Raw genomic sequence first — 132,869 nt, 5'->3', positions numbered from 1 at the left:
AGCTTCTGACGCTGTCTGTTGTTCAAGAGTGGCTGGACACAAGGAATGCGACAGCTGAAACCCCTGTCTTGCATACGTCTGCGTAGTGGTTCTTGAAGCACTGACTCCAGCTGCAGCCCACTCTTTGTGAATCTCCCCCACATTTTGGATGGGTTTTTTTCACAATCTTCTCCATTGTGCGGTTATTCCTATTGCTTGTACACTTTTTTTTTCTACCACATCTTTTCCTTCCCGTTGCCTCTATTAATGTGCTTGGACACAGAGCTCTGCGAACAGCCAGCCTCTTTTGCAATGACCTTTTGTGCTTTGCTCTCCTTGTGCAAGGTGTCAATGGTCGTCTTTTGGACAGCTGTCAAGTCAGCAGTCTTCCCCATGATTGTGTAGCCTACAGACCTACACTGAGAGACCATTTAAAGGTCTTTGCAGATGATTTGAGTTCAATATTTAACCTTTTCACAATATTCTAATTTTCTGAGATATTGAATTTGGGATTTTCCTTAGTTGTCAGTTATAATCATCAAAATTAAAAGAAATAAACACTTGAAATATATCAGTCTGTGTGTAATGAATGAATATAATATACAAGTTTCACTTTTTGAATGGAATTAGTGAAATAAATCAACTTTTTGATGATTTTCTAATTGTATGACCAGCACATGTAGTTTAGAAAGTCTGCATGTCATGTGTGCAGTTCACCAGTGGATGTCACTATTAGACAACTCTAGGATAAAGCAGAAATATAAAACAATGCATCTTCAGTCTTTTCAGACCATAGCCGTTTTTATCTCTTTAGGCCTATTTTGTCTATCTTTGATAATAATGTCAAACGCATTATCATCTTCTTACTTCTTAAGTTACAACTGTCATAAGCAAATACACCTTGTGGAATATTTGTTTCAGAAATTGAGACATTTAAACTGACAGGTCCTGCATGTGACGTTTCTGATACTGTTAAACTTTGCAACATGCACTTGTGCTGCACTCAGAGCGCTTTGGGTAGTAATGTTTTGGGTTTCAGAGACGCTCACAGAGCTCAAAAGTGAATTCTGCTTTATATGTGATATCACAATATTTAGACGCATGTCAGTGTGACAAAATTGTGGAATTGCCTATAAATATGGAGCGATGAGCTGTGCAGCTGTTGCAAAATAGAGGCTACCATGTCAGTTAAATTATGTAATAAAAAAATTAAATTATAATGTATATATATATATATATATATATATATATATATATATATACATATATATATACATATATATATATATATATATATATATATATATATATATATATATATATATATATATATATATAAAACCAAGATGGTGCATGGATTAAATGTTGTTGTTTTTTTGTTTTTTTTAGCAATGCCAACATTTTTATTACTGTTTTTTTTTTTCAAAATTCTAAATCTTCACATTTATATATATTGAATTTGTCATACATAAAAGTGCCAAGAAGTACCATGGTATTACTTTGGTACATGTAGCCCATTCCATGATCATGCTATATATACCATAGTACAACCATCTAATCAATGCCATCATGGTAATTCTGGTCACAGTAGCTTATATTTATACATATCTTTGTTTTGCGCATTATGCGGTGCGTTTTAACTGCCTGCTGCGCCTTTTGAAGGAGCGCTTTGAGCGCATGAAGTTGAAAAAGTAAAATCCTGAGCGGAAAAGCAATCAATGCCATCACTGTTTTTTTCTATTGTCCAATCAAACGAATGGAGAGGCGGGCCTTCCGTTGTGGTCACCTTTACCTTGATTAGACTGACAGAACAGCTGCTTTGGAGGTTTCCTAGCAACATAAAAAAAACTGCAGCACACTATTTTCTAAATGAAAAATTATCAACTAAAAAATGCAGTGCAGTGCACCTTGCATTTTTGTTTTTTGTGATCGGGGCACAAGTGGGTCATTCCTATGAATATTGGTGTGCGTGCACACCAAAAGTGAAGCGAACATTCGCATCGCGTTACTCGCTAGTTTACTCACGAGATAACATACTTGGTTACTTACGTAACCTCGGTTCCCTAAGATAAGGGAAGGAGAACTTCGTCTTAAGATAATGTATTTCTCGAATTACTGAAGCGTTTTTGTAAAATCACACAGTGCTACTGCCCAGTCAAAACAGTGTCGAGACATCTCGCATGCTATTGACTGTTCAGTGGGAACTGCATGAACCAAGGTTACGTAAGTAACCGAGTATGTTCCCTTTCGAACGGTTAGTCGTACTGCGTCTTAAGACACAATATGGGAACCTTGTCAATCCCGCCGTGCTATTATAGGCGTAATGACATGTACCTCCTTCAGTTGGACACTAATAAGGGCCCAAGACTAGAGTTTTTGACACGTTATAATATATCCATACATATAAATATAATATCTATGCTCAAGAAGGCCAGTAACTATAAGACATTTATTTATTTATTAACATTGAAGCATATGAAGGCCCCAGATGTCAACTTATTAATAGGACGGGCTTGCAGGGGCCGTCTTAGTATTTTTATACAGCAAGAACATGTGCCTGCAGTGCAGGGCCTTCCAGGCTGTAGAATATGGTAAAGTAGACGGTGAGGACCAGCCTGCCGATCTACAGATGTCACCAATAGAAACTCCACTAGACCACGCCCAGGAAAAGGCCATGCCTCTGGTGGAGTGAGCTTTGACACCGATTAGGCACTGAAGGCCCATGGTGTCATAGGCTAACGCTATTGCGTCCACTAGCCATCTGGCCAGGCTTTGTTTGGTGACCAGAAGTTCTTTAGTGTGGCCACCAGAACTTACAAAGAGCTGCTCCGACTGTCTAAAGTGGGAGGACTGCTCAGAATATGCTCTAAGAGCCCTAACTGGGCAGAGCAGGTGTAACTGTCTCTCATTCTCAGAGGGTGTGAGAGCAGAGAGAGAGTGGTTACCTGTGCTATGAACGTGTTGATAGCACTTTGGGTAAATAACCATGTCTCGGTTTGAAGATATTAGAATCGCCAGGGCCAAATTCTAAACACGACATGTTCAGAGAGAGCGCTTGAATGTCACCAACATGCTTAACTGATGCCAGTGCTAAAAGCAGGGCAGTTTTCAGCGAAAACGGTTTTAATTCGGCATTTAATTTAACATTCGTAAGAAGGTAATTTTAGTGCTTGTAGGACCAGTGAAAGGTCCCGGGCTGGCACTGTAGGAGGCCGAGGAGGTTGAACCTCCTTGGCTCCCTTTAAGAATTTTATGACCATGTCATGTCTGCCTGATTGGCAAGCTATCTGCATGAGAAATGGCGATAGCTGCAGTGTAGACTTTGAGTGTGGATGGAGTGTGTCCTGCATCCAACATCTCTTGTAGAAAACGAGTATTTATGATATCTTGCATGACACTTGGTCATGGTTCCTGGCTGAACACCAGTCAGCAAACACTAACCATTTAAGGGCATAGAGACACCTAGTTGATGGAGCTCTAGCTTCACTGATAGTGCTCAGGACACTCACTGGAAGGTACTCAAGCTCCCTTGAGAGGCCAGACATGTAGCTACCACAGTTTTGGTGCTAGACTATGCTGTTTGCCTGAGAAAGGAGATATTTCTCAGTGAAACTGGCCATGGGGCTGCTGACAGTAGCTGAATTAACTCAGGAAACCAGTGGTAGGTTCGCCAGAGTGAAGCCACAAGCAGGACTGGAGGAAAAGCATATAGCAGACTGCTGGGCCATTCGTGGGCCAGTGCATCCTTATTCTTGAAAGTTGTCTCAAGAGGTTGACCTCTGCCTTCCCAAAAAACATTCCATATCATTTGAACTGTCTGGTGATGGAAGGTCTATTCCCCTGGGGATGCAAGGCCCCTGGAGAGCATGTCTGCTCCCTGGTTTAGTCTGCCTGGCACATGCACTGCTTTTAGTGAATGTAATTTGCCTTACGCTCATAAGAGATGTCTGACCTGCTGGTTGACCCATCACGACCTGAGCCCGCCTTGGTGGTTTATATAGGAGATCACTGTTGTGGTGTCCATGCTAGAACACAGTGACCTGAGACATGGTTGAAAAGTCTTGAGGGCTAGCACTACTGCCAGCATTTCTAGGCAGTTTATGTGCAACCGTGACTCCGTGCCCAACCATGAGCCAAAGGCCGGTTCGCCCTCGCACAGAGCGCCCCAACCCATGTTGGAGGCATCTGTGGTGACCACCTACTATCTGGAAACTGTCCCTAGGCTCACCCCTGCCTCATAGAGGTAGGGATTCAACCACGGGGCCAGGGCTTTGATGCAGCCATGGCCCACTTTGATCCAAAGCTGGCCTGAATGCCACGCCTGGGGAGGAACTCATGATTTCAACCAGTACTGCAGGGGGTGCATGCGCATCATGCCCAGTGGAAGTACTGGAGAAGCTGATGCCATTAGGCCTAGCCTTCTCTGAAAATGTTTTAGGGGTCTGTTGGTTCCCATTTTGAACAAACATGCAAGCTGCTGTGTAGTCAAAGCGTGTTTGTTTGATTGCCAGGCCCTCATTTGGGCTGAGTCTAAGATCATTCCCAGGAAGGAGATTTTCTGCCTGGGAAGCAATGAACTCTTGGCTGTATTTATTCTGAGACCCAGGCATTCTAGATGGCTGAGTAGCACAGATTTGTGAGATTTTATTTCTTCCTCTGACTGGGCCAGTATGAGCCAGTCGTCGCGGTAGTTCAGGATGCGCATTCCCACTTGTCTTAAGGGGGAGAGAGCTGCATCCATGCACTTCGTGAAAATACGGGGGGCCAGAAACAGGCCAAATGGCAGGACTGTGTACTGATAGGCCTTCCCGTCAAACACAAATCTCAGAAACGATCTGTGACGTGGGATAATTTGGATATGAAAGTAAGCATCTTTCAGATCCACTGAGAAAAACCAGTCCATCGGGCGGATTTGCACGAGGATCTGTTTTAATGTCAGCATTCTGAAAGGCCGTTTGATAAGAGCCTTGTTCAGTTGTCTGAGGTCTAAGATGGGTCTGAGGCCACCATCTTTTTGGGGATAAGGAAATATTCGCTCTGTGCTGGAGGCACCACCTCTATAGCTTTATCATCAATTGGCTCTCCACTATGGTTTTGAGGATGTGAGTCACGTTGCTCTCCACCGAATTGTTGAAACGGGGTGATTTGCGAGCAAATTGGAGCAAGTAACCTTGTTGAATTGTCTTCTAACCCACTGTGACACACCAGGGATGGCTTTTCAAGCCTCTGTCTTGTTGTACAGGGGTTTTAAAGTGTCGGAATAAGGGTTATAAAGATCATGAAAAGAGGAAAGAAAAATATATTAGGAGTATAGTATTTTACTTGTCTGACACATTCTGTAAGCTGACGCTTGAAACTGACAGTGAGGGGATTTAGATGCTCCATACAGTGGAAATGAATGGGTCTTCATCATCGCTGAAGTGACTGACAATACGATCGCAAATGGACAAACAAGCGAACATGACGCACAAGCATATTCAAACAAAAGCCAGGATATCCAGGTCCTTCTCAAAAAATTAGCATGTGATAAAAGTTCATTTTTTTCCATAATGTAATGGTAAAAATTAAACTTTCATATATTTTAGATTCATTGCACACCAACTGAAATATCTCAGGTCTTTTATTGTTTTAATACTGATGATTTTGGCTTACAGCTCATGAAAACCCAAAATTCAAATCTCAAAAAATTAACATATTTCATCCGACCAATAAAAGAAAAGTGTTTTTAATACAAAAAAAAGTCAACCTTCAAATAATTATGTTCAGTTATGCACTCAATACTTGGTCGGGAATCCTTTTGCAGAAATAACTGCTTCAATGCGGCGTGGCATGGAGGCGATCAGCCTGTGGCACTGCTGAGGTGTTATGGAGGCTCAGGATGCTTCGATAGCGGCCTTAAGCTCATCCAGAGTGTTGGGTCTTGCGTCTCTCAACTTTCTCTTCACAATATCCCACAGATTCTCGATGGGGTTCAGGTCAGGAGAGTTGGCAGGCCAATTGAGCACAGTAATACCATGGCCAGTAAACCATTTACCAGTGGTTTTGGCCCTGTGAGCAGGTGCCAGGTCGTGCTGAAAAACCAAATCTTCATCTCCATAAAGCTTTTCAGCAGATAGAAGCATGAAGTGCTCCAAAATCTCCTGATAGCTAGCTGCATTGACCCTGCCCTTGATAAAAACACAGTGGACCAACACCAGCAGATGACATGGCACCCCTGACCATCACTGACTGTGGGTACTTGACACTGGACTTCAGGCATTTTGGCATTTCCTTCTCCCCAGTCTTCCTCCAGACTCTGGCACCTTGATTTCCGAATGACATGCAAAATTTGAGCAACAGTCCAGTGCTGCTTCTCTGTAGCCCAGGTAAGGCCCTTTTGCCGCTGTTTCTGGTTCAAAAGTGGCTTGCCCTGGGGAATGCGGCATCTGTAGCCCATTTCCTGCACATGCCTGTGCACGGTGGCTCTGGATGTTTCTACTCCAGACTCAGTCCACTGCTTCCGCAGGTCCCCCAAGGTCTGGAATCGGTCCTTCTCCACAATCTTCCTTAGGGTCCGGTCACCTCTTCTCGTTTTGAAGCGTTTTTTTGCCACACTTTTTCCTTCCCACAGACTTCTCACTGAGGTGCCTTGATACAGCACTCTGGGAACAGCCTATTCGTTCAGAAATTTCTTTCTGTGTCTTGCGCTCTCGCTTGAGGGTGTCAATGACGGCCTTCTGGACAGGGTCGGGTCGGCAGTCTTACCCATGATTGTGGTTTTGAGTAATGAACCAGGCTGGGAGTTTTTAAAAGCCTCAGGAATCTTTTGCAGGTGTTTAGAGTTAATTACTTGATTCAGATGATTAGGTTAATAGCTCGTTTAGAGAACCTGTCCATAATTTGATATTTTTTTTAGAATTTTTTGAGGTTTTCATAAGCTGTGTGCCAAAATCATCAGTATTAAAACAATAAAAGACCTGACGTTATTCAGTTGGTTTGCAATGAATCTAAAATATATGAAAGTTAAATTTTTATCATTACATTATGGAAAATAATGAAATTTTATCACATATGCTCATTTTTTGAGAAGGACCTGTATAAGTTTCTCGGCTAATGTCCGTTATTATATGTGTATTGTGTTTTGAATAATGACTGCATGCACTGAACCAGCTCTCTTCTTACCATCAATAGTAGACACGCCCCTTACCTGCTGATTGGCTACAAGTTTGCTATTGCACTCGGCCCAAGTCTGTTTTGTAAAACAGTATTGTAAATATGATTCAATAATGACAATTAACTCGAGGCATCCACTTTTTATTTTTATTAAAATCTTTTTATTATTATATTTTATTTTTATTAAGAATAATATATGCATACCATACATGTGCACAAGCAGACTAAGGCAACTTTGAGAACCCATGCGATAAACCACAGACCAAGTCGAAAATAACCACAAAAGTGCAATGTCACAGGAAAGATATTGTTGGGATCACTTTCACAACATTTTTTTTTTTTCAGCTGATTTACTGACAATCAAAATGTCTACTTTTGATTAAACATGATGTTATCCTTCTTGGTGTGAACGGGCTTTGAAAGCAAAATAGACAGTGAAAATCATAGTTTGGCGACTCATTTGGCTGAATAAATTTGTCTGAATTCGGTTTCTTTTTTGTTTCTTTACTTATTGTCTGTTTGAATTATTTATTTTCTATAGATTGCGCTTCCTCACCTGCAAACATATTCTGTAGTGAAAATCTCTTTTCAACCACTGATTACCACTGTGATGCCCAGACAACAGACATTTTGTAGCTAGGTTGTCATCTTTTAAAATGTCACGGTTGGATCACCTTATAAAAATACAATCCTCACTCACATGCACTATGTGTATAGATGTGTGATTGGCAGGGTTTTCTCTTTGGGGGATTTGTCAGACAGGATAAACTCTGTGCTGACGACATGTGGTTTTCACTCCCACTTCTGAAATCTGTCATGCAAATACAATCTTATATAAACATCAATGACATTGTGACCAGTAAATGTACCTGAACCTTTTTTTCTTCTACCTCTGCCTGTCCATTTGGCTATTTCTTTAGTTTAAGCAATCAAAAACAGTCCTCACCGCTGAAGTAACATGGACATGATGTGTCTGGCTTGGAAGAAGAATGTGGAGTTTTTTTGTTTTTTTTGCTGTTATTTGCTGTTCAGTAGCAGAACCCTGATTTGAGAAGGACCGACACACACTCAGTCATTATAGTTCACACTCACTCGTGCAGGTCTTTCACTGCTTCTTTCTTCTAGGTAAGTTTCCTGACAGCATAATTTTGAAAACTAATACTATATATATATATATATATATATATATATATATATATATATATATATATATATATATATATATATATATATATATATATATATATATATATATATATATATATATATATATATATATATATATATAAAAGATGTTAATTACCAAGTCTATTTCAAATAAATGTAATGTAAATCTAAAACATGCGTTCTAGAATTCACTTTAAGATGTTTAGGAAATAGTTTTTATCCTGGTTTCAGCTGATTGTGTGACCAACTTTAAACTGATTCATCCGTCCAGTTAGTTTCTCATAGTTTATGTCCAGCCTTTGTTCTTTTGTCAATTCTACACTTGAACAGTTCAATGAATCTGCCAGAAGAGTCTCTTAACTAGAGATGTGTTGTCTTGATTAAATCCATTTTGCTTTCCTCTTTCAAAACAGGAATGGAATAGCCTTCACCTGTCAAAAAAAATAATAGACTGGCGAAAAAGTAGTTTTGAAAAAGTTTTTTGAAACCAAAATTGACCTTTAGAAATGTGAATACTCAATACTTCAGGAAATAACAGTTTATTGCGATTTTTGCTCTGAGATTGGCAAGATTTGTGTTTAGAATGATTTTGTAAGGGTGACACAGTATGCACTCACTGTAATCCTTAATGCTCAAAATAATTAATTAGTTTGAGTAAGTAAACTTAAATGAAACATTTGTTCAATCAAATTATATAATTATTTATATAATGCTTTTTGTGCAAGATTAATGTTAAGTGGGAGATTTAGTAGTGTTTAATGTTTTGCTACGATCATTTAGAAGAGTTTCTGTTATGTTATATTGTGTAGGGTTACCATCATGGTGACGTGTGGAGCATGAGCTCAAGTGGTATGCGATGCTAATGCTATCAAAACATTGTATCACCAAATAGCACGTTGGCATTTACTGAATTAGCTAGTTAAAACTGGCCAAGTTTATAACTAAAAATATTGAAGTTACATACTTACATGTTTCAAGTTAAGAGCCATTCAAAAGTATGAGTAAAAACTAAAATCTTCCAGTTCTGCTCACTTTAATTTGTTAACTTAAACATTTTGATTTAACCTATTACCTCTTCCTTTTTTGGAGTTTTACTAACTGCAAAACTGAACAGTGCTGCGGATATGTAGCTTTCACTTATTTTGGACTGTATTTTTCAACAACAATAACAACAACAACAACAAGTATGCATTTCTTCAGAAACTTTCATTTCCAAACTTCTGAATTACAGCTATTGAAATCACAGCACACATATGGAAAGTGTAAAGTCGTGTCATTTGTATGCATATTGATGAGAACAGGTTGATTATGCATAGTTGACTAATAAGCACAGGTGGACAAAGTACACCACTATATTAATTGAGTAAAAGTAAAACTACTACTGGTTGAATATTATTTACAAGTGAAAGTTCTAAAAACAGATTTTTACTTAAGTAAAAGTACAGAAGTATTTGTTTTCAAAAGTACTTACATTTTAAAAGTAAATTTCCTTTTTTATGTCAACACATTTTATTATTATTGTCTAAATGCACATTGTGCCATCATGGTTAAAGCCAGTCAGTGATGCTCCATCTGACATACTAGCATACGACTAACTTAAACTCATTTGAATACTTGTATAAAAGTTACAAAGCACTTTACAAAACTGCTGTTACTTTAAGGCCGAATGCACGGATCCAATACACTGATACACATCTGATATTCTCCCAACTGTTTACCTTCACTTAAGACATAATCAACTTTGTTTATGTGAATACTTGCCAAAATTAACATTTTGACATCCGTTTTCTTCCATTTTGCTATAAACTATAAATCAGTGTTTAAAAAAATGCTGGGAAATCATTGATCTTCACGTGAATCTACAAGAGTGATTCCTGAAAGGCTTTCGACAAAAACCCAACACCTTTTAAAGAAGAAAAAGAGTTTCAAAGCTGCTACAGAAACGACTTTCGACTTTGAGGATGTCGAAATGTAGTGGAGTAAAAAGTACGATATTTGTCTTTATAAATGTAGTGAAGTAAAAGTCATAAGTTTCCAGAAAAAATAATACTCCAGTAAAGTACAGATACTCAAAAAGTGTATTTAAGTACACTACTCAAGTAAATGTACTTAGTTACTGTCTACCTCTATTAATAAGAGCATATTAATTTCATTATGTGATATCCGTAACCTAATGAAATAACATTTTTGCAATATTATTCTCTCTCACGATCTGATCAGCGTGACGTGATGTCTCCGATCCGTGTATTTGTGCTCCTCTGCACCTTCCTGACGATTTTCTTCTGTGCAGCAGGTAAGATCTCAGTTCTCCCAGCAGCTGCTGATGTGATTAAACATTCTTAAGTATTTATTTGCTTAATTACTTGTTTAGCCTGTGCGCTGGTCTGTTCCAGCTTTAGCCAGATCCATTAACACCACCGGACTAAACAGTCCAAACATTTGGCCAGCAAGTCTGGCTCAGTAGCATTATGGGAGCTAATTACACAGGCGTTTTGCCAATTAAAAGTTTAAAACTAACTGTGGAAGTAATTAAATGTTATGTAAGGGTGCTACTTATATAAGTTATATATCAGCACATTCGTCTCTGTCCTGTAGTTTAAAAGAGGGAAGATGAAGGTTATTTTCATTTAAAATCGCTTGATTGGCTTCGCAGCAATCTTAAATATTTGAGATTCTCTCCCAGATGAGAAATTAGTCTTCTCTCATTTTGTATGTGAGTGCTATATGAAATAACTATAATTGTGTTAAATATTTAGGGTTTCTTTAGTTATGGACACTTTTAGCCTTGTGGACTTAATAATGAATAAAAATAATTTGTTTATGCCACAACTGAGGGACAGTTGTTTGTGTATAATAAATAGGCTTAATAATATAATATAATATATTGTATTTTATGATGGACTTTCATAATGTCTGTGACATTTATTTTGAAAAATAAAAAGAACATAAATGTGCCTGAAGGTGAAGACCTTGTTGTTTCTCTGTCTGGAAGGTGTCCCAGCTCACAGGGAGATCAGGGTGAAAAGGAGTCTACCGTACTGGAACCTGTGGTCCTCTGATTTCTACGGCTGGGTGGACGAGTTGCGATCTCAGAGTGGATATGACACGCTGCTGGGCTTGGCGAGAAACTACTGGGCTCACTTTCCCCTTAGTAGTTTTCTAGGTTACGGAAGCACCCCAGGGCAAGAAGACCGTCCAGCGCTGGAAGTTGAAGACTTAAAATAACATGCCATTGCCTTTCCCCACTGGGCTTCCTCTGTGTACACTTTCCCCTCCATTGGATGCCTGGGTTATATCTGTTACATGTCTTTTCCTTATGGAGCATCACCTTCCAGCCTGAATCATTTTTACAGGGTTTTCCCTCGCTCACCCTTCAAAGATCTTTCTTGTAAGCACAGTATTAAGCACATTTGTGTAAATCAGTACAGTATTAAATGCACTTTGCAAAAGACATTTGCCAGAGTTTTTGAGCCAAAACTGTTTCATGATCACCTTATTAATGTGTTATGCTGAATTTCCTAATTTCATGCAAATTAGGAAAATGAGGCCTGGGTGCTGCCACACTCATATTACACACTATATTTTTTTTAATTGAGTGTTTCAGTTAGTCATGTGTGCCATCAGTGACTGACAAATTGCAATAAATATACTGTAGAAAATTAGCTCAAAGGGAAATATGAATAATTAATCCTAACTCACAATTATAATATCTTGGTCTGTTGTAAGAATCAGCTTGATGTAGCAGAATTAATATTTCAATCAATTATCCTGCTCATCTAGCGTACACTAATCATATCAACTCTCAGAACAACCCGATCACACATAAATGCGTATAAATAGTACGAATGTGCAATGTTGTGGAATGCATACGCCAAAACTCATTTTGGCGTGGATATGATACGCTGTTTTTCGTGTGCATATGATACGCACTTTATGGCGTATATATGACACGCTCTTGGGAAGGTTTAGGGTGGTGGGGCGTATATATGACACGCTCTTGGGTAGGTTTAGGGTGGTGGGGCGTATATATGACACGCTCTTGGGTAGGTTTAGGGTAGTGGGGCGTATATATGACACGCTCTTGGGTAGGTTTAGGGTGGTGGGGCGTATATATGACACGCTCTTGGGTAGGTTTAGGGTGGTGGGGCGTATATATGACACGCTCTTGGGTAGGTTTAGGGTAGTGGGGCGTATATATGACACGCTCTTGGGTAGGTTTAGGGTGGTGGGGCGTATATATGACACGCTCTTGGGTAGGTTTAGGGTGGTGGGGCGTATATATGACACGCTCTTGGGTAGGTTTAGGGTGGTGGGGCGTATATATGACACGCTCTTGGGTAGGTTTAGGGTAGTGGGGCGTATATATGACACGCTCTTGGGTAGGTTTAGGGTAGTGGGGCGTATATATGACATGCTCTTGGGTAGGTTTAGGGTGGTGGGGCCTATATATGACACGCGCTTGGGTAGGTTTAGGGTAGTGGGGCGTATATATGACACGCTCTTGGGTAGGTTTAGGGTGGTGGGGCGTATATATGACATGCTCTTGGGTAGGTTTAGGGTAGTGGGGCGTATATATGACACGCTCTTGGGAAAGTTTAGGGTGGTGGGGCGTATATATGACACGCTCTTGGGTAGGTTTAGGGTGGTGGGGCGTATATATGACATGCTCTTGGGTAGGTTTAGGGTGGTGGGGCGTATATATGACACGCTCTTGGATAGGTTTAGGGTGGTGTGGCGTATATATGACACGCTCTTGGGTAGGTTTAGGGTGGTGGGGCGTATATATGACACGCTCTTGGGTAGGTTTAGGGTAGTGGGGCGTATATATGACATGCTCTTGGGTAGGTTTAGGGTAGTGGGGCATATATATGACACGCTCTTGGGTAGGTTTAGGGTGGTGGGGCGTATATATGACATGCTCTTGGGTAGGTTTGGGTAGGTTTAGGGTAGTGGGGCATATATATGACACGCTCTTGGGTAGGTTTAGGGTAGTGGGGCGTATATATGACATGCTCTTGGGTAGGTTTAGGGTGGTGGGGCCTATATATGACACGCGCTTGGGTAGGTTTAGGGTAGTGGGGCGTATATATGACACGCTCTTGGGTAGGTTTAGGGTGGTGGGGCGTATATATGACATGCTCTTGGGTAGGTTTAGGGTAGTGGGGCGTATATATGACACGCTCTTGGGAAAGTTTAGGGTGGTGGGGCGTATATATGACACGCTCTTGGGTAGGTTTAGGGTGGTGGGGCGTATATATGACACGCTCTTGGGTAGGTTTAGGGTGGTGGGGCGTATATATGACACGCTCTTGGGTAGGTTTAGGTTCGCATGTATAATACGCCATAAAATGCGTGTCATATGCACACGAAAAACAGCGTGCCATAGACACGCCAAAATGAGGGTGTCTATGGCTACCCAAGAGCGTGTCATATATACGCCCCACCACCCTAAACCTACCCAAGAGCGTGTCATATATACGCCCCACCACCCTAAACCTACCCAAGAGCGTGTCATATATACGCCCCACCACCCTAAACCTACCCAAGAGCGTGTCATATATACGCCCCACTACCCTAAACCTACCCAAGAGCGTGTCATATATACGCCCCACTACCCTAAACCTACCCAAGCGCGTCATATATACGCCCCACCACCCTAAACCTACCCAAGAGCGTGTCATATATACGCCCCACTACCCTAAACCTACCCAAGAGCGTGTCATATATACGCCCCACCACCCTAAACCTACCCAAGAGCGTGTCATATATACACCCCACCACCCTAAACCTACCCAAGAGCGTGTCATATATATGCCCCACCACCCTAAACCTACCCAAGAGCGTGTCATATATAAGCCCCACCACCCTAAACCTACCCAAGAGCGTGTCATATATACGCCCCACTACCCTAAACCTACCCAAGAGCGTGTCATATATACGCCCCACCACCCTAAACCTACCCAAGAGCGTGACATATATACGCCCCACCACCCTAAACCTACCCAAGAGCGTGTCATATATACGCCCCACCACCCTAAACCTACCCAAGAGCGTGTCATATATACGCCCCACCACCCTAAACCTACCCAAGAGCGTGTCATATATACGCCCCACCACCCTAAACCTACCCAAGAGCGTGTCATATATACGCCCCACCACCCTAAACCTACCCAAGAGCGTGTCATATATACGCCCCACTACCCTAAACCTACCCAAGAGCGTGTCATATATACGCCCCACCACCCTAAACCTACCCAAGAGCGTGTCATATATACGCCCCACTACCCTAAACCTACCCAAGAGCGTGTCATATATACGCCCCACCACCCTAAACCTACCCAAGAGCGTGTCATATATAAGCCCCACCACCCTAAACCTACCCAAGAGCGTGTCATATATACGCCCCACTACCCTAAACCTACCCAAGAGCGTGTCATATATACGCCCCACCACCCTAAACCTACCCAAGAGCGTGTCATATATACGCCCCACCACCCTAAACCTACCCAAGAGCGTGTCATATATACGCCCCACTACCCTAAACCTACCCAAGAGCGTGTCATATATACGCCCCACCACCCTAAACCTACCCAAGAGCGTGTCATATATACGCCCCACCACCCTAAACCTACCCAAGAGCGTGTCATATATACGCCCCACCACCCTAAACCTACCCAAGAGCGTGTCATATATACGCCCCACCACCCTAAACCTACCCAAGAGCGTGTCATATATACGCCCCACCACCCTAAACCTACCCAAGAGCGTGTCATATATACGCCCCACCACCCTAAACCTACCCAAGAGCGTGTCATATATACGCCCCACCACCCTAAACCTACCCAAGAGCGTGTCATATATACGCCCCACCACTCTAAACCTACCCAAGAGCGTGTCATATATACGCCCCACCACCCTAAACCTACCCAAGAGCGTGTCATATATACGCCCCACTACCCTAAACCTACCCAAGAGCGTGTCATATATACGCCCCACCACCCTAAACCTACCCAAGAGCGTGTCATATATACGCCCCACCACCCTAAACCTACCCAAGAGCGTGTCATATATACGCCATAAAGTGCGTATCATATGCACGTGAAAAACAGCGTATCATATGCACGCCAAAATGAGTTTTGGCGTATACATTCCACGACATTGCACACTCGTACTATTTATACGCATTTATGTGTGATCGGGTTGCATTATCACATTAGTGTATTATGACGATATAAAAAAAAGGAGACAATTGGCTTCTCCCAAAAAATACTTTATTTATTTATTTATTTTTTTTATTTATATATTTTTAGTGGTGGTTTCAGCATGAAATGCCACAGATGTAAGACTCCTATTGAAAAATATGTGAAATATCGCCAATATCATGCATTGCCTCAAACTGATATGACTTTTTCACTTTTTTTCCAGTTGCTCTTTCATTATGGGTGATTGGGACACTTTTTCCAAGTCATCACAATGGCAAACAGACTCCCAATCACCCTGAATTCACCCCTATTTCTTGAATGTAGAATATCTCAAATACATTTTTGGACATTTCAGAAGAAACAATCAAAACCGTTTCTGCTTGATGCTTTTCCTCTCTCCATCACACTCAAACATTTGCTCTGTTACTCTGTTTAACCCTCGATGTATGCCATCCAATAGAGTTTACAGATTTGGTTGGCTGAGTACCTTTAACCCTATCCCATTATTTAATGTGACTTTCTTCTTTGTGTCAGTTTGTTTTTGTTATTGATTATGACACACATTCAATATGGCTGATGAAAGTGAATAAGCAGTGGATTTGTTTTCAGCAGCAGTCAACAGGTTGATGTCCCTCAATAGTGTAAACACTACAACTATGTGGCACTTTCAGGTTGAACTGCCTTTTTTCAATTTTTAAGTGACTGTATTTTCCTCAGCTCAATCATGTAATGCCATGTAACAACCACTGCAAATACCACACAAGCTCTGGTAAATACCACTGACAATATATTTTTTGCAAGAATGTGAACAATGAATTAATTTTCTTCAAGTTTTGCATTATACAAAATAAGGCAACCTTGGCTGCCAGAGAGGAATGATGAAAAATGGAACATTCACAGCATGGAGCACATTCTCATGAAATGTGGTCCGTGCTATGAACTGCATGGAAATTGAATTTGTGAAATAAAAGTCATTACTTTTCCTTTCACACTGAAATAACTGCCCTAAATGTATGCTTTATTTTATTAGAGTGATGCGGTTCTGTACAGTTCTCCATGGACAAGATACATTTAAAGTAAGCTATTTATATTCTGAGAATCACTGACCAAACATTCAGTTCAAAAGTTCAGTTGAATAGTTTCAGGGTTTGAATAAGTAGTCTGCCAGTCAGTCTACATCACATACTCTGGTACCTTATAGAGTATTAAAGCAAAAGCTCTTCTCATCTCTTCTCAAAAGAGTACAATGTGATTGGTAAATTTTGCATTTCTACCACAACACACCACAACAATCCTGTAATATTATATGCAATGTTTCATATCAAACATACTGAAAATAAAATATCCTGGCTGGTCTCAAAACACATGAAGAGTGTTAGAAGGAAGTCAATAGCTTTGGGAAGAAACAAATGATGATAAAAAGGCAGTCAGACAAACCTAAAGATCACAATCCAACCTTAAACCACTTGTCTTTAATTAAAAGAGCATTAGAAGAATATTACTAATAGACGTTCATCAGATAAATATAATACTCATAGAAATCCATGCATATTCACAATCACTAATCTGAGTGCTTATAAAGCAAGTGAAGCAACATCTCCACCATGCAGAACAAAATTGTTGCATCACAATCATGGATCACAGTGCTAATATATAAATATGAGGTCATTTGCATAATCATAAAATCTAGCTTGCCTTTTCCCTTGCTTTACCCCTTCATTAATCCACATTAAATCAAAGAAGTCATCTTTTTTCTTTACTAAAACAACAGATGAAATGCAGGATCTGGTAGTCTGAGACATGTCCTTCACTGTGATTAGTGATCATGTGGACATCTTAGAAAATACAACAACACAATGATAATTCAACATCTGCACGGGATACACAGAAAATGCAAACACTGTCTGATTGTGGTTTTATGCAATAACCAAGCAAGGGCTGAGTCAACTTGCGTCTTTATTCACATGGCAAGAAGCGCCAACGAGTGCGTGCCAGTGTTCACGTCACAACAGGATACAAACCATATATGGTATTTCCCCATAACATCTCCCTTTCTTTAATTAACAACCCCAGCCCCGAACATGAACCCAAAGTTTACTAAACCAGATTTATACTTTGCATTAGTCAATTAAACTGCATTCCTGATGCCTTAGTCAACTACGACCTTAAGCGAATCTCACAGGTCAAGTCTATGTGGTGGCCTTGACTGACGGCCGCTGCGTGTAATGATAGGGGTTCCGAACTCTGTAGACCTTTCAAACACTTGCTGCTGCCTTCGTTCTTTAGCTTGCTCTAGCTCACATTCAGTGATGTCCCGATGTGTCACCCTCTTTGATTGCTGTTTCACCGTTGCTAGACGCTGAGCACCGGCTGCTCTCCTTTCTCGCTGCCTCTTGATGATTAAACTGGGCGGCGCGCTCAGCTCTCCGCAGATCCACGCGGTTGCGCCTGTATAATGTGCCATCCACCACATAAGATCGCGGATTCACCATACCCAGACACTGGCCCTTCCGCCACTGTCCCGTGCGGTCTCCAGGCAGTGGTTTCATTCGGATGTGTTCACAACCGTTAAGCTCTGGGAGGTCTCTGGCTCTTGCATCGTAATGGAATTTCGTCATGCGCCGTTTCCACCGCAGCTTCTCTGAAACTCCTTCGACCACCTTGGGGAAAAGCAAACTGTTTGCCGTGGGAAGTCCTGTCCTAAGTCTGCGGGACATAAGTCGCTGTGCGGGACTGCTGTCCAATCCATCTGTGGGCGTGTTTCGCCAGTGTAGAATCGCTAGCCATGGATCTGTTCCATCTAGGTTTGCCCTTTTGCAGAGTGATTTCGCAATCTTCACCGCAGATTCAGCCTTTCCGTTAGATTTTGGGTACTGACGTGAAGATGTGACATGTATAAACCCCCACCGTGCCGCAAATTTTCTGAACTGTTCGCAAGCAAATTGCGGCCCGTTGTCGGTGATCAACTGATCTGGCTGCCCATAATGAGCAAACTGCACTTTACAGCGCGTAATGACTGAAGTCAGATCTGGCAGCTGATCAATTTCCCAGTAATCTGAGTAGTGGTCCACTATAATAAGAAATTCTCTGCCACCATAAGCATTCAGGTCCATGCTAACAATTTGCCAGGGGCGCGCAGGGATTGCATGGGACATCATCATTTCTTTTTGCTGATTGTGCGCATACTCATTACACGCGGGGCAATTAGCCACATAATCCTTTATTTCACCTCACATGTTAGGTCAAAACACTGTTTCCCTGGCCTGTCTGTAACAGGCCTCTCCTCCTATATGCGTGGCATGAATGCGATTCAGCATTGCTGCTCTCAATGTCTTCGGTATAATGACGCACTGACCTCTGTATAGCACACCGCTCTGAATGTTCAGCTCGTCTCTGAATGGCCAATAATCGCGCACTGAGAGCGACACGTCTTCTTTACGCTCTGGCCAGCCTGTAAGCACGATCTTTACCAGCTCCTGTAGCGCATCATCAGCTTTGGTCTCAGCTACAATTTGACGGAGACTGGTGTCAGTCACATTGAGGTGAAGTGCTTGGTCTATGAATGAGAACACGGTCTCAGCGCTGTCCATCGAGCACAAAGTATGCTGTTGTGGTCCGGGCTCGGTGAACACCTGCTTGTCGAGCGCTGCTCTGCTCAGCGTATCGCTTATGTACATCTCAGGACCAGGCCTGTACACAACATTCAGGTTGTATGTTTTATGCAATTATAAAAACTGGGTAATATCTAGGTACTAGATATTTTACCCCGTAAAATACCAAAATACCTTTTCCTGCCAACAGCCCTGACCCGTCAAGGCATGGACTCCACTAGACCCATGAATGTGTGCTGTGGTATCTGGTACCAAGATTTTAGTTGTTTAATCTTGATTTTAGTTATCAAGATTTTAGTTGCAGATTGTTTAAAGCCTGAAAGTTGCAAGGTGGGGCCTCCATGGATCGGACTTGTTTGTTCAGATGGACTGAGATCTGTGGAATTTGGAGGCTAAGTCAACACCTCAAACTTGTGCTTCGCAAACCATTCATGGACTGACTGTTTTTGCTTCGTGGCAGGGCACATTATCCTGGTACATGTCAAAGTCACATCCACGTGGATGGCAGGACCCAATGTGTCCCAGGAGAACATTGCCTAAAGCATCACACTGCCTCAGTCGGCTTGCCTTCTTCCCATAGTGCATCCTGGTGCCACCTGCTCCGCGGTCCAGTTCTGATGCTCATGTGCTGGCGCTTTTGGCAGTACAGGGGTCAGCAAGGGTACTCTGATTGGTCTGCAGCTGTGTAGCCTCATACACAACAAACTGTGATGCACTGTGTATTCTGTCACCTGTCTATCAGAACCAGCATTAAGTTATTGAGCAATTTGAGCTACATTAGCATGTCAGTTGATCAGAACACATGGGCCATGCCTTCACTCCCCACGTGCATCAATGAGCCTTGGCCACCCATTCCCTTTTGCTAGTTCTCCACTGTTCCTTCCTTGGACCACTTTTGATAGATACTGACAACTGCAGACCAGGAACACCCCACAAGAGCTGCAGTTTTGGACATGCTCTGACCCAGTTGTCTAGCCATCACATTTTGGCCTTTGTCGAACTCATTCAAATCATTATGCTTGCCCATTTTTCCTGTTTCTAACACATCAACTTTGAGGGCAAAATGTTCACATGCTGCCTAATATATCCCCCCCACTAACAGCTGCTGTGATGAAGAGATAATCAGTGTAATTCATTTCTTCACCTGTTATAATGTTATGCCTGATCAGTGTTATTCCTTATTGTAATTACAATAACCGAGTATTAACTAGGTACTTTACCGCTAAACCAAATCTTAACCCATGTAGTTACCTTATATTATTCAGTACTTTCTTGGTAAGTACACTGAAAGTGCATTTACTGTAAAATACACTGCAACCATTAAAGTAAATCCACTGTTTATGCAAAAATGAAGGGCGCATTCTAGTTGATCCTTCTGCGGCAAACATTATGGGAATGTTTCTTTTTGACTGTTCTCTGAACACTGAAACAAGTAGTTACATTTGAACCTACAACTAAAACATTTCGCTAAACAGGTTCCATGAATGATGTATAGACAACTTTTGTGGTAACATTTTGAGAACATTGTTAAAGACCAAATAACTATGAACGAATGATTTATTAATGTTAGGAACGTTTAGTTTTTTTCCTTTCGGCTGAACCATGCCAGAATGCTCAGCCAAATTTCTGAGAACGTTCCCTGTTAGCTGCACTCTAAAAAATAAAATTGGTGCTATTTGGCACTAAAAGTGGTTCTTGGCTTATAATCATAGGGGAACAACTTTTGGTGCCAAATAGCACCATATCTTTAAAGGTGCTCTACTGCACCTTTGTGAAATGGTGCTATGTATAACCCATAAGATGTGCCATATCGCATTCTATTTCTTCCTCAATAATGGGGCTAATCGGCACCAAAAGTAGTTCTTTTGTGTGTAAAGAACCTTTAAAGGGGCTTTGAAGGTTATTTGTACGGCAGTGGTGCTATATAGCACCTTTACCACCCCAAAAAACACTGAAGAACCGCACAGGGGCTTAACAGGTTCTGTATATGATAATAGTGCTATATAGCACTTCAGTCATCCCAAAGAACTGGTGAAGAACCACTAAAGAACCACTGAATCACCAAGATTTAGTGCTATGCAGCACTTAAAGTGGTTCCCCTATGATTACAAGCCAAAGAACCACTTTTAGTACTATATAGCACCGTTTTTTTTTAGAGTGTGGGTAAAAAAAATATCTGTCTGCATGTGCCCAGTTTTTATTATCAAGGAACGCCATGGGGAGTGTCTTAAATGAATAAAGTGGACAGGGACACGAGTCATGACATCCCTCTGCTGTTACTCCCACTCATGCAAGCCCATATAGCTAATCCTGTATTCAGAAAAGACTCTAACAAGGTCTCTTGGATTACTTATAATGCTAACAACCAGCAAATTAGTGTGAGCTTGTACTTCTCTTCACCCTCCGGGTTTGTAGACTTATCCTTCTGACCACAAATTGCCAGTTTCCAGGCCGTTTGCCCAAAGGGGTCGGCTTGACGAAATAGGTCAACTTCACCTCCACAATTCCAGTAACTCTCTTCAGTCCAAACAACTCCAAACCACACATGCATCTCATGTATACAGATCACAGTCTGCAAGAGCTAATGCAAAATAACCTTGATTTGCAATCTGTACATGATAAAAATTATGATTCATTTCAAAGTTGTAGATAAAACAAAGATTTTTGGATTCAATGTCAATGTGTTACTTGCTGGTTCTTTGTAATTATTTGTGAAATGTACAAGCAATTTCTGTGCAATTGTTCAAAGTATATATTTTTTCAAAATCCTAAACACACTTTTAGGGTTTGGGTTTTGTCATTTAAAGTTCTGGGCAACAGTTACTTAAACTCAAAATGATTCAAGACGTGGAGGCTTAAATAAGTCAAACTAGAATCATGTTTCAGTATTAAGAGCTGCAACTCAATTGAATGTGGAAAACTACTCACGCTGCACATGTGCATTCGCTTAAATATACAAGGAGACAGGGTCTTTCTGCTAGCCGACTTACAGTAATTTGCCAGATGCAGTTTCCGCTGAGAATGTTTGCGTGGGCTTCCCTCGGGCTCTCTCCTCCTCTTTTGTCTCTGCACGTTTGCTTGCAGACCTTCGCCGTTGTGCAAATCGACAGAGAAGACAAGAAATCATGGTTTCTGAGAAGTTTTACCTGCGCCTGCTCACCTTTGTGGCCCTGCTGACTGTACTGGCTCTCTCAGGTCATTTTTCCTTTCTTTTTTATTGCACTTTGCACCTCAGTTTTCTCTTTCAAAAGTGTCTGCTAAAATGTGCTTGCACTCCAGTTATGCCTGAAGTATGAACGTGGGTGATTTTACTTGGTATTGAAGTGGGAAAGTTCGGTAAATGTCATGTGGGCAGAATTTTTTTGTGGGTAAGCATGTCGAAGGCATATTTTTGAATGTGTATCATTTTTTCACTTTACAGCCTATTAAATGTGTGAAAGGAACGGTAGAGCAAGTAAACAGCCGGAGACGTTCAAGCTGCGTATTAAAGGTGCAGGAGTTCTTGAAGAAGTTCAGAAATCTCTGCAGTGTCTCACTAAAAGACGTGTCAGAAGTGCTCCTGCAATTGATGTCTACTTGGTTATTAGGCCGATTTGTTTTTCATCATTGCGGCTTGTTTTAGTTTATGATCTTCTGCCCTCCCCCTGTCTGTTAGATGGAGTCACTCTTTCCACAGACATTTTGAATGCATAACAAAACTGTCATGTTCTTGAATGAATGCTTGAAAATACTAAACAGTTGAACGTTATTGACTTTTCTTGAAGGTTGTGAATCTATTTTTTTTATTTTTATTTTTTATTTTTAGCTTTGGGGTAAATTTGTGCTGTTAAGATTTCTTATATATACATATTTCGGTAACATTTTACAATGGGTGCACTAATATGCATTAATTCATGTTTAACTAATGCACGGATAATCATAAGTTAATGTATGACTCATGAAGAACTAACCCATTTATTAATGATTAGATTACGTAATCATTAAATTGTGATTAGTTAAATGTGTCATATTGTATTCATTCCTTAATAACATTTTATATGAACTAATAATTTAAATTAATGTGTTAATTACCACAAGGGGTCAAAGCCATGCATTTCAATTGCCAGTTGTCTGCTTTAATTAATCATTAGCTAATGAAGGTATGATATAAAGGTATCATTATGTTATGATTTTACTTGTTGAGGCACATGACTATTAACTAATTAAAAATTAATTCACAACCTATAACCACAATTACATAATTACTTAATCAATTAGTTAATATTCATGTGCCTTAACAAGTAAAGTCATAACATATGATACCTTTATAAATCATTAGCTAATGATTAATTAAAGCAGAAAACTGGCAGTTGAAATGCATGGCTTTGACCCCTTGTGGTAATTAACACATTAATTTACATTATTGGTAAATATATGTTATTATAGGGAATTAATACATGATGTCATATTTAATTAATAGCAATTAATATACTACTTAATCCATTAATAACATAGAATGTTCATAGTTGCTGATGCAGTAATTATTAATAAATGGGTTAGTTCGACATTAGTAATACATTAACTCATGATTATCTGTGCATTAGTTTTGCATGAATTAATGCATATTAGTGCACCTGTATTGTGAAGTGTTACCAATATTTATTTTTTAAATATAAGTACAACGTAAAACCATGTATATGCACGATAAGTGAAATGTGTCAAATGATTCATTTAAATGTTAGTAGTTTACACACACACATACACACCTACACACAAATGTCTGGTTCACTATCTTTGTGGGGACGTATACTGTACAAACTGTATATTCTTTCCTTTTACTCTAACCCTACCACTAAATCTACCATCCCATTTTCAAAAAAACTAATTCTATATGATTTATAAGCTTGTTTCCTCACGGGGACCTCAATTTAGTCCCCCAGGTGTCCCCGTGAGTCTGTGTGCATTCAGGTTGACGTCTCCAGGATAGAAAAAACGTTCTTGTGCATCTATCTTTGTGAGGACATTTATTGACACAATGCAATCTCTAGCGCCTCCTCCCTCTCCCTAACCCTACCCATCACAACAAGGGCCTAACCCCCAAACCCTTTACCTTAACCTAATTATAATCTTATCTCTTAAACAGAGTCTTGTCTCTCAAACCTTTAAAAGTGTCTCAGAAAAGTGAGGAATGGCCAAAATGTTCCCACTTTACTCTTTTTGTCCTCACTCCAGTGGTCTAAAACTCAAACCGGTCCTCACAAAGACATTCTCATACATATATAATCATTCTAATTCAGTTTGTAATATTTTCTAGATGTTGCAAGTGAGAACACACTGGAAAAACTCTTGATGAAAAGAGGTGACTTTCTTTTTTCTTTTTGCAGCTGAACAAATATCTCTGACAAGTTTTAATGATTTATACAGTTTTGCCAGGGTAATATACCCTATTTGTGTCCTCCTGTCCTGCTTTGTCTCCCACTAGTGGACGCTGATGTAAAGCCAGCCGCAGCTGTGGCTGTGACTCCCTCCAAAGCCAAACAGTTCCTGGCCTCCCTTAAAAGACCCAAAAGAAACCTGTGGGACCGCAGCCGCCCTGACGTCCAGCAGTGGATCCAGCAGTTCATGTATATGGGCTTTGATGAAGCAGTGAGTGCTTGTGTCAGCTTTTAAAATGCCATAAACCAGTTTGATATATAAAAAGGTTTTAAAGGGTTAGTTACAAATGAAGATTTTTAACTCCAAACGTTGCCGTATAATGCATGTCAATAGGGTTTTTTACACACCAGGTTTTGACCTTCTTCGAAGAAAGTACTGACGGATGGGAACACTAGATAAGATTTGTCTGCTATGATGAGGTAAAAAAAATAACAAATAGCCTACTGTTCGGTTTCTCGCAGAAAACGATCATTTCGTGTTTTAAGACATCAATGTATCATCAAGAGCCACAGGGTTTAATATGCATATGTAGTCTCCCTGAAAAGGGTAACATAGATATTTTAATAAACAGACACAGAACACTTGTTGCATTTCCCTCGATCTCTGTATTATGAGTGGGTTAAAAGAACCATTACATGCATATCAACATGCATAACATTACATTTTGTTCATACCCAATGTAATCTGTATTGTATTGCTGACAAAACAATTAAAGAGTTGAGCATCAATTAGCATGAACCCTTATATCCATCCTGGTACACACAATAAACCAAATTATTTGCATCTGCATGTGTGACAAAATATCTCATAGACAGTAAAGAAAATACGTGTTAATGTAATACTATACAATATACTCTGTACTCAAAGTGCATATTAATCTCATAACATTTCAGTTATCACAACATAACACTTCACATGTTACTAAATTAATGACACACTTGGGTTCACTTGAATATGGACGAGTCAACACGTGACCTATTAACACTCAGCTACGGTAGGAATGCAAATAAAAGTAAAACTGTGGTCAAAGATAAAACTATTACAGCAAACTCGTTTCAATCGCATAATAACACTATTTTCGTCATACTACTTGTCAGACAAACCTCACTTCATATAGTAAACAATACAGTGCACGAGATGTGCTAAACGATAGCATAGTTTTCAGCTATTCACGTTCGTCATGTGCGATTCAAACTCTTCCGTCTATTTCACAATATGGGTATATAACAAGTATACGAACATCGTATATACTCAAACTCATTATGAACATCACTTTGGATATTGAGGGGCTTACCTGAAAAGGGTAACATAGATATTTTAATAAACAGACACAGAACACTTGTTGCGTTTCCCTCGATCTCTGTATTATGAGTGGGGGAAGGGAACCAGTGTGGCTGTAACTAACTCTCTATGCTCACCCCGCCCTCTGGTGGAATCTTACGGTACTTGTCCTACAACAGACCACTTCAGAAGCTAAAGACAGGTCAATCATGCAACAATAATAATAACAGTAATAATAACGTATCTCTTAAACATGCCCACTACACATACGTATGCATGCATTTTTTACTCTCATATAAAAACCCCATTGACATGCATTATACGGCAACGGTTGGAGTTAGTTTGTTAGTTCACCTTAAATTTTCATTTTTGGGTGAACTAACCCTTTAAAGGTATCTACACCTTTATGTCAATTTTTACTTCTCACTAACATTAATGTAAGACAAAATTGTGCCAATTTAAGACAAAGTTTAATTGTTATTTATTGATTAAGGCAAACACATGAGAAATGTCTGTCCATAGTTGTTGTACATGAGTAAAGAGTCTTGTACATAAGTACAGTTTTTGAAAATGTTTGCTCAAGTATACTGCACTGTGAAATGTAATTTTAAAGGGTTAAAAAAGGTTTAAGTTCCTTAAAGGGTTAGTTCACCAAAAATTAATATGCCGTCGTTAATTCATCACCGTTCCAAACCCGCAAGACCTTCGTTCATCTTCGGAACACAAATGAAGACATTTCTGATGTCTTCTGAAATCCAAGAGCTCTCGCACCCCTCCGTAGACAACAAATTAATTAACATTTTCAAGGTCCAGAAGGTTGGAAAAACATTGTTAAATAAACTAAAGTCCTCATGACTCCAGTGGTTCTGCCATAGAACTTGAAAGCTCTAGCTTGAAGCACTGTATTTACAACGTAAACGGCATAGGAGACTGGCACAGATGAGAAGAAATTGTTGCATAAAGTTTATTCGTTTTTTGGGTCCCACTTTATATTAGTTGCCTTAGTGTGTACTTACATCACAAAATAAGAAACAAAATGTAATTGACTTTATATTCTATTGCATAACACTTTTGCAGTTATTGAGGTGAATACAGGTAAGTTAGGGATACAGGTGTGGGCTGGGTAAGTTTAAGAGTAAGATTAGGTGTAAGGGAAGTGTCAACAGTGTAATTATAAATTAATTTGCAGGTATTTTTTAAAAATGAAAGTACAATGTTAAAACGTGCATGTGCAATACACAATAAGTGCGTTGTATCAAATTATTAATTTAAATGTTAGTACATATACAGATACAAAAGTTTCCTGTTAATGGTATATTATTTATGACAATTCCCCCAAAAGTGTTCATATACATATACTTGATATATAAATGCCTAACTGAAATGTGAGTGCTTAACCTCTTTAATTGTGATGACATCACGAGTCAATGTCATTTCCTGTTCTTGCCCCTCCTCTTCCTCGTTGCATTGGTAATGCGCTAGAAAGGTGAGGTATTTTGAGCTCTTGTTAATCTTTTTTAATTTATTTTAATTGTCGCTTTTATGTCCATATTTCCACTCTGCAACTATGTATATGTTATTATTTTACTCATCTGTGTGGTGATTTTTGTCATTTTACTCTTTTTGAGTTAAGTGGAAATGCACATGTTATTCATTTTAGTAAACGAGGGTGTCTCACAGTTGCATTAACAGGCTGTTTTTATTTGTTCCTTATCAGGTATGTTTTCTGTGATGTTTATTTTCTTGTTTAATGTGATTTATTTGCTCTTTGCATTGGTGATGCACCGGGGAGGATTAAAAGATTAGCGAAACTGTTCTGTCATTTTCGAAGAATGCGTCCTCCGGAGGTCGCATTTGAAGGCTACATACGTCATAAGGCTGTCTCATTTCATAAAAGTAAGTAGGACACTCCAAATGCGACCTTCAAATGCGTCCTTCTTTTACAGGAATTCGCAGTGTGCATGAGGTGTATCCTTCACGGCTGGAGGTAACGTAACCCACAATTCTTTGCGTCGCTGTTAACAACCGTAATATTTCTGTATTAAAAAACGGCACCACCGCCAGATATACATGCGTGAGAGCGCAACGAGGCTAAGGCTGAACGTGTCGACATATAGCAACGTGATACTTCCTGCCTGTGTGTCCTACGAAGGACGTCTCGTTTAATTCTGCCTGAGGACACTCCGTATACTGCATCCTGGATGTGTCCTTCGGAGGACGCAGCCTTCGAAATTGAAGGAAATGTGACAGCTTGTGGAATGCTGTCCTATTTCCAACACAACGCAGAGAACAGACCAGTTAAGGCATATCTAATATAAAGTGGGTCCTTTTTTTGTGCAAAAAAAGTATTCTCATCTCTTCATAACATTAAGGTTGGCCTCACATGGACTAGTTTAACGAAGAATCGTCATGGACTGTTTTTCCTACCTTTCTGGGGCTTGAAAGTGTTTAATTAAATACAATTTTTGTCTGAAGGGTTCAGAAAGCTCTTGGATTTCATCAAAAATATCTTAATTTGTGTTCCAAAGATGAACAAAGGTCTTACAGGTGTGGAACGAGGGTGAGTAATTAATTAAATAATTTTCATTTTTGGGTGAACTAACCCATTAAGTAATTCTAAGCAGGTACTTTTATTCAATAATGTTTCTAATGAGCTCTATTAACTGCAGTCAGTGACGATTGACCCTTATCATTCACAAGGGCTTCAGAACGAAATCTTTGATGAATCGCTCCGATATCAGTCACCGTGATGTTGCCAAGTAAAACATGTTCACATCAACATATTTTGTTAATCCTGGAACAACATTCCAGTCCAAAAATGTTGTCCTACCCCATCCCTATCCATAAGTTATCCCTAAAATCAGAGGGAAATGAGTGAATAACACTGATGTAGAAGCACCTAACCCTGGTTGTAAGCCTAAACTTGTCCCTCAAATCTGATTGGTTGATTGGAATGTTGATCGAGGAACATGTTTCACATGGCGAAATCACATTGGGTGTGTCTTAAGAAGTACATTATAAAGTGTGTAGGACAGAACGCCTTTATTTAGTTGTAAGAACCTTTTTTCCCCCCTGCTTTCGTTTGCTTCAGAGACTTGAAACTGATCTCGCCTATTGGATGGACCAGCACCGATCCAGTGACCAAGGTCGCCAGCATCACTATGATGAAAACTCTCCCATGGGTCCTCGGAGCGCTGGGTCTTACAGGCATGGAGCAAATGTCAACTATGACTATTACTAAAACACCTTGTCCTTCCAGAACCACGCCACTGCTGCCATAACCGCTCACATTTTCTGTGTGCAGTGACGCCAGCTTGCTTCTTTCTTTTGTAGCTTGTACTCCTTTTAATTGTAATGGTTAGAAATTACATAACATACATTTTTAAGGAATAGTTAATTCATAAATGAAAATTATATTACTTTTACATGTTTTATTTTTATTCTTTTCATAAAGCCATATAAGTTTGTGATGAAGACTGATTTGTAGTTTATTACTGATAGTCTTCTCCTCCACCGTAGTGTTTTATAGCTTGATAGCCAGTCTTTATTCACTTTTATTATAGTGGAAAAAGAATGATAGGTTGGGAACATTAGGGCGAGGAAATATTGATGGAATAATTTTTTTAATCGAGTATCCGTTGTAGTTGCTATCAATGGAGGGAGATATCTCTTGTATTTCATTAAAATAGGTGGTTTTTCAAGGTAAGTCTGGGTTTGAAGTTACATTTCATCTGGTGTAATTTTCAAAATGCTGGAAGCAGTGTTACAATAAAGACCACAAAACCTTAGTTTTTTTTTTTTTCAAATTCAGCAAGGATGCATCAATGGATCAAAAGTGGCGGTTTAGTGTTATAGAAGATTTATGATTTGAACTCTATACAAGAATCTTGAAAACGTATGGCTTCTATCTTGAAAATGGCTTCCTCAAAAATATTAAGCAGCACAAATGTTTTGACCATTAATATCAAAAAGAAATGCAAGAAATGTTCCTTGAGCAAGACCACATTATTATAATGATTTCTGGATAATATGACACTGAAGACTGTGATGATGCTGAAAATTCAGCATTTTAAAATTGTAATATCTTACAAAAGTAAATGGTGTTATTGTATTTTTGATCAATGCAGCATGCGTATGCATCCATCAGTGGTGAAGGAAGTGAATAGATGAAAGCAACAGAAATCAGAAATGTTCAGCCACTGAGCAAGACAGAAAGTGAGATTAAAAAGGAAATACAGTGAAAATCACAGTATATATTTTATTAAAATATTCTATTCACCTGAAATCAATTTTAGATTCAAAGTTCAGTATGAAGTTTCACAAAGGTAACAACAGATTTTACTCAAAGTCATCACAAAGATTAAAGCACAAAGAACATTTTCCAAAGCTTTTCTTTAATCCGTGTCCTCAAATTTCAGGACAGAGCTGGATGAAGTTTCCTGCTCCAGACCAGACATTCAAGACCTTTAAATAATATGCAATTGCTAATTTCCATAATTTTCTGCAGGCGCCCGTTCAAAAAAAGAAAAACATACAAAACACACTACCAGCTTTGACAATGATATAAAAAAAAAAATCAAAAACAAACAAACCCTAGATCACATCAATTAAATCGGCACAGAATGTAAACAACAACAAAAATGCGCAAGATGATCTAAGCTTGCTTTAAATAACAGACAGACGACTGACAAACCAAAGTGCAAGGCAAAGTTTGTAAATTGGATTTCTTTGAGGCACATTTGACTGAAAAACAAACTCTTTAAAGACGGCTCTCTGCCTGAGCTGAGCTGCATTTCAAAACATTTGCGGAAAACATGAGAAATTCCTTTTTTCAAAAAGATGTATCCGGTAGTGGGAGGTGGGAAAGCCACGCCGTAAAATGGCTGCTGGATGTCTAAGGTCCTCCGGTGTCCCGGCATCCCTGAGATGAACACAATTCATCAGTTGTGTCTGGGTCTTCCTTTTTTCATCCGTGCGGCCTTGGGTTTGGGTATATACTGATTATTGGCTTGATGCTCCAGCTCTCTGCTGAAGTACTGGATGGTTTTGTTCAAGCCTTCCTCCAGTGGCACCTGCAAACACAAAGTACATTTGAATGAACAGACTAATTGAATGAATTATGACTGGATCAACCACAACTGAGATTTGTAAAAACTACATGCATAATATGGCCGTGTCCGAAATCGTCCCCTATACCATTCCATTTTGAGGGGACATCCATTTGTACAGGTTATCGAGCGTGCACATTCAATCCCACAATGGGCTGCAATAACGAGTGTACAACTGATGTACACTCAACGACTAGAGAATACCCACAATGCACTGCGAGGGTTGTGACGAATTAATATTTCTGTAATACGCCCCCAGAATAACTACAATTAAAAACTGAGTCTCAGCACAGACCAGCAGCAGGAGTCAGATTTCATTTATCACGAGTGAGGAGCTGAATGACAAGGAAGATTTGATTTCAAAATGTGAAAGCATCTATTTATGTTTTGTCATTGTACGGTTTTGTTGTTGTTTTTCATTAAGAATAATAGGGTAATGACCCCACTATTCAAACAACCCATCCCGAATTGGCGCCAATTCTAAAGCGAAAGTAAAATGCGCATGGCCATTCTTAAAGGTGTGTGTCCACCGGTGCGGAGTAGAGTGAGAGCGTTTTCAGTTCATTCATTTTGGTGCCAAAGGAATGAATAGAAAACACTCGATCTGCTCCACACCGTTATGAATGCCTGTGCGGTTGTGCACACGTATAAGGCCGGGGACACACTGCAAGCGTGTCGTGAGCGTCTCAGCTGCGTTGTGTGTCCGTTTTTATTTCGGCTCCCATGTTAACCGGTTAGAGCTTGCATACTGCCTAAGTCAGCCGCGCGGAAAACACGTGCATGCTTCAAATAGAAGAGACGCCTATTTTTCACGCGACATGCGAGCGTGTTGGAAGCGTTTCTAGGCAAAATAGCATAGGAAAAGATGTTTATATGCCATTTTGACACAAATACATATTAATAAATGACATTTTCATGTTTGAAAGTCTGAAGGTTCACATAAATGCAGATATAGGCCTAATTGTAATAATAAAAAACAACATAATTATCGATTTTGAAATATTAAACCAGTCAATACAGAACGAAATATTCTGTAGCCTATTTTGCCGTCAGTACCATAGATATAATGGCCAATAGGCTACTGCCGACGTTGTCTTTACTGTATCAATAGGCAATATATTTATATTTAAAATTAAGTATAGGGCTTCCCTGCAGCAGCAGCGCTCTTAGTCAGACACGCTTCTGGTGTGCAAAGACAGAGAAAACGCCAGGCAGCCGCCCCGCGGATGACACGCAGCAGAAACGCAGCCACGCTTGCAGTGTGTTTCCGGCCTAATTCACATTTTAAAATAATTGTTCTTCGAAATTGCAAATAAAGCTCCAATCTGCTCCCAAAAATCCCCCACAAAAGTCCGTTAGTGTCTCAGTGACTTCACTCTGAGAAGATGTCGATCTCAGCTGTCAATCATGACGTCACACCCGTTTTATAGCATCAAATAACTAAGTAAAACTAAACTTATTTAAAAAAACGAACACTTGAAATGAAACCATCGTGATAATAATTGCCTACAATGACAAACTAACTTTGGGGAAAAATATTTGAAGTGGAATTTGTTTGTTTAGTTTGCCTCGCGTCCATTAGAAAACACGGAGGTGTGGCTATACTGGGACCGGTCACCGGGGGGGCGATCGAGGTGCGAAAGCTTCAGTAAATGAGAGGAGTGCTGCAGGCTTGGGAACAACCTACAATTACTAAACAAAACAAAGTATACGTGACAAATGAAATATCCTTCCTGAGTGTGTGTGTGGAAATAACGCAAATGTACTGTGTGTCTGTACATGAAAGCAGCGTGCAATTAGTGATCAAGAGTGCGCACATTCACTGTTTATTGATTGTTAGACTCTCGCACGCTCACTGCACGACTCCAGTACGTCACCAAAATTGCGCTCTTCGGAAACAATCGCAGAATACGACAGAGCTCGTGTTTTAAAGAAAACACACACTGGAACGAATAATTCACTAAAACCGCATCGTGAGACTCTATTCTCTCTTGATATGTGTGATGTAATAAGCTGATTACTGGATCACTGAAACCTTTCCCAGAGTTTAACGGCCTGATCACAAATAGAGAAGCAGAATCAGGCTGAAGAGTTAGAATGGATTAGCTTGACAATCCAGACCTTCATCTAGATGTTTGGTCTGGTAACTCACCATTGACAGGGCTCAATCCGAGGGGCGGGATAAACGGTTGTCTTTCAAATTCCCTCTGCACGTGATAGGATAGCACAACCACCAACCAGAGCAACGAAGGTGAAGCAGAGCTCGTTGATAGATTAAACATTCACCGTATCCGGTCGGCAAAACTCAGAACACATCTTCCCTTGTTAAGAATGACTTCAGTGCCGTTCTTTGTTCTTCTCTCAGAGAAAAGCTTAAGTCCAAATCTTCCAGAGTCGCGGCCAAAGCTGATTCGAAAGACCGCCGTTTACTAGTAGCATGCAAGTGCAACTCTGCCATCATTATATTAAGTCCCGCCCACCAACTCTATACACAATGTTATTGGCCTGACCAGAGTTTGGTTTTTACAGCTTTTTACACTTCTGAGTGTATTGAGAATTGCTAGATGATACTCGCAGCAGATTATATTTGCTGCTACTAGGGTGCGTCTAGATTTCTAGGCTAAGAATGGATATTTCCTCCTACCAGGTTACAGGTGCTTGTGGATGCTGCTCAGTGATTGTGATAAACTCCCGACTTCTAACATCATCTAACTTCGTGACAAAAATTGTTAATGATGCAGCTTTATGTACTTCTGTAATAGATTTGCGTTGAATTATTTTAACGCGTTAAGGACTTTTTAATCGTAAATTATTTGTATGCTTTAGCGTGTTAACGTTGACAGTCCTAATATATAATCTTTAATTGAAGTTTAAAAAAAGGTGAAAAATTAAATCACATTATGCTTAATATTTTAGCACACCAGGGTGACTAAGAACATTAAATTATCCAGCCATGACTTAGCGTAGAAATCTAGACTAACCCTAGCGGCAGCAAATCTAATCTGCTGCGAGTATCGTCTAGCAACTATTTCAATACATATCTGTACACGGCGGCCTTTCGAATCAGCTTTGACCGCGACTCTGGAAGACTCGGAGTTCAGCTTTTCTCTGAGAGAAGAACAAAGAACGGCACTGAAGTCATTCTTAAGAAGGGAAGATGTGTTCAGAGTTTTGCCGACCGGATACAGCGAAATCTGTCAACGAGCTCTGCTTCACCTTCGTTGCTCTGGTTTGTTGTAGCGATATCCAATTGCGTGCACGCCGTGCAGAGGGAGTTTGAAAGACAACCGTTTATCCCGCCCCTCGGATTGAGCCCTGTCAATGGTGAGTTTCCAGACCAAACATCTTGATGTGGGTCAGAATGTCAGGCTAGCCATGACAACCTGTTTCACAGAAATGTAAATGAGGAAACACCAAGTCCAAAATTCCCTTAATTTCACGGAACTTTACTGCGAATGTGAAAGCAACAGACTTAGGTGGGCACTTGTTCGTGAAGTGAAGTTACCTGTGCACACATTTACAATGTATTTAGTTTAAAACATAAGGGATAATAGTGTTGATGATTTACCTTGGATACTAGCGAGAGTAAAACCGGCCAGAGCCCGCAGTGTATTCACACATATATATGTGAAATTAAGGTGGCAAATGAATGGTAATCCACTGTCTCCTCAAAGAGTCTGTTTGCAAGCAGAAGCAGAAAGCTGCCATCATGTGACGCACATACACTCAAGTGTTGTTTACTCGAATAAAAAACACAATATATTATTGACACGCTGTTTTCTATCATACACCGTGCATGTGTGTGATGATGCAAGGTGAGCACAAAGGTTCAGGAGAATCAAGTTGAGCAATCGTGCCTAGTGCGAAAGCCCCTTAAGTTGATTTGTGAGGAATGCGTTGATTCGTCGACGTGTTTATGTCTCCCAATGATGGCGGCTCCCAGGCATGCTGAAAATCAGCCGTTTACAAAAATATCATGCCCGATCTAAAGTGTAGAATTTTTTTTCAACAGAGACCGAATAAATAGTGCTCTTCACACTATGAATCACAGCAGCACAACTTCTATCGAAGAGCATCTGAAAAGAAAACATCCCGGGGCTGCATTCATACAGGGTTTTTTTTTTTTTAATGAGCTGCCGTAGGTATGGGACGCGCGGCTCAAACATGCTCTGCAACTGGTAACAGAGTTGGTTATTTAAAATATCTAATGGATAAACTTGCGCCTGGATTGGACTCATTTATTTAATCATGCGCTGTCAATCATGGAAAAACATCATGGTTTTATGGACACCGCCGTGTCGCTATGGTTACCGCTATGGTTAGTTATAATCCGGTTGTGACTTGTTTGCTCATGAAGCTGAATGAACATATTCAAGCAGCTACTTTAATCTCCTGAATGAACAAAGCATTTCAGAATTCACACTTAAGAAATCCTGCAAGTTGCAAATGACTGTGATCACAGCCATAGTAAACACTTTTCCTAATTAGGGCTTCACTGCATAAACCTTGTTTTGTGGAAAAATAATATCACTAGGTAAAGGTTAATGCATAGATTAGTTTTGGTTATTTATTAGTCAATTATTGGTTTATTAACCAAAGGATTAATAAGCCATTAAGGGAAAATCAAAAAACGGATTAACCAGTAGGAAACAACAAGAACAAAAAAACACCACACAGATAGATAATTCGATTAATCGGGAAAAAATTAAATCAATAGATTGAATAAATGAGGCATTTATATAGCGCTTTCATATGTACTACTGTACACCCAAAGCGCTTTACACTCATGTCAGTGGTCTCTCCTCAACCACCACCAGTGTGCAGCATCCACCTGTATGATGTGACGGCAGCCACAGTACAACGGCACCAGTGCGCTCGCCACACACCAGCGATAGGTGGAGAGGAGAGAGGGTGAAAGAGCCAATTCAATGGATGGGGATTATTAGGAGGCCATGATTGGTAAGGGCCAGTGGAGGGAATTTGTCCAGTTACACCCCTACTCTTTACGACAAGTGCCATGGGATTTTTGGCCTCACTAACACCTCTACCAGCAGCAACCTAGTTTTCCCAGTTGGTCTCCCATCCAGATACTGACCATGCTCAGCCCTGCTTAGCTTAATTGGGAAACCAGCCTTGGACTACAGGGTGATATGGCTGCAATGTAGATTGATGTAGATTGTTTGTTCCAGCCCTAATTTATGTATGTATGCATGAAAGAATATGTATGGATGGAAGAATGTATGTACAGTCATGTGAAAATGTTAGGACACCCTACTGAATTCTATGGTTTTCTGTATCAGAATATAATAATAAAAAATAATAATCTAGTGCTTGGCAAACACATTTTCTCAGGAAGAAAATAGTTTTTTTAAATCTTTATATACAAATATGGCATGCAGGTATGGGGTTTGAATTGTTGCATTATTCCAAACAAATAGATTCTTAAATACATGTAAAGAGATACATTATTCCTTGAATGGCAACTGTCAAATACTTCATAGAAATGCATTTGACAGTAAGAGCTCAGAGAGACTAAACACTGTTGGAATGACAGATAGCATCTGGATATAGTAGCTTTAGCAGTGCTGCTCACATTATCTAACTGAAGTTAGAGTCTAACGATATATATAACAATAAACTAACTCAAACGTGCTTCATAAAATACATCTTAAATCAATATTCATGAGAGGTTAACTAATGCCCTAAAATATGCAGTAATTTCATCAATTTGCCAGCGAGAGTGCTTGAGATACAATTTGCCTACACTGACAGAAATGATAGGGTTTAATGCTGGAACAATTGTGTCACTCATAGGGTCGTAACTCTGTTTTTCAACGTGATTGGTTGGAGCAAGAACGTGCTACGATTGGTCAGCACAATATGGGCGATATCTGATTGGCTTAAGTACAGTGGGTGGAGTCTACCTATTTGTAGATTTGTGTGAGTGTAGGCGCTAGAAATGTTTCAAAATCGATGCACTGTGCTGGGAATGATACAAATGTGCAAGAAGAGATCCACCAATGCAGAGGAAGCCATCAACAAATGCACGAGAAGCGATTCACAAATGAATGCAAGGCAGAGTTGTGTTTGTGACATAAAAACATGTGGATATTTTTTTTTAATTCACAAATGCCATTGTATTTATTTGTGAATCTAATTCATTTTTGTGAAACTCCTGCATATATTTGTGGCTCTCATTCTATTTATTTGTGAATTTATTTAATTTTTGTGAATCTCTTTACTACGGAAGCCCTGAACGGCCATCGATAATATTTTTTTATGTTTTACATCGTCTTGTTATGTCGTGATTACGAGTTAATTATCTTGTGATCTCAAGATAACAAAAGTTGTTTTCTCGTGATAACGAGTTTCATTCTGAAATACTGCACTGCACCCAGAGTCTACTGTTGCTGCACCGAACACAATTTTCACGGGCATCTGATCAATGGATAATAAACCGTGCGCTGGATCTTTCAGCAAAATCTTTGCTTCACTTAATAAACATTTTATTTGTATAATTAACATGTTTAAATGATCAAAAGAGAAGGAGGGGGTGCCTTCAGAAGGATGGCAGATTATTCTGTTCTATTCTAAAAATCGTTTAGTTTCGATTCAGCCCATTTTATTTTCCTCATTCGTTTGAAATAACATTACATAACTTGTTTTTTATTAGTATCCTTCCTTCTAGCCTTTATTCTAAAAGCGGTGCAGTAGCCTACTCCATATTTCTAAAAACAAACAAACGTTTAATCCAGTTAATACAGTCTCGTACAAAATACAATCGTTTTAATTGCACAGTATCACTGAATTAAATTAGGCTGCAATGCATCTTTACATGGGCTATACATCACATCTAGGCGATACATTGAGTGACACAATGTGGCAAACTAACAGTTATTTAGGCTGCTGATTAAAATGGCATTTTAATGCACAAAAAGGTGCAAATAGAATAGTGAAATCAAAATGAGTTTAACAGTAAGTTTAGTAACGCACCAAACGCTATTATAGCAAACTAATCACATTAGACCATTCAGTTATATTAATTGCCTAATGCACACAGTACTGCACAAATTATAGTGATCACGAAAGGTCTTCAACGCGTTCAATCTGGACCAGTACAACACAAGGTGGATAGGCTATACCGCACCCCATCAGTTAATTGGTTCTATACTGCCACCTCATGGCGCAGTTGTGTACCTTAGAAAATATGAACTCGTGATCACGACAAAACAACTTTTGTTATCTTGAGATCACAAGATAATTAACTCGTGATCACAACATAAGACAGAAAAAAAATATTATCCATGGCCGTTCAGGGCTTCCGTACTTTACATTATTTGTGGATAACAATCTATTTGCTTGGAATAATGCAACTTCTAACCCCATATACAGTTGTCTTCCAACTATGATTTAAAGCTATTCAAAACATCATTCAGTGTCAATTGTGATAATCGTAATAAAAATAATAATACTTTTTTTTTTTTTTTATTCACAATTACAATTTCAAGGGAATAATCAACAATTATTATTTTTGTCATAAACATGCAGCCCTACTTGGCAGGTCTTAAAATTTGGAAAATAAGACCTTAGTTGAACAACAACACGAGATATTACAGTCATTTTTTTTTTAAGCACAAATAGTCAAGATGTACAAAACCATGGGTGACAAAGTTAGGACACCCTATCATTCAATTCACCCTTCGCTGAGAGTTTGATTGACAGGGGATCTGACCAACCCTGGCAGCCCTTTCAAAAATGCTATATTTGACCAACCTATTTTTAATTGTACTGTCGTGTTTACCGAGGCCTGTAGAGTCTGCGCTGTATATTTCTTGGGTTGTGTGACATTTTTCTGAGGATTACAGTCTGATCTTGGGGTGAATTTGCTGGGATGTCCACTCATGGGAAGATTGGTGTCTGTTTTAAATGTCTTCCACTTGTGAAGAATCTTCCTCACAGTAGAATGATGGAGTTCAAATTGTTTGAAGATAGCCTTGTAACCTTTCACAAATTGATGGCAGCAACCACTGCTTCTCTAAGATAATTGCTGATGTGCTATCCTTGACAATGTGTTAACACACACACGTCTGGTTCACTATCTTTGTGGGGACTCTCCATAGACGTAATGGTTTTTATACCGTACAAACCGTATTTTCTATCCCCCTACACTGCCCCTAAACCTACCCATCACAGGAAACATTCTAAATTTTTACTTTCTCAAAAAAACTCATCCTGTATGATTTATAAGCCTTTTGAAAAGTGGGGACTGCTGGCTGGTTCCCACAATGTAGGTGATCTCAGGTTTTACAATCCAGTCCATAACTTACCACAGGTTCCCAGCCCAGAAGCATTTTGGCCTTGCGGATGTCTGGCCGCCTCCTCTGTGGATCATCCTGTGCTTCTGGAAGGAACTGAATATGACTGCGGCTCACTGAGGATATACATTCAGCGGTTTGGTATTAATAAATATTCTAACTCCCCATTTGTAATTTTATAGAAATTCTACTTACCAACTAGACTTTTAATAAGTTGTGCAAACTCCAATATGGTGTGTTCCTCTGGATTGCCCTAGAAGAGAGCAGGCATGAGGAAGAGAGATCAAAAGGGTTAGATGGGAGAGGGTCTTAAAATCGTTTAAAATCACATTGAATTGGCTAAGACTGAAGGCCAAGCAATTCACCTCTTGGACAATGTGCTGTGTTAAGGGCTATCAGTTCAATTAAACATAACACAAAAGGTAGAATTATTCTGTCAAATGTGCTTAAAATAGCTCTGAAAATGATGGTGGTGAAATGATGCGACAGGCAATAGACTGGTCTTTTTAGGCAGGGGTTTCAAACTTTATGATGCCAAGGACCCCCAAATATGATCCACCTTTTATATGGGACCCCCTTTCTAAAGTCCATCACGTACAGTTCACGTACTGCGTTAAGAATACCGGTACTGCCTCACCCAAATGAGCAAGATAAAGATGACTATACTGAGAAAAACTCACTAGAAAGATATAAAGCAAACATATACAATTCTGGAAATGATGTATGTAGAAATAAAGGAGAGAAACATATAGGAATAAAAAAAGAAAGAAATGCTCAGTAGACTTAACCAATCTTGCTCTTTTTATTCTCTGAAATTTCCTGGGGACCCATTTAGAACCATCTGAAGGACCTGGACCCAGTTTGAAACCCCCCGTTTTTAGGTTTATCTTTATAAGATCTGTCTAGTCCATTTAGAAGTCATTATAAGTCTAGTCATTTACTAGCGTAAACATATTTACATGCATTCAAATAACTAAAAATCGGATGCGTTTTCATTAATATTACTAATTTACTAAATATGCTAATACATTTATAACCTTTCAAGTTATATAAATTATTAATCTAATAAATAATCAATAGTATATTTACAAATCAACGTAGATCAATACATGCTGTAAAAATGAATTTAAAAAATGTAGCGCTATTAAATTAATACAAAAAAATTGTACTTTGATTTAGTACACCAAGCTAAACTATTTTAACTAATAAAGTAAAAAAAATAATACATTTTTTTTTACAAATAACCTTTTTTTCAGTTAACTATAACAAACCAGTACTAATGGTTGTCTATATATATATATATATATATGGGCCGGGACTCGATTTAAAAAAAAAAATCTAATTAATTAGAGGGTTTGTAATTAATTAATCGAAATTAATCACATTTTAATTGCATATAAATATTTGGCCTGAGAACAGTGAGAACAGTGAGAGAACAAATAACGTCATATTTCACATAGATTTTTAGTATACCATTGAATAATGACTGAACACTTAATCAACAAAATATTGTTTATTTATTTCAGTCCAGCAGACCAGTGCAATGTTTGCCATTAAGTTTAGCAAAAGCATATTTGTGATATTTGAGGCTCAAGGTGCTGCGGTGATACGCAAATTCCTTATTGTAAAGCTTGCACACAACCATGCTCTTGTCGACGATTCCATCCTTTCGTTTTTTTAAAACAAAATTTCCCATCCACGGGGCCAAGCAAAGTGGTCTCATCAGCTTCTTCGTTCATGTGTTTTTGTCATAGACTGTAAAAAAATATGGACGTAGTGTCCGTGACGTCACCCATAGGATTCCGATAAGCCGTTCTGAAGCTTAAAGTATGGGCGAGCTGGGCGTTGCCATCTTGTGAGCGAGTCATCGCGTGTCAATCCCGGATAACAGAAAATGGACAAAGAGGCGGGATGTGCGCAGAGCTGAGGTGACGCAATGACTATAGACGGCAGATAAATGGCTATCCACTTGTTATATCCACTATGGCTATACACGCCCTTAATTATGCAGAACCTTAAGGCTTTATATAACGTAAACGAATGAGTTATAAAAAAATTCACCCCCCTCACAGTTGTCATGAAGATCAAAATTAGCCTTATAAGCCAAACCCACAATTGGTTCCAGGCTGTAAATATGTTTTTTTCTGCTTTAAAGTTGGGAATTTTAACATGGGGCTCAAAGAGATTCTGCTCCCTTCTGGAGCCTGTCCCTAGTGGCCAGTTGAGGAATTGAAGTTTACATTACTTCCGTATTGGCTTCAAGAGAGATCACGGGAGGATCGCTTGGTTTTTGTCGTGACTCGTCTCGTGAACCATTCATGAACGCGAGTTGGTGTTCCAGTATAATCGGTCCGTCGAAACTCATTCATTGAAAAACGTTCCGCGGTGCAAAAATAAGTGTGGTTAAAATTATTTATTTTTTGCGTAATTAATCTTAATTAACGTGTTAAAGTCCCGTAATTAATTAACGCGTTAAAGTCCCGGCCCTAATATATATATATATACATATATATATATATATACACACACACACACACACACACATACAAGTGAAATCCAAAGTGATTTCCAAGCAAGTTGTTTAAATACTTATTTTCTAGTATATATTTTTTAGTATATATAAATATATATATATCATCAAATATACACACACACACACACACACACACACACACACACACACAGGGAGTGCAGAAGTATTAGGCAAATTAGTTTTTGACCACATCATCCTCGTTATGCATGTTGTCTTACTCCAAGCTGTATAGGCTGGAAAGCCTACTACCAATTAAGCATATTAGGTGATGTGCATCTCTGTAATGAGAAGGGGTGTGGTCTAATGACATCAACACCCTATATCAGGTGTAATTATTAGGCAACTTCCTTTCCTTTGGCAAAATGGGTCAAAAGAAGGACTTGACAGGCTCAGAAAAGTCAAAAATAGTGAGATATATTGCAGAGGGATGCAGCAGTCTTAAAATAGCTAAGCTTCTGAAGCGTGATCATCGAACAATCAAGCGTTTCATTCAAAATGGTCAACAGGGTCGCAAGAAGCGTGTGGAAAAACCAAGGTGCAAAAAAACTGCCCGTGAACTGAGAAAAGTCAAGCGTGCAGCTGCCAAGATGCCACCAGTTTGGCCATATTTCAGAGCTGCAACATCACTGGAGTGCCCAAAAGCACAAGGTGTGCAATACTCAGAGACATGGCCAAGGTAAGAAAGGCAGAAAGTCGACCACCACTGAACAAGACACACAAGCTGAAACGTCAAGACTGGGCCAAGAAATATCTCAAGACTGATTTTTCTTAGGTTTTATGGACTGATGAAATGAGAGTGAGTCTTGATGGGCCAGATGGATGGGCCCGTGGCTGGATTGGTAAAGGGCAGAGAGCTCCAGTCCAGCAAGGTGGAGGTGGAGTACTGGTTTGGGCTGGTATCATCAAAGATGAGCTTGTGGGGCCTTTTCGGGTTGAGGATGGAGTCAAGCTCAACTCCCAGTCCTACTGCCAGTTTCTGGAAGACACCTTCTTCAAAAAGTGGTACAGGAAGAAGTCTGCATCCTTCAAGAAAAACATGATTTTCATGCAGGACAATGCTCCATCACACGCGTCCAAGTACTCCACAGCGTGGCTGGCAAGAAAGGGTATAAAAGAAGAAAATCTAATGATATGGCCTCCTTGTTCACCTGATCTGAACCCCATTGAGAACCTGTGGTCCATCATCAAATGTGCGATTTACAAGGAGGGAAAACAGTACACCTCTCTGAACATTGTCTGGGAGGCTGTGGTTGCTGCTGCACGCAATGTTGATGGTGAACAGATCAAAACACTGACAGAATCCATGGATGGCAGGCTTTTGAGTGTCCTTGCAAAGAAAGGTGGCTATATTGGTCACTGGTTTGTTTTTGTTTGGTTTTTAAATGTCAGAAATGTATATTTGTGAATGTTGAGATGTTATATTGGTTTCACTGGTAAAAATAAATAATTGAAATGGTTATAAATTTGTTTTTTGTTAAGTTGCCTAATAATTATGCACAGTAATAGTCACCTGCACACACAGATATCCCCCTAAAATAGCTAAAACTAAAACTTCCAAAAATATTCAGCTTTGATATTAATGAGTTTTTTGTGTTCATTGAGAACATGGTTGTTGTTCAATAATAAAATGAATCCTCAAAAATACAACTTGCCTAATAATTCTTCACTCCCTGTATATATATATATATATATATATATATATATATATATATATATATAGTGTAGCAAAATTTGGGCAAAAACTCACCAGGTTAACTGGACTGCTGATGTTACTGTTCATCAAAGACACCAGACCGTTCACCAGATCACTGAAGGAAAGCAAAAAACAAAATCAAAGTATGTGGCACCACGACAGTGAAGTGAAAGAATGATTCAGATGTGATGACAATGTGAAGTGAAGAGGAAATGAACTATTTAAACTCATTAATTCAACACAGGCATTTGCCAATTTGCAAATCCATTTGTATGAATGAGTCACAGTTCATTTCCTCTCCAGGGTGCATATCCAGACACAAATATATGAATTCCTTTAGTGTGTGTGTGCGCATGAACACAGTGGGGCAGCAGATATCTCGCTAACACACCAGCACATCCATTCAAACATTAAGGCTCAACATGAGATATTCTGTTCAAAGTTGGATTTTCTGCAAAATCCAGTCTATTCAGTCTCACATGTTAAGACTATTAATAACAATACCTTTAAGTAAGCTCAAGTGCTGTCATACATGACAAGAAAACCAAAAAAAAAAAAAAAAAACATATAGAGTATAAATTATGATGCTTAAGGTCCTTTCATTTTACATGTGAAGGCTTAATTGGATGCAACGCCTGATTATGAATAATGAACAGTTGAGGATAGTTGAATACTTTAATGAATAGTTGAGGTCTGGTTCAGGAACTGGGAAAGACTTTTCTAGAACCTTTTTAGCTGGCACATTTATATTTAATTAAGGCCTTGAGAGTGCAAGAAAAAAAAAGAAGAATGGAAAGAAAAAATGGTGCAATTTCCCTCAAGTTCAGGTGTCTGCCTCCAATAACCCTTCTCTAATAAGCACCCATTTACAATGAGAAGTGGCAAAGCATTTTTTGAATGCTTTATTGCCATTTCTTTTACACTGGACCCAGTAGCCCCGCCTACTGTGCGATTTCATTGGCCCAAAATCTAGATAAATCATCTTTTCTTTTGATTAGCAATTATTGTGTCAAATAGTGAAGCAGGTTTGCTGCTTGAAAAAATAATGGCTCAGTCAGTGTGGATGAATTGCTTGCTAGAATTATTATTATTTTACCTTTTGTCGATTTATGCCTGGTTAGAGAACCATGTTCGTTATCATTCCCAATTATTATTTTTATTTTTTAAAGCTTTCTGAACATGTGCTGCCTCTTTTACTCTGTTCTCTGGTCTCGTTGTCCCACACTGATATGGGGTGTGCATGATTAATCAAATACTCTAGCTGTAATTAATTCATATAAAAAAAATAAAAAAAAAAACAAACAAAAAAACATTCAAAGTTTACTGTTACTTTGCAGGCCGTAAATGCAGTGAATCCATGATTACACTATAACTAAATCCACTGGGAAGTGCTGTGGAGTTTTTTTTATAACTTGATTGTATTTAATCATATAATGTTGTCTGCCTCACAATGTTTGGAATTACTTATTCTAAATGATCTAACAAAAATGGAGTTACTTTTGATAAAAATGAATTAATGAAACTGAGTTATGATAATATACAACCCCAGTGAGAACATGAAATCCAAATAACTTATATGATAGCAAAATGATAGAGACATATGCTTTCTTTTAGTTTCGTCAAGGATTTAAAATAGAACAAATACAAATAGAAACGTCACTTAAAGGGGTACTTCAGCGCTGGGAAGATGAATCTGTTTTTAAACTGGGTCATTAATGTAGTAGAAATGTGAAATTATTTTTGAATTTGGTGCTTTCTAGACTGAGAAAAGACAGAAAATGTATTTTTGTCTCATGGGGATGAAAGACTACAATTCCCAGAATGCTTCGCTGCCCTGTGAGGCCATTCCCAAAGCCACCGCTACTGGATTACAGAGACTGAGTTCAGAAAGTACAATTAAATACTGATCGTGTCTGTTCAATATAACGATCGAGTTGCCGCGTGAGTCTCACAGCACTAACTCAGATTAGGAGTCAGATTACATTTAACATCATAAATGAGTTGATGAGACATGAGCACATTCGCGGCATACATTCACAACGCGTTTTCAGTTCATGCCTTTGGAAGCTTAACTTTCATAGAAATTAATTTGAGAAGTTAAAACACTTTGCTCAGCATCCATTTAAATTAATGCCTGTAGTTGAGCTGTGCGGTAAGTGTGATCTCCCATTCCCCATGCACGAGTTGAAAACATGCGGAAATGGCTCCCTCTGCTGGCTGTAGTCTTTAGCCTCTGGGCAAACATTCCTCTCGTGACGCAAATATCGTCAATTTGCGTCACGAGAGGAATTTTTCCAGAAATAAAATGCATAAATCTCTCGTCTCAGGGGGATATAAGAGGGGGGAGCACGATCATTTGAATATACTCCAGGGGTTCTACTGATACAAAGCCATATGTTAATCGCTGAAGTAACCCTTTAACACTGTTATATGTTAGGGTGACGAGATGTCCCCGTTTTCAGATACGCTGACTCTACTTGGTCGTGCATGTGCACCTAAACTACAATCAATGTAGAATTCAACAGCTTAGATACGCCGCTTCCTCCTCTGCTTGTAAACAAAGTTCCTCGCTTCCAGGTCATGTTTCTGTGTATGCGTCGTGGTGCTTCGTGAGTTCACATCAAAGTCCCAGATGGAACACAAGAAACTGTCGAATAAAGCTGTTATTTTGCTCTTTTTTTCCACACAAAAACTACTCATCGCTTCATAAAATGATTGTAGAGCCACTATAGTGAGATGGGCTTTGTATCGACGTCTTTAGTGCCTTTTATGGGTCTTGTGAGAGGAAATTATATCGGTGCCAATGGAGGCCTTTCTGAGCCATCGGATTTCAACAAAAATATCTTCATTTGTGTTTTGAAGATGAACGGAGATCTTACGGGTGTCGAATGACATTAGGGTTAGTAATTAATGACAGAATTTTCATTTTTGGGTGAACTAACCCTTTAATTTGCATCACATATATAATTATTCCCGAGATTCTTTGCATTAGTGAATAAACACATCCGCGGATAACATTTCAATTCTCTAGTGGTCTGGTGGTAGTTTTTGTAAACCTACCAAAGGTTCCGGGTTCTAATCTGCCCTTATTTTATTTTATTTTTTTCTTCAACTTCATTAAAATCAAAGATGTTCATCAATATTTGTATATTCAGAGCAGGACTACATTTGTGTGCATTTTGCTTTGTGATTTCACCAGATAATAACTTGAGTGTGAACCAATGAATTCCAACAGAGAGCTAGGTGCCGCCACATAGACCTTTATATTGTGTAAGACAGTCCTAAAGCCATTATTATGGATGAAAGTGTATTTGAATAGGTAATCAATGGGCTTTGTGTTGTGCTTCTTGCCACAAGCGTTCTCAAGCTGTTTCCCAACTTATACACACTTGCCTAATGCATTGAGGGGGTTGTGAGAAAATGTTCTGAATAAACAAAGAGGTTGACAGAAACATCACTTGTACTCCTACATAGGGCTAGCGATTTTTCAAAGCCCCCTAAGTGTCGGGCACGTCCTACGCTTTTGTGCTTCACAAATACGAGTTCGACCTCAGAATCGTATTTTGTGGCTTTGGCTTATTGAGGATATTGCTGATATTGTTTTTCTAAGTGATTAAAATTCAGCATTTTACAAAAAAATTATGCCAAAAAAAATTCTGCTTTGCATCACATTTTAAAACATGTTCAAACAGAAAACAGTTATTGTAAATGATTTAAATGCAGCCTTGGTGAGCAGAAGAAACTTCTATTAGCAACATTAAAATCTTACAGATCCCAAACTTTTGAACAGCAGTTTGGGACTGGGCTGTTTAACGTTCACCAACAGTTTCAGGGGCTTATGATTTCGAATCCCGGGATATGATGCCAATCGGGTTCCTTTCCGGCCACACATTCACTTTCTGTCTCTTCTCCTCTGTACTACTGAAAAAAGGCTAAGTGATCAAAAATGTAAGATAAAATAGGTAATTTATTCAAAGTCATCATGACTATAGCAAAAGTTTCCCCAAGCATGATTCTGTAACGATTTTCTGACAAAAAATATTGTGTTCCATGATAAAATATAGGTTTAGAATAACATGCAAGGGAGTAAATAATGAGTTTTTTATCTTTTGGATGAACTATTCATTTTAGACGTGCACTGAACACTAGCCCCAAGAGTTGCTTTTTATCTGTCAATACAGCAGGATGGTGAATTGGTCTATTTCCCTTTAATAACACCATGAGATCAATCATACCGGTCCATCTTCTCTTCACTGACTGTACACTGCTTATTTGAGATAACACTCCTGTATTTATCTTTAGGATGAATCGGATGAGTGCTGCAAAGCTATCTCCTTGAACTGTGTAGGCTCTGACCCTGAGAGGGGTATCAAAGCCTATGAAGAGTGATGTTTCCAACCATGTTCCAAACTGAGTTTTCTTCCGATCATCTCTCCCTTTCTTGTGACTGATACATTTTTCTCCAGAACAAATTTATATTAATATTTAAGTTTTGGTATTGAAACGGTACCAACTCGGTACTGAAATTTTAAAAATATGATAACAGCATTTCCCTCTAGCATTTTGAGTGCTGCTGAACGATTCACAGAGTGCTTACACACATACACACGGGAGCAACTGAAAGCAGGTGTCTATCAGCGGATCCCTAATATATCCACTGATAGATAACTGCTTTCAATTGCTCCCGTGTGTATGTGTGTAAGCACTCTGTGAATCGCTTTCAAACGCTCCTGTGTGTATCTGTGTGTAAGCGCTCACTGAAAAGCATCAAAGATGTCTATTTTACGTATTTCATTATTTCAATATTTCATTATTTCAATATTTCATTTCATATTTCAATATTTCATTTATTTCATATTTCTACCCTTTTTGAAAATTAATCAAAAGTGCCCCTCTCAACAATCATCGATAATATTGTGGCCAATAAAACAGAATTGGAATTATTATTAATATAACAATGTGTACAAAACAGTAACAAATGGCGGAAAAGTCCCGTTTATCTTTTACGTATCTGTCAGTCTGAAATGTCGTTGCCATAACGCGTTGCTATGGGTGGCGTATTTTGCTTGACTGTTCATTCTGAACACTGCGTCCTCTCTATATATTTTTTTATTCTTGTTGTAATTATTATGCTCATTGTAAAAGTAAAATACAATAAGTTTGTATCTGTAATCGCGAACCATGTGGGTTATTCAGTGAACGCCTGTGGCTCGACGGCAGGAAAAACAAACCTTTTTCATCATTAATCAAAGCTATTATTCTAAATGTAGGCTATCAATAAGGAGGAAAGAGGGGCAGTGTCTCTTCAAAAAAACAGAAAGAGACAATACATAATATTACAAAAATAAATAAACGTAAATGTATAAAATCATTATAAAAACAAGTCATGCAATACTAAAAAGGTGGCTCTGGTATATATTCCACCAAACAATTTTAGTGTCATACTTAAGAGACATAGTAACTATGCCTGTTTCCTAACAGACTGGTACAGTTAATTTCCTTTTCCTATGAATCCAAGCATAGTTGAGTCATCCCCTTGCCAAGTCACCTCTTCCTAAAAATATAAAGGCAGCTATACAGTTTATTGTATAAGAACCTATTTATATGATACAAATATTACACATTACATGTGTAAAACATCAGACATGTTTGGAATTAATGTGCTTTTTGAATGTGCTACTCTTCACAAAATGACATCTTTTAACAAAGATACATTCAAATGTGATATGACTTGAAAGTTCTTGACTTGTAACTAAACTTTTTAACATCAGTCAATCAAGCATTTTTTATGAGCTGGTATGAGACTTTATGCTGGTAGTGATGCACATTACTGATACTGATAACTGATTCATTTGCTTCCAACAAAGAACATGTGCATCAGTCTGTACACAAACACTGCAGCAATTCAAATCAAAACACAGAGTTCAGCCTTTGAAATACCTTCAGTGCAATTACGAGAAAACATTAGTAATCCCATCAAAAGCAGACCTTGGTCTTTGAAAAACACCATGTGTCAGTAAACTGTCAGGAACCCCGAGGCTCATTTCATTAAGACAAAAAAGATAGGACCGTGCTGATGCAGTCAGGCTCATTTTAATACCTTTTTCCTGTTCACACGTTTCATTTATTTTTTTGTTGATGTTTTTTTTTTTTTTGGTCTCTCTCATTACTTGTATTACCTCACATGCACAATAACATTAGAACGAATGATACACAAATGTAGAGGTGATGAACACAGATGGAAATGTAAAAAAAGGGACAGATGGATGTCTTTGTTCATGGCTGTAGCTTTTTAAAAAGCAAAAGGCTGTGTGTCCACCAAAGCACGCTAGGCGCTCTGCTGAAAACGCCTCCCTGTGAGCGCTTTAGAGCATTTTATCAGGCAGCGTTTTTTTTTTAATTGAGACTCTTGTTATGATACGGGAAATCCGTTGAAGTGTTACTAATTTCACAGGTATTGATTCTATATAAAATTGCAGATACAATGTAAAGTATTGGCTCTGGCTCTTGTTTTAAATCATTTTGTTCCGTTATTATTACTTGTTGTCATCTGATGACGACACGCAGAATGTGGCGGTTGGTCTGTGTTGTATTTGTCCTCCACTCTGATTGGACAGCTGGGTGAAAAGTGACATTCTTCAACTCTCGGCAACCAGTAAAATACGCCGAGCTCTCAGCGCTTGCGCGTGAAATACTCGCTCAGCGCCTCGTTGCGCTCCAGGCGTTCTAAAAACGCGGCGCTCCCATAGAAAACAACTGAAAACGCCAGCCAGCAGCGTGAAAAAAACGCTTTGGTGGACACAAGGCCAAATTGCTTCTTTTTTAAATACAGAACCAGCACATTAAATCTTATAATTCATTTATTTTCTGATTTGTATTGTTGCCGCCTTCTCAGATTGTCAGTCAAGAAATCCCAAGTAAACACTGCAGTTCAAATTAAAGCATGGAGGTGAGGAGTGCAGTTATTCAGCTAACACAATCCCAAACAGCACCAGTGGCTTGCGAGTCGTGACGGAACACAGTTCGACTGGATGACACTTTAAGCTAAAAAACTCAAATGGAGATGCTGAAATGCAGTTTACTCGTTTATTGGTGGTTTCAGATCATCTGCATGTGTGAGAGACTCTCGTGCACATGGTTGCAAGCTTGCACACTTTTAACCACAATCACAAATACTCAAACACTCCTTTTTTTCCGCCAAAAAAACCCAAGAGTGTTTTTTGTTCAAGTTTTTATTTGTTAAACTTATTTTAGTCTTGTCTTTTTTCGTCAACGATATAGCATGTTTATATAGTCACAAAAATCATTTAATGACGTTTGTGTCATCTCATCTAGTCTTAGTCATGGAAAAAAAGGTTGTCAATTTTTTGTTGTTGTTATAGTCGTTAATGATTTTGACACTAGTCAGAGCAGCAAATTAACAACTCTGAATTATTTTGGCGCTGTATCCTGTTATAGAAAAACATCAACCATCAACCTGTTGACCGTTCTGTTCTGTGGGAAAACTAAGAAAAGTCCTCACATTCCCTGCATAGCCTGGAACATAACATTTATATCCATGATCTGCCGTTTTCACTTGTCCTCATCTTCGCAAAACCTGCAGAACTTATGTTGATTTGTTGCAGGTCCATGTTAACACTGCCTGACTTTGAACATTGACTGTTATATGCAAATTTGGGGGGATGTAAATATTAATGATCCTGACTGTTACGTCACAGTCCACATTATGTTGGGATTCGTAACAAACATGGAGGTTAAGCTTTCATTTAAACATGCTAAATGCCAGTATTACAATCCCATATTTAATTGTTTTTAGGTTTTCATATCAATTGATTTGCTGTACCACAGTACTGTTTTTTTTCCATCTGATTTTTTTTTCTATACGGTGTCATTACGCATACTCTTGCGAGGTATAAAACAACTGAAAACACACAATATATCTATTGTAGTTTTAAAGCAGTGCTTACCTCACATATTGGAAAGCTCTTGTCTGAGAGCCTGAACCGTAAACCTGAAAAAGGCGAAGGAGAAACATACACAGAATTATAATAAGAGTCATCAGAGAACAATGCAAAAAGAGCTGCTACAAAGTGAGGAACAGTCAATCAGTATGTGAAATCCTCATGTGAGCTTAAGTGTGTACAATAAGGAAGCGTGCACATTTAAGAGATTCTTTTACGTCCCTGGGGTCGATTTCAATATAAAAAAAAATTATCTATCTATCTATCAACAGAGGTCTATCAGTATCTATCTAAAGAGGTCTAAGCAAAGAACAGTGGTGAATCAGCGACAGGGTCATGGGCGGCTAAGGCTCATTGATGCACGTGGGGAACGCACTTTGACTGATTAAACAATAAACACACAACTATAAACATAAGACAATAAACACATGACTGTCGCAAAAAAATGCTGTATTTAAGTTGTTTATTAGGCATTTTCATAATAAAGTATTGGCTTACTTATAATACAATGCTAATCGACACAATGCTTTATCACTGCATAGAATACGATAAAATAATATATTGCCCTCATTCTATGATAAGAAGAAGTCCCTAGAATGAAGTGGTTGTCTTATTTTGAAGGGTCATGCATAATAATGTTGAGCTCTGCTCTGATTGGCTAATTTCAGTTGCTCACACAATTGCAAACAGCACCAGCGGCTTGTGAGTCGTGACAGAACGCAGTCCGACTGAATGACACCAAGCAGAAAATCTCAAATAGAGATGCTGAAATGCAGTTTACTTGTTTATTGGTGTTTTCAGAACATCCACACACATGAGAGTGTGCTCCAGATTGCAGAGGTTTAAGTAAAACACTGGATAGAATACCTGTTCTTTTAACAGAAAAGCTTTGATAGGGAGATTGAAATGGCTGCAATCTGGCAACCACAAGCACAAAAATAGGCTTGACAATTTCAGCTTCTCACAGACACACATGTGGATGTCACTTCAAATTGTAAGTTACACCCATATGTGTTTGTGAAGTTGAAATAAGTTGAAAGGGAGCTGCTGTAGAGTTAGGAGGTATAACTAGCACTGCTTATAGTTCTTTATTTAAATGAAGTGAACAAGTCTTACCGTCAGCGGTTCTCCCTGTAAAGCCTGCAGAATGAAATTACTGACCACTCGCCCGTCATTCATGTGCATGCGGGATCCAAAGGTGTTGAATATCCGGGCCACCCTCACCTCCACTCCTTCCTGTAAGACACAGCCACACGCAAACCTCATTAACACAATGAGTTCTGCTGCAAGTGTTAATTGCTTAAATCAGTGCTGGGAAGATGAATCTGTATTTAAACTGGGTCATCAATGTAGTAGAAATGTGAAATTATTTTTGAATTTGGTGCCTTCTAGACCGAGAAAAGACAGAAAATGTATTTTTGTCTCATGGGGATGAAAGACTACAATTCCCAGAATGCTTCGCTGCCCTGTGAGGCCATTCCCAACGCCACCTACTTGATTACTGTGACTGAGTTGGAGAAGACACTACAATTAAAAACTGAACGTGTCTGTTCAATATAATGAGTGAGTCGCCGCGCGAGTATCACAGCACTGAGCACTAACTGCAGGAGTGAGAGAAATGAGCTCTCGTGATGAGAGCTGAGGTAATCGCGACTACACTCGCGGCATACATTCACAACGCGAGTTCAGTCTAGCGCGTTTCAGTTCATGCCTTTGCAAGCTTAACTTTCATAGAAATTAATTTGAGAAGTTAAAAGACTTACATTGCTCACCATAGCTCCACATTATGGATTATAACACAGATTAAGCTTAAAATGTTTTCCTTTTTTTGAGATCCTTGTATCAACATCTTCAATTGTTTGTTTAAAAGTCTGACGCCTCAAGTGAAAATGTATCTTGGTTTCTTTTCTAATTTAATTAAAATATAAGCGTAACATTTGGACTATTCAAGCAAATGTCCAAATGTGTTTTTTTTTTCAGTGAATTTTTTTTTTTTTTTTTTTAAGTCATGATTCTGAATGGCTAGTATCCAATCTCACAACATTTTGGGCTGATACTACGGCTATGTTCATTTCAATAGCTATATTAATGTAATAGTATATGATTAAAGAAAGCTTTAATGTACTCTGGGCTACTATTTCTGCATCTATGAAGTGTAATGATAAAACCTTGATTACAAGACGAACATCAGGTTATCCCTAGCAGTGTCGTCAAAACCTAATCACCTGTGTCTCTGACTCTAAGTGTTCCATTTGTGTGAGCTGCGATGTTAAATAAAGCATTACAAACCCAGAGTATTTCAAAATGTCAGCAGGAAACATGTACAGACAAAATTTTCTCTCATTTTTACAACTGTCCCACTCCTACTTTGATTGCACGAGATGAGAACACATTTTTATAATTTCTTGGATCAAGTCAGACTGAACATCATCTCTTTTTTTTCCTTCTGATCTTTAATGTCATGTCAAACTGGCAATCAACAATTAGGATTACTTATAGCCTTGTTTATATGACTGGTTATGACAGATAATACGAGTATGAAAGTTTATATTGGTTCAAAAGTACATGATGATAGGACAAATCTAGTCAAGACTGAATTAGTTGACTTCAAAATATCTTCTTTTGTGTTCCGTTGTGTTTTGGGTATGTAAATGATGACAGATTTATTTTTTAGATTCAACTATCCTTTTAATGTTTGCTATTGCTAAGACTAAAAGTCATCATATAATGACAAGCTGTCATATTTATTTTACGGCATCCTTATATACAGACTAAAAGTCTGGCGGGGCGCAAACACATGGTTACATACATTTAAAACATAAAAAATCAACAGAGCGATCACAGGGAATAAGCAAAGTGAAGAAAAGGCCAATGATTAATTATTTCTGCACTACTAGCATTCCGAGTCAATGGAACTGCAAAAATAATGAATTTGCAAAACATGTTTCCCAAAGACTCCCAAGGACCGTTCTTCACCACAGAGCCACAGTGCTTAAACTTTTCAGAGAATTTAAAATATGAATGGCTTACTTAGTAATCTCTGCACAATAAGCATAGACAGGGCAACTGAATATCTTACCACTGTTCCCGTGAGCAATGCACAGTGTCTGAACTACAAGATATCCAAATGGACAGTTCTTATCTTTTATAAAATATTGCGGTGCTTATTAATGATTTATCCATGAATTAAACTAACAATTCTAATAGGATGCATTAAAATAAAACAATACAGCCTAACTAGGCCATGTCATGGTAAACCCTGTACTTATGCCTACAGGAAACACTGGCCTTGGAAGAGAGATACAGAGAGTTTAACAAGAAAAGTTGCATTTTTACGCTTCAGAAGTTTTATAACTGTGGGCATGAATAAAAACATGAAACCTCTCATAAATAGCATTATAAATGACAGATGGGACACAAAAACAGCAAGCTACACATAACAAGGACAAAATAAGGACAGCCATAAGTGGCCTTTTTAGTAAGGAAAAGCACTTGTCTGATTGCAAGGCAATGTGATTGCATGGCATGCTTTAGTTGAAATCATGTGGCTGTGTTGCTGGGGTTCTACCACCTAAAGCAAGTATACGATGCAAGTTGCTAAAATGTTATGTCATTTGAATAGCCTTGAATCTCTGATGACAATAAAAAAAAGTAATAAATAAAGAAATCAAGTGACCAGAGGCCTGTTGCATAAAGCTAGCTGAACAAATTCTGATTTTCAGAGTAGGTTTAGAGTTGACAAATGCAAATAAATCCAACCTGGTTTAGATCAAATTCAACCGTTTCTCAAAGCTTGGTATAAACTTTCTCTGTCAACTTTCTCTGAGTTAGCAATAAACTCTGAAGCGCATGCACCTGAAAGTGTGACATATGCAGCAAACAGCCAATCACGGCCAATGTCCTTTTGATCCACTTCTCTTCTAAAGATTGAGAGATCTTTTGAAAATGATCATGAAATTAAATGTGTTTACAAAGCAGGAATAAACACTGCTGCTAAAAAAAAAAAACAGTATTTTTCACACAATTTACTTATCTGTACACCGCTGTTTCCTCTATCCTAAAAACGGTCTGATGATTTCCTTGTTCTATGAAGTCCCTCCTTCAGATATACGTAACGAGTTCTGATTGGGCCAGCGCTTCCCGTGTTGTGATTGGACAGCAGCTTAGCGCACGTTGCCTGGAAAGGTCCCGCCTCTTACCATAACGGGGAGATGCAAGCACTGAATGCGCGCTCTTCTCCACGTGGGAGAGCAACAAGACCACGCCCCCTATTTTGCGTGTTCTTGTGGGCGGAGGGTTAGTCAACAAACGGTTCTAGTGACGTCATTCATGAAGGAAGTGCAGGGGTGTAGTCCAAACCGGCCGTTCGCTGTAGGCTTTGAAGGGGAAATTCTGTTAAATAAAATATCTCGCTCAGAGGTGGACAGTAACTAAGTACATTTACTTGAGTACTGTACTTAAGTACACTTTTTGAGTATCTGTACTTTACTGGAGTATTATTTTTTCTGGAAACTTATGACTTTTATTTCACTATATTTGAAAGACAAATATCATACTTTTTACTCCACTACATTTCTATCTAAGTCGAAAGTAATTTCTGTTGCAGCTCTGAAAGTCGATGGATGATTTATCCTTCTTTAAAAGGTTTTGTTGTTGTTGTTGTTTCAGACAGTCTATCAGGAATCACTCTTAAGCCCCTTTCACACTGCGATTCCGGCAAACACACGGATAATGCGACCCGGCATTTGTTCCCGGGCCGCTAGATTTGGTCCATTCACACTGCCAGTGAAATACCGTAATATGTGCGCTTTCACACACAACCCGTAACGGTCCCGGGTCGAGTTGACACGTGACATCCGGATGTGACATATAACGGCGAGCGATCTCCGCTTCAGCGTGGATAGTAAGGAGTTCCGTGGTCTCGACTTGTGTCCAGTTTGCGCACATTTCTTGCTTGTTTAATTTTAGTTTCTTTTGTATACGAACGCTCTCTGCGTTTAAAACACCGACGAGCTCTTCTGGCACTACAGAGTTGTGTTATTAAAAAAACAAGCTCTAGGAGTCGCACGATAACTACGTACACATTGCGGCATTAGATTCGGCTTTTGTTCACAAAGCGCTCGTCCCGGGTCGAATACCGCAATATTACTAGGTCCCCGACCCGGGTTGAATTCGGTAATCAATCCCGGGACGTGGTTGCTTTCACACAGCAGGTGACCCGGTAATGCTCCAGGAATATTGCGGGTACGACGTGCAGTGTGAAAGGGGCTTTATAGTCATATACATTTCCCCAACTTTTTTTCAACACTGATCAGTTCATAGCAAAATGGAAGAAGACTGTTCTTAGGCACAAGTGTGTGTACCCATAGCCATACTTTGAAAGTATGTTTCAGTTTTGTTTTTTTTTTAAATCAAGATTATTTTAGTTGGCATACACTTGGTGCATGTCTTATAAAATATTAAAAATATAAACATCTGGGAGAAATAGAAGAGTAAAGTTGGGAGAATATCAGATGTGTATTAGTGTATTGGATCCGTGCATTTGACCTTAAAGTGACAGCAGCTTTGTAAAGAGCTTTGTAACTTATATACAAGTATTTAAATTAGTTTTTAGTTAGTTGTATGGTAGTATGTACTTAAACCATGATGACTGTGTGCATTTATACAACAATAATAAAATAATGCATTGGCATAAAAAAGGAAATTTACTTTTATACTTAAGTACTTTTTAAAACAAATACTTCTGTACTTTTACTTGAGTAAAAAGAGTAAAAGTAAAAAGTAATAGAGTTGTTTACTTTGTCCACCTCTTGCTTGGCATTGAACTTTGAGCTTTATAATTTTACAGGTATTATTTATGCTATTTATTTATTTTAACAGCAACATTACACACTAAATAAAGTTTGAAAGATGGAAATGCGAAGAACGGGACCTTTAAAGAATATCTCACTATATCAATGCATGATGCGAATCAAAGAAATATGTCTAATAATTATAGGTCCACAAAGAGCTCAAATTAATACACATTGTTTAAAAGAATTATGAATGCATGTATTACATTTACTATTCGGCTACTTGTCAATCAATATAGTATTTATAGGAACATATATTAATTCAAAGTGATTATAATTCATAGAATATAAATGTAATAAATAATTGGCACCAAAAAATTTGAGAGTATTTAAAGAATTAGCACCACAATTTTATTTCTAAAGTTCTCATTATAAACTGCTTTCATTTGGAACAAGAGATACAGGGGGTGTGGCTTTATTGCATCTTTACTTGCAGCTGATTGGTCCAGTTTGGGTTTGTGATCTCTAACCCAGAATAAAACCTGCTCCAGAGCAGGTTAGCCGTGCAGTGTAAGTTACCATGGTAATAAACACCACTAAAAACCAATCCATCTTCTTGAGCCCGAAAAACCAGAGTTTGCTCAAACTAATCTCGAACTTACCAGGGTAACAACTGAAACCAGCTTTGTGCAACAGGCCACAATCACAAACCAAGTTTGAGTCAGGCTCAAGTAATTTTCTGATCCCAGTCCAAAATTTGCCTTATGAACACTTCTTAAATTTCACATGAAATTTAGTAAATCTAGATTAATTAAATTGGAAACAAAAAAAGAACAAACCCACATACGTTAAGGACTGTAAAATCTCATTGTGACAAGCAGGGCGAGCAAGAGCCATGAAAGTCTCGAATCCCCTCACAGAGGAGCTCGCAAGCATAAAAGAAGGAGCGACGACAACGAAGGACGAGAGAGGACCAGGCCTGAAGTTTACGTTGTTTAATTTACGTTTGTAAGAATGGATTTCACCTGAGAACAAACTCAAGGGATCAAAGCTGCAATAAGACAATAAAACTTCACTCTTTGAATACAAGAGAAAACAAGACTCCACCTGGTCCAATCCTATTTCCTCACCCCTGCCGAGATATGACCCTCTCGCCCTCTGTCTCAGGGTCACACAAACATGCAAATCTCACAGATACTGCCACAAGCTGTTTTGTATGGTCAATATAAATACTTTTGGTGTGATTGGGTTTCATTCTCACATCAGTGGAACAGGTTACATTCCCGCACCAGTAAAACATGTCATCAAAGAAGGACAACTGGGTTTGTTCCTCTGGTGTGGGGAGATGCTCAAAGATCTTTTTGAAAAAAAAGACCATTTGGGTCTGAGAAATGAGCCAAAAGCTGCATAAATATTTGGGTGCTAAATGTTTATTGCTCTTTTTTCTGGTTGAGTATTTAAGGAGAAGGGGCAAACCACGCAGGGAAGCATCTTTATCCAGAACTTCCCACACTGTTACGGTGTGTCTCTATAGCCAGGTAAATGATGACTCTTTGAAACTATGTTTATACTATTTTATAATTGAGTTATATTGTATGCTGATCAGTTGTGTATAATTGTCTTTTAATTTCTTTATTTTGATGTTTTTGCCTGGCTAAAATAAACATTAACTTTGATTAATCTTGTATTATTCTAAGGTCGCTTCATTTAGTGTGGATCAATCGGAGTCCGTTATTACCACAGATTTTGTGCCAGGATAGATCAAACCGTAGGACTCAATGACTGGAGCATGGCGCACAGCATTAGGGATAATCTGATTTCTGACTATCACTGTATTAGCAATTTGCAGTTCCTGTGATTATTATTCCCATTACGTTTTAAGATGAGTGAGCAGGCACAACCACTTAAAGGTAAAATATTCACTCTGTAAAACTCTGACTAATATCAGAACTGGCCAGTCTGCGTCCGTGAGCAAATGTAATCGCGAACATTAATGTCTCTGAACGATATCGGGTCCCTTGACGAACGAAGAAAGTGAGAAGTAGAGATACTCAGAGAAATCAAAGATCTAAATTAAATCACGACTATTCATACGATCAGCTGTAATTTATAAACGTAACAAACTCAATGAAATTACATACAATTAGAGTCAGATTAAATTCAACATGAAGTCATATTTAAAATTGGATTTTCTTGTTGGATTCCTACGTTGGGCCAAACAGGTGGAGTTTACACGTTTTATTATGTGTGTGTGCGGGCGGCAGCTGTCCTCGCTGCTCTCGCTCGCCCTGCTTGTCACACTCATTAATATATGTATGGCAAAACTCGTCACATTTTGACCAAAATTGACATCTTCAAAATACCCTGGAGCAATACTGAAAAGATACTTTGTAGTGAAGGCTTTAAATCAATACTTTTCACTCGTTTGAATATGGACAGAGCTCTTTTGATCAGTGATGGGTCTAAAAAAAAAAATGCCAGAAAGCTGTTTTTCAGCCTGAGCAAACATCGGATGACTGAGGTGACGGTGGAGACACAGAGCTGAACAACAGGCAATGCCAGAGCCAAAAGGCCCAATAGAAGAAGGAACCTCCTAAATGAAACTGCTTCATGAGTGCAGGTTTGTGTGTGTATGTGTGTGTGTATAAAGGGTGGAGATGTAATGGGATGGAGAGACAGCGTCAATACACAGATGCTAAAAGCGTCGTCTAGTGCCTTTCTCTCTGGTGTCAATAAGAGGAATCGCATCAAAACGCTTAAAAATGAAACATTTTAAAAAAGTAATAATAATTCTAATGTGTTTAATTATAATTTATTTATTTATTGTTTTACATTTATGTTTTAACTTAAATATGACCATTTCTTAACCATACCTTCTTGTTTAGTGCTCAATTACATCCAGTTCCTGCTTGCAGTCTCGATCCAGTCCCTTCAGCTTTTCACTAACATCTATATTACTGTGACTTTTCTGTCTGGCTGTTAGGTGTTTACAATAAATATAATTTGAGAAGCTCTAGGGATCGCATTATAGGCTATACGCTGGCTGTGAAAATAACAAGAAAATTGAAAATGTCATGAAGACAAAATCCCCATGCCTCAGTGGAGGTTTGACAAGCAATGCCTTACAGCCATGTCACTGGGACATTTTAAAACACTTTACTTAGTACTAAAAACAACAACCAGGAAAAACTTGCCATCAACACCGTCTACTGCTAAGACAACGGTACCGTAAACAATATCTTCATGTTAATCATTTTCTCCCCCATGGACAGCTGTTATAAAGAAAATGCTTAACGTGTCTGCATCTGCATACTTTATGCTTTATTAAAAAGGTGTATACCGGTAAGGAATCTTTTAATCAGCAAGCATTCAAGAGTCATGTAGTGCACGTTACACCTCTCTTCATCAGTTTGCACAGATGTTTGCCTACAGAACAACCACTTGCTCTGCACCCCATACCTAATAAGCTTGCGTTCTGCAATTAAATGGCGCCTTGTGTACATGTAGAGGATCACAACACAGAGTGCTCCAACACTTAAAAAAAATAAAAATAAAATAAAATCAGGTCTCCAATTGAAAAATTTGTGACTGATCACATCAAAAATTTTCAGTTGGCTGATTTGAGTGTGAATTCAATTGATTGCATCAATTCACAGAATTTCAATTCGGCCAACTGGAAAATTTAGATGTGATCAGTCACAAATTTTTAAATTGGAGACTTTTTTATTTTATTTTTCTTTGCAGTTAAGCTGGTGGAATGAACTGTCCAACTCAACCCGAGCTGCTAAATCATTTTCAAGAAACTGCTAAAGACACATCTTCAACCATTGACCCAATAATTCAATTCAATTCAATTCAATTCTATTCAAGTCTATTCTATTCAAGTCTATTCTATTCAATTCAATTCAATTCAATTCAATTCAATTCAATTCTATTCTATTCTATTCTATTCTATTCTATTCTATTCTATTCTATTCCATTCTATTCCATTCTATTCCATTCTATTCCATTCCATTCCATTCCATTCCATTCCATTCCATTCGCAAAAGTAACTGGGGCTTGTCACAGCACTTTTTGTTGGTGTGATTGCTTCTACTGCTTTCCTCATTTGTAAGTTTGGATAAAAGTGTTTGCTAAATGATTAAATCTTAATAATGTTGCGTTTAAATTCTGGGCTCATCTGCTCGTCTATGCTTTATTAATGTCTGTAGTCTATTGATCTTGGTCTTTTAATATCGTTGTCTTAAATTAAGCCATGTTAAGCGTTACCTTTATAATTGATTTATTCTTTTACGTGGAAAATGCTGAACGTGTAAGCATGTTGCGTTTATATTCGGCCTGATTTGCTTGAGTAAATAGTAGGCTAAGCTTTATTAATAATAAGTATAAAGACTGGTATTTAAATATCACTGTCTTGCATGAAGCTTTTTCTTTATAACGGTATTTAATTTTAGGAATGTCTAGGCTAATTAATTGCATTCATATTGTGGGCTCATCTGTTTATGTATGCTTTTATTACAGTAATACGGTGTGTACTGAATTTGGTCCTTGAATATCACTATCTTAGTACATTAAGGATTTTTCATGTTAAGCACTTTGTCCCGTGTCGCATTCAACGTCAAAATATGTGACTGAATATTGGACATGCGGCAGTATCGACCCCTCTGGAGTGAGAATTGGTTGATTTTTTAACGGGAACAAGAAGGGATCAATCTCGCACATCACCATCTCGGGACAGGTGTTCTGCAATGACCGTTTCAGTTTTAAAATCAAGTCATTTATTATCATGGTTTCAGAGACGTGGCTCTCGAAAGTGTGGGAGAACAATTATTTTAAAAGTAATCTTGCCATTTTTCGACATTTATCGGTCCAATATTTGATATCATATATTATAACATTCAGCATTTAATATACAACGACCATACTTCTTTTGTTTTACCGCCGTGATAATATCAAGTGCATTAACAATGTAGTGGAGCACAGACCAGTATCTTTTTAAGTGTTGATGCAGAAGTTATTTAGTTTTAGGCAATACACTGAGTTTATTTAATTAAATTTTTTTTCATAAATAATATAACTTCCAAAGCAAAGTCACAGGACCATTGTGTGACTGACACGCAGCATATAGACGCACAGAGTGGTGTTTAATTTCTGAATTAATCGGTTGAATGATTCAATGACACATATAGACGGTCCCTTGATTTTGTATTGCTGTTTGCTTAAATGACTAGCTCATTAAAGGTGGTGTAAGTGTTATTTCAAAACTAACTATACTTGAATAACAAACTTGTAGCCAATCAGCAGGTAAGGGGCGTGTCTAGGTGAGAAGAGAGGCTCTGTGCACGTGATTATTCAAAACACACGAGTCACACATGACGGACATTAGCCAAGAAAGAACTAATATATGCCGGATAATGCTTGAATATGCTCGTGTGTCATGTTCGCTTGTTTGTCCATTTGCGATCATATTGTCGCTCACTTCAGCGATGATAAAGACCTGTTTATTTCCACACAGTATGGAGCATCTAAAACCCCTCACTGTTTCAAGCGTGAGCTCACAAAATGTGTCCGACAGGTAAGATACTATACTCCTAATATATGTTTGTTTCCTCTTTTCATCCATATAACCCATCCGGTCATAATTGTAATATGTCGTTAGCTGGACTATCCAGCTTGTATACTAACGTTATCGAGTTGTTCATGAGAACTGTTTGTGTTTTGTGATCGTTATAACTCTAATCTTGTCACAATTGTAATATGTCGTTAGCTGGACTGTCGGCTCCTGTTCTATTGAGTTGTTCATGAGAACGGTTTGCATTTTTGTGATGAAAGGGGGTGAACTTTTTCATTGAATATTCGACCTGGATTAGTTACACACAGATTCTGCCATAGTCGTTGCTTGGGTTACGTATGTGTGGGGAGAAGCTATCAAAATAGGGCCGAGACCCTTTTTGGAGGTAGGGAGCGTGTTTGTTTTGGTGATTTGAAATATCAACAACGGTTACCAGATATCAGTTATCCCACCTTTAACATAGTGACTTGCCACAAATACTGCCGATTATTCATAATCCAAGTATTGTTTTATTTTGTTATTCATTTCATATTTCTGTATTAAACATTTTATGTTTAAGACATTAATCTCATTATATTTTGCATTTGCTGTGTAAATCATTTACTGCCCCCTGAACAGCATTAAAATGTGTAAATATGACTAAATGCAACTACAGATGCAGCTTCTTTGCCGAATATGTAATGCAAAGATTGGTTGGTGCTGATTTAATTGATTTAAAGTATGTGTAAGTGAGTAAGTTATTGAAAAGTAGTAAGTACCGCAACCATACCACATTGTCCACTGGGCATTAATATAGTATCTAGATCAGTATTTGATGAATTTATCCATTTAAAGGAAGTGTATGTTAGATTGTGGACAAAACTGGTACTGCAATCACTTTCAAATGATTGTAGAGTGGTGTATCCCCTCTCCCCCTCCCCCTGACTCGAGGTTGCCAGATAGGCTGCAGGATCCAGCAGGAACGTTTGTAGCTGTATCTGTGCTAACTAGAGCAGATCTGGCAACCCGGATGCCGAAACACTACTGACTTTGTGATTGGTCGATAGGGGGAGGGTGGAGCTTCAGGGCCAAAACACAACATGTCAACATCAACATCAGTTGAGGGCTGCAACAAAAACTTTTAAAGGGGTCATATAATGGTACATGCACTTTTACAAGTTGATTATACAGCAATGTGTGTTGGTAGTGACTGTACATCCTATAATGATAAAAATCCATCAAGTGTTTTTTTTTTATCTCCTTATATGTTTTCATCTGTCTGAAATCAAGCCGTTCGATGTGTGACTTCACACGATCAGACACCCCTCCCACGACTGTTGATTGACAGCAGTTTGAGCTCAGACCCGCCCTGAGCGAGCTCAACAAGCTGTCGTCCGCCATTGTGAATACCTGAAGCAGAATGGCGTCTAAGCGATTGTGGTGTTCTGTTCTTGGGTGTAATAATGAACACAGCAGTCATTTTGATGTTGATATATCTGATATATCGAATTGATATGGTTGAACTTGCACAGATGTGTCCTGAGAGACTCGCCTTGTCAAACTTTCTCCTGTTGTCTAAGCAACGCTCACACTCAAAGCCCCCAAAGAACAGAGGGGTGGGGTGAGCAAAGCTCATTAGCATAAAAGGCACATGCACAGAAACGGCTTCCTGAAAAAAAGAGCTGTTTTTCACCAGGTTAAATGAGTGATTTCTTAGAATACTAAATAGAATTTTTAATTAAAGTATATTACAAAGTTTTAATTTAGACACTAAATAATCATATTAACTTTAAATGATAATATCCTGACCAGACTACTGTTGTCACCGATATACAGTAAGTGTTTGAAATAAACATGATTTCTTAATGCCTAGTGACATATCAGGGCCAATTTATGATTTATTGAAATACATTTCATACATACAGTTCCTTTAAACAATGTATGTACAACAAAAATTTTGATGCCTCTGAAAGTGTGAAAGTAAGATAAATTTCATTTATAAATCTTACTCTTTCAATCACAAATGACTGTTAATGCTTGGTCAGAGGAGAACAGTCTCTCCCTGCAGACAGAAAGTCAATTTCTAAGGATGGAAGGAAGCACATGAATTCAAGAGTGAAGAGTAAATCTAATTGAGCATAAATGATTGCAGGGTACAGATAAGGCACTTCCACCAGCCCAATGATTTCGCCTCAGACACATATGCTGGGATGGGCTAGAGGAGAGATGGACAGATAATTAAAGAAAGGAGGAGACCTCTATTGTGTAGGGAAGCGAAAAAAACAAAATGAGAAAATGAAAAACCCAGTGGAGAGAGTGGACAGAAGGGAGAAGGTTTATTTCTAGGTCTACCTAATCTAAAGTTTGACTACTAGCTGTTGGTGAGCTACTTCATGGTGAAAAGTCATTTAATGATTTGGAGCACAAATGAAAAGTTGTTATTTTATGAGGAATGTTCAGACTATATTTTTCAACAAGACAATTCTCCTCGTCAAAGTGCAAAGACAAGTCCTTCAGGCTTATTATGAGACATTCCCCCCAATTAAACTGCTTAGTATGATCTGCACTGAATTAATTATATATACACATACATTCTTAATAAAGATAAGAAAGAAGAAAGATATCCTAAAGAAAGTTATTCAGTCAAGAGCAATATTCCCTCTAAGCTTGACTGATCATGTGAGGATATCACTGTGATGCCGTGGTTTGCAAAACTTCTCTGTGGGGAGAAATCCACTTGATTGTACTTAAAATTAGGAATAATTGCAGTTCTCTGTTCAACCGTTATAGAGTTAGTATAACTAGCATTAGAAATGGCAAATGTGGTTTACAGGTTGCTTAGAAAGAGAATGATGTTGTGTGTGAGGGGCAGTGAGTCATCTTTGCGGACAAAATAGCTCAATATAACAGGCAAACTATTGCTTTAAGTAACTATTGTTTTATGTAAAAACAAAAACTTTCTTTAGTTTTTTTTTTTTTTTTTTTTTTTACAAAACTGCCATGTTATCTTCAACTTACACAAAAAGTGGCTTAGAGAAACAAAAATGACTATTTTTAAACAAACAAAAGAGAGAATTATTTTTCTCTCCATGGTCAAACAGACTATCTTTCTCAAATGTCAGAATTTCCTTTTAAAAAGATGTCAGTTTCAGATGCAGTTTCACATTTTCCAGACACCACGTCACTGATGATATTTAAATCAAATGTGTGAGGCAGCATTTCTCATGTGGTGACATGTAGAGCGACAACGTGTGTATTGGTGGAACAGTGAATACGATAAAGACAATCTGAGTGACACAAAGTGAAGAAAAACAGATAAAATCAGCTGCACTAAAGGGTGGTGCCAATCAATCGTATCAGAATGTTCAACAAGACGACAGGCAGGAAATGAAGCGGGAAGCTAGATGATCATTGCGATCTTGCCTATGTCTCTTAGATCATCAAATTAACCTTTAGATAATGCCATGGTGTGCTAAACTTACTTATGTTTAGCCCCTAAATGTGAGAATTATGCAGTTTAATTTAGCATCTAATGCAATCCATTTTAAAGGCACACTATGTAACTTTTATTTGTATAATGAGCTTCCAAATCGTGTTTTTGTCTTATCCTGAATCCAATGGTATGCCTATAATAAGGGTTCTATCCTATTTTAGGGGTGACAACCAGTGCAGAGTATCCCAATACCTGCATGACTGTTTCAACATTGATAATAATCATAAATGTTTCTTGAGCAGTAAATCATCATATTAGAATGATTTCTGAAGGATCATGTGACACTGAGGACTGGAGTTATGATGCTGAAAATTCAGCTTTGATCACAAGAATAAATTACATTTTAAAATATATTAAAATAAAAACAGTTATTTTATATTTTAATAATATTTCAAAATATTACAGCTTTTTTGTAACTTTTGTATTTCTAATAACATAAATGAAGCCTTGGTGAGCAGAAGAGAATTCTTTAAAAACATTAAAAAAAAAAAAATCTCACCGTCCTAAAACATTTGATCGGTAGTGTATATTTACTGTGACACATGAAATTTAATTTATATCACAACTGAGATATTTATATTTCAATCGGATATAGATCCGGTTTTTCACCCCTCAAAACCAACTATTCGCCCCTCTGAGCCGAGCAACGCCGTGCTTAGAGGAAACCATGCTCGTAAGAGCATTCAAACACATGTACATGACTCTTCATTCTGGCTGAACTGGTAAAAATCGTATCTTAGCGAACAAACTAAGGTTGACCTGCTAGTATATTGATTCTCAGGTTGTGGCTAAGAAATCATTGGGACTCCACTCCTTTCCATTAACAAGCATCCCTTCCCCAGTAACTGTATGAATGTGTGTTTTTGTTAGTTTGTGTGTGCTTAGAATAGTTTTTGATATACTTTTGTTTACCTTTTTCATCTATACAAGTGTCTTTGGCTATGTGTTTATAAGTTACTGCCTCAAACTGATCGATTGTGTTAGCTAAGCTCACAACAGTGAACATAAACTTGATATCATTGCCGTTGTAACGGGTAATATACCAATTCAAGATTGATAATGTACTCTAATTTCAACGTATCGCTGGACGAATAGTTGATAAAGTGTTAAATATTAATTTTGAATCATTTAATATGTATCACGGTTCCTTTCACTGTAATTCAATACCCCTTTGAGTTATTTGATCTGAATCAATTCCTTACATTGATGAAAATGACAGTAGATTTTTGTCATAGTTTTTGTCATCCCTAAACTGCTTTTTATTTGGTTATTGTCTTGTTTTTGTCAGTAAAAAAAGGTTTGATGAAAATTATAACGAAAATTATGACGAAAATTATTCTTCAACGAAATTAACACCGTTTTAGATACTGTATAAACTCTAAATGCTGACCACATAACACGTAATTCCGACTTTATAACTCGCAATTGTAAGCTCATACTAGTGTTGTCATGACACTGGAATTTCTAACTTTGATACAATACCTGGAAATGTATCGATATTTGATACCATTTTCAATACCACAGGGAAAAACAACACTGCATATACTGTCAAATAGATATTTTTAATATTTCTTTTTTTGTCCATCTATTGAAAGTTTAGGCAATCAAAGATTTCTTATGAAGATATCACGTTATATGATAAAGCTTTTATCCCCCCCCCCCATATACATATATAAACATTGATCTATTACCATTACAATTATCTCACAAATATTTGCTCAATATAAATCTCAATTAATAATCAAAATAGCAACGTGCCAACTATGTGCCTGAACACACAACAGACAAGCACACCCAGGCGAACAGATTGCGAGTGCATTTTCTAAACAACGTGGTGCTGGACGTGACCATTATAAATGCACTGAGCTAAAACTATCAAAAAAAATAATATAATAATTCCACCGGGTATATAATACGGCCCTTAATCTTAACATGTTTTTTATGGCCACCTAGAGCAGGGGTTTTCAAACTGGGGTCCTCAAGAAGGTTCTAAGGGGTCCCCAGAATATTTCAAAGAATAAAAATACAAAGCAAAAATGTATAAAGTCTACCAAACATTCTAACTGTTTTATTTCCAAATGTTTCTCACCTTTCTTGCTGTACTTTCCATAATTGTATATGTTTGCTTTGTATCTTTCTAGTGAGTTGTTCTTACTATATTCACCTTTATCTTACTCACTGGAGTTCTTAATGCAGTATGTTAAGAACCTCAGTGCTTATATAAATCATTTTTGGTTATTAAGTATAGCCGACTTAAGTTTGGAAACAATATGTTGTATTTATAATGTCACACTTACTATTTATCTAACGCAGTGGTCTCCAACCTTTTTTCATTTGAGAGCTACTTTTTAAAAATGAAAGTTGCAGAGAGCTACTCATGGTATACATTACTTAAAACTCTTAAATAATGCATCATAATTCTCATATTATTAACTATCCAAACAGTTTTACACCTGAAAGAGTGTCATAGTAGTTCCAGTAGTCGGTACCAATACCATAAACATTTTATGGTAGCCTACTCAGTACCAATTTTGGTACCAAAGCAAAATGTTTTTTTATTACTATTTAAAAAAAATAATACATTTATTACATTTAATACATTTATTATTTACGATGATAATTATTATAAGTAAATCATACATAAGCCTTTAAAGGCTGTATGCTGTTTAAAAGTTATCATTGTTAATACATAAAAAATCAAGGGAAAATAAAAATAAGAAATTATTATTAGTAGAGACATATTATTATTACATATTACATTTTATTACATTAAATCTACTGGCTCAGCAGTAGCCAAATATATTCTGTCAAATTCTCCACGTTAAACCAAACTTTTATTTTGATGGATTGCTGTGAAGACCTTTGAGTGTCTGTGTTCATATGACAGTTTTCTTAAATCAAAAGTTAAATTCTCATGAAGTGACAGTTTATGCGTCCATGTGTCATCATATAGTAGGACACAGCAGAGACACGCAAGTGTCACGCGTGTGCGTGTGCGCTGCCGCGCCCTTGCATCTGCGCCCGCTATTCATTAAGAGACGCAGAATTTGCAGGAGTAATATTTAAATAGTCATTTTCAGTTTAATAATTATAACAGACACTAGTATATATTCGGCTACAGTCTGGAGCCCTGCGCTTGGATTAACACGGAAGCTGCGTGTACCGAATATACTCGGGAGTCGGTACTATCGGACCAGTAATACAGAAAAGCTGGTATGTCACATTTTTTTACATTTCACTACCAACATGGTACTAAAGTACCTGTACTTGTGACACCCCTACATTTGCATGTTTACATTTACATTTGTTCATAAATAAAAAATTCTAAATCAGACTAAATTAGCTCACTCTATGATTTGATGCAAAGTAGCCTACGTCTTGGCGAGCTACCTCCAATGAGGCCACAAGCTGCTGGTAGCTTATGAGCGACGTGTTGGAGACCCCTGATCTAGTTTAAATGTTTTTTCATACATAAAAATAGATGGATTTTAGGAAGGGGGTCCCTCATAAAAGGTTCATCATGTTTGGGGGTCCTTGGCATCAAAGTTTGAAAACCCTGACCTAGAATGTGTGGGTTTTGCTTGCACATGGTTTAAGTCATTCCTAAATAAAACATTTAAAAAAAAAAATGATGTAGAATATTAATATGAAAGTTTAAAAGTTTAGTATGTAAGTCATAAAAGTTTTTGTGTGTGAGCGTGTAAAAACATTTGTATGTAGACTTCACACAAATTTGTGCATATAAATGTTTAGCATATAATAATAATAGCCAAAATGATACTAATGGTTTGATTCAGTTGTTTCACATTTAGTTTTTCAGCAAACCATGCTGCTGTTGCCAAGCTCTCTTATTTTTTCCACACAAATATTTGTCTGTCCTCCGAGCATTGAAGATCCAACCTTTGATGTACAAATAATCATTATTTCGAGTTCTTAGCTTCTTTCACTGGTAATTAGCTCTTACACAATATGTCTAGTAAATGGACTGCATTTATATAGCGCTTTTATCCAAAGCGCTTTACATTTTTGCCTCACATTCACCCATTCATACACCGACGGCAATGTCAGCCATGTAAGGCTCATCCAGCTCGTCGGGAGCAGCTGGGGTTAGGTGTCTTGCTCATGGACACTTCGACACTTGGTCAAGTGGAACCGGGGATTGAACCACCAACCTTCTGGTTTGTAGACAACCTACATGAACCACTGAGCCACTGCCGCCCCGTGGAATTATTATATTATTTTTTTTGATAGTTTTAGCTCAGTGCATTTATAATGGTCACGTCCAGCACCACGTTGTTTAGAAAATGCACTCGCAATCTGTTCGCCTGGGTGTGCTTGTCTGTTGTGTGTTCAGGCACATAGTTGGCACGTTGCTATTTTGATTATTAATTGAGATTTATATTGAGCAAATATTTGTGAGATAATTGTAATGGTAATAGATCAATGTTTATATATGTATATGGGGGGGGGGGGATAAAAGCTTTATCATATAACGTGATATCTTCATAAGAAATCTTTGATTGCCTAAACTTTCAATAGATGGACAAAAAAAGAAATATTAAAAATATCTATTTGACAGTATATGCAGTGTTGTTTTTATATATAAAGTCCATTTATATATAAATGCAGTCCATCTTTGTCCTGTTTTTGTTTAGTCAAGAATTAGTTGACTTAGTCAGTCTAGTTTTATTAGTCTAGTTTTATTAGTCTTAATTAGTCTAGTTTTAGTCAATAAAAGGTCACATTTTTGTTACACTGCATAATTATTCAATTAATAATCATTATTATTTTGCCCAAAATTATAATAGTGGCAATTATTGTATATAAATCTAGTTTTGACTGTTAAAAGTTTTTTGTTTTTTATTTTAATATGACCCTTATTCAAAAATGTCACGCACTTCGCTGGGCTTTATTATAATATACATTGAAAGTATAACGTTTCAGTATACCTTTTAAAAATTCATGATTAATATTGCATTGCATAAAGGATAAGTTCACTTCAAAATGAACATTTTCTGATAATTTCCTCATCATTCCCCTCATTCTCATGACCTTTATCATTCATCTAAATCTTTCAGTCATTCATCTATCTATACGCAAGTATCGATAATGTGAGGGATTTCCTTCCCTCACATTATCGATACTTATATAACTTTTGAGATAAAACAACAGCGAGAAAAGAATTTAGTATTCAAGACATTATCATTCAGCAACCACAATTAAAAAGGATTTCCATGTTTGGATTTATTACAGATCATCACTGAGAAGGTTTGATCGCAGTTTTAGTCACAGCAAACAGCGCAAGCGGTTTGTGAAGGAGCACAGACCGACTGAATTACACTTTAATTTAAACAGAATATCTCAAATGAGTTCGCTGAGCTGCCGTGTTCTGTGATTTCAGATCATCTGTGGGCTTCTGCAGTGTGAAGTGAGTGTGAGAAGATGTAAAACACTGGCCAGAAAATTGATTATTTGAACAGAAAAGCTCTGATTAAGTCACCTCTGCAGCACATTTTGCATTTTTTTGGGAATTAGGAATATCTGAATTCAAAAGAGCGCCCTACCTACATACATTGGAATAAATTGATAAAAATTTTACTCTTATTTTACAGAAAAAACCCTAAATAATAACACAGTGGTGAAATATTGCATATATTCTATTGTATCTATTCACAATCTTATTATAAACATATTTAAAAAGTAAATACTTTGATTTATTTTTTATTAATTTGTTATTTAAAGGGGGGGTGAAACACTCAGTTTCAGTCAGTGTCATGTCAATCTTGAGTACCTATAGAGTAGCATTGCATCCTGCATATCTCCGAAAAGTCTTTATTTTTTTAATAATTATATAAGAAAGATGCGCTGTTCCGAGTCTTTCCGAAAAAAGCCGAGCGGGTGGGGGCGTATCGTGTGAGTGGAGCTAAATAATGACGTGTGCGCGCTGCTGCTATTGTGTTGAGTGCGTCGTAAAGCTGTGTCATCCCTAACAGCGGGAAAAAACTTTATTCAAAATAAAAATATGGCTTTTAATCAGATACAGCCATACATCTATGATCCGGAATCAGACCCAGAGGCTGCAGTTGAACAGGAGCAGCAGCAAAAACGACTAGAGCAGGACGTCTCTATGTGGTACAAGTTATACACTAACTATATAATATGCTTAGCGGCTTGTGTTATTTACCTATTTATACTTGAATTATATCGTCGTATTTTTGTCTTTGAAGGTGTACATGTGGGAAGTGCAGTTGTGCACGTGTGTGTGTGTGTTTACGCGTGGTTTGTGTAGACATGGTTTTGCACGGCAGGTTAGTGTTTACATAGAAAGACACAGAATAGTAGCGCATTTGAATGAAGAAGCGTGCTTATTTAGTTCAACATATTTCCCCACTCTTTGTGTATTGTTGTTTGGAGTGCTTTTACAATACACAAACATAAAGTTACACATATAGTGGCCAGCTAAACAAATGTACACGCACTACACATCACATGCTCCATTGATCAATTAACTATACGTGATCATGTTTGGGCTACTTGATGAGCATAGGCAAAAACACAGACATTTGAAGCAGTCTAACTCACCGCCTGCGGTTCTAACGTTGGGACCTTTATCGTTGGGACTGCTCCATCCTTTAGCATTAGGCGATCGGGAAAATCCGGCGTCGAGCTGGGCCTTGTTTATGAAACAGTCGGCACCGAAATGCAGCGAACAGATATAAACATTCGCGCAACTCAGTTGCTGATCCGGAAAAGCAAATTCCATCCACTGTTGCCTTAACGCGGGGTTTTTGGGGAATCTGTGCAGGACTGTCTTGGTCTGGCAACCAAAAACGCACTTTTTTGGTGACATTGTAATTGTGCACATCACCTGTCCAGCATCCTACAAGCCAGCGCTTTGATGGGCGTAGCCTGTTACTTTCGCTCTCTCCCTCTCTCTCTCTCACGCTCTTCCGGTAGAATTGTCCGTACGGCCCATACAAGGAAATTCCGCCCCCATTAACGTCAAAGGGGACGCATGATCGCAAAAAACTTGCCGAAACTTATGACTAACCGGAAGTAGTATTTTTGACAAAGAAATACTCCCATCAAACGTCCACCTTAACTTTTGAAACTTTGTCCATGTTTAGTATGGGATTCCATGTCTTTAACAGTGTAAAAAGATCAGTATGCATGAAACAGCATTTCACCCCCCCTTTAAAAATCTTTTTTTTTTCATCATTTTCGTCTCCAAGCTTTTTGGAAGTTTATGTTGATTCTATAAATTGACACTAAACAGAGGAAAAAAGAATTTTATTGACATCTTGCAAATAAAAGTTATTGAGATTTATCTGACCAAAGTGTCTAACAACTCCTCTAACAACTCATCTCCATTGACATAAACTGACCATTAGGAAATCGGAAAGAAGGCTCCGCCTCTTCAACTTTGTAAAGGGAGATGTCGGGCTCTGATTGGTCTAGAATCATGATCCACATGTCTATAAAGAGCTGAGATTCTCAGGTTTTCTCTCACATGATGCAATATGTGATGACATCAAAAATCGTGGCTAACATTGACAATCAAAACTAGCAATAATAAGAGTATTTGTCTGCATCACATGTTTTGATTTGGACATCGTTGACATATTACAGTGTCGTTTGGCCATGCTTGCTCACAGACATGTAAAAATATGTCAAATTCAGACCGTATTATTTTCTTCTATGTAATCTAAATGCAGAAGTAATTGTGATATTGAGAAAGCTGAGGTTCTAATCTTTCAAATGATACCATATATGTCTAGTTTTGTGGAGCGCAAGTTATAGATTTTTTTAAAAGATTGTGATGATGCAATTTTGGACCCACGGGTGGGTCCAACAGGGGGTGCAGAGCTGAAGTGGTTAAAATATAAAATGTACATTTGTCAACCACAAGCATGAAAGCTCATAGAGATGTGTACAGCAGAATGTCATATTTTGTCTTTGATATTATAGTCGTTGATGTTATAGTTAAATTACCTTAGTGTCGTCTCATCTTAGTTGTGGGAAAAAAAGTGGTTAATGAACATTTTATCATCACAGTTTTCTGAAAATAACATTACTGCTATAGTGGCAAGCAGTAATGTATTGATGGGTGAATTTCACTCTTACCTGTTTCATGTAGGCATAGCACATTGTCTCAGCAACACGCTTTCCCTCATCATAACAGGCCCGGGGACCAATAGGGTTCACATGACCCCAGTACTCCTCATTCTGGGGATGCACCTCAGGGTCTAGCAGAAGACACAGAAATATGACACATGATACAACCCCTTATGGATCACATTTCACACAAAAATGTTAATTTGTAAAACAAGACGAAGAATTATACTGATGTAATTATGAACTAGAAAAATATAAATCCTGCACACTAAAGTTGCCATCATCACAAAAAATATTTTGACCAAAATGTTGCTCATAAAAATATTTTGTAACGATGCAAACCTGGATAGTGGATGATAAATGTTCAACCCTCTATTCTATTCTATTCTATTCTATTCTATTCTATTCTATTCTATTCTATTCTATTCTATTCTATTCTATTCTATTCTATTCTATTCTATTCTATTCTATTCTATTCTATATTTATTTATTAGGTTGTGGAATTGGATATTTATTTAGACATTCTCATAGACTACTTCTTTTTGTCAAGGTTTAGATATTTTTTGTTTGAAATATTGATTTGAAGTGATAGTTTTTCCACTAAAGCATAATGACATTTTTTGCTGCTAGAGGTTGCTTATTCGAAACAAAAGTGTATGGTGCCTTAATTTTGCAGAGCTTTTATTATGCTGCAGACGACCCAATACGGGTTATATTCAGTAATGCATACAGTATGTGGGGCAACGCAAAAGGAGATTATCATATTAAATACATTTGAGTGTGCTGAAAGTTATGTTATAATGCTACTCTGTCCATTCACTCGGCGGCTACTATGAGTCACACTGCAGTAAGATGCAAAAGATTTTTTTCTGTCAATGAATCTAAGCAAACATTTGCTACTCTGACTAATAAAACACAAAATATATTAAAGACTCTTTGGTTTCCATGGTTTCTAAAAAAAAATATGGAAATTGAGTGCAACATGGTGTGATGTTATTGACAGGTGACTCACGAACATGTTCGGTGTCCTGGTTAAAATAGCTTATTTATCTGGATTTAAACATTCTTGGAAACATTTGGGGTAATGTAAGTACAAGAAAAAATATAACATCGTTCTATTGGTTTTTGGATATTTTAATCCAAAAATCTTACATATTGTACCTTTAACTTTATTATACAGTCAAACCTGAAAACAGAAATGATGTTACATAGAACATCAAAATTCAATAAAAATGAAAGGAATTATTTACCCAAGCTTAATAAATCGGTCTAAAATGACCAAACTACACCAGCAGGTTTAAAAAAAAGCATAATACACAGTCACACACATAAAAAAAAAAAAAAACAGTCTAAATTATTTGTTTGACCATAGAGCAAATATATATATATATATATATATATATATATATATATATATATATATACACATATACACACACACACACACACACACACACACACACACATATACACACACATGTATATATATATATATATATATATATATATATATATATATATATATATATAATGTAAGTCAGTCATAATGAGCTAACATTAAAACTTAACGCTGATGATCAATTGCCTAAATAAAGAAATAGCTACTTCCATGGAAGTGCTTCTAGGGGACCTAGGGCCTCTTATTTCTCTTTCTGTCTGCCCTGGCTTTTAAAGATCACTACTGTCAAAATTACAGAGATTGTCAGACTAATGCACATGGTGATTGCACTGAAACAGCCTCTTATAGCTGAGTGCTCTACACAGCTTTGGTATTTCTAAAGGAATCTTTCACAACACACCAATTATTTATTCAACACTCTGCGTTTGTATTTGGCTAAATATGCAAGAGAACAAAATTATAGTAACACATAAGTGTGGTTGTGTGAATTTATGATAGCCTTCAAAGGTGACACTAAGTACTTGTAGATTATAGCTGCACCACCCAGGTAGGTCTAGGAAATATACAGTGGGCCAAACAAAAGAGAGGTACCTGTACAAATACATTAATCTCTGTTAACTGTATGAATAACTCACAAAATCAGAACTATGGCCTGCTTAGGGTTACTAGGACAAAAATGTGACTTTCAGTAATCCAGCTGTTTTACGGACTGTGACTGAATACAAAAACCCTGAAAACAAAATTAGACAATCAAATTTTTGTTTTCAGACAGGATAAACTAAGCACAATTTTAAAGGAATGTTTACACCAAGAGCAATATAAAGATCTTGACTCTAAAGAAAGTTATTACAATAACTACAGGTCCTGGTCATATAATTAGAATACCATCAAAAAGTTGATTTATTTCACAAATTTCATTCATGCAGTTCATTACACACAGACTGATATATTTTAAATGTTTATTTCTTTTCATTTTGATGACTATAACTGACAACTTAGGAACATCCCAAATTCAGTACCTCAGAGAACTACAATATTGTGAAAAGGTTCAATATTGAAGACACCTAGTGCCACCCTCTAATCAGCTAAATAACTTAAAACACCTGCAAAGGCCTTTAAATGGTCTCTCAGTGTAGGTCTGTAGGCTACAAAAATCACAGGGAAGACTGCTGACTTGACAGTTGTCCAAAAGACGACATTGACACCTTGCACAAGGAGGGCAAAACACAAAAGGTCATTGCAAAAGAGGCTGGCTGTTCACAGAGCTCTGGGTCCAAGCACATTAATAGAGGCAAAGGAAAGGAAAAGATGTGGTAGAAAAAAAAGTGTACAAGCAACAAGAATAACCACACCTTGGAGAAGATTGTGAAACAAAACCCATTCAAAAATGTGGGGGAGATTCACAAAGAGTGGACTGCAGCTGGAGTCAGTGCTTCAAGAACCACTACGCAGACGTATGCAAGACATGGGTTTCAGCTGTCACATTCCTTGTGTCCAGCCACTCTTGACCAACAGACAGCGTCAGAAGCTTCTCGCCTGGGCTAAAAACAAAAAGTTATCTTCTCTGATGAAAGTAAATGTTGCATTTCCTTTGGAAATCAGGGCCCCAGAGTCTGGAGAAAGAGAGAAGAGGCACACAATCCACATTGCTTGAGGTCCAGTGTAAAGTTTCCACAGTCAGTGATGGTTTTGGATGCCATCCCAGATGAAAAAGACGTACTATTAAATGTATTAAAAATGCATTATAGTGTATTTGTATTGTACTAAAAACATACTCAAGTACATTTTTAATGCATTTAAATGGATTCGTATTGGTCCACTGTGTTTTCTGAGGTCAAAGGTCAACGCAGCCATATAACAAGAAGTTTTGAGCACTTCATGCTTCCGACTGCTGACCAACTTTATGGAGATGCAGATTTCCTTTTCCAACAGGACTTGGCACCTGCACACAGTGCCAAAGCTACCAGTACTTGGTTTAAGGACCATGGTATCCCTGTTCTTAATTGGCCAGCAAACTCGCCTTACCATAACCCCATAGAAAATATATGGGATATTATATATTGTGAAGAGGAAGATGCCATATGCCAGAACCAACAATGCAGAAGAGCTGAAGGCCACTCTCAGAGAAACCTGGGCTCTCATAACACCTGAGCAGTGCCACAGACTGATCGACTCCAAGCCACGCTGCAGTAATTCAGGCAAAAGGAGCCCCGACTAAGTATTGAGTGCTGTACATGCTCATACTTTTCATGTTCAAACTTTTCACTTGGCCAAGATTTCTAAAAATCCTTTCTTTCTTTCAGTAATATTCAAATTTTCTGAGATATTGAATTTGGGATTTTCCTTAGTTGTCAATTATAATCATCAAAATTAAAAGAAATAAACATTTGAAATATATCAGTCTGTGTGTAATAAATAAATATAATATACAAGTTTCACTTTTTGAATGGAATTAGTGAAATAAATCAACTTTTTTATAATATTCTAATTATATGAACAGCACCTGTATATTAGCATCCACACTAATGGATTAAAAAGTTTTGTTTATTACCAGAGCGTGTATTACAGTTGTTTCAACAACAAAAAAATTTAAAATGATTATTACAGTTATTATATTTATCTTCATTGTTGTGAAACACCCTTAACACAGAGTAAAGCAACTATAAGAAAGTATCTTATAAACCCTGAATTCAAAAAAATTATGGGAAAAGATCATGCAAATAATCAGAAGAATAATATTTGGACACAGTCTTCAGCTTTGATGGAAACCCAGTGCTAAGAGTGCTGTGAGTCATAATCGTAATGAACACCCTTGGACACAACCGTAAAGAATAAAAAAAACAAGACCTGCAATGATCTAAAATAAAACTGGGACAAATAATAATACACTGCCAACAAATTTGTCCAAATCATACTGAAAGGTAATTGTTATGCGTGTCAAAATGCACTGAGTTGCAGAGCCATTACAACAGTAGTTATCAATGCAGCTGTACAGATGCTATAAAGAAATGATGTTGCCAATTTTAATAAAACTTTTACTCTGATTAGAAGAAAAAAATGTTTAGTGTTTAAATTATATAATTGCCTAAAAACATGTACAGTACTGAGCAAAAATCTTAAGCACGTTAGTATCAGTCTGGGATTACATGAAGAAACCGAAAAATATTGATACAGAATAAATCCAAAAAAACTGTGGCAACATAAACACAGTTCAACACGGTTTCTTCAAGTGCTTTCTATTCTTGCACAGTACTGTATGTTCTCAAACCAATTGTGTAATTCAGAGTAAACGAGTGGTTTCTTGGATTTCAATACAATTCAGTGTTCTTGGTTTTGAAGATTTTGAAGGCTGGAGCAAGAGCTAGGGTGGAAGCAAGATCGATTTTTTTGCACATTCAGACAAATAGTCCTTTAAAGCAGCCATCATGAAAAATAGTAGCTTATGCAGTTTGAAGGCAATCAATGGCACATCCGCTGAATTGATGGCATTGTCACTTTCTAGTGATAATGGCTTCTTTGCTTGTATGTAATAAATTACATTAGCCCAAAAGATACTAAAGAGAAGAGCAAACAGAAAAAAAATGTTTCTGAAAAACAAAAAACAAAACCTTGACTGCACGTATCTAATTACTGGGTTGGAAATATTGATTTCTCAATTTCATTCGATTCTCATTGTTCTTTTAGTCAATGGGTGTTTTCACACTTGAGTCCTCTTTAAAACAATGAATAATTTGTGAATTAATAATTTGCAGAGATCGGCCAAAAGCAGCCATTATGAACCATAGAGTGTAAAAAAGATAGATGACACGCCTTCACTTTCTTCCATTGGGATAACTGAAGCCGCAAGTGTTCAAATATGATATTGACGTCTTGGGTCTTGAGTCTGCGTGTGTGAATTATCATATGTGGTAAAAGACAACAATACTCAAGCACTGTAAAAGGTTTTGCCACAAACACAATTGACTGTCTTCATTTCTGTATGATTGTCTCTTCAGACATTAGAACTGCACGATTTATGAGTTTCTAGATCTTTTGAACTCCTAACTGAACTCCTTTTCACAAATTGATCATAGATATTAAGTGCAACCATAATCAAAGTACAATCTCAATATTCAAAGTGCAAATAGAGACTGAATTTTTTAGATATGGTTAACTACACAGCCCAGCCTAAGATAGTTTTTATATCGGGAGATATTTGCATGCCTCAGGAAGCCGCTTTCAAACAGCGGTAACGTTTTGAAATTGCATTTAAATGCACTCGGGTTTACTTTCACTTTTAATTTTACGATCGTGCGTACTCTGTGAATAGGGAACGGTGGGGCTGAACGTGCATTTTACAAGATGCTTTTGTTGCGCAACGAATCCTCCGCCACGGTGCTGTCAGTCTTGTTGTCACGTGATCAGTGGCACTCTGGTCAACGGATGGAATTGAAGTGACCGTTATCCACTGGAATTAAATTGCTTTTATTTCTATAAAAAGCAAAAACAACAGTGAAGGCATTATGTAAACGCTGCAGTGGCATATTTTATCCTAACTTCACCCTCACACTCCATCATGACAATATGACACTAGACACCTTTTCACCTAGACGAAAAATCTTATCATATTTTAATCCTGGCACAAGATCTTGTCTCACCCGTACTCACAGACATGATATTTGAGTATTGTGTGTATCAGATCAAATTATTCAGAAATGGTTTGCCATTGAAAGGACTTGGGGGGGAAAAGTGTCCCAATCAACCTGAATTCACCCCATCCTAGTTGAAACCATAATTGCATTGCATTATGTTTTAAACCTCAAATAATTATAACATTTATCATTACCAATTATTCAGTTTTTTCTATAAAGTCGATGAAAAAAAGGTAGTTTCAGTGCAGTTCAATGTGCTCAACGTCACAATATTCATTTGTTTTTTTTAGCATGATAAAATCTTTTGATAATTTTGAATATAATAGACCTGTGTAATGTTAGCCTAGAAATCAAGACGCACCCTAGCAGCAGCAAATCTAATCTGCCTGCGAGTGTCATCTAGCAACTCTCAATACCCTTCTGAGCTGTAATCGGCAAACTCTGGTCAGACCGATCACATCGTGCATAGAGTCGTTGGGCTAAGGATAATAAGGACGGCTGAGTTGCGCTTGCGTGCTTCTAGTAAACACAGAAACTGGCAAACGGCGGTCTTTCGAATCACCTTTGACCGCGACTCTGGAAGACTTGGAGTTAAGCTCTTCTCTGAGAGAAGAACAAAGAACGACACCGAAGGCATTCTTAAGAAGGGAAGATGTGTTTTGCCGACAGGATAGGCGAATGTTTAATCTATCAACCGTCTACAAGCTCCTTTTCACCTTTGTTGCTCTGATTGGTTGTAGCGCTATCCTATCGCGTGCAGAGTGAGTTTGGAAGACAACCGTTTATCCCGCCCCTCGGATTGAGCCCTGTCAATGGTGAGTTTCCAGACCAAACATCTTGATGTGGGTCAGGCTTGTCAGACTAGTGTAATGTGCCTTTAGCTCTCAATTCATGTTATTACCTATATTCTAAATAAAATATAAAAAATATTTTTAATACAAATACAAGAGTTCTCAGTCATAAACCTGACTCACAGGCTCATTCATTATGCAGTTTGTTTGTTCTCTCAGGTGTGATTCACAGCATTATTCATGATCATTCACGGCTCTTCACATATGGGCTTCGTAAACAAAAAGTGTCTTACAAAATGCAAATCAATATATTGTTTTATGTGAATGAGCACGCACAACAATTCTGATCAGTTTGAAGCAAAACACTTATTCGTCAATAGTCTTAAACACACATACATATTGTGTTTTGTGGCCTTATTTCAGTGCTTTCATTTTATTATTTTTTGAAACCACACATAAACCTTATTCTCTCAAAAATACAAGCATACATAAATGTTGCTAACATATTATGGTAGCCCAGTTTGTGCTGAATACAGTGTAAGGACAATTTTGCCATTAGTATGTTTATAAGCAACTGAAAAAGCAAAAATGTCAGAGCATGTCAAAACTTAAGGGCCTCAAAACTGTGCAGACCCGTAGGGGTTAAACACTACGGATTAAGAACGGGATGTCATTAAAGTTCATGTGCATGTCAAGGCAGACGTCCCAAAACTTTTGCCAATTTAGTTTTATATTGTAATGATTTTACATTTCATTTCCAAAAGAATACACAACATAAAAACAGTAGCCTATATTTGAAATATCTGTTTAATGGAATCTTCTTATGGATTAAGTCTAGTATCACTGATGCCAATACTGCTACTGATGTCTCTATGAAATAGACCCCCCACCCAATTTTAGCCATTAATTATAGCTGTTTAGCATTACTGTATAATACCTCTTTTCATGTAGAGAGTTGATCCCATAAAATTGCCATTATTGCCATAAAATTGCTAGTGCCTTCTGTGTGGATGTGTCCCCAGATTGATCCCGTATGGTGTGTCATAGTGATGACGCTGAGATGGTTCTCTAGCTTAGTGAAATGGTACACGATGTGCTAGTTTATGATCGAATCAGAAAAAATAATTAAATGCTCACAGATCAGAAGCAAACTTAAGATCCTGTGGAGACATTGCACATCACATGATGTCATCGCATGTCTTTACAGGATTTTTACGTGATGTGAGCGCACGCACATATTCACAAATCACTGGCAGTGTGAATGAACCAAAATCCAACAATCCCGGCACAAATCCCAGGACACATTATCAGTTTAATTTCCCAAATCTCTGCGTGAAAAAGTTAATTGAAATAATCAATCTTAACATTTATTAGACTTTATAAATATAACCTTAATTTAAGTGAACTTAAATCAATCTTTCGCATGAACGCTTTTTAATAAATGTCACATCTATTGGCCCAATCAGACAGGTTCACACTTTTACTTTTCCTGCCAATATGGACAAAAAAGTTCTTGATTTCAACTCATATAACCTTGTAAGCAGTGCTTTTAGATTTCCAGGTAGGTCTAAAAACTAGGAAATAAACAGAAATTGAACAGTCCAACACTTCACAGCATTCACTAAATTATGAACTGAATATAGATGAATCCTTATTAAAGCAAATTACTTCAGTCAAGAGCAGTGAGCGATTCTCTTTTTCTTTTGTTCTTTGAATTGGATCAATATTAATGACACATCACAGCAGCAAGATTATTAGGTGCTTTCACTGACGCAGACCCAACACGTAATCCATTTTCTCAAAACTCTTAAGTAATATTAAGACCTTATTTAAGGCAGTGAATTCGAGGATACTCAACAAATATTTGGCATTATTGTGTGTTTTTGTCTGTTCAAGCTCTGTCTGAAGTGGCTTTCTTTGTGTGTGAGTCATGTGTGTGTTTATTACACAAACAGGAGATTCAAAGACAGCGCGCCAGTACCGCACTGAGTGTCTTGTGGTGCTTTTATGTATTATAGCGCTTGAATGGTTTAAAAGCATTTGCATGAATAAGTGCACAATCATATATTGTAAAGCTAGCCAAAGGATGATGGAAAGAAACGGATACCACGTTAATTGCATAACATATTTTAACTGAAATAATTGCATGTAAAGCGTTAATTACACACACACACACTCACACACACACTCACACACTCACACACTCACACTCACACACTCACACTCATAAACTAATTGGAAGAATTATGAAGATAACATGAAGAAATTAGAAGAAACATGATTGCCAATAAAAAAAAAAATGTTTGTCCACAAATCAGTCACCTTTAACCTTTATATAATAATGTACCAACCGACATAGTTCCCTATATTGTTTGCAGCATTAGTTTAAAACATTTCTGTAGCTGATATATATATCCATATGAAATGGTATCGGAATTTGAATCGAATAGCAAGCTTATGAAACAACTGAATACAATCATCAAAATTGTGTCAAAGCCTAGGCCGTATTAATTACTGGTATGAAGGCTTCAGAAGTGGTCAGAAGGGTATTTTCAACTTGAAATGTACAGAGAAAATGCAGACTAAGGATGCTCAGGTCAAACACCATGTAAGACTAACTCAAAAAGTGCTTAACACAGTAGAACTATCAATCATATAATCAGCTTGGATCATTTCAAAACAATCACCAGAACAAATCACGGTGAAGACAGATTTTTACTCAACTGTAAGATTTAAACATCAATGTGTTTATGAGAGATATAAATAATACATTATTATGTATGATGTATAGAATATAAACAACCCCTTTCTCCTTCCCAATCATGGTAAGCATTATACACATACCTCCATACACTTCTGAAGTGGAGGCAAGGAGCAGACGAGCTCCGACTCGCTTGGCCAATCCTGTGGATAGAGAGACATGAGCAAATTCGTTTGGTTAATTGTATCTAACCAGTTAGAGTCTGACTCATCAAAAATAATCATACACATTCGTTACATTTATATAGTGCTTTCTAGGCACTCAAAGCACTTTACATGGAAAGGGGGAATCTCCTCAACCACCACCAATGTGCAGCATCCACCCAGATGATGTGACTCCAGCCATATTGCACCAGAAAACCCACCACACAGTAGCTTATGGTGGAGAGGAGACAGAGTGATGAAGCCAATCAGGATATGGGGATTACTGGAAGGCCATGATGGACAGAGTCTAAAGGGCAAATTTGGCCAGGATGCCAGGTTTACACCCCTACTCTTTAAATCAAAGGACATCCTGGGATTTTTAATGAACACAGAGACAAGACCTGGGTTTAACGTCTTATCCGAAGGACAGTGCTTGTTACCGCAAAGTGTCCCAATCACTATGGCTGCTGGTACAATCAATATGTGACTCCAATTGCGTAATTCAAAAAAACAACCAAACCAGACAATCTATCAGAAAAAGGCTGCAAGGAAAAAGCAACGATATCCCGATCAGAAAATCAGCTAAAGAAAAAAAATATGCAACAATCCACCTCTTTCACAGCTTAATTGTTGAATTGAGGTGTTACATTCTCATTACTTTTATTAAGTGTTCTGACTGGCTGGAAAATATCCAGACATATTGACATACACAGGATGTACAACACAAACAATTATCTACACCCTGATGCATTGAGATTGGATTTAAGCTTATGTTTCCCCAACACAGACTAAACAGGTTAACAAAATGTATTTAAACATGGTTAAAAAAATTTAAAACAAAATTGAAAAATGATTAATATGGAGTCAAACGGAAATTAAATTTTTAAAGTGGAGCCAAAAAGAAAAAAAAAGAGTTAAAATAGCATTTAAAATGTACTGAGCTGGTTTTGTAATGCAAACATTAAAATGTATTAGTTTACACACTATGGCAAAAGATTTTTGAGGTCATGGTACTGTGCAAGGAATCGTGTGGAAAAAGTCTTTATTAATAAAAAATAAAAAATAAATTAGAAAAAGCTGCCCCTGTAATCAAAATCTGTATAAAAATGCCCAAACATGTCTAGGTTTTTTTTTTCTGCAAAAAATATAGCAAATCATCTTAATATGTGTGCACCTCATTACCAACTATGTACTAATCTATATGCACAATTTAAAAACACATTAAACAAAAAAATCATTAAACAATCAGTTTATAGTCAAAAAGTAAGTAAAAACTCCAAGTCCAAAACTATAGCAAGGAGAGTCAAAAGGTATGTGTCGTAACTCCGTGAGGAACATCATGTGATGGACTCAATGGATTATGTTGATTTTGGATCTCATTTTAATTGTGAGAATGCGCTGTAAATAATAATGATGCCATTTCTACAATCGGAGCACATGACTCCGGACACATGAAATGCTGCATCCGTCAATTATTTACATACGGGTCTTAAGGGGCTTCACATACAGAAACTCAATCAAGTTTAGTCAAAGCCCAAAACAATTGTGCCTGTTGTATTCTACTCCGTGAGAACTTTCAAATGACATACAACACATGACTATCTGAGCTGTATGATGTTTTGACATATTACAATACATAGTACAAAAAAGTATTTCAGAAATATTTATCAGCAAATAACTCGGCACTACTTAAGAATTGTCTTCTCTTCCATGTTCCTCAAATAAAGAATCAAACGGTCATGAATCAGCGCATTGATTTATGATTCGGATCGCCAATGTCACATGATTTTAGCAGTTCGCCAGTTTGACACGCTATCCGAATCATGAATGGAGTGTGTGGAATGACTTTCATTTATTCACTCGAATTCACTGGGGAATAAATGAAAGCATTACAATTTTTAGGTGATACTCACCTAGCATGTTGAGGGTACCAATAGTATTCGTTTTCAGTGTCTTGATAGGGTTGTACATGTAGTTGGGCGGCGATGCAGGCGAAGCCAAATGATATATCTGGTCAACTGAAAAAGAAATTGAAATGTGAGAGGGGAATGGTTTATTGGGCTATTTTCCATTTAGAACCAACTCTTTAGCCAGAGGACAGATTGGACAGAAGAAAAGCAAACACACTTCCATTTATGCCAATATAAACATCATCCAACTGTACAATGATTACAGATACCGAATTAAGCCTAAAGCTAATCCAAAACAACAGCCCAATAGATGGTAACCATCTGCCCATTCATATGTCCAAACAAATGAGCTGTCTTGTTAATGCAAACAATTGTTTTAAGAGGGTTTTGTGGCTAAAGATCTTAATCAGTTTTTGAATCTTTAATTGGGAACCAATATTAGAACATTTTTCCGAGAGAAACTTCTGAGCACTCAGCCATTGGACCAATGCCACAAATATGAAGGCTTAATGCAACTCAAACTGGATGAAAAGGGATCATCTTTTCACGCACAAACAAACATGGCAGAAAGGCCACTCTCATTAGCATTAGTCAATGTTCTGTCTTTTATTTGCGGTCTGATGTCAGGCCCGGCATAGGCAATTCAATATAATGGATGCAGAACATATAAACAAGACAAGTTCTCATTGACCCTCTCCCAACCTAGATGTAGTGATAGGCAGGGATCAATTTTAAAGGGCTGAGGAAAGACATGAGTCAAAAGAGAAGCTGACTGAGGTTGAATAGGAATGACAAATCAAAGAGCAGATACACACTGGTCCAATGCTTTAGTTGGCATGAAGTAATGGTGCAAGAGTTTTTTAAGGTCCACCCAAAAAAAATTCAGGCCAAGGACTTGTTGGTAATTTACAACATTGAATGTTGACATTTTTAGCCTGGCCTATGATAACATGCGTAAGGTAACATATTAATGTATTCAAAAATTCTGTTTACTTTATAACCACAAAGCCATTTAAGTAATCAGTATTAATAAGCAACATTTTTGTATATTACATTTAATGAGACAATGAATATTTATTTAAACTTTAGCTTTGATAAAGTTTGAAAGTTAATTTATTTTTGTTTTCACAATTTTTTTTAAAATCTTAACCAGAATTGAGCTTAAAACATTTAAACATAGAACCGTCTCTTTTTATGGCCACAATACAAAGGACACGTTCCAGGTGCACACAAAACCTTCGCCTCAGTGAAGAAAAGAAAAAAATGGGAGGGAGGGAGAGAGACTCGGCATCCCCCGGTGGACATTACGTATATGAAATCATTAAACAAATGGGCAATTACAACATGATTAAATGTAGAGATGATTTTTTACAGCGTAAAAAAATGCATGTATATTTGTTACACATGCATCACATCGCCCTCAAATGTACAGGCCCATTATTTTCATCAAATCCAGGTATTTTTATGTTTTGTTGTAGAGTGTGTGGGAAATATCATTAGAAAGTTCCAAACATTCCTTTTGCCATAAATTTTAATAAATTGTAATAATCCAGTGAGATTTTTGTATGCACAAAAGAAACCTGGAAAACTATGCAAGCTGTTTTAAACACAAAGGGTGGTCACACCAAATACTGCTTTTATTTAAAATAAAAACTATTAAAATATATTTTTGAAAGAATCCTCACTTATATATTGCCAAAAACTTTTTACAGTACTGGCATTTGTTTTATGTGCAGCCACCTTTATCATATTCACATTGTTGCACATGAGGATTTAATAGAGTACATTTTTTTGTAATGAGTTTCATTTAAATATGATAGGATTTGTTGAAATTAACTTATTTTGGCAACTAATAAAATGTTAAACATTTAATTTTTCAGTTGCAAGTTTTTGTAACAGATTGTACAGTTGTTTTTTAAAACTGGTTAAATTCACTTAGTATTACTTGATGGATTCCAACACTACCTCAATTAAAATGAAGTAGAGTGTATTCAGTTATGTTGTAGGCACAACATTTTTTTTAAATTAGCACTTCATAGTCAAACAAATTTTTTATGTTTGAAGACATAAAAGTTGCTGGTCCCTGCTTGGCCACCCCTAGGAAAATATTCTGGCTCTGCCACTGCTCTGGGATAAGGTATTTGGCAGGCCAAAAAGCACGATAAACCCCGAAAGTAACAGTTAAAAGGCAACTGGCCCAAGCACATACCAGCACGCTCACTTCTGGCACGAAAGTGGAAAGAGACAGATTATAGGAGCCTGTTTACTTGTAAACACAATTTTGACAGGCTGAAAAAATCCTGTTCATCCTAACTCATGGAACCAGCAAGACTTGTATGAGACAGTCCACGGATATGCTGTCAGAGGCTGAAAATAAATCTAAAGCCTGGGATACAAGTTGATGATCAGCCGTCAGGCCATTTTGGCCCGTGTATGAGTTTTTATTGTGTGTTCGTTGTGGTGTTTGTGCCAATTCAACATTGGCATGGGGCCTTCGTGAGAGAGAGAACTCTGATTGGCTGTTCAGCTTTGCGAATAATAACAAAACAGCAGAGTAGCATCTGCCTGCAGATGACTCTCCAAGGATCACATATGGAGAATTGCAGAGTTTAGTTAAGTCTTGGGGTCAGAAAGCAAAAAAAAAACAAAAAAAAAAACTACATCATCACATGTTGTTTGGGAGGGATTAAAGAAAAATTCTCCTCACTCATCCAGAAACAAACTCCAGCATATTCAGTTGTCAGAAACGACTGGAAATTCAAAGGGACCTGGTTCTGTGGCCAGATGAAACAATAAAAATAGCTATTTGGCAGCAAACAGGGATAAAAAGTACCCCATGCCCATGGCTAAAAATACAGCTGGATCTTTTATGTGGTGGGCCTTTTTTTTTTTTGCTGGAGGTCCTGGACATCTTGTTCAGACACATAGAATCATGGATTCTAGCAAATACCAACAGATTTAAAAAAAAAAAACCTAATAGCCTCTGCTAGAAATCTTATAATGGACGGTGGTTGGATCTTCCATCAGGACAACGATCCAAAATAAACATCAAAATCAACAAACAAATGTGTCACTGGGCATAAAATGAAGCTTCTGCCGTGGTTGTCCCGGTTTCCTGACCTAAAAATGTTAAAGTGTCTGAACTAAAGAGAAGAAGCACCAACATGGATCTGGGAATCTGAAAGATCTGGAGAAATTCTGCATGGAGGAATAATCTCTGATCTCTGGCCAGGTGTTCTCCAAACTCATCAGACATTACATGAGAAGACTCAGAGCGGTTATCTTGGCAAAATGAGGTAGCAAAAAGGGTGCCAATAATTGTGGCCAACATGTGGACTTTTGGAGAAAAGCATTTATTTCATAATGTGATTAACCCCCCCAATTTCAATTATTTTACTTCAATGAAAGGTTAGATTTTTGTGGATTTTTTAAATTAAAGATCAAAAGGATAAACAATGCAGATTCATTTTATACAGCCATATTTGATCATATTTAAGAATTTTGATTTACTAGTAGCCAGTGATTATAGGTTCTAAAATTATAAATATTGATATTTTCCTTAGAAAAATGCACCGCTTCATTTCAGAAGGCTTTAAATTTTAAGGTACCATTCACTTCCATTATAAAGCATGGAAGAGCCAGGATAGAAGAATGTCATATGGACATAGGACAGCTTGAGTGTGTGATAAATTATGCAATAATTTTAATTTTTGGATGAATTAACCATTTAAGTTAACTGGTTTTGGATATCAGACAAAATGGATCTTCTAATGGGTCTAGTAAAGAGATTTGATACAATATCCATGGTGTGAAGATTATATATATATATATATATATATATATATATATATATATATATATATATATATATATATATATATATATATATATATATATATATATATATATATATATATATATATATATATATATATATATATAAACAATTGTGTAGTTGAGATGTCTGCATGATCTAACAAAAGAATGCTATAATGCTCTATGTTTGTTTAGTTTACATTAAATTGTTTCACTACGTGATGAAAAAGCAATTAATGGATCCGCTCACCTTCAATATAGAGAGGCTCCACCACATCATGGTTGATCAGCTCAAAGTTCTCATGGCCGATCCAGTGCTCCACATTGCGCTTGCGGCCAGTGAAGAAATTATCCACAACAGTCACCTCATGACCATCCATCATCAGCTTATCAGTTAGGTGGGAGCCCACAAACCCTGCCCCACCGGTGATCTACCAGATGAAATACACTATATCATTTCATAAGCCAAAATTATTGAAGCATATAAAGTCACAAGTGAAGTTTTATTTACTTAAATATGGGCAACTTTTTAATAAGGTGCAATCAGATGGGATTAAATAACAACATGGGACTAAATCAGCACACGGAGTAATCAGAGGAATGCAGCAGCATTTCTAAACCCTGCTGTTTCTCGTTTCCTCAAAATGTATACATACTTCCAGTCTCAATTATCTGGGTGCAACACAGCCTATTGAAAATATAGCTAACTCTAGTTATTTCACAGCTGCCAAACTGGACATGCTTCAATCTGACACTGTAACCTTATAAACGCAGCGGATTATATATAATAACATTTCAATTAGAGGAAGAAAAATGACAACAATCTTTCAAAGAGTGGAAAATGAACAACGAAATGTCAATAAATTATGATGAACATGTGTAATTTAGTAAGGTGTAAGGGATGCCATGTATGTCTTACAGACAGACAGACAATACAGGTGGAGCTTTATCTCGTTTTATAACATATTTTACTGATAGACATTTTTTTTTATAACTATTCATAACTTCAGATGTTCTCTGTGTTCTCTCTCTCAGGGTGTTCCTCAAGGCTCTGTTCTTGGACCACTTTTGTTCAATATTAACATGTTATTTCTTACATTCCAATTTCACAAGTTCTATTACCAAGACTGCATTCTACTACCTTTAAATTATTACCCTTTATAATACAGCACTAAAGACACCGAAACTGTTGGGCTGCCCGCTAAAAAAAAACACTAGACTATAACATGTATAAAATTCTGCTGCCAGAGTCATCTGATCACATTACCTCTTTGCTCTATAATCTACATTGGCTACCAGTTTCTGTCACCATTCAGTATACAATTATATTATTAACATTTAAATGTCTTCATGGACTGTTAATTTCGTTTCCCAAATATCTTAACTTCAGCATTACTTTTCTTTTTCTCTCTCTCTCCATTCATCTGACAAAACTGCTTACTGTACATCATTTTCGTCTTTCATCAATGGGTGGTAGATCATTCAACTAAAAACGTATCTTTCCTTACAGTATTTCCAACCCTCCTGTTTAGTGTTCTGCTGTTTAGTTACTGTATATTTGTGTGTGTGTATATGTATGTACTATATTGATGCTTATGTTTGATACAACGTATGCATTATTTTCTTGTATAGCAACCTTGAGTTTGGGAAAAGCGATATATAAATAAATCGTATTATTATACATTATTGAATAAGCTGTTCTGTACAGTGAAGAAGACTGAAAAAAACATCTCACCAAAATCCTCTTTCGGTCCTTCTCGGATAAGAATTTCACAGGTGGGTACTTCTGGGTAAAACTGTAAAATAAGAGAAAACCTTAAATAGGCAAGATTCAAGAGTATTTAGTATCTAGACTCTTTCCCCGCGTTTACACAGAATTTTCTAGGTTTATGTGTTTTCACTGTTATAGGAACAGGGGGCGCCATTACACATCTTCTGAGTTAGCACAGAATCTCCTGATCAAAACACAGATAAAGAAGACGCAAAAAAAACGAGTGATGGTATGTAAGCAGATGCATATGTAAAATAATGTGATCATCAACATTAAACAGCAGATAAATCAGAAACGATCTAATGTTACTGAATGAAATGTCAACCCAGGGCGAGCTATAGGACTGTGCAAGTATTAGGGGTGTTGATGGACTAGATCTACTATATCTGTGTTTGATTATCCCTCTGAATCTGATCTGGATGTAGTCTTTGACAAAAAATTAATTTTCTCAGCTTTTTGTTTAAAATTTAGCTTTTTTAGTAAACTTACCCTTAAGTGTTGATAAAAAGGAATGCATGAAGCTAGTATAAAACTAATTACTTACTAAGTTAATTACTAAACTTGCTACTCTTTCAACACATACCAGTACAAATTCAATTGTCAGTATTAAATATTGCAAAAACTTGTAGATAAGGCTTACAGAGTGTTTCATATGAACCAACAACATCAATTCCCCCGATTCAATGCCATTTTGCAAATAAGCATATGTATAAGCATTTTTCCTAAGATAAGGTTTAATTTTCTTTATTCTGTGAACCTGATTTCATATTTGTAGCTTGTGTTGATGTTCCTATACTTGCATGAACATCAAATGCAAAGTTACGCTTAAAGTTCAAAGTAAATGTATTTACTTTTACAGAAATCACTCTAAGGACTACAACAGACATCTGGTATGGACTACAATGAGCTTATTCACAGATTAATGACATCACTAACCCTAACATTTACATAAATCTTGCCCCTGGGAACACGCAACAAGGGCCATGTTATTGTAGAAGAGCACGTTTAGGAGTCTGCTCAAGCTTTCGTATCCATCTTTTCACATTTATTGCAATACAGTATGTAACACAAATGCAATAGAATGCCATAAAGGAAAAGATGAAACCAATCAGACACTTATTTCACATCTTGTAAAAAGGGGCATTACAAAATTCTTTTTAATGAACTGATCACTGGAAGAATATTTGAAGAATCAAAAATGGTTCTTAATGCCATCAAAAAAAAAAAAAAAAAAAAAAAAAATTTTGGAACCTAGATTTTTAAGAATGTAGCTTAGATATCAGAAATACATTCCAAAACACACCTTAATAAAATACAAGGAAGCATTTATTTTATGTTTTTTTTTTCTTCTTTTTTTTTCTGCTAAGCAATGCCAGACTGAAAACAAAAATAGGGATATAAAGTTATCACTGCTTTAAAGAAAATCATGTCCTTTCTCCCATGCTGTTTTTGCACAGTAGCAGCACAAATTGCATTTCAGGACCACAGCATATGCTGACAATGCTGGTGGAACCCTATTGCACAAAAGTCCATCCCAAAAAAAAGTTTGTGTTACTTTGGCCAAGCAGATTTGAAATAAAGATTAATTTTACACTGCTGTCATGACACTTGTGTCTGTTTGATGACTCCTCTAACATGGGTAATAATATTCTCTTAAGATTATGTCAGTGCTGGCTTTAGTCGGGACCCAGGGCCAATCAAACAGCATCAAGTATTCTCCTTTAGGTCTGGCTGAGATGTGGCAAAGTGAAGCGAAAAAGACAGCCACTCTCATGGAGACTTCACACCTTATCACAAAAAAGACTGAGGACTGAGAAAATATCATGGTGCAATTTTGACCCTATCCTGCCATGCCAATCAAGGCTTGATGGACACTGTGCTGTCTCTTCCAACATTCATTTTATGACACATGCCACTTCAAAAGGCACACTTACTGTGTATTTTTCCTTAGTAATTGCAAGCTGTAAAATATGCTCATTTTTACCGTATTCAACTGATTACTTGCTTAACAGGGCTTCACTATTGCACAATATATCCATGAAGTGTGGCCACATTAAAAAATAGCAGGTATAAAAGTTAAATAAGAAAACAGAAATGTACTGAAATCTAAATGTGTTTTGATTGAGTTGTATTATGTGTAAAAGATCACGGTGTGATAAAAAGTATGGCGAGACCTGAAGCTAGCTTAGTGCATGTGTTTTTTTGTTTTTTTTTGTTTTTTGGTGCAGATGAAAAAAAACATACCTCAGCTCAAGTTCCCGTAGCTTCTCCCTGAGAGGGGCCACTGCCTGTGAGGAACAGAGATATGACAGTGAGAACCGGACAGGAAGGGTAAAGAAAAGATACATGAGACAAAAAAAATGAAACAAAGAGAATAGGAAAAGAGGTGATGAGAGAGAGATTTATTGAGAGTGAGAGGACTGCATTAATTACCCAGGTGAGACTGGGACATTTAAAGCCTTCTAAGGAAAACAGTACATATAAAATGGCAGAAATCTCACTAAAAAGCACTATTAGCCCTCAAACTGATTTCAAAATTATTCTGAGAGCATCCGTATGAAATTAAATGACCTTTGTTGAGGGAACAGAAATAGTCAACAGATTATTAATCTTTTAATCATTACTCATTCTTTAATTAAGCCATTAGTAAGCAGAAAGTTTGTACCAAAAAAAAAAAATGCAGGCATAACTACAGCATTTACAATGTTTTGCTCATACATGTAATTAAAGATGCACTATGCAACTTTTCGTCCACTATTCAAAACAAAGGTGTAGTTTGATGATGCCAGGTTTGATGCGCAGTATCTTGGGACATGTGGTCTTCACCTCACAGCCGGTGGAAAATAGGACATGGGCAGAAATCATGTTCATGGATGCGGTTATTAATGTTACTGTAGTATGAAAAAGAGCAGGACAGAGTATAGTGGAGCTGAGTATGCCTGCTAGAGCGATTGTTATACAAACACACGGCTCGCCAGTACCGGGACTTTTATTATGACGGGATGGGACACAGTCGCCGGGCGCCTGCACTATTTCCGCTTTTCCGGTTATGAGTATAAGGTAAAGCAGCTCTGTTTATCATATTAGATACATTTAAGTGTGATTAAAATGATGTTATGCTGTTACTCTGTGCGTTCACTCGGCGCTGCTGTGACATGTTCACGGTGCTAAGAGAAAAGCGTTTCTGCCAAATAAAACCGAGGGTAGCGCAGATATGACGCAATTGACAGGCGACTCGCTCAAACGCTATGCTGACACGTCCCGGGTCCTTGGTTAAAATAGCAATTTTCTCACAATTTACAAATAGTTGGAAACATTTGGGGTATTGTAAGTACTCAACTGAACAAAATATATAACACTGGCCTAGTGGTTTTTGGATATTTTACTGCAAAAATACTACATAGTGCACCTTTAAATGGAGGGTGAAACAGGGTTTCAGTCAATCTCATGTCAATCTTGAGTACCTATAGAGTAGTATTGCATCCTTCATATCTCAGAAAAGTCTTTAGTTTTATTATATTTATAAAAGATAGGCCGCACAGAGTCTTTCTGAAAAAAAAAATTGTGGCTGGAGGCGTATCGTGTGGGCGGAGCTAAAGAATGACGAGCGCGTGCAGCTATTCCGTTGAGAGCATCTGAATGTTTTGACATCCTTAAGCGTGGAGAATTAAAAAAGAAAAAATCCTACATAAACCATTGAGAATGAGATCAATCAGATTTAGCCATACATATACACTCCTCTAAATAATTATTAGGAACACCATACAAATACTGTGTTTGACCCCCTTTCCCCTTCAGAACTGCCCTAATTCTACATGGCATTGATTCAACAAGGAGCTGAAAGAATTCTTTAGAAATGTTGGCCCATATTGATAGGATAGCATCTTGCAGTTGATGGAGATTTGTGGGATGCACATCCAGGGCACGAAGCTCCTGTTCCACCACATCCCAAAGATGCTCTATTGGGTTGAGATCTGGTGACTGTGGGGCCATTTTAGTACAGTGAACTCATTGTCACGTTCAAAAAAACAATTTGAAATGATTCCAGCTTTGTAGCATGGTGCATTATCCTGCTGGAAAGTAGCCATCAGAGGATGAGTACATGATGGTCATAAAGGGATGGACATGGTCAGAAACAATGCTCAGGTAGGCTGTGGCATTTAAATGATGCCCAATTGGCACTAAGGGGCCTTAAAGGTAGGAATGATCTAAAACACTTTTGTCCAAATTTGTTTAAACTTTCTTTATATGTCAATACATAATTAAAATGTAAGTACTCTGAAAAAGAGAGTATTAAAATCAAACGACTTTAGACTGTTTAATCTGCAATAAACACTCCTCATTATTTTCGTTCGGGACGAAACATGATTGGCTTGGGCGACTGGTTTCACTCTTTCGCTACAGGTTCTGCCCGTACATGCGCGCACCCCTAGGAAGAAAAAAAGCATTTAAAATGCACGGTGCCAGGTTTTGCAGTCAGCGGAGGCAAACAATGCAAAAAAAAAAAAGGAAAGACAGTAGTAGGCCTACAAGTAAAGGCAATACACAAGAAGTCTTTGGATAAAAAAAGAAATCAAATGCGAGTAAATATCAGCGTGGCTTTCCAACGATGGCGAGAACTGGGTAACCTAAAGGGCTGAAAAACGACTCATTGCTGGCTGTATTTCTGCTGGACAGGTAATCTTTCACTTTGATTATACATTTTTTTGGTTTATGTTTTCATGAAGCATGTATCACTAGCACACGTAGCTGCCTAATATAGCTAACATAACATTACTTAGCATAAAGTTACAATGTTATACACTAAGCCATTAGTAAAGATGATAAATACTCAATATGCTTAGTTCAAGTTGATCGCTGTCGTGTTGAATTCCGCAAAACTTAACTTTAGATAGCAAAATGCATGTGTAAAAGCTAGTACACAGCATCCAGGAACTTTCTTTAGAACTAAGTTAGCTTTAGCTGCTACTAATCAACAATGCTTTGATCATGGAAACTCTTACATGCAAAACACACATACATACATATATATATATATATATATATATATATATATATATATATATATATATATATATATATATATATGTAGCTATATGTAGCTTGTATATATAACTAGCTCGTTACACGAAATTCATCTTCATCACAGTATAACTGATGTTATTGGGGGGAAAAACGTATCAGTGCTACCCGTTTTTAGCTTTGCCTTATAAATATAACTAGCTCGTTACCGAATTAAACAAAAACATATTTTAAACTTTACTAGTATCGGTATTCTGGCTTGATAGTGAGTAATCTAAAGGACATCTTATTTGTTTATATTCATACTGATAAAGTTTGATGTTTTATTACATGTGATTCTGACATGATTTTACTACATAAATAATGCGTCGTCCAGCTGAGCGGTCAGTGAAGCGCGTTCTTGTGTTTTGGGGCCGTGGCTTTGGAAAGAGCCCAGAAGGGAGAAGGTGGAGTGAATGGAAATAATGAGCTGTCGTGAGAGGTCTACAGACTCTCAAATTTTATACTTTCTTTTTTAGAGTACTTACATTTTAATTATGTATTGATATATAAAAAACGTTTAAACAAATTTGGAAAAAAAAAGTTTTTTAACCAATTCTTACCTATCCTACCTTTAAGTGTGCCAAGAAAACATCCCCCACACCATTACACCACCACCACCAGCCTGCACAGTGGTAACACGGCATGATGGATCCATGTTCTCATTCTGTTTACGCCAAATTCTGACTCTACCATCTGAATGTCTCAACAGAAATCGAGACTCATCAGACCAGGCAACAATGAGAAATTGAACCGGTGTTCCTAATAATCCTTAATTTTAAAATTAGGTACTCAGTGTATGATCCAGAATCAGATTTAGAGGCTGAAATTGAACAGGAGAAGCAGCAACGACAACTACAGCAGGACGTCTCAGGTACTGTCATTTTATTTGCTTAGAGGCTTGTCATGCACAAGTTTTACAACATTTGTGTGCGTTTACTCGTGGTTTTGGAGGACATGGTTTGGTTTATGGACTATTATATGCGGTTTAATGTTAGCAGTAGCAAGCAGAATGGTTTTGCACCTCAGACTAGTGTGTGTTTACATAGAAAAACAATGGAATAGTAGCACATTTGAGTGACCGGATCGATAGCTAACAACACAAAGACGTTTGAAGCAGTTTTACTCACTGCCTGCTTCCAACATACGACTGTGAACATTAATCGCTGGGACCGCTCCAACTTTCAGAATTAGATGAGCTACAAATCCGGAGTTGAACTGTACCTTATTTATAAACCATTGTTGCCTAAATGCAGGGAACAAACAAAAACACTTCCACAACTCTGTTGCTGCTCCAGAAAAACAAACTCCATCCACTGTCCACCAAAAATGCTGAGTTCTTTGGGAAGCTGTACAGGGTCCTCCCACCCCGACAACCAAAAACACACTTCTCTGGTGGCTCTCGCTTTAGTCGTTCGCATGCACCCTTCTGGGAGAAGGACATTCCACCATATCAGACATCAGACCCATACTTAGAAAAAACTTTCCGAAATTGGCGAGAAACCGGAAGGAGTATTTTTTGTCCATGTTTAGGATCCAAGTCTTTAACAGTGTAAAAAGCTCAGTATGCATGAAACAGCATTTCACCCCCCCCCCCCCCCAACTGTGATCATTTAAACCAATTAACATAAGTAATTTATCTGATTGTTTTAATCAATTTAAGCATTATTTCTAATTAATTAATATCTCCTAATTAGTCATGTTCAGTAAGTAATTCTAACTTCATTTACATTCCAAATGACAAGTTGAAACATCACACATTTGCCTCAGAACAGCAAGATTTAAGATTTGTTTTAAAGAACATTTCCAAACTCCATCAAACGTCAGACAGGGGAATAAATGTCATCGTTTCTAAAAGCTATCGCGGATCCTGACAAACAAGTCTCAGTAGGTGTTGACACACTTTGAACCTTAAGGTCATGGAGATAGGAGAAAATCAGTTTCTAATGAGCTTCTGCAGGTGATAAGCAGACGTTTGGGATTTATAATGTCACGATAGAGATGACAGTTATAGCACTGCCTTTTAATGTGAATGTATGTGCAAACAAACTAGCTTAAGTCAAATTAAATGTGGTTTCTTTCAGCTTCAAACACTTTTTCCAACATGCAGCATGGAAATAATAAATATGACAAACTAAGGATGTAGCAATGTACACAGAGTGGTCTTCAAAAGGTTGCTACTGTAATGTGGTTTCTAAGGTGTTCTAAATAGTTTCCTACAAGCCCAAGTCTCTATGATATTCTGGTTGCGATACAGTTCGGCTCTCTCCTTCAATTTAAGCCAATGCAATATTTTCACCTGTTTTGTCATCCATCAGGTAAAACAGGGAACATCTGATTGCTAATAAACATAAGTTACCACACCTCAACAAGCCGCTTCATTTGAGGTTTCATTCATGTAACAGGATGAGTCATCACAGTAACAGGGTGAGTCATATTGTATTATTGAACCAGAATATTAAAGGGTGAAAAAATAGCATAGGACTGTGTGGAAAGGATGAGGCCTAGAACCATGGGAATGGCACAAGTGTTAATTAGCGTCACCTGCATGCCGCACCAGCTTCGTGTTTCCCACAGAGGATATCTGGACTGTTAAACAAGGACTGGCGACAATGAAGGACAAGAGAGGACCAGGCCGGGTCTATTAATGTTATGTTATGTAATTTTTGGGTGAACTATCCTGTCAAGGCTGAGATACACAACACCACTTTTGACCACATTTTTGCCCAATTTGTATTATAGCAGACTGAGAGGCAATGCGAGTTAATCTTTAAGGTTTTGAAAGATTTCAGAGAAAAATGCACAGTGTGGTGGCTTTGATTCCATCCACTTTGATTATTTAAAAGGTTAGTTAAACTAAAAATGAAATTTATGTCATTACTGACTCACCCTAATGTCGTTTCACACCTGTAAGTCCCCCGTTCATCTTCGGAACACAGTTTAAGATATTTTATATTTAGTTCGAGAGATTCTGCCTCTCCATTGTAAACATATACACAGTATGTCCCTTTCCAGAAGGACCAGAATATTAATAAAAATATAATCCAAGTAGTCCATATGTGACATCTGTGGGTTAGTTAGAATCTCTTGAAGCATCAAAAATACATTTAGGTCCTAAAATAAAAGATCATTAAATATATTATTATATTAATAAAGAGATTCTAACTAACCCACAGATGTCACATATGGACTACTTTGATGATATTTGTATTACCTTTCTGGTCCGTCTGGAAAGGGACAGTATACTGTGCATATGTTATCAATGGAGAGGCAGAATCTCTCAGACTAAATATAAAATATCTTAAACGGTGTTCCGAAGATGAACAGAATTCTTACGGGTGTGGAACGACATTGGGTTGAGTCAGTAATGACATAAATGACATTTTTGGGTGAACTAACCCGTTAAAACATTTTAAGACAATCTAAGAACACACTGTTTCCATTTGTAATGCATCTCCTAACAACAAGTGTTCCTACATTTGCCGTTTCTTGTGTTCAGAACAACGTGACAGTCTGGTAGTGTGTGATCCTCTGTCATTTAGTGTTTGATGCCCAGCTCTGTAACCACTTACAAAGTCAGCAAGTGTAAGATGCCTAGTTTTTTTTAAATCTGCTCAGATTCTAAAAGTTGTGTAGTGTATTCCAGCCTTTACCCCTACACAAAAGGGCAATAACATAATGGACAAAAAATACTGAAATTGACTCTTAAAATAACAAAGACTGGGAAATGTCCCAGATGTAGTCAGGACGGCAAGCAGAGAAAAAAGTGTTTAGGTTACAAGCAGAGCATAACAGCATAACATAAGATCAGCGCTGCTTGTTACTTGCCCCCTGACTAGGAAACTTAATTGCTAGCAAGGCATGAGTAATTAAAATCCTGATTATATTGCACTCTTGGGTAGCTCCATGATGTTTCCTGAGAGCTTGAAGTGTGGATATCAGCTGTTAGGTTTATATATGGTTTCCAGTGAATCGGAGGTGTTAATAAATAAAGCTGAACTAAAACACACAATTGTACAAAATAAACCACCATGTAATAAAAACAATAATGAATAGCTTGTGCTAACAAACCTCATCTATCCTCTGTTCAATCTTCAATTCTCCATGTTCCTGTATAGACCTGTGGGAAACAACAACAGACGGCTTTATCGCAGCCAGACAGATACACAGACATGCACACTTGCACAGCAGAGCTTACTGAAGCACACAATACACTCCCCTCAGCTCAGTCTTGACACATGATGAAGATGCTCAGAGTCAACAGAACCACATGGTGGAAGCTGATCTATAATAAAGCTTGTTTTCTGTCAATCTCTCTCTTTGGTTTCAAACCACAGCCCAGTGAGCAGGTCTGCTCTCGGATTCTGATTACCGCACAGTGCAGTGGTCCTTCACAAGGGGCTTAAGATACGTGGGAATACTTAAAGACAAGGGCCGCTCAGTATCGATCCCTATAGAAAGACACAAAGCTCCAAACACCAGTCACCAAGAATGTACACATCCTTAGTTATTTGTGATGGATTTGTAGTGTAGTGCGTTAACACATACAGTATGGAGATAGTCAAGAAGGGGAAAAAAAAATAAAGGCAATAATTGATTTTAGTTTTCTTTAAATTATTAGGAAAGTGGTTGTTCCATTTAATATTATTGGTCTGAATCCCTGGGGATGACTGAACTAATTTAAGGGTCAATATTGATTTCTATTGATTTTGACTTATTTTATATATTTAAACCCATTCTGCAGCTACTACTACCACTACTACCAAATTTCCAGCACAATCAATCCATCGCATCAAGGGGTATCACAATATACTGGTATTGATGATAACCATGATATACAGCTCTGGAAAAAATTAATGGGTCCTGCACACTGTGCGATTTTTCAAAATCCTTTGCGAATGTCCCTTGTCAGACTGTAAGATCTCAGTTGGCATTAATGTCAGACTGTACGATAGTGAAGGCGCGCTAAAAACGGACTCGCACAAAAAAACTCGTCAGAGTTTTATATCATCAATGAATGACGCGTTCGGTGACGGTGAGCCGCATTACACCCGGGACTGAAATGGAGGCTACAGAGAAATCTCTAGCTCTCGTTTTGGTCATAGTTTGTCTTGAAAAACAGAGATATTTGACTGTCATCGTAGAAGAAGTCACTGCAGGATTGTGTGCCAAATCTTCTGACACTGCCAGAATTTCGTCTGAGGTAAAATTTGATCGCAGCGGTCATTAATCAGCTGCCGGTGAACATGTCAAACTAACGACCAAAGACGTCAGATTTTACCCTAGGATCAGAGGAATCTTTTAGGATTTGCTAAATTTGTCTCAGACGGCCAAATCGTGGCCAAAATCCCACAGTGTGCACCCGGCTTAAGAGACCACTTAACATGGATTTCTCAATGTTAAGTGGACTCTTCATTTTTTTTCCAGAGCTGTATTCACATTTATGTGTGTTTATTCTACAAATATTATATTATATCCTTAATTATCCAACATCAGTCTGGTTGACATATAGATAGTATGTGGTGGTATTGCTCCTTGGCGCTTTTTTGCCAGCCATCAAAAAAAAGAAAAAAGAAGACTCGGTGTGTACCTATCACACAAAATCTTGTCGGAGAAGCTGACAGTCGAAAGTGAGATGCTCTAGCAGCACCATAAAAAAAGATATCCCACCAGTGTGGGAGTTTTGTTTTTGTTTTGGATTTGGTAATAAAGACACTGCATAAAGTATGCAGGAAGTGTCGACTATTTTGATACACTTTTGTACAAAGTTTCAAACATTGTGTACATCTCCTTACACACATTTTGAGAATACATCACTGGCCAAAAAACAAAAAGCACAAAAAAACATTATTTATATATTTTTCCAAATTTTTATAGAAAACGCAATAAGATTATTTATATGATGCATTTTTTGGGACATAGAAATTGTGGTATTTTGACAGCCATAAGTGTAATGTGATCAGGGTCTTCTAATGATAAAAACTCTGAAGAGCCCATCTGAGCAGAACAACTGCCATGTTGTAATCTGACAAGACATCATCTAGTTTCCCCAACATTTACAGACTGATCTTGCAAATGAATGAACGAAGAGAAATCATAATTACCTCATATTTGCGTAGGTTCCCCAGACAGCTAAAAGAAGAAGACATGAAACATCAGTACCAAACCTATAACATTGATTCTCAATACACAGTTTTACAGTTATATCCATAAAAACATTCCTAATAAATACACAGTAAAGCTGTTAAGGCCAGGACGGGCCATCGGGCAATGTTGGGCGTCAGTCGGCTTTGTGTTCCGGTGTGTTCCGGTGTGCTCTGCAACGTTGGCCCTTGTCTTTTTTTTCTTTTTCAATTCAGCATGTTGAATCGGTGTTGGGTCATTGGTGAGAGAGAGAACTCTGTTGCTGTTCGGCTTAGCAAACAAGGCTAGAAAGTGATGAAAGCAATCTATAGTCTATAATGGTACAAGTCTATACGGTACAGACAGAAGGCTGTTAAAATTTTAGGGCATCTTGCCTTAGGATTCGAATGCACTAATATTTTCATAATAACATGACTGAAATGAAGAAAGTGTAATTGATAATCAAAATGGTAACAAAAGTGCTGATTTGTTTAAGATTTGTATATATGCAATCCTAGTTTTGCGTTCCTTTTTATGCCTGCTGAGATTATATATATATATATGAGAGAGAAAGAGAGAGAGAGAGAGAGAGAGAGAGAGAGAGAGAGAGAGAGAGAGAGAGAGAGAGAGAGAGAGAGAGAGAGAGAGAGAGAGAGAGAGAGAGAGAGAGAGAGAGAGAGAGAGAGAGAGAGAGAGAGAGAGAGAGAGAGAGAGAGAGAGAGAGAGATTTACTTACACACAGGCACAGAACGCACATGCTAGTTGACATTACATGTTAAAAGTTAGCCCTTTGGTGTGTTCAAGCACAGCTTTTTGGTCAAGAAGCAGCTCGATGAGAGGCGTCAACGCAATCAGTTTTCGTCACCACTAGTTGTTTGACGTTGGCTGATGTGTCATGAGCTTTAGACCCTTAAGCTAGTGCTAATAAGTATTTTCAGTTGAAAATGGAATAGATGTTATCAAAATACAGTTCATGTCTAATATTTACCTGTACACAGAATCTCTTAGAATACAATTTGCATTTAGAAGGATGTACTGTTACTTTCTCATTTACAGTAAAATACCCAGGTGTTATATTAGAAAGAAACATATTTCATTTGTTAGAAAAAAAGCCTTCTTCCACCTCAGAAACATTGCTACGCCAAACACGCTATCTATTTCTGATGCGGAAAAGCTGGTTCAGCCATTTATGACCACTAGACTAGATTACTGTAAGGCATTACTAGCTGATTGTCCAGGCTGCAACCTCAATAAACAAGCTACAACAAATCCAAAATGCAGCTACTAAGTTCTTACAAGGTCAAGAAAATCTCTACGCTGGTACCTATTGTAAGTATCGATTACAAAGTATGGCTACCAATATGGCCCTAAATGGTTTAGCTCCTGTGTGTATTTAACCAACCTTCTATTGCCCTACAAACCATCATGCTCTTTAAGGTCACAAAATATATAGTCCACTAAAAGAGGGAGAACATATTCGTATGTAGTCCCTAAACTCTAGAATAGCCTTCCTGATAATGTTCAGGGCTCCGTTTAAATCTAGATTAAAGTCACAACTCATTAATCAAGCATTCACATAATGCAAATCATAACCTTGTAGCCCAGATCAAATGCAGGATTATCTTTACTCAATATTATGAACAGCAGCTATGCTAATTATTTCCCATATGTTTTCCTTCTGCGCACTGTGCACCTCAGCATGCGCTGATCCCACTCTGTGATCTTGGTCTACTATTTCTTGGCTGAGTTGCTGATGTTCCTACTTCCACTTTGTTATAATACCACTAACAGGAATATTTAGTAGTGAGGAAATTTCACAAATGGACTTATAAATAAGTACTTATTTATAAGTGCACAGGTGGCAGCCTATCACGGTACCACGCTTGAATTCACTGAGCTCCTGAGAGCGACCCATTCTTTCACCAATGTTAATAGAAGCAGTCTGCATGGTTAGGTGCCTGATTGTATACATCTGTGGCCATGTAAGTGATTTTAACACCTGAATTTAATATATAATATATATATAATGTTTAAAAAATATATTTTTGAGGATGACTGGCAACAGGTGATTCTTAAATTCTAAAACAAATCTTTAGACACCGACTGCACACTGACTGAGTGCAAATGGAACAAATTTGTTTGGACATGATCAGTCGTTTTGATGCAATTTGGTCTTATAAATCAATTCTGCTGAGAAAAGTAGAGTGGAATTGGCACTTTCAGAAATGAACGAGCTTAAGTAGAATACGGACTTCAACATATGCCCAGTTACATCTGGTCAAGTCCTTACAGATGCAGCGGCTAAATAATTTTTTAGTGCTGCCTGTCAGTACTAGTAGGTATGAAAATTGTGTTTTTGGGTAAATGGGCAGCAGCGGCAGACTGGTTTGTCAAGGTCACTCTCTTTCTGAACAACTCTCTGAGTCCTGGGGCCTTTTTAGGGGATCAAAAAAAAAAAAAAACTGGAACAGTAATTTCTCAAAGTAGCATTCCACATGACCCAAATTTATCTTTCTGATTTTTTTACATCCTGGTTTTGGGCTCTCGAGGGATTTTAAACTTAAGACTGTGTAATATATGTAAGTGGTTGCAGTTGTCTAGACAGTCTTGGCTGAGTATTAACTAACACTCAGGTTAATAATTGTATTACTATATTATAAAGTAATGCACAGCACAGTTTTACAAACTAAGCTGAAAGGTGAATATGAAGTGAATGAAGCAATGCACTGGCCGCAGAAGGTTACAAAACCATAATAATAAGCATTTAAAATATAAACAAAACGCTCCAGCTCACGTATAAAGCTTGCTATAGTGATTCCAACATCCCATTAACTTTTCTGATGAGAATACATACAAAATAACAGATAACATAAATAACAGCCTTATTGTGGTGTGACAGGCAGCTGGGCAGAGGGACCGCGAGAGCGGGCCGGTGATTAATGTTGATGAGTGCCAGCTGCATGGCACACCGGTCTCGTATCGCGGCCATGTGACGGGAGCATAAAAGGAGGAGCAAGGGCTGCGGAAGACGAGAGAGGACCAGGCCTGGAGTGTATGTTGAGTTTTGTTATGTGTTTTGGCGAACATTCAACAACTTTAATATACGAATAAATAAACAAAACGAAAGTAAAACCGCGGTCAGCCCCTCACGGACGACTGCCCGCGGTTTTACTTTCGTTTTGTTTATTTATTCGTATATTAAAGTTGTTGAACGTTCGCCGGTTCCCGCCTCCTTCCTTCCCAGTTAAGATTCGTTACACTTATTTATAAAAAAAGAAAAGAAAAAAAGAAGATAGGAATATTTTGAGTAAGTAGTACATAAATACAAAATGAATATATAAAAAGCAAACTAAAACACTTCAAAGGTAAATATTTAGTTTATTTAGGTTTTTTTGGTCAACAAGCAAAATTCCGGTTGCACACATACATAACCATAAAAAAATATATATATTTTTTTAAATAAAAAAATAATAAAGTTTACACTCTTATTGACCAAAGGTGTAGGCTGAAGCTAAAGCTTATTATGCCTACTCTTAAGTCCACACAAGCAGCACTAATTGATATTTATTTAACACATCAAATAGAAGATATTCTCAATGTGTATTTGGAAAAAGATACATCGTTATTATTATATTTTTCATATTTATTATTATTATCATTATTATTTCCATTACCACTACCATCAGTCATTATTACCATCATCATGTTATATTTTTTCATTACCAGTCCTTTATAAAGTATTTTTAACTGTATTAATGAATTAGCCTTTTTTAATTCATCAGGGAAGCTATTCCACACCTGAACACCTTTATTTGATGGGCAGTTTCTTCTTAAATTGGTTCTACAATATGGTATATTAAACACATATGTCCCTCTAAGATCATACTGTCTCTCAAATTAAACATCGCTTGCAAGGACTGTGGGAGTAAGTGTTGTCTTGCCTTAAACACAAGTATAGTAGTATACAAATCTACCATGTCATAGAATTTGAATGTTTTCAGCTCCGTAAACAAAGAATTTGTTGGGGTATTATATGGAGAATGTGTGATTATTCTGATGGCCTTTTTTTGTAATAGAAAAACAGGAGTAGTTCTAGATGTATATGTATTTCCCCAGATGTCTATTCCATATGTTAAATATGGAGTGATGAGAGTATTGTACAATATATATAATGCGCTTTTATTCAAAATATATTGCAATTTATATAAAATTGCAATTGTTTTTGATATTTTCTTTTGAACATTTTGTATATGATATGTCCATGCCATTTTATGATCTATAATCACTCCTAAAAACTTAATGTAATTAACTCTTTCTAATATATTATTATCAATTTTAAGTTTAATATCTTTCTATAATTTTATTACTAAATACCATGAATTTTGTTTTAGATAAATTTAAAGATAATTTATTTGAATCGGACCAGCTCTTTAGTTTGTACAGTTCTCTCTCCACTACCATTTCCAACTCTTCCAGATTTGGACCGGAGCAAAAAACATTTGTATCGTCAGCAAACAAGATATAATTGAGTACATCAGATACCTTACAAATCTCATTAATATAGAGCAAAAATAACTTGGGTCCCAACACAGAGCCTTGTGGAACTCCACAACTTATTCTCTGCAAATTAGACTCTACACCATTTATATGCACATACTGAAGTCCATCTGTCAAATAATTTTCAACCCACGAATGTGCGCAGAAATGTATTGTCAACACAGATCTAGGATTTAACAATAAAATAGCTTAGAAACTGAAGTTACAGCATATATTTCTTGATAACTAAAACTCACAGCTTCACTATTAGTAGAGAGACTCTGCCAGGTAGAATTAATTCACATCACTCACTAATGCATTCATATACAAATCTTTATTGTGCTACTTTATCTGCATCTTATTCAGAACGAGCAGAAATCTGTGAGAAATATAACGACCATAAGACAAAAGAACTGATACAAAAGCTGTTATGTAGGACCAATAACCTTATGGGCAGTGCTGTCATATGCCATAGCTGTATGCACAAGAAGACCCGTGTTCGCGTCTCAGCTTAAGGCTCAGGCTTATTTGTATATTAATGACGTCATCAGCTACTAGTTGACATCGACTCGACTTTCATCACATATATATATATATATATATATATATATATATATATATATATATATATATATATATATATATATATATATATATATATATATATATATTAGGGCTGGGACTTTAACGCGTTAATTAAGATTAATTAATTACTCGCAAGTACCGGGACTTTTATTATGACGGGACGGGACACAGTCGCCGGGCGCTCGCACTTCCACTTTTTCAGGTCAGGTAAGGCAACTCTGTTCCTCATATCAGATACAATTAAGTGTGTTTAAAATTATGTTATAACGTTCCTCTGTGCATTCGCTCGCCACTGCTGTGACATGTTCACACACTGCTAAGAGAAAAGCGCTGCAGGGTAACGCAGATATGACGCGATTGACAGGCGACTCGCTAAAACGCTATGCTGAAACGTCCCGGTCCTTGGTTAAAATAGTAATTTCCTCACAATTTACAAATAATACCCCAAATTTGGGGTATTGTAAGTACTCAACTGAACAAAATATATAACACTGGCCTAGTGGTTTTGGGATATTTTACTGCAAAAATACTACACAGTGCACCTTTAAAGTGATCTGGTGATTTAAATGATGTTTGCACTTTCACTAAGGAGTGCTGCTTTAAATGTTGTTTGCGCTTTGACCTAGGGCTGGACGATATGGCCAACATTTATATCACGATATATTTCTTAATTTTGGTCGATACGATATAATTTCGATATCGATATGAACTATGTAAAAGCTTTAGAAAAACTACCAAGAACTGCCACAAAGGATTTCTGTACCTACAAACTTCTGAAAAATTAATTTGCCAAGTCTATGAAACCTCCTCCCATAAAACTATATAATATTTTAGAAATAAAAACGGTACAAATAAATTAATGTTCACCTTTTATTTGTATTTAGCCTTTATACGAACAAAAATGTGAAATCACCGTCAAATAAACATAAGACTCTCACTTCGCAGACGCAGTTTATTGAGCATTTTCTTTTAAGTTTTAAATTTCATTGAAGAACGATTCATAGCGCTATATTCTCCTTTTATGCAAAACTATAGACCTTTATCTACTGATGCATAAAAAATAAATAAAAGAAGACTCAATTCAGTGGCCTATTTGTGCTCTGTTTGAGATGAGTGCACGCTGCTTTTTGCAAGGCTTTAAACACGATTAAATGATACATTATCGTGAAGCCATGTCTGACCGTCTTTCACAAGCTTTGAAAGGTAATTTAAACGAGAATGAACGCATTGGTGTTAATACATGACATTGTGTGCAAATGTGGAAAGTATTAAAACAAATGTGCCACTTGCGTCTTACACAAATAGTCTACATGGATTATTTTTAACGCTTGGCATCGTATTGTTAGACATTAGATTGATGCATCTGTCGATGTATTGTTACACCCATAGTCGGCACCTCTCCGGCACATTTTGCAGTACACTGAAACCTGAAGTTTAATATCAGATCTTAAGCCCCATTCCCACGGGATTCGTATTATCTGGGGACCTCTGGTGATTTGTAATAATTGCAGAGAATGTCTTTGTGATCTTAATCCCGTGCGAACCGGCCATGTCTGTAATTTGTAAAGTAAAAATTCCCCCGCAAATTAGCCTACCTACCATATTTCGCCGAACACCGAGGTCCTGTGATAACATTAGTCCCGTGCGAATCGACATCTCTGTGATTTGGCCAGGATTAGGCGGATTGTATATACTTTTTGCAAGCTTTTTTTCTTCCTTTGAGCATTTCTATCTTTATCTTTCACGAAGAATAAAGTCTGCATTCATAATGCGCACCGTTATGGATTCTCGTGCAGCCGCGCCCACACGGATTATACTTTCACTTTAGAATGAGTATCAATTTGAGAGTAATCTGATTGAATGGTGTGTTTAATACACTCTAAAAAATGATGGGTTAAAAACAACCCAAGTTGGGTTGAAAATGCACCGACCCAACAATTGGGTTGTTTTAACCCAATGGTTGAGTTGTTCTTACCCAGCAATTGGGTTGTCTTAAGCAACATTTAACCCAACCACTGGGTTAAAACAACTCAACCACTGGGTTAAAACAACTCAACCATTGGGTTAAAACAACTCAATTGTTGGGTCGGTGCATTTTCAACCCAACTTGGGTTGTTTTTAACCCAGCATTTTTTAGAGTGTATTAACATCAATACTGTTCTTAATGAAAAACAGAACAGAACAGTATTGTACAATGACAATCTTGTTTAAATAGGCGCTTTTACATTTAGTTTTTGAAACTGAATCTTCCGCCGTGTGTCAGCTTCTCACTCGTGATAAATTAACTCTGATTCCTGCCGCCGGTCTGAGCTCAGTTCATTACGTCTGTTCACTAACTGAACGAAATTATATTTATTTATTAGGCTACTGTAAAATAATCAAAACGATATCGATGCATGTTTATGATTTCATACAGCTATCTATAACGAAGACTTGACATCATATCCGGGAGAAGTCAGTAAATTCGAGTAAAATCACAGGCTTAGCTTATCCCGTGCGAATGTGCCACGCAAAACTCAGATGTCGAGGAGTAATTTCTAAATCACAGAGGTCCCTAGATAATAATCCCGTGCGAATAGTGCTTTAGATAGACGAACCACTTCCACGCCACTAAAGAAAGTTAGTCTTTCTTCTCTTATCAACTATTTATTTCTCCTTACTTGTGGAAGCTCGTTCAGTCACATTTGTGTTGCGGTCAGGGAAACACTCTGTGTAGCTAAAACGTGCTTCGTTGGATCTATCAGCCTACTACTGCTGCTGAGCACTGGCTGCGTGTCCGTGGTGTACGTCATCACGCAAGAAGCCAATCGTGTTCTGCTCTTTCTGATGGCATGCGCCCTGAACGTCAGTCATATCGAAATATCGGAAATGTGTTTAAAAATCATATCACCGTTATTGAAAAAAATTATATCGCGATATATATTGATATTGAATTATTGTCCAGCCCTACTTTGACCTTGAGGAATGTCGCTTTAAATGTCATTCCAGCAGTGTGTGCACTTCAGATCCAATCCGTCAAAGCTCTAATCGCAACAAAGCTCGTCAAAATGGCCGCTCTCAAACTTTAAATGTTTAGCTCATCCAAGAATTTTAATTCTGCATTTACTCACTCTCGTGTTGTTTTCGCTCGTCACGCAATCATTTGAACGTCCGTGGTCACTGCAGTATGTGCGTCGTTGTAAATCTGTTCATCCTAAACCATAGTTTGTGTCTCTTCAGAAGACTTGGCTTTGTTTGGATTAGACGATTCATTATTTACTCGATTTCATTACGACATTTGTTTTGGTCTTTTAAGTTTGAGAAGAATAATGGGCTTTAAATGGAGGGACATAAATCCCTCGGGTTTCATAAAGAAAATCTTCATTTGTGTTTGGAAGTTAAATGAAAAACGACATGATGGTGAGCATATGACGACAGTTTACATTTGTGGTATATTTGTACATTTGTGTTTGGGTGAATTATACCTTATAAATATGCCTAATACAGCAAGTTGAGCTATAGATAAAACCAACTCTATATCGCAAATCAAATCGTTTCCATCAATAATACATATCTTCACATTTATATTGTGATATACCGATATATCGTTACACCCCTATCAAATACACACACAGTTATGTCAAAATTATGAGTCTTGATGAGTATTCATGTAAACACAGTCGGTTATGCTTTAAGTAAACTATATCCGTTGGGAAAAGAAACCAAATGCGTGTCAAATGGATCTGTGCATTAGCTCTTAAAGTGACAGGCGGCTAATGCCGAAAACCTGACGCTGTCTGTCAAACAACAGAAGAAAAAGAAAATCACTCAGTGCTCTTGGCTAATGTTTGTAGCTTTATTATGTATCAGTGTATATTTAATTATTGGGAAGAACTACTATTTTTAGTTCTTATTTTTAATAACAAAGATAAATAAAAATAAAAGATAATCATCCACCCGTCGTCAGATATATCAGTATCAATATGAAACAAACAGGGATATTTTTGACAACACTACATAGCATACTTAGTGTATTATTTCATAATGACACTTTTTTTAAACTACATTAAAAAAAAATAATAATTTATAATTCAACCTGCCAAAGTGGCTAGTATGAGTGACTGCATCACATGCCACTCCTGAAAATGTCTTTGTTTACCTGAATGTTCTTGATGCTCAGTTTAAGGTTGATATAACTAAATATTGCATATTTAGTCAAGCAAAGAGTTGTTGGTATTTAAATATTTGCATTACATTGTTTATTTGTTTACATTGATGTTAAAATTATATTGTCAGATTTGTGACAATTTGTGCTAAAACTTCTGGTCACTTTCAGAAGTTGTAGAGATGCTTTCTTTTCCCAGAAAGAATGTGAAACACATAAATGGTATCATTCTCAGTGTTTAAGTTATTTTTATATAATTTAAATAGATTTTACACACGAACAGCAATATCGTATCACATATCGAATATTTATTTAGTTATTGCATATCTCTATTTTTTTCAATATCACACACCCCTAGCCTAAATGTGAATGTGTTATTTTATTTATTTTTCAGCAAGATGAGAAAAAAATAATTGATAGTGTGTAATAGTGTTTTATGTTCAGTTATGTTGGACAAGACATTTTAGAACAATATAAATTACAGTGGGTTAAATGTAATTTACCTATTAGTTAACATATTAGTTAACATAATAGAGATAAGTTTAGCATAAATGCTTTGCTGAATGAGCCTTTAATGCTAAGCATTTAAGATGCTAATGTGTGCTATTGCTAGCTAAAAGTTTGCCAGCTAACTAGTGCAGTATTATAATTCAACTGAGTGATAATTAAAATATATGAAATTGAATTGGATGAATGAATGAATACATGAAAGTCAATGCCTGAATCATGTCAGGGAGCAATATAAATTTCACTCTGAGATTATTAATTGGGTCACATTGATACATGAACAACTCACATGAACAATTTATGTTTGTTTTATGTTTGTCAAATTATATGGTTTACCAAATCAATAGGGGTCACCGAGAGTTCTCGTAGGAGTCATCTAGTATAGATAACTTTCCAGGAACTCATTATAATTTCACTCCTGTAATCAAATAAATATGCAAATCTTACAGCATGTATCCCCCAGAGGAGTGTTCTGACATTCAGTCTAAACTGGTTTTAATATATCAAGGCAAAATGCAGCAGATGTGTCATATGTTTTTGCTCAACATTTTTAATATGATGAAACCACAATTTAAAAATAGTTAAAGACACGCTTAAAGACCCCAATGATGAGATTGTACACATTTTGTGGAGTATAAAATAATGAAAATAATAATCTAAATAATTTAAGATGCATCACTTATAACTAATTAAACATCATTAAACATTCCAATTAGACAAATAAAAGCAAAAAAAAACTAAAGAGATATCCAAAAATAGATATACAAAATATTAATCAAACATTTCTTGCAGCAAATTATATTTAATCAGCCAAGAACACTAAAAAGAAAATCTCCCATCAAACATGAGATTTAATGAATATTCATAAAGTGGCATGATCACGTACAGGACCAGAGGAAACCATCTGCAGCACTCAAGGGCAAATCTGATGCTCTGAATAAAAGGAAAAAACATCCTTATGTTCACATTGAACAATGTGCTATACTACAATATGCTACTACCTTGGAGATTGCTGGTTATATCAGAAATGTAAAACAACAAATACGCAAAACAATAACATTATGTCCAGAAATCAATTTCAGTTGTACATAGAGGTTCATTTATTGACAGAACTCATGTTTTGTAATGTAGCTTAAAGCCCCACTTGGCTACTTTTGCTCTCGGGGTCCCCCTACAGTTTGGAAAAAATAATGTCCTCAACTACTGTCGTAAGCTCAGTCGACCTACATCAGCGGACGCCATCGCGCGTGCATTTGTTGACATGACAACCCTGATAGCCCTGAACTAGTGATGCGTGGCTCGTCTCATAACCCGCGGACCCCGTATGTCTATTTAATGGTCGCGGGTGCGCGGCGTGTTGTAAAAATATATACAGTGGTGCGGTGCGGGCCAAATAACTTCATAAAAGTGGCGCTGCGGATCGGTGCAGCACATGGTGCAGCACTAACAGTTCCCCTGAACACTGCAAGAGGATTTCGAGTTCTTCTGGCGGCGCGTGGGAAATGTCTTCATCCCAGGTAACGTTACAGTCAGTGGCATATGCTTCAGCATGTCATATGAATATAATTTCATGGCTTTTATTTTTTTCAAACGCCAAATAATCACGATGCTCACGTTTACAAGCCAGCGTCATTATAGTAGTCTATTGGTTACCGTTTTCCAGAATCTATATGATACTTCAGTTCAGTGTTTGAGTGGTCGGTAATCACCGTAACAAGCAGGACAGCATCGGTCGGGCACGCCTCCTTCAGCTCACGCCGACGAGCAAACGCTGGTCACATGTTGATCCTAGTCCTGCCTTTAATCCCATCACTTTTTCGTTTCCTCTTATTGCTTTCCTCCAACAAAACATTTTCTTTCTTATGTGTCTGTGCTGCTTCGGACATGACTATATTATCCGACGAACAAAGTTGTGCTCGCACGTCTGAATGTAAGGAAGTGTGTGTGTTGGTGGAAGTGACGTATATGCCGTAAAGCAGTCGAATTTTGTAGTTCTTTTTGTTCTCTGGTTACTACCCGAAACCTGAAGTTTAAAAGTACGATTAAAAACGATACAGACCCCATCAGGCTATGGCAGACGTGTCATTCAACCTATTGTAAGTCGATTTATCATCACAAGAGTCTTAAAAAATATATTATGAAGGTTGAAAAGTTACCTAGTGCTGCTTTAAGGCTTACATTTACTATTGTTAGTCTCGAGAGTATTTACATTAGTAAACAAATATGCAGATCCAAATTAAAGATTGTTTGTCCTAATGGACTGGTGGTAGAATTCAAGCATGACAGATGTTCTGGCTTCTAATTCGCCCTAATATAGTTTCTTTTGTTGTTCATTTAAAGTAAAGGTGTTCATCAGTGATTGTTTGTGCGCACATTGTTTTGTGATTTCAACGGAACAAAAAGAGTCTCCAGAACAGCCCTTTAAGCGATAGCTTGAAGAGCACATTTGAGAAGGGCATGAGTGCCAAGAGAATAATGTTGCCTTCCGCTACTGATACCAGTGGAAACAAGAATTTGGCATGATTCCAAAAACAACACATTCCAGCACCAGATTGTCTCTTTTCAACACAAGCATACTAATTGCTAATCAGTGAGAGATGTTTCTTAGGCACATCCATGCTGAAAGAGTTTCAAAAGTGGTGGGGACATGTCTCACCTGCAAATTACACCGATGGCAATTTTAATTTAATTACATTTAAAACTATTAGAAGACTGTAATTTTAAAAAGAGTGGTTATGTTTGTTAAAACCAGAGGACCTTAAAGGATTAGTCCACTTCAAAATTAACATTTTCTTATATTTTACTCGCCCACATCTCATCCAAGACGTTCATGTCTTTCTTTTTTCAGTCGAAAAGAAATGTTTTTTTTAGGAAAACATTCCAGGATTTTTCTCCCCATCATAGCCTTCCATGGCAACCAAAATGCTGAAGGTCCAAATCAATGCAGTTTCAAAGCGCATTGAAGGGCTTCAGAGGCTCTGTGCGATCCCAGACGAGGAATCTTGAACATCTTGGATAAGATGGGGGTGTATTAATATGGGATTTCAACATTTTTGCTTAAAGGTCCCATTCTTCACGGGTTTTCGAAGCTTTGATTATGTTTACAGTGTACAATATAAAACGAGTTCATGTTTCGCGTGTAAAAAAACAGTATTTTTCACGCAATTTACTTATCTGTACATCACTGTTTCCTCTGTCCTAAAAACGGCCTGATGATTTCCTTGTTCTATGAAGTCCCTCCTTCAGAAATACGTAACGAGTTCTGATTGGGCCAGCGCTTCCCGTGTTGTGATTGGACAGCAGCTTAGCACACGTTGCCCGGAAAGGTCCCGCCTCTTACCATAACGGGGAGATGCAAGCGCTGAATGCGCACTCTTCTCCACGTCGGAGAGCAACAAGACCACGCCCCCTATTTTGCGTGTTCTTGTGGGCGGAGGGTTAGTCAACAGACGGTTCTAGTGACGTCATTACATACCTGCCCTTCCTGCTGTAGTCCAAACCGGCCGTTCGCTGTAGGCTTTAAAAGGGAACTTCTGTTAAATAAAATATCTCACTTGGCATTGAACTTTGAGCTTCATAATTTTACAGGTATTATTTATGCTCTAACAGCAACATTACACACTGACTAAAGTTTGAAAGATGGAATCGCGAAGATCGGGACCTTTAAAACTGTCTCCAAATGTCTTCACTCATTTTCGCAGCTGTCTGCTGCTAGCTTCCTTGTTTGCTTCTGTTGCGCATGGCCCCGATAATGGCTGCTTGCAGCTATATTTAAATAATATTTCTTGTTTGTAAATATATATTTGTTATTTATATGGACCTAATTGGTCTGAAATAAACAATGAATTAAAATTGAATTGTTAATATTTCACTTAATTTGATAACCATTTTTTATAATAAATGTTTATTAAATCATAAAGCCCTAAAATAACAGAACCCTGCTGCCCTCCCTCCCTTCAGAAAATAAATAAAATAATAACTTTTTATTGTACACATTTTTAAGCTTATTGAATTGATCAAGATGCATGAATTAAATTAATTAGACATGCTTCTTTATTTTATTTTTAACTTAAAGGGTTAGTTCACCCAAAAATGAATCAGCAGATTGATTCATGATTCGGATCGCCAATGTCACGTGATTTCAGCAGTTTGTCACGCAATCTAAATCATGAATCAATAAGCTGATTCATGACTGCTTTTAATCTTTGATTGAGGTTTGAAAACAATGCTGAATAAAGTCGTAGTTTTTGTTATTTTTGGACCAAAATGTATTGTCGATGCTTCAAGAGATTTTTTTGAGAGTTGAGAGATGCTAGACGACACTCGCGGCAGATTAGATTTGCTGCCGCTAGGGTGTGTATAGATTTCTAGGCTACTCTAACTTTGCATCTTCAACCAAAAAGATGATATGGCCAATATAAACTGGTAATTATTGCAATTTGAAGCTGACACAAGAGTAAGGCCGTTTGTGAGAGGATTATCCCAAAGGGCATCGAATCCTCTAGACCTGTAAAGCTTGGACAGGGAAAAGGCAGGGATGGCATCAGCAGGTTGGGACAAAGACAAAATCTAAAAATAGTGACCCAAACAAATGGATGTAAATCCCCTAATTGGCAGAAAAACCTCTAACAAATGTGTCTTAATGCAATCTTAACACAATTTTCTGAAATAAAATGCATTATATGATATTCCATAACTAAGTCAAATCATCTGCATTCCTTAACAGCCAGGAAACTAGGTTACAGGTTCTTGTGGCAATTTGAATATGTCTAAAGGCAGCTCGCGATGCAATGAAAACTGTAGAAGTCACAGGTGATGTGGGCTAAATATAGCACAGACTAGCGGAGTTCATTTAGCATGGAGGAGCTGAATGGATTGCATTAGTGCACAGCAGAAATTGTCAGAAGGAAAAATGTCTAAGTATTCCCAAAAATAGTCCACAATGTCTCTCAGGATCTATGCAAAGGAATCTTTTTTCCTTTTTTTGTGTGCAAAAGCTAAGCCTTTATGCTTTTATCTACACAAAGATCTGTGGCCTTTTGGTGACTTTCTGCTCTGTTGCAGAATACCGTTTAAAGCCGTGCCCTGGTTCTGCGTGCTCATGCTGTGTGCAATGCTGTGAGATGACCATGGCACTGTCCATTAGCCGATTGATTTTCACTGATCCTCTGTAATCTCCTGCTTTAATCTCCATCTCTAGGGCTTTAGACACATAAACCAACACTTTACAGCGGTGACCCCCATAAAGCCTCATGGAAACCTCAGCTGGTAACTGTTCTTCTCTGTCACGCATCGATCTAACTCAGGACAGGATTTACATGCAAATCATTAGTGGTTGACGGATCGCGTCTTGGAGACGTTGTCACAGTTCTACTGGATTTAGTCTGTCTCTGTTTCTTCATGGCAGACTCAATGATAGAAAGATCAGATCTCCGTGTGGACACAAAAAATTCACTGGATTATTAAAATGAATGGCAAAATGAATGTATGGAAATGTAGACTGATGCAGGAGGGTTTTTTCAAGCATCTTGGAGATGTTGTCGCAGGTCTTGTGGATTTTGTCTCAGTTTTTTAAGTTTCTTCATGTAATCGCCTTGCAGGTGACGCTCAATCACACACCGTTCTCACTCGCTCGTCGAGTCGACCTTGCCACAATAACACTCTCCCAACTAAACTTAGCTCAGAATGAATAATTACAAAAGCCAATAACAAATGACCTATATAAGAAAAGCTCTCTTTGAGCTACCAAACCATGAAGCACCTGGTTTAGATGGTTTCCATCCAGAATTCTACAAAGAATTTTGGTCAACTATTTCACAATACGGAATTTACATCCATTTGTTTAAATCACTCATTTAGTTTGTGTCTTAATACTGTCAGTCTTTTCCCTGTCCACACCCCACATCTCAAGAGGATTCAATGCCATTTCTGGGATAATCTATTCACAAGTTACAAACCTATGTTCCTTATCAAGGCTGACATGGAAATAATTAGTAAAGCCTTAAATACATGATTAGAAACCAAATCTTATTCACCCAGATCAAACAAGAACGTCACGCATTAGACAACATAAGCTGCATATTTAATATAATGAATATCAGCAAACCACAAAATACTACACTTATTATATCACTAGATGTGGAAAAGCATGTGACAATGAAAGTCAATTAGCATTTGGCCAAGCCCCGCCCCCCCTTGGGTACTGTTGCTAGGTCCGACAAACAAATGGTCAAACACGACCAGCGCAACAGATTGCCATGACGGGAAGAGGTATACCCATGCAAGTCAGTAAAAGCATTTTTATTTCAGTGCTGTTATTTAAACAGTCAGCTTGCCTCGTACATTCAGTTTACAGCATCAACAGCAAGCCAAAGAGGGTTTTTTAAGCTAATTTCAAATTGGTATGAATAAAAAATCTTAGAGCTGCATATTAATATTTGCAAGATATTCACGAATACAACTCAGCTACTGCCCCTTTAAGACCTAATATATGGCTATGCATTGTCTTTCTCGACTGTATACAGTTCACTTAATGCATATACAGACTATGTCTGCTTGGATACTCATCAAGATCGACATGTTGACATACTTTTTGTGTGAGTTTGTCCTTTCAAGCGCAAGACTTGAAAGAGAACTCAATATTTGCGCGCTGTGAGACGTGCGCGCGATTTTGGACGAGCGCACAGAGACAGATCTTCTCTCACAGCAGAGTTCTCATTCGCGTCTTCTGGCGAATATACCCGGGTGATGATGGCGAAAATGACTGGTCAGCACTCGCATGCATTGAACACATTTTACAAAGATAGACCGTTTTGCCCACGTTTTTCTTTTATTATTGCTGTTGTAGTGTAGACTATCACTGAGGAGCCAGCACGTGTATCCATCGACAGAACCATACATAAAGCATTATTTTTCAAGTTACAACCAGTACCGCCACTCCCACCAAAACACGAGCAAAACACGCTCCCCAAAACAACACGTTATGACAACAACATTTCAGACTGACAGATACAAAATAAACAGCTTTTTCGCCATTTGTTACTGTTTTGTACACGTTGTTATATTAATTATAATTCAAATTATGTTTTATTAGCCACAATTTAGTACTAATGAATGTTGAGAGGGGCACTTTTGATTATTTTTCAAAAAGGGCAGGGGCTCAAACCACCAAAGCCCTCCCCTCTGCAGTGGCCTGGTGTGTGTAACGTGTCCATGGTCCTGACTCCTGTCACAAAATGCGGCGAAATCTCCGACAGGGCTTTAATAGTCTAACGTTACAGTGAATGAGAGTATGAGCCGAAACGAACACACAGGCCATAGTGTGACATCCGTTAACCATAGTGTAAACATAGATGACGTCACAGGTTTTTCTATAAAAGAACGAATGTAGCCTTCGTTTGTATGTAGGCCCAGGCAATTTATTCATTCATTCATTCATTCGACTTTATTGTCCACCTTAGTGGAAATTTGTCATCGACTTCTCCGAACAGAAATACATCAATGACACCACATTTGAAAACTCGCCCCTGGGACCCTGAATCTACGGCCAGATGGAAGCAATTCAAACTCTGAGTGTAGTGGGTGTAGGTGGTCTGTTGATATCTGTCGGGCCTTCCACCGCCTTGTCAAATACATCCCCAAGCTGCTTCTGTGACTTGCCAATCACCTTTCCTGCCGTATTAACAATTTTAGAAAGCTTGTTTTTATCTTTCACATTCAGGTTACCATACCAAGCTGTTATGTTAAACTGTAAAATACTTTCTACAAGGCCCCTATATGCCATCTCAAGAATATGCTGACTGACCTTAAAACTCCTCCGTTTTCTAATTAAAAACAATCGCTGATTAGCTCTCTTAAAAATACTCTCTGAGTTAACATTAAAACTTAAAGTGCGATCAATGATTGTACCCAGGTACTTAAAATTGTCAACTACTTCCACAGGCTGGCTATTAAGTACAACAGGGTTGATGTTACTGGCCCCTCTTAGTTTATAATATATTATAACCTTATTTATTATACCCTCTTATATATTTATAATACTTACCAAAATATAATTCATATTATTTTATTACTTTTGTATCAGTTATTTGAAGAGTAAAAAAAGAAATTGGTCGGTCTTAAAACACATTTACAACCGGCAAGTCGGTCGGACTTAATTTTTTTTTTTTTTAAGTCAGCCCTAAATTGACAGGGTCAGTCGGGTTACGCCAAACAAGAATATTTTTAAGGATGGCCTGACTGCAGCCTCTGCTTTTCTACTATACAGAATAATTGGAATTTTCTTTGTGCAACATTAAAGAAATTTGCTTTAAGAGAATTATTCATTCATTGGGTTAGAGCACAGTACATCATCCAAGGCTTAAATTGTCACTAACAACACCATTCATTTCAGTTGCAACGAGGGAAAAGGCAATGATGTCCACTCTCTCCACTCCCATGTGCATTATTCATAGAATCCTTAAGAAGACAAAATAATAATATCACTGGCTTTTTAACAAATAAAATCACTCATAAAATCTCACTTTGTGCAGATGATATTTTACTGTACCTACAAAAAACCTGCAGAAATGTCCCACATAGAAGTTATCAATATCATTAAAGGATTACTTCAGAGCTGGGAAGATGAATCTGTATTTAAAAAGGGTCAATAATGTAGTAGAAATGAGAAACAATTTTTGAATTTGGTGCTTTCTAGACTGAGAAAAGTTTTTTTTGTCTCATGGGGATGAAAGACTACAATTCCCAGAATGCTTCGCTGCCCTACGAGGCCACTCCCAAAGCCACCGCTGCTAGATTACTGTGACTGGATCACTTTCCCACCGCGTTCATCTTCATGAAATCAATTCAGTTAGAGAACATCAGACACTATAATTAAAAACTCAACATGTCTGTTCAGTATAATCTGATTTAGCCGCTGAGGAAGTGTCACAGCACAAACGCAGCAGGAGTCAGATCACATTTACAGTGATAAATGAACTGAATGAGCTCTCGTGATAAGAGCTGAGGAAAACGCCTGGCGCCTGTTCAGTTCATGCCTTTGGAAGCTTAACTTTTAATAGGAATTCATTTGAAAAGTTAACACACTTTCATTGCTCAAGCATAGCTCTGAACATGAATGCCTGCATCTGCGACCTGAGCTGTGAGTGCAATCTCCCATCCCCCGCAAATTAACGATATTTACGTTATCGAAGTAATTTTTCCAGAAATAAAATGCATAAATCTCTCGGCTCAGGGGGATACGAGAGGGGGAGCACAATCATTTGATTATACTCCAGGGTTTCTACTGATAGAAAGCCATATGCTAATTGCTGAAACTTGTAACCCTTTAATGATTGTTCTAAAAATATCCGATATCCAATAAACCGGTCAAAATCTACTCGTCACAGGCAAATACTTAAATCTATAGAAGATCGACGGTTGGATGAATTTTCTGTTATCTTTTATAGGAACAGGCAGAATGGAAAAAGATTTCATTATCCGACTTGCCATACATTACTGATGCAATTAAGGTAATAGTCCATAACTCATAATCCAATAACACCACACCCCTTCTCTTTTATTAATATATCTATTAATAAATCTCTGCTTATGGCCACGTTAATGTTTTTTTTTTATTTTTTTTTTATTTTTGAATTTTCATTTTGCCTTTTATAATATTATTATTATTATTATTATTATTATGAATACTTTTATTTGTATCATTTAATATTTTCTGCGCTTATTTCTATTGAATTGTATTATTGGCACACCCCTGTGGAGACACAAACTAGTGATCTAGTGATATAGCACCCAGCGGAACAAACCAGTTCAGCCAAATAGAAACAGACCATTAAGCTTTGACTTCTATCATCGGGAAATCAGTTTTCAATGGCAATGTATATGTGCGGGTTTGTGTATAAACCATCAGGAAAGAAGTAAGAAGGTGAGAAGAAGTACACACAACACGTGACAATGTTTACTTTAGTAAAACCACACTACGAAAGAATAGTGTAAAACAGTATTATGTGTGACATTAGGACAGAATATGTGGATGGGATTACATGTAGCATAAACCTATACCCCTTTTCCACCAGAATGAACCGAGTGCTAGTTCAGAGCCCGTGCTAGTGTCAGTTCTAAGTTGGTTCGACTTGAGAGCCTTTATGAACCGGTTTGGCTTTCCACATGTAAGAGAGCCACCGCAGAGCTAGGTCTTACGTCACTGTATACGTCTCATCTTTCTCGCTAGCGTTTTAGCAATGCTAGCAAGGCAGCGGGAAATACAAACACACCAGGCTTGTTCGAGATGCAACGGCGCTGCGCAGACCGATCCGTGTATGATATCAAAATACCGCGTGAGCGATTCAAAAGCATTAGGAGTCGTTGGCGCTCGCTCTACTTTGATGTCATACGCAATCAGTCTGCACAGCGCGCGCCGATGCATCTTGAACAAGCCTTCCCTCAGTGGCTCATGGCTTTATGATCCTACATCAGCATTAAAACACCGCAAATCCAACGCATTCGTGCAGCTCTCCATGATTTGTATAGACGGAGATTACAATCCAGCAGCTGTTAGCTTGATTAGCTGCTATTGAAAAAATGGCGCTCATAGGTTTGTGTTCATCTTGTTGATCACGGTAACGCCGCCCCCAGCCGGTGACGCAAGCGGTTCTTACTTCTAGCCCAGCAATGTTTTGGTGTTACTTAAGAACCACTTTTCCTGGCTCGGAGCTGGTGCTTTGGCTGTGGAAACACAAAGAACCAATTTCAAACTAGGCTCTGGCTCCGATTTAGCACCAGCACTGCCTTGGTGGAAAAGGGGTACTATTGAGCTCGTCAAAATCTACATTGAGAAATTTTAGTGCACAAGGTATTGGTTTCAGTACAATATGTTAAAACAAAAGATTAATCTCTCACACAATAATATGTTATTTTATTTTAAATGATAAAGGCATTTCAATTAAGATCTACATCATTAAATGCAAAAAGTCTTTCTGTGCTTAATGGGTACATGTTTGAACCCTTGAAGCACACCCCTGTTCCCATTAAGCTTAACATGTTTTTTTGTTTGTTTGTTTGTTTGTTTGTTTGTTTTTTATTCTTGTTTATTTTAAACAGCATTTTCAAATAATCATTTTACAAATATTAACTTGAAGTGACAACCATCAGTTAATATTTAAAGTCTGCTTATGAAGTATTTACATAGATGTTCAGTGTGGATGAGCTTCAAGTGAGTATACACTAAGATTTATTGGAACGTCAAACCTTTTTTATATATTAATATACAAATATTAATAAACAAAATTTAAAAGGACGGTTTTGCTAAATAAATAATCTAGGTCATGTATTAAGTTCATACATATTTTAATATGGACAGCTTTTATTGAAAATATCTATGAAATTATACATTTTCTTATTTATTTCACTCTGAAGCTGTGATTTTTTTTTTTCTTTTATAGTAGTGCACCCTTTAAGCTCACCTCACAATAATATGAAGTCTTTAAATATTACAGCAGTCTAAAACCACAGAACATCAATAAACTGTAATTTAATATAATGGATTTAAAAGTACAAGCCAGTAATACCTGTGAAGTTATACATTCACACCCTCTTATACAGCTAGTAAGCTAACAATGTTCTGTAGCATCTGTGCTATGTTGCTAAAAGGGCTTATTTCTGCTATTGTTTGCTCATTTTGTAAATATAAGCAACTGCTTTAGATGCGCAAACTTGGTACAAGTCATGCTCAGCCAGATTTGCCTTGACCTCGAGCATCTTCAGTTGTGGAGCTGCGTGCAAAGTTACAAAATTGGACATGCACACCCCCAAGAAAAATGGGCTCTCAACGTGCACGACTGCCCATACTCTGTGACCAGAGTTTGGGTTTTACAGCTCAGAAGTTATTGAGAGTTGCTAGACGATACTCGCGGGAGACTAGATTTGCTGCCGCTAGGTCTAGATTTCTAGGCTAACAATTCTGCACACCAAAGCAAGAAAGAAAAAACACAGAAGAAATCTTTTCAGAATTCATAGTGTATAGAATGTGTACAGTTCAACAGCAAATAACTTATTTACATTTTAGACAAGTCACATGGAGATGCCAAAAAAAACACCTTGACCTGACTGCATACCTAGTATACAGGTCGAGATCCATTCAAAACTAAACACACAGCAACATCAAATAATTAAACCGAACAGGCTGTTTGGGGGCAATATGGGGGTGCTCAATATTTTAAAAACGTGTCGCGGCGCTGAGCTGAGCATCCAGTGTGTGACCCCTTAAAATTAGAACACGTTCAATGAGTGTACACACACCGGCGACAGCATTCAGCGCCTGTCCGCGGCCACTCAGGAAGTTGTTTAAAATCCTGCCGCACCACAGAGTGCTTTTTCAAGGTTTTATATTAATTTATATTAATTATATTGTTGAGTCTGAACACCGGAAACACAGACTATCGTAGCAAGCCTAATACACGTCAGTTTGTTGATGGACATACACTTGCTAATAGCTGATAGAACTACAGTTGAAACATCTGATACCGTACCTCAAACGGATAGCTAACGTCCTCAAGTCGTTCTTGCGATGGAGGTTCGGGTTGACTTCCCATGTTTCATCATCGGACTCGCTCTCGGACTGATATGCTAAAATCGACGTCATTTTTACGGTCTTTACAGAGTGTAATCGTTAAGCTTTAGGAGCTGAAGTTCTGTTATGGCAATGGCCATTAGTTTCCGAAGCGCGTGCAGTACGTGTTTGAACAATCATGACAGACTGGGCCATCTGGCCAATCAGAGCATTAATTGAGCCATTTGAGAATCATTGATAAATATGGGGATGTGCAATACATATTATGAGAACATGTTTTTTGAGCTTTGATGCATGTAAACCTGTTGTAGGAGACATCCAAAACTAAATCAGGAGCCTAATAGAGGCACTTTAATATTGATGTTGTGGTAAGCTTATCAGCACTTGCCCTACAGAGGTGTCACAATACAAAGTTGACCATTTCAAGTTGCAGGTCCAAAATAGGTTAACAACACTCTCTCACTCTCAGACAAACACAACAGCACATATTAACTACCACACGTTTTAGAAATAATTATAGGGCTTGAATAAATTAGTTCTATGTACTATAAAAAATAGGAATGAGATGCAAATATGCCACATTTTGAGCACTGTAAAACAGATGCAGACATAATCAATACATGCAAAACCTTTTGCACAGTCCAGGGGCATGTAATGAGACAAAATAGTAACAGCTGCTAGTGTTATTTACCAACACCAATATGAGAGCCAAATGATAACAGGGACTGAGGTGAAACTCAGTAAAACATTAACAAAGTATTCAGCAAGCACTGCAGCCTGGGAGTGAAAGAAACTGAGCTGCACTTACTCATAGAATCCTCAGAATATCAGAACACCATTATTATAACCCCAAATTTAATCAAATATTTCCCCATTTTAAGATTTGTAGGCCAACCAAATAACTTGTAGCATCTCGTCATCTCCTGAGAGACAACCAGAACCAAGAAACAAACAGGATTAGGTCAAACTAAAACTATAACAAATTGCTTGAAATTAAATAAACAATAACTGAAATAAACTATTAACTTATTTTATTCTATATAAACATTTATTATCTCCATTTTTACTTGCTCGATGTACTAAAACTAAATTAGAAATAAAAAAATAAACAAATGAAAAATAAAACTATTTGGAATACAATTACAATACACACAGCAAAATTACTAAAACTTTAATTAAAATAAAAATGTAAAAATGTTTAAAAAATCTTAAAAACCACACAAGTTTCTCATTGATACTAAAAAAAACACTGGACTGCACTCAAATATGAAATAATTTAAAGAACAACTATTGTCATCATTTTTAAAGGCATTTATATTTTTCAGTGACTGCGGGAACCTTGAAAAGTACTAACAGTTACTATGTTGTTGTTGGTGGGGTTTTTTGGTAATACCACAAGTCTTAGGGCATGTAGGCTACCTTAGGAATACTACGATATTCATGTGCCATGGTATTTTATGTAGTGCCATTAAAATGCAATGCTTCAGTTGGGCCATTAGATACCATGGGCTGAACTATGGTACTCCGTGGTACTGCGTGGGGATAGATACATCGCCATAACTTTCCACTTTTCAAGATTTTATTAAATTACATTACTTTTCGATGAGATATTGCCAAGTTTTCCCATTATCGAAGAAACAGCAGATAAGACAGCCACTCGGTATGTTTCATCTCATGTCAGTAATTGTAATATAGCTACTCACAGGCGATGTAAGCAATGAGAGCGAGGGCGATCAGGATCTTCATCATTCTTCTGTTAATGACTGTGATGATCCAGCTCATCCGCATCATCCTCCAGCACACACGGCATCCCTCACCACCGCTGCATCTCACTATCATCTATCATACACTCATATACTTTACATGAGATTCAAGCCTGATGCTTAACGTTACAACAACAAAACAAAAAATACGGGGGACGCGCTTCAGAAGGCTATTTAGTTCCCGAACATACACGATAACTGAGTTATAACCAACTTGTGCGGTGAAAGACGAAAGTTTATGTATAAAGAGCAGCCGCACAAAGCTAAAAGGCTAACTTATTCTCAAAACAGTTTCCGCGTCAAAACAACATATTTAACGTTGAGTAGTCCAACGCGTGTATGTTCAACAGGCATCCAGGTGAATCCCGTGTATCGCTTAAAGAAAGTAAAACGGCATTTTGGTTGGCAGTTATTTCTATGAGCTCAGTTAGCAATGTAACGTTAGCGTCATGACTGTAGACCTGTAGCTACAGATGCTAACTATCTACTGTGATAGTATGCAATGTAACGAGTTTCTGTTTAAATTCTTTGTCTAGTCCAATGCTCACTTATTATCGGTAACCTAATGTCATTTATCAAGAGTCTAGCGACGTTTATTAATTAGCGATAGAGCGACAAGCGACTCCACATCAGACTGTTGGAGCAGGATAACATTAGCGATGCTTTCTGCCATCGATTAACTATCCTAACTACCCATAGCAAGCAATGAAAACTCTTGTTTTCTGCTCAAATAGATGTATCTATCTGACGAGCTCGTGTAAATATTTTGATATTTTATTTCTGTTATATGTGAATATAAAAAGCTGTAAGCTTTATCAGTACGCTTTCTTGTGCGTTGTCAGGGGGAAGTAATCAAGCACAAACGTGTTCACCCTGAGAACAGTGGCCCATTCATGAATAGCATGAGCGGAGCAATGATAAAAAAAGTTCAGTGATTTTCCACGTTGACTCATGTGCTTCACCCATGTGCTTCATTTGACTGTATTTTGGTCTTTGTACTGCCCTAAGAGAAAAACAGCACAATGTTTACCTTTTTTTGTCTAAAAATGTCTAAACATTCATACATTAAGAAACATTTACTAAACAAACAAACAAACAAAAATCTGACAATGGGGTAAGAAAAATAATCTTTGAAATAAGATTCTTTTGCTTACCCCATTGGCAGATTATTTTGCTTATTTTAAGCAAAAACTCTCTTAAATTTGAGTTACTTTTCCCCAAAACAAGACAATTACTTTTGCTTGTCAGGTAAATATATTTTTAAAATTAGTAAAGTATACTTCTGTCTTGTTTCTACAGTAGTCCTAAATATAAACTTATCTACAGAGTAGTCACTCTCTGCTCTCTCTGACAACTATATTTTAGTCCTGTGTTCCCCATAGCTCTTTGTGCTTCAAAGGGGAGGGGTGAGCATTGTGTGATTTTATTATTCAATAAGTAGTATTAGTAACTAAATTGTTTGGACTAGATGGAGGCAGATGATTTCCTGTGGGAACTTCTGAAGGGAACAGCCGAAAGAAAAAGAAGATATATAGGCGTCATTTCCGCTTTTCCGGGCATGAGTAGGAGGTAACGCAGCTCTGTTTATCATATTAGATACATTTAAGTGTGTTTAAAATGATGTTATGACGTTACTCTGTGCGTTCGCTCGGTGGCTATGTGACACTTGTTCACACTGCTAAGAGTAAAGTGCTTCTGCAGAATAAAACCAGAAAACCAGGGTAACGCATGTATTATGTCATCGACAGGCGACGCCCTCACACGTGCCGGCTACTGGTTAAAATCATTTTCTCACAATTTACAAATAGTTGGAAACATTGGGGATATTGTAAGAACTCAACTGAGCAACATATATAACACTGGCCTGGTGTTTTTTTGTGTGGATATTTTACTGCAAAATACTACATAGTGCACCTTTAAGAGATCATTTCTCAACAGAGTTGAAATATCCGGCCCCCTTGAACTTTGTGACCTTTTGCCACATTTCAGGCTTCAAACATAATGATATGAAACTGTAATTTTTTGTGAAGAATCAACAACAAGTGGGACACAATCATGAAGTGGAATGAAATTTATTGGATATTTCAAACTTTTTTAACAAATCAAAAACTGAAAAATCGGGCGTGCAAAATTATTCGGCCCCCTTAAGTTAATACTTTGTAGCTTCACCTTTTGCTGCGATTACAGCTGTAAGTCGCTTGAGGTATGTCTCTATCAGTTTTGCACATCGAGAGACTGACATTTTTGCCCATTCCTCCTTGCAGAACAGCTCGAGCTCAGTGAGGTTGGATGGAGAGCGTTTGTGAACAGCAGTTTTCAGTTCTTTCCACAGATTCTCGATTGGATTCAGGTCTGGACTTTGACTTGGCCATTCTAACACCTGGATATGTTTATTTTTGAACCATTCCATTGTAGATTTTGCTTTATGTTTTGGATCATTGTCTTGTTGGAAGACAAATCTCCGTCCCAGTCTCAGGTCTTTTGCAGACTCCATCAGGTTTTCTTCCAGAATGGTCCTGTATTTGGCTCCATCCATCTTCCCATCAATTTTAACCATCTTCCCTGTCCCTGCTGAAGAAAAGCAGGCCCAAACCATGATGCTGCCGCCACCATGTTTGACAGTGGGGATGGTGTGTGTTCAGGGTGATGAGCTGTGTTGCTTTTACGCCAAACATAACGTTTTGCATTGTTGCCAAAAAGTTCAATTTTGCTTTCATCTGACCAGAGCACCTTCTTCCACATGTTTGGTGTGTCTCCCAGGTGGCTTGCAAACTTTAAACAACACTTTTTTTCTTCTTGCCACTCTTCCATAAAGGCCGGGGCCCTCATTTATCAAGGGTGCGTACGCACAGTTCTGTGCGTAGTGAGTGCGTAAGAACAGTTTCACGCAAAGTGTGGGATTTACCAATTTGTACTTATACGTAGAAATGTGTGTAAATATAAGCACACCTCTGAGCATGCTTACACAGAGAAACAAGTGGTAGTACAGCGAGAGGGTTATTTCAGCAATTAACATATGGCTTTGTATCAGTAGAAACCTGGGAGTATATTCGAATGATCGTGCTAAATGGGGTTACCGGTATAATTTATGATGTGCCCTTTGACCTTCTGGGGGGTTATGGGGATTACGGGTATAATTTATGATGTGCCCTTTGACCTTCTGGGGGGTTATGGGGATTACGGGTATAATTTATGATGTGCCCTTTGACCTTCCGGGGTTCATGGGGATTACGGGTATAATTTATAATGTTTTAACAGATGGTTTTATCCTTCGAAGTGGGTATGATATATTTGTGACAGAAAGTATTATCCTTTGAAGAGGGTATAATATATATTTGTGACAGAAAGTATTATCCTTTGAAGAGGGTATGATATATATTTGTGACAGAAAGTTTTATCCTTTGAAGAGGGTATGATATATATTTGTGACAGAAAGTTTTATCCTTTGAAGAGGGTATGATATATATTTGTGACGGAAAGTTTTATCCTTTGAAGAGGGTATGATATATATTTGTGACAGAAAGTTTTATCCTTTGAAGAGGGTATGATATATATTTGTGACAGAAAGTTTTTTCTTTTGAACTTCGGAGTATCGGGACCCTCCTCCTCATCCTCATTATCACGCAGTACTGCGAAGAGTATCTCACAAGCATTCTCTTCTTTTCAAATAATATAAACGAAAATCTACCCCACAAAAGTTGAATGTTTATAAAATAGCTTAATAAAAAAAAACAATAATTAAAAAAAACCTGAACCAACCATTTTTGTTTTAAATAAAATGGAGTCACAAAAAAAAATTCCAAATTGCATCAAAAAAGTGTTTATAGAGTCGAAGTAAAAACACACTACTTATAAAGCAATACGATGTATGAAACGGTATTTTTTAGATATTATTTAGAAATATCATAATCATAATATTTAGAGAGTCTGCATCTAACTTTCTACATCTTTAAAAAAATAATTAAATAATAAATTAATTAATATAATTTATAAGCTGTTTTGCTCATGGGTCAAATTTTGATCAGGGGAATACCTGAAAAACACACACACACACACACACACACACACACACACACACACACACACACACACACACACACACACACACACACACACACACACACACACACACACACACACACACACACGGTAATTGGTTCTATAAAATTAACTTTTCTCTATTTTAAATGAATAATAACAAATGTTACAAAAATTATTTGAATAATAAGTTATAGTTTTAGCTAAATATAATAATAAATATAAAAAATAAATACATATAAAAAAAACTTTCATTTTTAGAGAGTTGAAGAAGATAAAAAGCAAATAGTTTAAGCCAAAACACCCTCCGATCCTCCCAGAGTACTCCACTGTGAAGCGAATGCTTCAGACCCTCTCTGGACGGGAGCGGTTAGAGCTGAGACTGCATCATGTCACAGCACATGTTAAGTTTGTCTGCCAATGCCTTTCTAAAGCCAATATTTAGTTTGTACTCATTTTATTTCAAAATATAATCTTTAAAGTTTAAATGAGATCTAAATCCAATCTTTAAAGTTTAAATAAAGTCATATGTTCTTTATCTTGCTATAAGACATCAGTATAACATCTAATGCCACATTGTAGGAATGATTTTCCTTAAATTCAACATTTTAGATGTCACAGGGTAAAAAAAAGCAAGTCATATAAATGCCTATGAACATTCACAGTACAAAAAAAAAAGTCAAGCAAGCAGCTTGTTTTTTAAAGAGCTTGCTTGAGCAGCTTGTTCTTCAACTTTAGGAGAGAGCTCAAGTGTATCAAGGTCCAGAAACAGTTTATTAAAAAAAAAAATAATAATATGAACAATGTCTGAGCTTGTTACAAACAGTATTAGACAGCTCGCAACTCTGATTCTTTAGGAGGTAAACAATAATCATCTTAAATGATTTCAAACATAGAAGCTGTAAAAATATTTAATACAATTAAGAAAATATTTCAGAGATCTACTATGCTTATCAGTTGTTTCAGTCTTTCTTTTATACGGTATTCCAATACGTTCAAGATGCTGCTGTTGTTGCAGAAGTAGAGGCTTTATACTATATTTAAAGATTGGACCATTAGCTCTTCATCTGTGACGTACTGTTTAAGCAATTTGTAAATAAGACCGGAAGAAACCATGATTTTTTGGTATTGGCTAAGCATGTATGAACAGAAAATGTATGCTTTTTAGAATTATTTTAAATGACTGGATTTTGTGTGAAACCAACATGGATTGTGTTAATGTGTGGTAAAAACAGAAGGTTGTTGCGCGAATTGTAATTAGAGTTTTGGAAAATGCGCCTACAGATTGTGTCCTACAGATAGTTGTGATACATCAGAAGTACCCGCATGTAAAAGTCCTACATGTCACCAGAGAGAAGAGTATAATTGTAACTCAGTCCAGTTATGATTTACAAAACAAAACAAAAACCAGAAATTAGATAGTCTTGAAATTTCTTTTTGTGCAGACTTTAAGTTAACTTTTAAGATAATGTTAAGATGATATTTTCAGTTAAAGACTTTTACTGACATCATCATATTAATTTGTCTCAAGTAAAATTAAAACACAATGCGCATATTTTATGTAACACAGCAATAATAATTTTAATGTTTTTCAAAAAATACAAACAATTTTAAACAATATTCTACAATTTAAGTGAATCATTATTAAGTCTGTAACATAGAGGGGATTGAAATTGGTTTCAATAAACAAAAAAACTAAAATAATGTCAAGTAACACAAAACAAGGAACATTACAATTACAATGTAATTGCACAAATACTGCATGGTTTTACTGAAATGTATTAATATTTTCAATACAAAGGACTTGTGTAATACGCCAATGCTGATTGATTGATCATTCAGTATCACTCAACATATAACTCAGCTTAAAGAACATGTCTATTAGCGCAAAGGTGGTGTGCAACATAGACATGTCACTCCACAAGAGGACGAACTCTTTGTACAGCATTCGAAAGGG

At 37.5% G+C, this 132,869-nt stretch overlaps 2 protein-coding genes across 3 annotated transcripts; one reads left to right on the top strand and one right to left on the bottom strand.

Annotated features, from left to right (window-relative positions):
• Positions 1 to 22,151: 22,151 nt before the first annotated feature.
• On the top strand, positions 22,152 to 30,394 carry ecrg4a (ECRG4 augurin precursor a). 2 transcript variants are annotated; one of them, XM_067443445.1, is made up of 4 exons: positions 22,152 to 22,306; positions 24,405 to 24,449; positions 24,573 to 24,736; positions 28,899 to 30,394. In XM_067443445.1, the coding sequence occupies exons 1-4, from the start codon at positions 22,237 to 22,239 to the stop codon at positions 29,046 to 29,048; spliced, it is 429 nt and encodes a 142-aa protein (XP_067299546.1). In that variant the 5' UTR covers positions 22,152 to 22,236; the 3' UTR covers positions 29,049 to 30,394. The 2 variants fall into 2 exon arrangements, with proteins under 2 accessions (XP_067299546.1, XP_067299547.1); XM_067443446.1 differs by lacking the exon at positions 24,405 to 24,449.
• On the bottom strand, positions 30,046 to 127,544 carry uxs1 (UDP-glucuronate decarboxylase 1). The gene is made up of 15 exons (XM_067443444.1): positions 126,815 to 127,544; positions 102,756 to 102,783; positions 100,723 to 100,771; positions 93,835 to 93,878; positions 91,555 to 91,615; positions 90,070 to 90,250; positions 86,007 to 86,111; positions 84,034 to 84,093; positions 74,378 to 74,499; positions 52,534 to 52,653; positions 51,424 to 51,467; positions 43,511 to 43,571; positions 39,426 to 39,483; positions 39,243 to 39,346; positions 30,046 to 30,879 (listed from the first exon to the last, which is right to left on the bottom strand). Exons 1-15 carry the CDS (start codon positions 126,948 to 126,950, stop codon positions 30,748 to 30,750), a joined length of 1,305 nt encoding a protein of 434 aa, XP_067299545.1. The 5' UTR covers positions 126,951 to 127,544; the 3' UTR covers positions 30,046 to 30,747.
• Positions 127,545 to 132,869: the final 5,325 nt, after the last annotated feature.

The sequence above is a fragment of the Pseudorasbora parva genome, chromosome 5 (assembly GCF_024679245.1).
Source record: "Pseudorasbora parva isolate DD20220531a chromosome 5, ASM2467924v1, whole genome shotgun sequence".
Lineage (NCBI taxonomy): Eukaryota > Metazoa > Chordata > Actinopteri > Cypriniformes > Gobionidae > Pseudorasbora > Pseudorasbora parva.
Note: the sequence above shows the minus strand (reverse complement) of the source record. Positions and strands in the feature narration are given on the sequence as shown.

What these genes read in the sequence shown, in the direction of transcription:
- ecrg4a (XM_067443445.1), top strand. Translation starts at nt 22,237, where the DNA reads ATGGTTTCTGAGAAGTTTTACCTGCGCCTGCTCACCTTTGTGGCCCTG. An exon ending in GACTGTACTGGCTCTCTCAG is followed by an intron (nt 22,307 to 24,404) that starts GTCATTTTTCCT and finishes AATATTTTCTAG; the next exon opens with ATGTTGCAAGTGAGAACACA. An exon ending in AAAACTCTTGATGAAAAGAG is followed by an intron (nt 24,450 to 24,572) that starts GTGACTTTCTTT and finishes GTCTCCCACTAG; the next exon opens with TGGACGCTGATGTAAAGCCA.
- uxs1 (XM_067443444.1), bottom strand. Translation starts at nt 126,950, where the DNA reads ATGATAGTGAGATGCAGCGGTGGTGAGGGATGCCGTGTGTGCTGGAGG. An exon ending in GGAGCCTCTCTATATTGAAG is followed by an intron (nt 86,112 to 90,069) that starts GTGAGCGGATCC and finishes TTTCTTTTTCAG; the next exon opens with TTGACCAGATATATCATTTG. An exon ending in TACAGGGAGAACCGCTGACG is followed by an intron (nt 51,468 to 52,533) that starts GTAAGACTTGTT and finishes CGCCTTTTTCAG; the next exon opens with GTTTACGGTTCAGGCTCTCA.